This window comes from Bombina bombina, chromosome 4 (genome assembly GCF_027579735.1).
Source record: "Bombina bombina isolate aBomBom1 chromosome 4, aBomBom1.pri, whole genome shotgun sequence".
NCBI classification, from domain to species: Eukaryota; Metazoa; Chordata; class Amphibia; order Anura; family Bombinatoridae; genus Bombina; species Bombina bombina.
This window is the reverse complement of record NC_069502.1, coordinates 1,036,069,890-1,036,214,068: the sequence shown is the minus strand read 5'-3', so window position 1 is coordinate 1,036,214,068 and position 144,179 is coordinate 1,036,069,890. Positions and strand designations below refer to the sequence as shown.

The 144,179-nt window shown below is 39.3% G+C and overlaps 1 protein-coding gene across 1 annotated transcript; it reads right to left on the bottom strand.

Annotated features, from left to right (window-relative positions):
- Positions 1-35,702: 35,702 nt before the first annotated feature.
- Positions 35,703-92,165, bottom strand: LOC128658167 (molecular chaperone MKKS-like). Its single transcript, XM_053712677.1, has 3 exons — positions 91,027-92,165; positions 35,807-35,982; positions 35,703-35,714 (listed from the first exon to the last, which is right to left on the bottom strand). The coding sequence occupies exons 1-3, from the start codon at positions 92,015-92,017 to the stop codon at positions 35,703-35,705; spliced, it is 1,179 nt and encodes a 392-aa protein (XP_053568652.1). The 5' UTR covers positions 92,018-92,165.
- Positions 92,166-144,179: the final 52,014 nt, after the last annotated feature.

Genomic DNA, 144,179 nt, shown 5'->3' with positions numbered 1-144,179 from the left:
TGTATTGTTCTTGTTTGTAGTTTATGTGTTGGGATGGATACTCTCTATTAGAAGAGTCATATCTATTATGTCTGGGAGTCTGTTTTCTAGGGGGGAAATCGAATCTGATGTTAGATGGTTTAGGAGTTCTTAAATCAGATCTTTTATTTTCTTTTTTGTGATTATTTCGAATAATATCACTGTACAGAGTATTACCAGTAGTTTTAGTTACTGTGAGTGGTGAATTAGGTGTATCATTCCCTCCTGGTGTAATGGGTGTAAATGGTACATCGGTTTCAACTTCAATGTTTCCTGTTTGTTCACTAGCTTTCCTTTGGATGTCTCGTTCTAGTTTTTTCTTTTTCTTAAGTTTTAAATCTCTCTCAAGTTTGCTCATTCTTTCCCTTATGTCACTATCTAGTTTGTCATAGTGCATGTCTCCTTTGAATGGTAATAGTAAGGTTCTTATTTTTTGTAGTTCAGCGGTAACTTTGTCTAGATTTGCTTCTCTAAATCTGATTATAATTCTTATTAGTTTAGTTGAACATTCTTCTAAAACAGTTTCCCATTCAGTAATCAGTTCTATGTCTGTGCTGTTGAATATAGCAGTTTTACTCAGCATTAGACCTTTGGGTATAACACCTGCTTTCAAATAGGTTTCTAATCCTATTATGTCACACCAGTTTTTTATCTGTATTCTGCTTAATTTCTCCCCCTGTTTAAACAGTTCTTTAGGATTTACTGGCTTTTGTACATTACTAGTATTGTTATCACCTTGTAAATCTACAGAAAGAGTTCTCTTTTTACTGTCAGGGTCAAAGTAAACCCCAAAATTACATATAAAGGTAGATGTTTCTTCAGCTGCTGATGACATGATATACAATATAGGTCACTAGTGACCCTAGAGGACACCCAAAGAAGTAATAGAGATTATAGAAATCAGCGCTAGAAGTGTATGAGTGTGCTGTTAGTCTTAATATATATTCCCATCTACTACTGGAATATATATATGTACACAAGACACTTGCAGGTCCGGCACATGAATGTGGGATTGATGCTATCAAAAGATCTCTAAACATGACAAATCATATTGCACCAATACAGAGAAATTTCATACTAGAATCCATCAGGTATATCCTAAAAAATAACTACTTCAAATTTGAAGGAAATTTCTACCTACTGTGCACAGGGACCGCAATGGGCACCAAATTTGTGCCAAATTTTGCGAACCTGTACATGGGAGTCTTTGAGGAGGATATGATATACGAAGATTCTAAGTTTAAATATAAAAACGTAATCCGATGGCATCGGTTCATAGATGACATTCTAGTTATTTGGGATGGTGAAGCAGAATTATGGAACACCTTTGTACAAGAGTTGAATACAAATTGTATGAACCTCAAGTTTACCCAAAGACTAGAAGAGTCCTCTATTGATTTTCTGGACGTTACACTATATATTTCTGAGGGAAAGATATTTAGTAAACTTTATAGGAAATCTACAGATACAAATGGCTATCTAGATGCAAGAAGCAGCCACCACCCGAAGTGGATAGAAAACATCCCCTTCGGGCAGTTTCAGAGGCTGAGACGAAATTGCACCGATATCAATAACTTTAAATTAGAAGCACAAATTCTGAAAGATAAGTTTGTAGAGAAACATTATCCTATAGAGACAGTCCAGGGTGCTTATGAGAAAGCAATTAAACTGGATAGACAGACACTTATACAAGGAAAAAAATACTAGTATAGAAAAATCAGCTTCTAATAAAAATAAAAATACTGCCAGACACAAAAGGGACAACAGAATTAACTTTGTAACCACATTTAATGAAGGTCACTGGAAAATTAAAAATATACTACAGAATAATTGGTCAATACTGAGAAATGACCCCATACTTAAGGATACTATAGGAAATAGACCAAATGTTACATATAAGAAAAACATAAATTTGAAGAATTTCTTGGCACCCAGTGACACACAACTGACAAAGAAAAAAGGTAGTGGTAAGATCACGAATCTACAAGGCTTCTATAAGTGTTATAGAAAAAACTGCGTCTGTTGTGCACACACACATAAGGAGAAAAAGTATAATAAGTATATTGACAGTGGAACAAAGGGAGATAACTACCCCATTAAAGGCTTATTAAACTGCAAATCAGACTTTGTGGTCTATATGTTAGAATGCACATGTAGCAATCCCAAAAGGTACATTGGGCGCACAACACGGGGTCTCAAAATCCGTTGCCTTGAGCATATGAAAAATATTGAGGCCGGTATTCTTAAAAATCCACTAATAACCCATTTCTCTCAGATTCATAGAAAGAATAAAAATGAATTTTTTATCAAAGCAATAGATCACATACTACCAGGAAAAAGAGGGGGTAGTAGACTCCTAGAACTACGCAAACGGGAGACAATATGGATTCACAAACTAGAAACTCTGGAACCCAAAGGGTTAAACAGAGACATTGACCTGGCAGCCTTTCTGTAAAGTCCAAGAAAGCATTCTATTAGTTCCACCCCTTTCCAGCAGATTTTTATATATGTATTAATAGAAATAATAGAATTAAATCAGTTTATATATAAAGGGTGTGATAGATAGAAAAAACTTTTTTAATAATAAAAAATAAAAAAACTTCTTAATTATCCTCAAGCTAGCAGCAGTTTTTAAATAGGTCCTGCTACAATAACAGGTAACCTTACTAATTGAATAATCTTTTTATATGTTCTTTTATAATGTACTTTTAAAGGTTTTAAATGTTCTATGTATTTGTCTGTGTGCAATCTGAAACTGTGTTTTAATGACAATATTTACTTATGTTACTATTCCAGCTGTCATGATTTCCAGCTGAGACAATTTTGTATATGATACAAATGTGTGAGAAGACTTACATACTTTAGAAATGTAGACATAAAAAATCTTTAGCATACCCTGACAGAATACTGAAATTACGTAAACAATCTAGGAAGTGATTCTGGTACTATAGGTGGTCTCCCAATACTACACACATTGCCTCATACACAAAAGGAACGAAAATCCATTTGCCCTTATACAAAATGGCGACAGAGGGGCACTCAGGAGGCAAATTACCCTCACTAATGCGTATAAATAGATCTAGGTTGGGGGGCGGCCCACACCTCTGATGAGGTAACCCATTGGTTATGAAACGCTTTAGGCTCCGCCCCCCCTGACACTGCACGCTGTGCTTACACATATACACGGAGCTGCATAAAGGATTGGACTGCTTTATTACGAAATCTTATAAAGCAGATCTGCGAATATCCTTTGGTGCTCCATACCTGATTTTATATATAGTAGAGCGCATTAGCCACTCGTGTTTCTAGCCTTGCACGCTGGATGTAACACCTGTATGACTACAGCTCTATAGTGATCTTCTGCAATACAAGGAACATCTTCTCTTTGCCTACAAACAAACTTTTGTGGGGGTTTTTTCTTGCACTGTTAAAAGTAATTTTATGTATATAAATAAATACCTGGTTTTATCTCTATCAAGTGTTAGTTGTGTATATTTCTAATAGTACACATTACCCTACTCCTATGCCCTAGCCTCCTTTTAATAAAGGTTGCAGAGTTCCAGGGACACGCTGCAAACTCCAAGGGATAATTGGAGACCTGAGGACATACAGGAGGACTACAAGAGAGGAGAGTACACTAACACAAGTGCCTTTTGTATACCTCATACCTTGAGGTTGAACCAGATGAGAGCGGATTTTTTCCCACTGTTACATTATAACTCTATTATATGAACGTACTACACGAAGTGTGCCTCTTGGCGCTTGTCTTGTCTCATACTCTTATATATATATATATATATATATATATATATATATATATATATATATATATATATATATATATATAATCAATGTAAATATTTGCATAGGAAATTAGCACATCTAGGCAAGAATCCCTGCTTGCTTTTCCCCAGAAATACCTCATATACAAAGTTACCAATGCACAAAAGAGAATTCTGGGTAAGTTCTGCAAATTAGATATGCAAATTCTCAGTTTTTTTGCTTCAAAATACTGTTTTAACACAGCTATCCTTTTAACAGGATTATTGCAGCAAATCAGAAATCACTCACTAGACAGCCTGTTTCATCTGGAGGACCACTTCTGCCCGGTTGGGTGAAGACGTCTCAATGTAGGGTGATCTTCAAGGGGTTAGTGTTAGGTTTTATTAAGGGGGGATTGGGTGGGTTTTAGAGTAAGGTTGGGTGTGTGGGTGGTGGGTTTTAATGTTGGGGGGTATTGTATTTTTCTTTACAGGTAAAAACATAATTTATGTAAGAACTTACCTGATAAATTCATTTCTTTCATATTAGCAAGAGTCCATGAGCTAGTGACGTATGGGATATACATTCCTACCAGGAGGGGCAAAGTTTCCCAAACCTTAAAATGCCTATAAATACATCCCTCACCACACCCACAATTCAGTTTAACGAATAGCCAAGAAGTGGGGTGATAAGAAAAAAGTGCGAAAGCATATAAAATAAGGAATTGGAATAATTGTGCTTTATACAAAAAAATCAAAACCACCACAAAAAAGGGCGGGCCTCATGGACTCTTGCTAATATGAAAGAAATGAATTTATCAGGTAAGTTCTTACATAAATTATGTTTTCTTTCATGTAATTAGCAAGAGTCCATGAGCTAGTGACGTATGGGATAATGATTACCCAAGATGTGGATCTTTCCACACAAGAGTCACTAGAGAGGGAGGGATAAAATAAAGACAGCCAATTCCTGCTGAAAATAATCCACACCCAGAATAAAATTTTAATGAAAAAACATAAGCAGAAGATTCAAACTGAAACCACTGCCTGAAGTACGTTTCTACCAAAAACTGCTTCAGAAGAAGAAAACACATCAAAATGGTAGAATTTAGTAAAAGTATGCAAAGAGGACCAAGTTGCTGTTTTGCAAATCTGATCAACCGAAGCTTCATTCTTAAACGCCCAGGAAGTAGAAACTGACCTAGTAGAATGAGCTGTAATCCTTTGAGGCGGAGTGTTACCCAACTCAACATAGGCATGATGAAATAAAGATTTCAACCAAGATGCCAAAGAAATGGCAGAAGCTTTCTGGTCTTTTCTAGAACCGGAAAAGATGACAAATAGACTAGAAGTCTTTCGGAAAGACTTAGTAGCTTCAACATAATATTACAAAGCTCTAACAGCATCCAAAGAATGCAATGATTTCTCCTTAGAATTCATAGGATTAGGACATAATGAAGGAACCACAATTTCTCTACTAATGTTGTTAGAATTCACAACCTTAAGTAAAAAATTCAAAAGAAGTTCGCAGCACCGCCTTATCCTGATGCAAAATCAGAAAAGGAGACTCACAAAAAAGAGTAGATAATTCAGAGACTCTTCTGGCAGAAGAGATGGCCAAAAGGAACAAAACTTTCCAAGAAAGTAATATAACGACCAAAGAATGCATGGGTTCAAAAGGAGGAGCTTGAAGAGCCCCCAGAACCAAATTCAAACTCCAAGGAGGAGAAATTGACTTAATGACAAGTTTTATACGAACCAAAGGTTGTACAAAACAATGAATATCAGGAAGATTAGCAATCCTTCTGTGAAAAAGAACAGAAAGAGCAGAGATTTGTCTTTCAAGAAACTTGCGGACAAACCTTTATCTAAACCATCCTGAAGAAATATAAGTCTTCCAGACTCTATAATATATCTCTCTAGATACAGATTTACGAGCCTGTCACATAGTATCAATCACAGAGTCAGAGAAACCTCTTTGACCAAGAATCAAGCGTTCAAACTCCACACCTTAAAATTAAGGTTTTGAGATCCTGATGGAAAAAAGAACCTTGAGACAGAAAGACTGGTCTTAACGGAAGAGTCCACAGCTGGCAAGAGGCCATCCGGACAAGATCCGCATACCAAAACCTGTGAGGCCATGCTGGAGCTACCAGCAGGACAAACGAGCATTCCTTTAGAATATTGGAGAATACCCTTGGAAGAAGAACTAGAGGCGGAAAGATATAGGCAGGATGACACTTGTAAGGAAGAGATAATGCATCCACTGCCTCCGCCCGAGGATCCCGGGATTCGGACAGATACCAGGAAAGTTTCTTGTTTAGATGAGAAGCCATCAGATCTATTTCTGGGAGTTCCCACATTTGAACAATCTGAGGAAATACCTCTGGGTGAAGACCATTCGCCCAGGTGCAACGTTTGGCGACTGAGATAATCCGCTTTCCAATTGTCCATACCTGGGATATGAACCGCAGAGATTAGACAGGAGCTGGATTCCGCCCAAACCAAAATTCGAGATACTTCTTTCATAGCCAGAGGACTGTGAGTCCCTCCTTGATGATTAATGTATGCCACAGTTGTGACATTGTCTATCTGAAAACAAATGAACAACTCTCTCTTCAGAAGAGGCCAAGACTGAAGAGCTCTGAAAATTGCACGGAGTTCCAAAATATTGATCGGAAATCTCACCTCCTGAGATTCCCAAACCCCTTGTGCCGTCAGATACCCCCACACAGCTCCCCAACCTGTAAGACTTGCATCTGTTGAGATTATAGTCCAGGTCGGAAGAACAAAGAAGCCCCCTGAACTAAACGATGGTGATCTGTCCACCATGTCAGAGAGTGTCGTATAATCGGTTTAAAGATATTAATTGAGATATCTTTGAGTAATCCCTGCACCATTGGTTCAGCATACAGAGCTGAAGAGGTCGCATGTGAAAACGAGCAAAGGAGATCGCATCTGATGCGGCAGTCCTAAGACCTAAAATTTCCATGCATAAGGCTACCAAAGGGAATGATTGTGACTGAAGGTTTTGACAAGCTGATATCAATGTTAAACTTCTCTTGTCTGACAAGGACAGAGTCATAGACACTGAATCTATCTAGAAACCTAAAAAGGTTACCCTTGTCTGAGGAATCAATGAACTGATTGGTAAATTGATCCTCCAACCATGAACTTGAAGAAACAACACAAGTCGATTCGTATGAGATTCTTCGAAAATGAGAAGACTGAGCAAGTACCCAGATATCGTCCAATAAGGAAATACCAAAACCCTGTTCTCTGATTACAGAAAGAAGGGCACCGAGAACCTTTGAAAAAAATTCTTGGAACTGAGGCTAGGCCAAACGGTAGAGCCACAAAAACTGGTAATGCTTGTCTAAAAAGAGAATCTCAGACACTAAAAGTGATCTGGATGAATCGGAATATGCAGATACACATCCTGTAAATCTATTGTAGACATATAATGCCCTTGCTAAACAAAAGGCAGGATAGTCCTACAGTAACCATCTTGAATGTTGGTATCCTTACATAACGATTCAATATTGATAGATCCGGAACTGGTCTGAAGGAATTGACCTTCTTTGGTACAATGAAGAGATAAAATAAAACCCCAGCCCCTGTTCCAGAACTGGAACTGGCATAATTACTCCAGCCAACTCTAGATCTGAAACACATTTCAGAAATGCTGAGCCTTTGCTGTGTTAACTGGGACACGGGAAAGAAAAAAATCTCTTAGCAGGAGGCCTTAACTGAAGCCAATTCTGTACCTTTCTGAAACAATGTTCTGAAACCAGAGATTGAGAACGGAATTAATCCAAATTTCTTTGAAGAAAACGTAATCTGCCCCATACCAGCTGAGCTGGAATAAGGTCTGCACCTTCATGGGTACTTAGGAGTTGGCTATAGGTTTTCTATAAGGCTTGGATATATTCCAAACTGGAAATAGTTTCCAAACTGATACCGCTCCTGAGGATGAAGGATCAGGCTTTTGTTCCTTATTGTGAGGAAAGGAACGAAAATGATTATTAGACCTAAATTTACCTTAGATTTTTTATCCTTTGGTAAAAAAGTTCCCTTCCTTCCAGAAACAGTTGAGATAATAATTTATTACCCTGGAAAGAAAGGGAAAGCAAAGTTGACTTAGAAGACATATCAGCATTCCAAGTTTAATCCATAAAGCTTTTCTAGCTAAAATAGCTAGAGACATATACCTGACATCAACTCTAATGATATCAAAAGATGGTATCACCAATAAAATTATTAGCATGTTATAGAATAATAATAATGCTATAAAATTATGATCTGTTACTTGTTGCGCTAAAGCTTCTAACCAAAAAGTTGAAGCTGCAGCAACATCCGCTAAAAATATAGCAGGTCTAAGAAGATTACCTGAACATAAGTAAGCTTTTCTTAGAAAGGATTCAATTTTCCTATCTAAAGGATCCTTAAATGGAGTACTATCTGCCGTAGGAATAGTAGCACATTTAGCAGGCGTAGAGACAGCCCCATAACCTTAGGGATTTTGTCCCAAAAAACTCTAATCTGTCAGATGGCACAGGATATAATTGCTTAAACGTTTAGAAGGAGTAAAAGAATTACCCAAATTATTCCATTCCCTGGAAATTACTTCAGAAATAGCATCAGGGAGATTAAACACTTCTGGAATAACTACAGGAGATTTAAAAACATTATTTAAACGTTTAGATTTAGTATCAAGAGGACCAGAATCCTCTATTTCTAATGCAATTAATACTTCTTTAAATAAAGAACGAATAAATTCCATCTTGAACAAATACAAAGATTTATCAGCATCAACCTCTGAGACAGAAACCTCTGAACCAGAAGAACCATTATCAGTATCAGAATGATGATGTTCATTTAAAAATTCATCTGAAAAAAGAGAAGTTTTAAAAGACTTTTATGTAAACTAGAAGGAGAAATAACAGACATAGCCTTCTTAATGGATTTAAAAAATAAAATCTCTTATGTTTATCAGGAACACTCTGAAAATTAGATGTTGACGGAACAGCAACAGGTAATGTAACAGTACTAAAGGAAATTTTATCTGCATTAATAAGTTTGTCATGACATGCAATACAAACAACAGATGGAGAAACAGATACCAAAAATTATAGCAGATACACTTAGCTTGGTAGCTCCAGCACTAGACAGCGATTTTCCTGTAGTATCTTCTGACTCAGATGCAACGTGAGACATCTTGCAATATGTAAGAGAAAAAATAACATATAAAGCAAAATTGATCAAATTCCTTAAATGACAGTTTCAGGAATGGGAAAAAATGCCAAAGAACAAGCTTCTAGCAACCAGAAGCAATGAAAAAATAAGACTTAAATAATGTGGAGACAAAAGCGACGCCCTTATTTTTTAGCGCCAAATAAGACGCCCACATTATTTGGCGCCTAAATGCTTTTGGCGCCAAAAATGATGCCACATCCGGAACGCCGACATTTTTGGCGCAAAATAACGTCAAAAAATGACGCAACTTCCGGCGACACGTATGACGCCGGAAACGGAAAAGAATTTTTGCGCCAAAAAAGTCCGCGCCAAGAATGACGCAATAAAATGAAGCATTTTCAGCCCCCGCGAGCCTAACAGCCCACAGGGAAAAAAGAGTCAAATTTTTGAAGGTAAGAAAAAATGATTAATTCAAATGCATTATCCCAAATATGAAACTGACTGTCTGAAAAATAAGGAAAGTTGAACATTCTGAGTCAAGGCAAATAAATGTTTGAATACATATATTTAGAACTTTATAAACAAAGTGCCCAACCATAGCTTAGAGTGTCACAGAAAATAAGATTTACTTACCCCAGGACACTCATCTACATGTTTGTAGAAAGCCAAACCAGTACTGAAACGAGAATCAGCAGAGGTAATGGTATATATAAGAGTATATCGTCGATCTGAAAAGGGAGGTAAGAGATGAATCTCTACGACCGATAACAGAGAACCTATGAAATAGACCCCGTAGAAGGAGATCACTGCATTCAAATAGGCAATACTCTCCTCACATCCCTCTGACATTCACTGCACGCTGAGAGGAAAACCGGGCTCCAACTTGCTGCGGAGCGCATATCAACGTAGAATCTAGCACAAACTTACTTCACCACCTCCATCGGAGGCAAAGTTTGTAAAACTGAATTGTGGGTGTGGTGAGGGGTGTATTTATAGGCATTTTAAGGTTTGGGAAACTTTGCCCCTCCTGGTAGGAATGTATATCCCATACGTCACTAGCTCATGGACTCTTGCTAATTACATGAAAGAAAGAGCTGATTACTTTGGGGCAATGCCCCGCAAAAGGCCCTTTTAAGGGCTATTTGTAATTTAGTATAGGATAGGGCTTTTTTTTATTTTGGGGGGCTTTTTTATTTTATTAGGGGGATTAGATTAGATGTAATTAGTTTTACAATTTTTTTATTATTTTATTATTTTCTGTAATTTAGTGTTTGTTTTTTTCCGTAATTTAGATAATTGTATTTAATTGTAGCTAGTTCAGGGAATTAATTTAATTATAGTGTAGTGTTAGGTGTAATTGTAATTTAGGTTTATTTTTATTTTACAGGTAAATTTGTCTTTATTTTAGCTAGGTAGCTATTAAATAGTTAATAACTATTTAATAACTATTGTACCTAGTTAAAATAAATACAAAGTTGCCTGTAAAATAAAAATAAACCCTAAGCTAGATACAATGTAACTATTAGTTATATTGTAGCTAGCTTAGGGTTTATTTTATAGGTATTTAGTTTTAAATAGGAATAATTTAGGTAATTAAAGTTATTTTATTAAGATTATTTGAAATTATATTTAAGTTAGGGGGTTGTTAGGGTTAGACTTAGGTTTAGCGGTTAATATATTTATTATAGTGGTGGCGACGTTGGCGGCAGCAGATTAGGGGTTAATAAGTGTAGTTAGGTGGCGGCGATGCTAGGGACGGCAGATTAGGGGTTAATAATATTTAACTAATGTTTGCGATGCAGGAGTACGGCGGTTTAAGGGTTAATAACTTTATTTTAGTGGCGGCGATGTTGTGGGAGGCAGATTAGGGGGTTAAGAAGTGTAGGTAGGTTGCGGCGACATTGGGGCCACAGATTAGGGGTTAATAAGTATAATGTAGGTGTCGGCGATGTCGGGGGCGGCAGATTAGGGGTTAATAAAAGTGTAATATTAGGGGTGTTTAGACTCAGGGTTCATGTTAGGGTGTTAGGTGTAAACATAAATTTTCTTTCCACATAGGAATTAATGGGGCTGTGATAAGAGCTGAACGCTGCTTTTTTGCAGGTGTTAGGTTTTTTTTCAGCCGGCTCTGATCCATTGATTACTATGGGGAAATCGTGCATGAGCACGTTTAGCCAGCTCATTGCTACTGTAAGCAGCACTGGTATTGAGGTGAGATGTGGAGCAAAATTTTGCTCTTCTCTCACTTTTCTGCGGCTAACGCAGGGTTTAAAAAAACCCGTAATACCAGCGTTACTGTAGGTGAGCGGTGAACTGAAATTGCTTGTTAGCCCCGCAAGCCTTACCGACAAAAACTCGTAATCTAACCGTTTGTTAGTACACCAGAATAAAAAGGACTTCCACACCTTATGATAAATAGTCCTGGGGACAAACTTTCTGGCCTGAATCAAGGTATCGATAACATTATCAGATAAACCTTTTTTGAGATAGGACTAGGCCTTCAATCGCCAGGCCACCAAATTCATAGTTTTTTTTTGTTTTGTTTTTAAATAATTTTATTGAGGCAAATAAAACAGTACAGAACATAGCAACCACAAGCAGAGGCCCTTAACCGTAAGAGCAATTGTCAAAAATATACATCACTGCCAGTACATTGAGCATGACAAACCGTAATTAAAATCATTAATGAGATCTTATAAAACAATAGGTATTAGAGAACTAATAGTCAAGAATAATGCTAAGATTGTAAAGCTTCCTATGTGGTCAAAAGACATAGAAACTGACCTCAAGTTTTTTTAGGTATATAACATATAGGGCCCCTTTTGGGTCCTCAGGACTATAATTGTATACATATATTAGGGAGAGGTTTATCAACCATAACTATAATGAAGGACTCTTGTGTAGTTTATAGGGAGTTATAGATGGGATCTGTGTCCCTTAGCTTAAGAAATAAGCCCCTTAAGGGGGGGGGGCAGAGCCAATTAATATAGGAACATACTAGAAACAAAAAGGGGAAAATAGTAGAGTTGTACGTGAACTAGTACTAGGAATGTAAATATGGCTGTACAGTTTTCTCTAAACTTAACATATAGCAATTACCAGCAGCAAGAGTGTTATAAGGAAACCGCTGCCTCGGCCGCCGGCAGCTTCATAGTTAACAATATAAAATCATCCTTGCTGTAATGTTGTTGTGTATACAGGTTAAGTCTTGGGTTTTTATCTAATAACATGAAGGAAAAAATAGCATATGCAAATATTCTATACCCTAAATACAATATATAATATAATATGTCATGTCAATCTATGTTTTAAAACACGGGTATGTCCCTTTAAATTGCAGATTCTCTTCCCCTTTATATATTTACATTTGCAATACTTGTGATAGTAAGTTATCACTACTGGTTGTTACTCCAGTTTAGACATTTATACTAGCCCCTCATTCAACATCATATGATGACAAACTAGTATTCTCTCCTTTCCATACCTGTCACATTTATAATAGTTTCTCAGTATAATATATGAATGCACTTTTTGTTAATTATGTTCAGCTGGGGCTTTGTTTTCCCAGCCACTTGGCTATTTAAGCCCGGTGTCTGCTCTTACAAAGTGTGTCTATGAGTAAGGCTAACTGTAGCCGAAACGCGTAAGACAGCCCAGCTTTCTTATTTTATGCTCACTATGTCTTAAATTTTCCTATTTTGGTTTCCAATAAATATTGAACTTTTATTCTACAGTGCCTGGAGACTCGCCTGTTTTTTTGCATTTTTTGTTTGGATATACTCAGTTACCAGGCTCGAATCTCGGCACTCAGGTGGCTAGTTGGTGTATGGGGCTACGATTGTGTAGTAGGGAATCCCATTGGCGCAGGAGACGATTCACGTCACGAACCAGGAAGCGCCTGACCACGCTCAGCTATAGCGTGCAAACAACACAGCACTACGGAGGCTGTGAAGCGGTATGCCCATACGGATGGATATCGGAGCACAGGTTAACGACCTCCACGAGTGAGGAGCAAGTGGAACAGCAGCGGGGCAGGATGTTATAAAGGCTCGCGGAGAAAGGCTAAAGCAGCAAGTTTGGTGAGTTATACACCACTCCGGTGTTCAGCCGTACTTAAACCTGCCACACCGCAGATTTAGCTCTGTTTATACTTTTACATACTGCATGTTTTGCACGCACAAACAGCTTCTGGACAGGATTTATTTCCCTCCCCATACACCACACACCTTGAGCAACACTGGGAAGAGTTTCTCGTTTACATAATATAATATGAAACCTCATATTATTTCCAGATCTACCATAATACATTTCTAGCATTGAGTATTACAAGAAAGTTATAAGACAAGGGTATAATGGAGGATTCTTGCTGAATCATCCTTGCTGTAATGTTGTTGCGTATATAGGTTAAGTCTTGGGTTTTTATCTAATAGCATGAAGGAAAAATAACGTATGTAAATATTCTATACCCTAAATACAAAATATAATATAATATGAAACCTTAAGTTATTTCCAGGACTACAATAATACAATTCTAGCATTGAGTATTACAATAAATTTATAAGCCAAGAGTATAATGGAGGATTCTTGTTGGCAGCTCAAATAATGGATTCTTAACATGTCGAACTTATAAACAAAGCCTACAAACACTATAGTTAATCAATCTATATGTTTAACTGCAAATATATATATATACTCAAAAAAAAAAGACAGCATTTACTTTCCTAGGGGAAAAAAAACAAAACAAAAACACAATTTATGCTTACCTGATAAATTTATTTCTCTTGTGGTGTATCCAGTCCACGGATCATCCATTACTTGTGGGATATTCTCATTCCCAACAGGAAGTTGCAAGAGGACACCCACAGCAGAGCTGTAATATAGCTCCTCCCCTAACTGTCATAGCCAGTCATTCGACCGAAAACAAGCCGAGAAAGGAGGAACCATAGGGTGCAGTGGTTACTGTAGTTTAAATTTAAAAATTACCTGCCTTAAAATGACAGGGCGGGCCGTGGACTGGATACACCACAAGAGAAATAAATTTATCAGGTAAGCATAAATTGTGTTTTCTCTTGTAAGGTGTATCCAGTCCACGGATCATCCATTACTTGTGGGATACCAATACCAAAGCTAAAGTACACGGATGAAGGGAGGGACAAGGCAGGAACTTAAATGGAAGGAACCACTGCCCGTAAAACCTTTCTCCCAAATATAGCCTCCGAAGAAGCAAAAGTATCAAATTTGTAAAATTTTGAAAAAATATGAAGCGAAGACCAAGTCGTCGCCTTGCAAATCTGATCAAAAGAAGCCTCATTTTTAAAGGCCCAAGTGGAAGCCACAGCTCTAGTGGAATGAGCTGTAATCCTTTCAGGAGGTTGCTGTCCAGCAGTCTCATAGGCTAAGCGGATTAAGCTTCTTAGTCAAAAAGAAAAAGAGGTTGCCGAAGCCTTTTGACCTCTCCTCTGTCCAGAGTAGACAACAAACAAAGCAGATGTTTGATGAAAATCTTTAGTAGCTTGTAAGTAAAACTTTAAAGCACGGACCACGTCCAAATTGTGTAACACAAGGATGGAACAACAATCTCTTGATTGATATTCTTGTTAGATACCACCTTAGGTAAGAACCCAGGTTTGGTACGCAGGACTACCTTATCCGTATGAAAAATCAGATAAGGAGAATCACATTGTAAGGCAGATAGCTCAGAGACTCTACGAGCCGAAGAAATAGCTACCAAAAAAAACATAATTTATGCTTACCTGATAAATTTATTTCTCTTGTAGTGTATCCAGTCCACGGATCATCCATTACTTATGGGATATTAACTCCTCCCCAACAGGAAGTGCAAGAGGATTCACCCAGCAGAGCTGCTATATAGCTCCTCCCCTAACTGCCATTACCAGTCATTCGACCGAAAACATGCAGAGAAAGGAAAACCATAGGGTGCAGTGGTGACTGTAGTTTAATGGAAAAATTACCTGCCTTAAAGTGACAGGGCGGGCCGTGGACTGGATACACTACAAGAGAAATAAATTTATCAGGTAAGCATAAATTATGTTTTCTCTTGTTAAGTGTATCCAGTCCACGGATCATCCATTACTTATGGGATACCAATACCAAAGCTAAAGTACACGGATGACGGGAGGGACAGGCAGGCTCTTTATACGGAAGGAACCACTGCCTGAAGAACCTTTCTCCCAAAAACAGCCTCCGAAGAAGCAAAAGTGTCAAATTTGGAAAATTTGGAAAAAGTATGAAGAGAAGACCAAGTTGCAGCCTTGCAAATTTGTTCAACAGAAGCCTCATTCTTAAAGGCCCAAGTGGAAGCCACAGCTCTAGTAGAATGTGCTGTAATTCTTTCAGGAGGCTGCTGTCCAGCAGTCTCATAGGCTAACCGTATTATGCTACGAAGCCAAAAGGAGAGAGAGGTAGCCGAAGCTTTTTGACCTCTCCTCTGACCAGAATAAACGACAAACAGGGAAGACGTTTGTCGAAAATCCTTAGTTGCCTGTAGATAAAATTTCAGGGCACGGACTACATCTAGATTGTGTAGCAGACGTTCCTTTTTCGAAGAAGGATTAGGACACAAAGATGGAACCACAATCTCTTGATTGATATTCCTGTTAGTGACCACCTTAGGTAGGAACCCAGGTTTAGTACGCAGAACTACCTTGTCTGAATGAAAAATCAGATAAGGAGAATCACAATGTAAGGCAGATAACTCAGAGACTCTTCGAGCCGAGGAAATCGCCATTAAAAACAGAACTTTCCAAGATAACAACTTGATATCAATGGAATGAAGGGGTTCAAACGGAACCCCCTGTAAAACATTAAGAACTAAGTTCAAACTCCATGGTGGAGCAACAGTTTTAAACACAGGCTTGATCCTAGCTAAAGCCTGACAAAAAGCTTGAACGTCCGGAACTTCTGACAGACGTTTGTGTAAAAGAATGGACAGAGCTGAAATCTGTCCCTTTAAGGAACTAGCGGATAAACCCTTTTCTAAACCTTCTTGTAGAAAAGACAATATCCTCGGAATCCTAACCTTACTCCATGAGTAACTCTTGGATTCGCACCAATATAAGTATTTGCGCCATATCTTATGGTAAATCTTTCTGGTAACAGGCTTCCTAGCCTGTATTAAGGTATCAATAACTGACTCAGAAAAACCACGTTTTGATAAAATCAAGCGTTCAATTTCCAAGCAGTCAGCTTCAGAGAATTAGATTTTGATGTTTGAAGGGACCCTGGATCAGAAGGTCCTGTTTCAGAGGTAGCGACCAAGGTGGACAGGATGACATGTCCACTAGATCTGCATACCAAGTCCTGCGTGGCCATGCAGGCGCTATTAGAATCACTGATGCTCTCTCCTGTTTGATTCTGGCAATCAATCGAGGAAGCATCGTGAAGGGTGGAAACACCTAAGCCATCCCGAAGGTCCAAGGTGCTGTCAAAGCATCTATTAGAACCGCTCCCGGATCCCTGGATCTGGACCCGTAACGAGGAAGCTTGGCGTTCTGTCGAGACGCCATGAGATCTATCTCTGGTTTGCCCCAACGTCGAAGTATTTGGGTAAAGACCTCCGGATGAAGTTCCCACTCCCCCGGATGAAAAGTCTGGCGACTTAAGAAATCCGCCTCCCAGTTCTCCACTCCCGGGATGTGGATTGCTGACAGGTGGCAAGAGTGAGACTCTGCCCAGCGAATTATCTTTGATACTTCCATCATTGCTAGGGAGCTTCTTGTCCCTCCCTGATGGTTGATGTAAGCTACAGTCGTGATGTTGTCCGACTGAAACCTGATGAACCCCCGAGTTGTTAACTGGGGCCAAGCCAGAAGGGCATTGAGAACTGCTCTCAATTCCAGAATGTTTATTGGTAGGAGACTCTCCTCCTGATTCCATTGTCCCTGAGCCTTCAGAGAATTCCAGACAGCGCCCCAACCTAGTAGGCTGGCGTCTGTTGTTACAATTGTCCAGTCCGGCCTGCTGAATGGCATCCCCCTGGACAGATGTGGCCGAGAAAGCCACCATAGAAGAGAATTTCTGGTCTCTTGATCCAGATTCAGAGTAGGGGACAAGTCTGAGTAATCCCCATTCCACTGACTTAGCATGCACAATTGCAGCGGTCTGAGATGTAGGCGTGCAAAGGGTACTATGTCCATTGCTGCTACCATTAAGCCGATCACCTCCATGCATTGAGCTACTGACGGGTGTTGAATGGAATGAAGGACACGGCATGCATTTTGAAGCTTTGTTAACCTGTCTTCTGTCAGGTAAATCTTCATTTCTACAGAATCTATAAGAGTCCCCAAGAAGGGAACTCTTGTGAGTGGAAAGAGAGAACTCTTCTTTTCGTTCACCTTCCATCCATGCGACCTTAGAAATGCCAGTACTAACTCTGTATGAGACTTGGCAGTTTGAAAGCTTGAAGCTTGTATCAGAATGTCGTCTAGGTACGGAGCTACCGCAATTCCTCGCGGTCTTAGTACCGCCAGAAGAGCACCCAGAACCTTTGTGAAGATTCTCGGAGCCGTAGCCAATCCGAATGGAAGAGCTACAAACTGGTAATGCCTGTCTAGAAAGGCAAACCTTAGATACCGGTAATGATCTTTGTGAATCGGTATGTGAAGGTAAGCATCCTTTAAATCCACTGTGGTCATGTACTGACCCTTTTGGATCATGGGTAAAATTGTCCGAATAGTTTCCATTTTGAACGATGGAACTCTTAGGAATTTGTTTAGGATCTTTAAATCCAAGATTGGCCTGAAAGTTCCCTCTTTTTTGGGAACCACAAACAGATTTGAGTAAAACCCTTGTCCTTGTTCCGACCGCGGAACCGGATGGATCACTCCCATTAATAAAAGATCTTGTACGCAGCGTAGAAACGCCTCTTTCTTTATTTGGTTTGTTGACAACCTTGACAGATGAAATCTCCCTCTTGGGGGAGAGAATTTGAAGTCTAGAAGGTATCCCTGAGATATGATCTCTAACGCCCAGGGATCCTGGACATCTCTTGCCCAAGCCTGGGCGAAGAGAGAAAGTCTGCCCCCCACTAGATCCGTTCCCGGATCGGGGGCCCTCGATTCATGCTGTCTTAGGGGCAGCAGCAGGTTTCCTGGCCTGCTTGCCCTTGTTACAGGACTGGTTAGGTCTCCAGCCTTGTCTGTAGCGAGCAACAGCTCCTTCCTGTTTTGGGTGCAGAGGAAGTTGATGCTGCTCCTGCTTTGAAATTACGAAAGGAACGAAAATTAGACTGTCTAGCCTTAGGTTTGGCTCTGTCTTGAGGCAGGGCATGACCTTTACCTCCTGTAATGTCAGCGATAATTTCTTTCAACCCGGGCCCGAATAAGGTCTGCCCTTTGAAAGGTATATTAAGCAATTTAGATTTAGAAGTAACGTCAGCTGACCAGGATTTTAGCCACAGTGCTCTGCGTGCCTGAATGGCGAATCCGGAATTCTTAGCCGTAAGTTTAGTTAAATGTACTACGGCATCTGAAATAAATGAGTTAGCTAACTTAAGGGCTTTAAGCTTGTGTGTAATCTCATCTAATGGAGCTGATTCAAGTGTCTCTTCCAGAGACTCAAACCAAAATGCTGCTGCAGCCGTGACAGGCGCAATGCATGCAAGAGGTTGCAATATAAAACCTTGTTGAACAAACATTTTCTTAAGGTAACCCTCTAACTTTTTATCCATTGGATCTGAAAAGGCACAGCTATCCTCCACCGGGATAGTGGTACGCTTAGCTAAAGTAGAAACTGCTCCCTCCACCTTAGGGACCGTTTGCCATAAGTCCCGTGTGGTGGCGTCTATTGGAAACATCTTTCTAAATATCGGAGGGGGTGAGAACGGCACACCGGGTCTATCCCACTCCTTAGTAACAATTTCAGTAAGTCTCTTAGGTATAGGAAAAACGTCAGTACTCGCCGGTACCGCAAAATATTTATCCAACCTACACATTTTCTCTGGTATTGCAACTGTGTTACAATCATTCAGAGCCGAGCTTAAATTTAAAATTTGAAATATCTGAATCCAGTTTGTTTGGATCAGAACCGTCACCCGCAGAATGAAGCTCTCCGTCCTCATGTTCTGCAAATTGTGACGCAGTGTCTGACATGGCCCTAATATTATCAGCGCACTCTGTTCTCACCCCAGAGTGATCACGCTTACCTCTTAGTTCTGGTAATTTAGCCAAAACTTCAGTCATAACAGTAGCCATATCCTGTAATGTGATTTGTAATGGCCGCCCAGATGTACTCGGCGCTACAATATCACGCACCTCCCGAGCGGGAGATGCAGGTACTGACACGTGAGGCGAGTTAGTCGGCATAACTCTCCCCTCGTTGTTTGGTGAAATATGTTCAATTTGTACAGATTGACTTTTATTTAAAGTAGCATCAATACAGTTAGTACATACATTTCTATTGGGCTCCACTTTGGCTTTAGCACATATAGCACAGATATCTTCCTCTGAATCAGACATGTTTAACACACTAGCAAATAAACTAGCAACTTGGAAATACTTTTCAAGTAATTTACTATAATATGAAAACGTACTGTGCCTATAAGAAGCACAGAAAAAGTTATGACAGTTGAAAATTAATAAACTGAAAAGTTATAGCATCAAATCTTTGTAAAAAAACACAATTTTAGCAAAGGATTGCTCTCCATTAGCAAAGGATAACTAATCCTGATAGCAGAAAAAAAAATAAAAAAAAAAAAAAATACAGAAATAAACGTTTTTTTTATCACAGTCAACTACAATCTCACAGCTCTGCTGTGAGTGATTACCTCCCTCAAAACAAGTTTTGAAGACCCCTGAGTTCTGTAGAGATGAACCGGATCATGCAGGGAAGACAATAAACTTCTGACTGAATTTTTTGATGTCTCCCCCTCACACATAACAGTGAGAGAGATCAGTAAACTGTCATAAATTAAATAAAACGACTGCCAAGTGGAAAAAAATAGTGCCCAAAACATTTTTTCACCCAGTACCTCAGAAAATTAAACGATTTTACATGCCAGCAAAAAACGTTTAACATTAATAAATTGAGTGTTATTAAAAAGCCTGTTGCTAGTCCCTGCAAATTAGGCTAAAGTTTTATGCATACAGTATAATTCCAGTGAAGTGCCATTCCCCAGAATACTGAAGTGTAAAATATACATACATGACAGCCTGATACCAGTTGCTGCTACTGCATTTAAGGCTGAGTTTACATTATATCGGTATGGCAGAATTTTCTCATCAATTCCATTGTCAGAAAATAATAAGCTGCTACATACCTCTTTGCAGATTAATCTGCCCGCTGTCCCCTGATCTGAAGTTTACCTCTCCTCAGATGGCCGAGAAACAGCAATATGATCTTAACTACTCCGGCTAAAATCATAGAAAAACTCAGGTAGATTCTTCTTCAAATTCTACCAGAGAAGGAATAACACACTCCGGTGCTATTATAAAATAACAAACTTTTGATTGAAGGTATGAAACTAAGTATAATCACCACAGTCCTCTCACACATCCTATCTATTTGTTGGGTGCAAGAGAATGACTGGTAATGGCAGTTAGGGGAGGAGCTATATAGCAGCTCTGCTGGGTGAATCCTCTTGCACTTCCTGTTGGGGAGGAGTTAATATCCCATAAGTAATGGATGATCCGTGGACTGGATACACTTAACAAGAGAAAAGAACTTTCCAAGATAAAAGCTTGATATCTATGGAATGAAGAGGTTCAAGCGGAACTCCTTGAAGAACCTTAAGAACCAAGTTTAAGCTCCATGGTGGAGCAACAGGTTTAAACACAGGCTTGATTCTAACTAAAGCTTGACAAAATGCCTGAACTTCTGGAACATCTGCCAGACGCTTAACTAGCTGACAAACCTTTTTCCAAACCTTCTTGGAGAAAAGATAATATCCTAGCAATCCTGACCTTACTCCATGAGTAACCCTTGGATTCACACCAATAAAGATATCTACGCCATACCTTATGGTAAATTTTCCTGGTGACAGGCTTTCGTGCCTGTCTTAAGGTATCAATAACTGACTCAGAGAAGCCACGCTTTGATAAAATCAAGCGTTCAATCTCCAGGCAGTCAGCCTCAGAGAAATTAGATTTGGATGGTTGAAAGGACCCTGAAGTAGAAGGTCCTGTTTCAGAGGCAGAGACCATGGTGGAAAGGATGACATGTCCACTAGATCTGCATACCAGGTCCTGCGTGGCCACGCAGGTGCTATCAGAATCACTGATGCTCTCTCCTGCTTGATCTTGGCAATCAGTCGAGGGAGCAGAGGAAACGGTGGAAACACATAAGCCAGGTTGAAAGACCAGGGCGCTGCTAGAGCATCTATCAGTGTCGCCTTGGGATCCCTGGACCTGGATCCGTAACACGGAAGCTTGGCGTTCTGGCGAGACGCCATGATATCCCGTTCTTGTTTGCCCCAACGATGAATCAGTTGTGCAAATGCCTCCGGATGGAGTTCCCACTCTCCCGGATGAAAAGTCTGACGACTTAGAAAATCCGCCTCCCAGTGCTCTACACCTGGGATATGGATAGCTGATAGGTGACAAGAGTGAATCTCTGCCCAGCGAATTATTTTTGAAACTTCTAACATCTCTAGGGAACTTCTCGTTCCTCCTTGATGGTTGATGTAAGCTACAGTCGTGATGTTGTCCGACTGAAATCTGATGTACCTCAGAGTTGCTAACTGAGGCCAAGCCTGAAGAGCCTTGAATATTGCTCTTAGTTCCAGAATATTTAATGGAAGGAGAGACTCCTCCTGAGTCCACGATCCCTGAGCCTTCAGGGAGTTCCAGACTGCACCCCAACCTAGAAGGCTGGCATCTGTCGTAACAATTGTCCAATCTGGCCTGCGAAAGGTCATACCTTTGGACAGATGGCCACCAGAGAAGAGAATCCCTGGTCTCTTGGTCCAGATTCAGTTGAGGGGACAAATCTGTGTAATCCCCGCTCCACTGACTGAGCATGCATAGTTGCAGCGGTCTGAGATGTAAGCGTGCAAACGGCACTATGTCCATTGCTGCTACCATTAAGCCGATTACTTCCATACACTGAACCACCGAAGGGCGCGGAATGGAATGAAGAACCCGGCAGGAATTTAGAAGCTTTGATAACCTGGACTCCGTCAGGTGAATTTTCATTTCTACAGAATCTATCAGAGTCCCTAGAAAGGAAACTCTTGTGAGTGGGGATAGAGAACTCTTTTCCTCGTTCACTTTCCACCCATGCGACCACAGAAGTGCAAGTACTACGTCCGTATGAGACTTGGCAATTTGGAAGTTTGACGCCTGTATCAGGATGTCGTCTAAATAAGGGGCTACTGCTATGCCCCGCAGCCTTAGGACCGCCATAAGTGACCCTAGAACTTTTGTAAAGATTCTTGGGGCTGTAGCTAATCCCAAGGGAAGAGCTACAACTGGTAATGCCTGTCTTAAAAAGCAAACCTGAGAAACCGATGATGATCTTTGTGTATCGGAATGTGAAGATAAGCATACTTTAGATCCACTGTAGTCATATATTGACCCTCCTGGATCAGTGGTAGGATGGTACGAATACTTTCCATCTTGAACGAAGGAACTTTGAGGAATCTGTTTAAGATCTTTAGATCCAAAATTGGTCTGAAGGTTCCCTCTTTTTTGGGAACCACAAACAGATTTGAGTAAAAACCCTGTCCCTGTTCCTCCTTTGGAACTGGATGGATCACCCCCATAACTAGGAGGACTCGTACACAGTGTAAGAATGCCTCTCTCTTTATCTGGTGTGCAGATAATTGTGAAAGGTGAAATCTCCCTTTTGTGGGGGAAGCTTTGAAGTCCAGAAGATATCCCTGGGATATAATTTCCAACGCCCAGGGATCCTGAACATCTCTTGCCCACGCCTGGGCAAAGAGTGAAAGTCTGCCCCCTACTAGATCCGTTCCCGGATAGGGGGCCGTTCCTTCATGCTGTCTTAGAGGCAGCAGCAGGCTTTTTTACCTGCTTACCTTTTTTCCATGTCAGGTTTGGTCTCCAGACCGTCTTGGATTGAGCAAAAGTTCCCTCTTGTTTATTATTAGAGGAAGTTGATGCCGCACCTGCCTTGAAGTTTTGAAAGGCACGAAAATTAGACTGTTTGGCCCTAGATTTGGACCTGTCCTGAGGAAGGGCATGACCTTTTCCTCCAGTGATATCAGCAATAATCTCCTTCAACCAGGCCCGAATAGGGTCTGCCCCTTGAAGGGAATGTTAAGTAGCTTAGATTTTGAAGTCACGTCAGCTGACCATGATCTAAGCCATAGCGCTCTGCGCGCCTGTATAGCAAAACCAGAATTCTTAAACGTTAGTTTAGTCAAATGAACAATGGCATCAGAATAAAAGAATTGGCTAGCTTAAGTGCTCTAAGTTTGCCAAGTATGTCATCCAATGGAGTCGCTACCTGTAAAGCCTCTTCCAGAGACTCAAACCAGTACGCCGCAGCAGCAGTGACAGGGGCAATGCATGCAAGGGGCTGTAGGATAAAACCTTGTTGAATAAATATTTTCTTAAGGTAACCTCTAATTTTTTATCCATTGGATCTAAAAAAAAAAAGCACAACTGTCCTCGACAGGGATAATAGTACGCTTTACTAGAGTAGAAACTGCTCCCTCCACCTTAGGGACTGTCTGCCATAAGTCCCATGTGGTGGCGTCTATTGGAAACATTTTTCTAAAAATAGGAGGGGAAGAGAACGGCACACCTGATCTATCCCATTCCTTATTAATAATTTCTGTAAACCTTTTAGGTATTTGGAAAAATATCAGTACACACCGGCACTGCAAAGTATTTATCCAGTCTACACAATTTCTCTGGCACTGCAATGGTATCACAGTCATTCAGAGCAGCTAAAACCTCCTTAAGCAACACGCGGAGGTGTTCAAGCTTAAATTTAAATGTAGAAATATTAGAATCAGGTATCTTTCCTGAGTCATTAACATCACCCACTGACTGAAGCTTTCTTTCCTCAGCTTCTGCATATTGTGAGGCAGTATCAGACATGGTTCTCAAAGCGTCAGTATGCTCTGCATTTTGTCTCACCCCAGCGCTATCTCGCTTACCTCTAAGTTCAGGTAGTCTGGCTAATACCGCTGACAGTGTATTATCCATGACTGCCGCCATGTCTTGTAAAGTAAACGCTATGGGCGCCCTAGATGTACTTGGCGCCATTTGAGCGTGAGTCCCTTAAGCGGGAGTCAAAGGGTCTGACACGTGGGGAAAGTTAGTCGGCATAACTTCCCCCTCGTCAGATTCCTCTGGTGATACATTTTTTAAAGACAGAAAATGATCTTTATTGCATAAAATGAAATCAGTACATTTGGTACACATTCTAAGAGGGGGTTCCACCATGGCTTTTAAACATAATAAACAAGGAGTTTCTTCTATGTCAGACATGTTTATACAGAATAGCAATGAGACTAGCAAGCTTGGAAAACACTTTAAATCAAGTTAACAAGCAAATATAAAAAACGGTACTGTGCCTTTAAGAGAAACAAATTTTGTCAGAATTTGAAAAACAGTGAAAAAATGCAGTAAATCAAACAAAATTTTTACAGTGTGTATAATAGGCTAACAGAGCATTGCACCCACTTGCAAATGGATGATTAACCCCTTAGTTCAAAAAACGAATACGCCCTACCTTCCCCAATAAACGACTTTGGAAAGCCTTTGGGCCCTTTAGAGATGTCCTATAGCATTCAGAGGTCCTTTGAGGGAAGCTGGATGTCACAGTTTGTAATTTTAACTGCACCAACTGTAACTTTTATACTACAACAGTGGAAATTGTTTCTAGTCAAAATTTATGCCAGCCATGTGGAAAAAACTAGGCCCCAATAAAGTTTTATCACCAAAGCATATATAAAAACGATTAAACATGCCAGCAAACGTTTTATATTGTAAATATCATAAGGGTATTACCCCTGGGAGTAAGCATGATACCAGTCGTTATTAAATCACTGTATTCAGGCTTAACTTACATTAATCCGGTATCAGCAGCATTTTCTAGTGTTTTCCATCTCTAGAAAAAATTATAACTGCACATACCTGATAGCAGAATAAACTGCACGCCATTCTCTCGCTGAAGATACCTCATCTGTGTAATCCCCTCAGACATATGTGAGAATAGCAATGGATCTTAGTTACAACCTGCTAAGATCATAGAAACCTCAGGCAGATTCTTCTTCTATTTACTGCCTGAGATAAAATAGCACAACTCCGGTACTATTTAAAAATAACAAACTTTTGATTGAAGAAAATAAACTAGCTATATTTAACCACTCTCTTCTACAACGTCCTAGCTTGTTGAGAGTTGCAAGAGAATGACTGGCTATGACAGTTAGGGGAGGAGCTATATTACAGCTCTGCTGTGGGTGTCCTCTTGCAACTTCCTGTTGGGAATGAGAATATCCCACAAGTAATGGATGATCCGTGGACTGGATACACCTTACAAGAGAAAAAACATTAGACTATAGTTAATGATACACTTTAAACTAGGCCATGAGCCATATAAATATAGCACACGGGTTGAGCTACACAATATAACCTCAGAACAGGAAGCCACAAAATAAAATGATAATGTCCGCTCTGAGATATGTCTGCTCGTGCCTTTACACTTAAAACGTTAAATAGTACTTCCAAATGCAAATCAAATGGCTTATTCGTGTTGTTCAGTTCAGACAACTGTTTTAGAGCTACAAACTCTGAAGGCCGTAATGTCCAAGTATGGGGCCTAAACTCTCTCCCCTTCAAGCCGTTCAATTCAGTCTCACTGATGTGATAACCTCCTGGGGTGAATCCGCTCAAAAAGAGTAAGTAGCCACGGTCCCTGTATAGATTTGAGAGCTCCTGCAGGCATTCAGAGTCAAGGTTATCCGGAATAGGATTATTAAGGGCCAGAGACACGCAGATCTGTTGCCCCCAAATAGAATCGCAACTATTATAAGGATCAGAGGGTCGTACTGGGGCAAGACGAGTCATAGCTGTGTGGAAAGTATTCATTTGTAAGGCAGATGTGGAGTCTCCCACCGCACTTGTCTCTTGCTCCGCTTCAGTAGTATCTTCGAGTTCCGTTTGTATCTCTGTGTCCCATTTTCTATCAGCGGGGAAACAACCTGTTTCTGCACTCCCTCGTTCCGTTGCAGATAGTTGTTGAGGGGAGTCGTGACCCGTTATTAAGAGACTAAGCTCCTTCTCAAAGCTTTGTAGTACTGCATCTAATTTGTTATAGAGAGCCTCCATAACTGTAGTCTATGCTGCGCCACCCGGATAAAAAGATGGCCGCTCTCCATTAGCCTCAGCGTTTCAATCCAGATAGCTTAATAAATGACACTTCTCGATTAGGTAGATATCTCTATTACAGGGGTGTAAACACTCAATAAAAATGTTCTATAAATCCTTTCTTTTGCCTGAATAGGCAGTTTTATGTTGTTTTGGCTACGGAGCTCCTGAACTATACGTCTGCTCTAGTCAGTGGCTAGCCCCGCCCCCCCCCCCCCAAATTCATAGTTTTGAGATTCTGAGGAAAGAAGGTTCTGAGAGGAAGATGCCAATTCATCCATGAAGATATTTGATTAAGATATGCATAACAAGTCATGCAAGGCCACGTCTGAGAAATCAGAATTACTGATGTTTGTTCTTGTTTGATCCTGGCTATCACCCTCGATAACAACACAAACACAGGAAATAGATAACAGATGGAACAACCAGGGAACCACTATTGCATCTACTAGATCCGCCTGAGGATCCTAAGAACTGACACAATAGCAGGGAAGTTTGTGATTCAAAAGCCACAAGGTCTATCTCTGGCAGGCCCCAATGTCTAACTATCTAGTCAATACCTTGAGGTATTGAGTGAAGACGGAGGCAACTGAGAAAATCTAACTCCCAATCGTTCTCTCCCAGAATCTGACTGGCTGAATTCAGGCAATGGTGATATTCCTTCCCTTAATATGCAGAACACTTTGCCAGGGAACTGTGAGTTCCTACTTTGTGATTTATGTAAACCACTGCTGAAATACTGTCTGACTGGAATTGTAGGAAAGATTCCTGTCTGTGGTTGGGCCTACTCTGAAGACGCCAGGATGTTTATGGTATCCTCGCTTTCAGAGGAGATCAGATTCTGTGAGCTCTGGGACCCCAAGTCTGCTCCTCAACCCTTTAACATGCCTTCTGGTGATCACTGTACAAACTGGCCAAAGGAAGGAGGCTCCCTGAATAAGGCATTAGTGAGTCTGCCATCAAGTTAAGGGCTATCTGGTCATGTGATCTAAATAGAGCTTCTTAGACAGGTCATCTTAGTCTACTTTCTGATGAAGCATTACCAGTTGTAGAGGTTAAAGATGAAACCTGGCATCTGATGCAGGTATTATGAGGCTCATAACCTCCATGCATTGAGCAACAGGATTGGAATTGTGTTGAAGTGGAGCACATGCAAGTAGTAGTTTGAACTTGTGTTGATATGTTAGTGACAGGGGCATTGACACTGAGTCAACGATCAACCCTAGGAAAGGTACATGAGTCTGAGGAATTAAAGTGATAGTCTAGTTCATATTAAACTTTCATGATTCAGGTAGAGCATGCAATTTTAAGCAACTTTCTAATTTACTCCTATTATCAATGTTTCTTTGTTCTCTTGGCATCTTTATTTGAAATAGCAGGAATCTAAGCATAGAAGCGCTTGATGATTGGGAGCTACATGTAGCCACCAGCAAGCTCTACCCAGGTGCTGAACCAAAAATGGGCCGTCTCCTAAGTTTACATTCGTGCTTTTTCAAAATAAAGATACCAAGACAACGAAAATTTGCTAATAGGAGTAAATTAGAAAGCTGCTTAAAATTGCATGGTCATTCTGAATTATGAAAGTTTAATTTTGACTAGACTATACGTTTAAGGAACTCCAACCTTGACAGCAAAACAGCTAAAGAACAGCTTGTGTGTGAGTCACAGCCAATTGAACAAGGGTGACTGCACCCGAATATCATCCAGATTGGTAGATACAGAGATTCCCTTAAATTGCATCACAGTCATCAAGACTCCTAGAACCTTGGTAAATACTCTTGGTGCAGTGGCCAGACCAAATGGAAGTGCCACAAACTGATTTTCCTGGTAAAGGGATACCGAACCCAATTTTTTTCTTTTGTGATTCAGATAGAGCATGCAATTTTAAGCAACTTTCTAATTTACTCCTATTATCAAATGTTCTTCATTCTCTTGGTATTTTTATTTGAAAAGCAAGGGCGCGATCCGATATAGATCGTAGTTTGCGGCACAAGCGAGGGAACCCGCGTCGCCCGCAGTTTCAGCTCGCAACTCAAGCTATCCCATATATGTCGCCGTCAGATGCTAACGTGCCGTAAGTCTGATAAACCAGCGATGTCCAGAAATCTGCGCAAGTACAAATTTCTGGCATCGCCATTGACTTGCGGCACGTTAGAAACTGCCGGCGCCTACAAAACCTGACTAAAGTCTAAATCACCCGCACTGTCTAACACGCTCCCTAACATAGCCCGACACGTCTAACCCTCTATCCGCTATCCCCCCTCACTATCCTAACAATAAAATATGTATTAACCCCTAAACCGCCGCTCCCGGAGCCCGCCGCAACCTAATAAAGTTATTAACCCCTAAACCGCCGCCAGCTATACTAAATCTATAACCCCCTAAAGTGAGCCCCTAACACCACCGCCATCTACCTTACCTACCCCCTAAAGTGAGCCCCTACCCAGCCGCTATCTATTTTAAAATTATTAACCCCTAATCTAATCCCACTACCCCGCCGCCATCTATATTAAATTATTTAACCCCTAAAATACTAAACTATCCCTACCACTAAACCTAAGTCTAACCCTACAAATAGCCCTGAAAAGGGCTTTTTGCGTGGCATTGCCCCAAAGTAACAGCTCTTTTGCCAGCCCTTAAAAGGACTTTTTGCGGGGCATGCCCCAAAGTAACAGCTCTTTTGCCAGCCCTTAAAAGGGCTTTTGGCGGGGCTTTGTCACAAAGTAAACTGCTCTTTTGCCTACAATCTACATCCCCCTACACCGCGGCCACCTATAATAAATGTATTAACCCCTAATCTAATCCCCCTACACCGCCACCAGCTATATTAACCCTAATTATATTAGGGTTAATATAGTTAATATAGTTATTATATTATATATATTAACTATATTAACCCTAATTATATTAGGGTTCATATAGTTAATATCGTTATTATATTATATATATATATATTAAGTATAATAACCCTATCTAACTCTAACATCCTAACTAAACTCTTATTAAAATAAATCTAATATTAATATTATTAATTAAAATATTCCTATTTAAATCTAAATACTTACCTATAAAATAAACCTGAAGATAGCTACAATGTAATTAATAATTACATTATAGCTATGTTAGGGTTTATATTTATTTTACAGGTAAATTGTTAATTATTTTAACTAGGTATAATAGCTATTAAATAGTTATTACCTATTTAATAGCTACCTAGTTAAAATAATTACCCAATTACCTGTAAAATAAATCCTAACCTAAGTTACAAATACACCTACACTATCAATAAATTAAAGAAACTACAAATATCTATCTAAAAATACAATTAAATAAACTAAACTACAAAAAAAAAAAACACTAAATTACAAAAAATAAAAAAAAGATTACAAGATTTTTAAGCTAATTACACCTATTCTAAGCCCCCTAATAAAATAATAAACCCCCAAAATAAAAAAAATTCCCTACCCTATTCTAAATTAAAAAAAAGTTCAAAGCTCTTTTACCAGCCCTTAAAAGGGCCTTTTGTGGGGGCATGCCCCAAAGAAAACTGGCTGAACCAATCAGCCAATCGGATTGAACTTGAATCTGATTGGCTGATTCAATCAGCCAATCAGATTTTTCTACCTTAATTCCGATTGGCTGATAGAATCCTATCAGCCAATCGGAATTCGGCGGACGCCATCTTGGATGACGTCATTTAAAGGAACCTCATTCGTCGGAAAGTCGTCATGCCAGATGGATGCTCCGCGGCGGAGGAGCGAACAAAGAAGATTGAAGATGCCGATTTGCTTGAAGACATTGCCGATGGAAGAAGACTCTCTGCCGCTTGCTTCAAGACATCGCCCGGATGGAAGAAGACTTCACTGCCGCTTGCTGGAAGACATCGCCCGGATCGGATGAGGAGTTCTGCCGGGCGGGGTGAATACAAGGTAGGGAGATCTTCAGGGGGGGGTAGTGTTAGGTTTATTTAAGGGGGGTTTGGGTTAGATTAGGGGTATGTGGGTGGTGGGTTTTAATGTTGGGGGGTGGTATTGTGTTTTTTTTTTTGCAGGCAAAAGAGCAGTTTTCTTTGGGGCATGCCCCCACAAAAGGCCCTTTTAAGGGCTGGTAAGGTAAAAGAGCTTTGAACTTTTTTTTAATTTAGAATAGGGTAGGGATTTTTTTTTATTTTGGGGGTTTATTATTTTATTAGGGGGCTTAGAATAGGTGTAATTAGCTTAAAAATCTTGTAATCTTTTTTTTTATTTTTTGTAATTTAGTGTTTGTTTTTTTTGTAATTTAGTTTAGTTTATTTAATTGTATTTTTAGATAGATATTTGTAGTTTATTTAATTTATTGATAGTGTAGGTGTATTTGTAACTTAGGTTAGGATTTATTTTACAGGTAATTGGGTAATTATTTTAACTAGGTAGCTATTAAATAGGTAATAACTATTTAATAGCTATTATACCTAGTTAAAATAATTAACAATTTACCTGTAAAATAAATATAAACCCTAACATAGCTATAATGTAATTATTAATTACATTGTAGCTATCTTAGGGTTTATTTTATAGGTAAGTATTTAGATTTAAATAGGAATATTTTAGTTTATAATATGAATTAGATTTATTTAATAAGAATTTAGTTAGGGGTGTTAGGGTTAGATAGAGTTAATATAGTTTATATAAATACTATAGTAACTATATTAACTATATTAACCCTAATATAATTAGGGTTAAAATAGTTAATATATATAATGTAATAACTATATTAACTATAATATACTTAGGGTTAATATAGATAATATAGTTGGCGGCGGGGTAGGTAGATTAAATTAGGGGTTAATAATTTTAATATAGATGGCGGCGGTGTAAGGGGTTCACATTAGGGGATAGATCAGTTAGATGGTGGCGGTTTTAGGGGCTCACAGTAGGGGGTTAGTTTATGTAGATGGCGACGGTTTAGGGGTTAAATACTTTATTATGGATTGCGGCGGGGGATCGCGGTTGACAGGGAAATAGACATTGCGCATGCGTTAGGTGTTAGGTTTATTTTAGCAGATCGCGGTTGACAGGGAGATAGACATTGCGCATGCGTTAGGTGTTAGGTTTATTTTAGCAGCCAGTTTAGGGAGTTACGGGGGTCCAATAGTCAGCGTAAGGCTTCTTACGGCTGCTTTTTGTGGCGAGGTGAAAATGGAGTAAGATTTCTCCATTTTCGCCACGTAAGTCCTTACGCTGTATATTGGATACCAAACTGCGCGGGTTTGGTATACCTGCCTATGGCCCAAAAAACTACGGGCGACGGCAGAAATATACGCGCGTAACTTCTAGGTTATGCCGTATATAGGATACCAAACCCGCGCAAATATTGGCGTCGCCGACTTTTGCGGGCGACGATTTTTATCGGATCGACCCCCAAGAATGTAAGTTTAGATGCCGGTCCATTTCTTATGAACAACCTGGGTTGTTCTCGCTGATTGGTGGATAAATTCATCCACCGATAAACAAGTGCTGTCCAGGGTGCTGGACTTTATTTTTCAAATAAAGATAGCAAGAGAACGAAGAAAAATTGATAATATGAGTAAATTAGAAAGTTGCTTAAAATTGCATGCTCTATCTGAATCACGAAAGAAAAAAAATTGGGCTCAGTATCCCTTTAAGGAAGGCAAATCCAGGAACTTGGAGTGATCCTTGTGAATGGGGTATGTAAATAGGCATATTTTAAGTCGATGGTAGATATAAATTCACCCTCCGGCACTTAAGGAAGTATATTGCAAATTGTCTCCCATCTTCAACGTTTTAAGATCCAAGATAGATTGCAAAGTACCTTCTTTATTTCGTACTATAAAGAGATTGGAATAAAACCCCTGATTCAGCTCTGAGGGTGGAAATTTAATTATTACCCCCCCATAGATCTTTCACACAAATCAGAAAGGCAACTCGAGAGAGGAGGAATGTTCCCTGAGTAGATATAGATCAAAAAATAGAGAAATTATTTCCAACACCCAAAAAACCTGAATAGACCTCTCTCTTATACAGCTGTTTGCAAGAGTCCACAAATCAAATTTCTTGTCCACCAGGAGAAAGCAAAACATTTTGCTCCACCCCATTCTTCCAGCATTATATATATGGCCAAGCAGAGGTGGAAAGATAGGAAAAACAGGAAAGGCCGAAAATACCGGCAGTTTCATGGACTCTCCCCATCAATCAAATTAATACATTTATCTTTGGTTCAGCACCTGGTTAGCGCTTGTTGATTGGTGGCTAAATGTAGCCACCAATCAGCAAGCGCTACCCAGGGTGCTGAACCAAAAATGGGATGGCTGGTAAGCTTACATTCCTACTTTTTCAAAAAAGATACAAAGAGAACGAAGAAAAAATGATAATAGGAGTACATTAGAAAGATGCACATGCATCTGTAATGTAAGACAATCCTTTCAGAAGAAGGAGGCATTGGTTTAGCTATTAACGCTATCTGCAGATCTTCTCTGTAGCTTCTAGAAGTAATCCAAGGTATTGTCTCCTGGTATTATTTACTGTTAAAGGGAGAGTAAAGTGAAGTGGTTTTTACATTTTTACAAATTGATGTTTCATCCTCCGGCGGTCACGTGACAACTATGTGTAAATATTTATGTAATAGGTAGTGGGCAGTGTAAGGTAATTTTGTAATTACCTGCAGTACACTCCTCTTCTTTTCAACATTGGCAGCCTCCAATTGCAGTCAGTAGATAGCTCATCCGAGAAGTGCAAGCACAGTTTAAAGGATCTGTATAACAGCACCTCACTATAGACCAGGTGTTTACCAGATAGATCATCACTACACCTGGGGGCCTGTGACATCTCTACACTTGGAGAAGATTTCTCACTGCCTGAATGAACTCTGTAGTCAACCCTTTTGTCCAAGGGGGGAAATCTGTTAGAGAACCCTTATCAATCGGTGTGAAGACAGAGCACTTCAGTATCACTTTAGGCTGGAGGTAAAGCATAGATGAGGAATGCTAAGAGAACAGGATGGAGTAACGTTTTGCAGTGTAGGGATGTTTTGCCATCTCCTGGTAGACACAAGGTAAAATCACACACAAAACACACACACACATATATATATAAATAAAGTCCTAAGGAACCCCACACCTGGCTCCGGCATATCACCTGTTGTTTGGCACTCCTGCTGAATAAACTCAACTTTTGAACTAGGTGTTTGTCTCCGTATATATATATATATATATATATATCGCTCTCTCTCTCTCTCTATATATATATATATATATATATATATATAAATATATATATATATATATATATATAGTCCTAAGGAACCCCACACCTGGCTCCGGCATATTGAGGACCCCAAAGCAGGCACAACACACAGGGCCCTTGTTTTTTCTTGTGTTTTTTCACATAAAAGGCTTATTTGTTCAAATCCCTGTGTGTTGTGCCTTCTTTGGGGACCTCGATATGCCGAAGCCAGGTGTGGGGTTCCTTAGGACTTTGTACGCGTATGTGAGAGAGAGAGATGACTATTGGAATTAGAATATCAGTTACAATTCCAATTAAAAAAATAATGTTGGTGCAGACCCTCAAGATAAATGATAAATATATACAAAAAGAAGACTAAACAGGATTTAGGAAAATCCTGTACAAAGTGAGGGAATCTTTATAATCAAATGTATTCATTTAGTTCAAATAGATACATTGTGTGTGAAACTTATATACATATAACCATACATAAAAACCCTTGTACATAGTGCTGGCCAGCAAACAAACTAATATGATGTCTCATATGTAGATATTACATAGCCTAAGCATAAAAATAATGCATAATACACTGTAAAAATGGTACAATAGTGTATACTACGTGTGCCAGCAAAATTTCCCAACTGAAAACACATATATCACTAGGCTTAGTTCGTCAGAAACCACAGTTCATAAGGTTACATCCATTCAGGCCAAATCCTTGTGTGTTAGAGACAGTTTCTGAGACAGTTGCAAACATAAGCTACAAAGAAGCGTATCTCGGATTTCTGAAAGCCTTAAAGGGACTCTAAACTCAAAATTTTTCTTGCATGATTCAGATAGAGCATGCAATTTTAAGCAACTTTCTAATTTACTCCTATTATACATTATTCTTCGTTCTCTTGCTATCTTTATTTAAAAAGCAGGAATGTGATGCATAGGAGCCGGCCCATTTTTGGTTAAGAACCTGGGTTATGCTTGCTTATTGGTGGGTAAATGTAAGCCTCCAATAAGCAAGCGCTATCCATGGTGCTGAACCTAAAATGGGCTGGCTGCTAAGATATATACAGAGAAAGAAAAGCTGTTGGTAACAAAAAGTTCTTATCTAGGTTGAAAAGTCACCAGAGTTACCGCTGTAGTTGCAACAGACATCAAAGCATATCGAGACTAAGTAACAACTTTACCGTCTTGTGCATTCCAGCAAATATTCGCCTTAAAGTGAATGTAAATTTTGATGCTAAAGTGCCCGGTTTTTCAAACTTCGATTAAAAACAGGGGCACTTTAATTCATCAATATTTACATTTCACTCCTGTTGTGAAAAAAAAACTTACCTTTTAATCTTCACAGCAGCTCCAGGTTCCTCCACTCGTTTCAAAACCTCTTCCTGGGTCTAAAATGAGTCATCCGGCTTCCTCCAATCACAGCGTTGAATCAAACACTGATTCCCCCAGGGGGAAGCTGTGATTGTAGGATGACCTATCAATCATTTCTGACATCAGAAATGGCTTGTGAGACCGGAGGAAGCTGGAGCTGCTGTGAAGATTAAAAAGTAAGTTTTTTTTCACAACAGGAGTGAAATGTAAAATTTTGATGAATTAAAGTGCCCCTGTTTTTAATCAAAGTTTTAAAAACCGGGCACTTTAGCATCAAAATTTACATTCACTTTAAGCTGTCGATCAGCCTTTGTGAAACTGTCCTTGCCCGGGTCACTGTGGGAAACCCTTGTCTGTGTGCGATCTCCTAGGCAGACGTGATCGCTCCTGCGTCACTTTCTCCTCCAGGGGCAGGTATCAAAGGACCTTTTGAGCAGTAGTGCAGCTACGCATATCCACAGAAGCACTTTTCATAAAACATCTTTCTCTTTTGCCAACATGTGTCAGTTAACATTGCTGGTATATGATTGCTTGACAGCAATACATAATTTGACCTCAAACAATTTTTTCACATATATTACTTATATTTATTTTTGTTACTAAAATAGCACTACAGAATTTTGCTGCAAATAAATGATAATAATAATGATGATAATAATATGTTGTAGAGAATAAACTTTATGAAACTATAATAGCAAAATGCGATGGCAAATAAATTAGATCATACTGCACCTGCTTTTTCACGCTGAGTAGGAGTTTAGGAATATTAATTATGACAGGAATCCACTTATGTAATAATTTTAATAGCACAACTAAAGAATTTACATAAAGTGTCTTAAAATTTAACGAGGAAGCTAAATTTATAAAAAGTGATATAAAAAGTCTAATTTAGTTGACTAAGTAAATCTGTCTCTCTAATCTGAAAGGATAAAAAAACTCTACTTGCCATAAGCTCTTTCAACGAAGTTTCATTTCGGTTGCATAACACAAAACTGCAAATGGAGGTGTCAAAGGGAATCAGATGTAGAAAATGCTTGAATCCATAGGACAATTTGCTTACGTTCTTTAGGTCACCATAGCAAGTTGAAGACACAGGACTCAGAGAAGCTATGGGTTTCGCACCTGTATTTGAACACAAATAATTCAAAATGAACATTTTCATTCTAAAGTTCTTGCAAATACATCAGTTATTTTAAAAAGCTTACTAAAAATATTACATGAATCTGTATGTAACAAAGCACGATAACGCTATTTCCCCACAAAATTTACTTGGTTGCCACATCCCATTGTAAAAGGTCTTTAAAGGGACATTAAACACTAAAAAATGCTAGATAGAATGATGCATTAAAAGAAAATATTAGTCTGAGAATAACATGTAGATGTATTTTTTAAAGTTTCATGAGCTGCCATGTTGTAACTTAGGTTACCTTCTCTGCTGTGGCCAATTAGGGACAGTTATAAATAGATCACTAGAGTCTGCAGCCAATGTCTGTGTGGAATGTAACAGTGTTCTGCACTTCTATTTCTAACAGGAACTAAATAGCTCACAATATCATAATAAATAATAAAAGTATAATGCAGAGGTTTATATATATATATATATATATACAGGGAGTGCAGAATTATTAGGCAAATGAGTATTTTGACCACATCATCCTCTTTATGCATGTTGTCTTACTCCAAGCTGTATAGGCTCGAAAGCCTACTACCAATTAAGCATATTAGGTGATGTGCATCTCTGTAATGAGAAGGGGTGTGGTCTAATGACATCAACACCCTATATCAGGTGTGCATAATTATTAGGCAACTTCCTTTCCTTTGGCAAAATGGGTCAAAAAAAGGACTTGACAGGCTCAGAAAAGTCAAAAATAGTGAGATATCTTGCAGAGGGATGCAGCACTCTTAAAATTGCAAAGCTTCTGAAGCGTGATCTTTGAACAATCAAGCGTTTCATTCAAAATAGTCAACAGGGTCGCAAGAAGCGTGTGGAAAAACCAAGGCGCAAAATAACTGCCCATGAACTGAGAAAAGTCAAGCGTGCAGCTGCCAAGATGCCACTTGCCACCAGTTTGGCCATATTTCAGAGCTGCAACATCACTGGAGTGCCCAAAAGCACAAGGTGTGCAATACTCAGAGACATGGCCAAGGTAAGAAAGGCTGAAAGACGACCACCACTGAACAAGACACACAAGCTGAAACGTCAAGACTGGGCCAAGAAATATCTCAAGACTGATTTTTCTAAGGTTTTATGGACTGATGAAATGAGAGTGAGTCTTGATGGGCCAGATGGATGGGCCCGTGGTTGGATTGGTAAAGGGCAGAGAGCACCAGTCCGACTCAGATGCCAGCAAGGTGGAGGTGGAGTACTGGTTTGGGCTGGTATCATCAAAGATGAGCTTGTGGGGCCTTTTCGGGTTGAGGATGGAGTCAAGCTCAACTCCCAGTCCTACTGCCAGTTTCTGGAAGACACCTTCTTCAAGCAGTGGTACAGGAAGAAGTCTGCATCCTTCAAGAAAAACATGATTTTCATGCAGGACAATGCTCCATCACACGCGTCCAAGTACTCCACAGCGTGGCTGGCAAGAAAGGGTATAAAAGAAGAAAATCTAATGACATGGCCTCCTTGTTCACCTGATCTGAACCCCATTGAGAACCTGTGGTCCATCATCAAATGTGAGATTTACAAGGAGGGAAAACAGTACACCTCTCTGAACAGTGTCTAGGAGGCTGTGGTTGCTGCTGCACGCAATGTTGATGGTGAACAGATCAAAACACTGACAGAATCCATGGATGGCAGGCTTTTGAGTGTCCTTGCAAAGAAAGGTGGCTATATTGGTCACTGATTTGTTTTTGTTTTGTTTTTGAATGTCAGGAATGTATATTTGTGAATGTTGAGATGTTATATTGGTTTCACTGGTAAAAATAAATAATTGAAATGGGTATATATTTGTTTTTTGTTAAGTTGCCTAATAATTATGCACAGTAATAGTCACCTGCACACACAGATATCCCCCTAAAATAGCTATAACTAAAAACAAACTAAAAACTTCTTCCAAAACTATTCAGCTTTGATATTAATGAGTTTTTTGGGTTCATTGAGAACATGGTTGTTGTTCAATAATAAAATTAATCCTCAAAAATACAACTTGCCTAATAATTCTGCACTCCCTGTATATATATATATATACACACGATTTATAATTTTTTATTACCATCTCAAAGTGTTTAATGTCCCTTTAAGCAGTCAGGATGCTTGTCCCGGACTTGCTAGGGTGCGTGCAACTGTCATGTGCAGGCACTAATAATATTTCCCTCCTCATTTTAAGGAAGTTTACTATTAAATCTCACAAGATTATGATGAAATCCCACAGTAAATAAAAGTTTTTTGTTTTCACTGTGCAGATGACAGTAAAAACAATAGCTGAAGAGTAACTGCTCACAGCACGTTTATTCTGGTGAGTCGAGGAAACTACTTGTTAACATTGAGATGTTCATGTGATTATTTTCTAGTCGGCTTTTTACAGATATGCTGTTTATGGATAACATGTGCCTTTAATGATATAGATCAAAATATGTATTTGAAATAAAGCCAACAATGACATAGCTATGTTAAAGGGAAAGGACATCTAAAACTGACCTCCAATTCTGAATAGAAGTATTTTTGATAACATTTGTCCGGCCTGGTATACCTGTTTTTATGTCCTTTCAAGTTAAAGGGATAGTAAAGTCCAAATCAAACTTTCATGATTCATCATCAAATTTGCTTTGTTCTCGCTATTCTTAGTTGAAAGCTATACCTTGGAGGCTCATATGCTAATTTCTAAGTCCTTGAAGGCCGCCTCTTATCTGAATGCATTTAACAGTTTTTCACAGCTAGAGGGTGTTAGTTCATGTGTTTCATATAAATAAAATTGTGCTCATGCACATAAAGTTATTTAAGAGTCAGCACTAATTGCCTGAAATGCAAGTCTGTCAAAAGATCTGAGATAAGGGGCCAATCTGCAGAAGCTTAGATACAAGGTAATCACAGAGGTAAAAAGTATATTTCTAGAACAGTGTTGGTTATGCAAAACTGTGGAATGATAATCTTTTTAAACAATAAAATGTTTGGTGTTTACTATCCCTTTAAAGATATGAGCTGTGAGTTCCCAACAAAATATTTGTCCTTATCACAGAAACAAGAGGCCATATTGCAAGTATTTGCCACTATTTAAATATGTTACACAGTTTAGTGACACTACCTCCTGCTAGAGCAAACAAGCTAACAGCAAAAAGAGGCTGCTTCTAGGGTGGTAACTAGCCATAGAACAAGCTATTATGCTATTGTTCGTTTCCAGGTTGAGCACTTCTCTCTTTTATTTATGCAAATTATGACTCTTAGGTAAGTCTCCCTAAGGGTGATGCAGGAATCCAGACGTGGACCCGTTGCTTAGTGTGCCTAGAGGGATATGGCTGCACCTCACTGACGAGGCCCACACTAGGCCGAAACGTACGTCTGGGGTTTTGCCGTTTTTCCTGGTATTTCGGGGCTGGACTCTACTGTAAAGTCAGGATCAGACTGATATGCTACAGGAAAGTTCTTCTCTGTGAAAGGCACAAATTGAGCAAAAAGAGGCTGCTTCTAGGGTGGTAACTAACCATAGAACAAGCTATTATGCTATTGTTCGTTCCCAGGTTGAGCGCTTCTCTCTTTTTATTTAAGCTAACAGCTTGACTGAGATATTAGGTGTAATTGGTTCAGTGTGTATAAAACACTAGAAAAAGTGGTAAACATGCCCTTCTTCTATGTTAATTATAATTTTCTCAGAAAATAGTTGCTTGTGGTCGCTTCAATATAATAATATCTTAAGAGACGTTATATATAATTCATATTACCTATAAATACCATGATTGTATAAGAAACACCAAAACAAGTAAGACCACAATCATTTCAAATACTTCTTCACCCCTAGAAGAATGGTATGGTAAATTGAATATTTATAGCATAGATTAAAAGGCATGGCATAAATGTCACAACAGAAAAATTATTAATTACTGCCAACATGCTCAAAAAACTAGTCTAAACAACTATTTTCTGACATATTGGATGACAAAGTTTGTCTCCATAAATCTCTTAAAAGAGGTTTATTTCTGGAAACCCAATACGCTTCTATTGCTACATTTTATTTCATGGCAAACTGAATCTACATAACACTATCAAGACAGATTATAAGAAATGATCCTTTTTAGACAAACTCATGTTAAAGGGGCAGTAAACTTACAAATTAATGTTATATAATTCGGCATTAAACTGAATTTAGCTCGGTCCCGCTCTGGTCTAATAGCAGGACCGAGCTACATTCAGTTTAATGGCACGACCGGGCACGCTGTGACTAGACAATGTTGCCGTGATGTGCTGAGGAAAACCAGACCCGCTCAGTAGAGCAAGGAGTGGCGTTCTGGAAAAATTTACTTTTAAATAAACATTCTCTGCAATCCTTTAATGTTTAAATCTGTCACTAAGCTAATTAGTTTGTACGTTTACTGCCCCTTTAAAAGTTACATTTTGCTGAGATAACGAAATGTCTTTCAGCATAATGCAAACTATCACCACAGTAAGTTAAATATCACACAGAGATTTTAGGACTGCAAAAACATACATTTGCAGCACTTTATTTGGTAAGAAGATTAACCTCTTTCCCAGTTTCGGAGCTTAAAGGACAGAGGCAATTTTGGCATTTTTGCTGTGTATTGGTTTAACCATAACCCCTTAATGACAGGTGCCATACATGGTACGGCATATGTCATTATGCCCTTAAAAGGGACAGTAAAGTAAAAATTTAAACATTACAAAATTAAACATTAGATAGGGCATGCAATTTTAAACAGCATTCCAATTTACTTTTATCATCATATTTGCTTTGTTCTCTTGGAGTGGCGTATTTAGGTTTTGTGCTGCCCTAGGCACTCAAAATTCTGCTGCCCCCCCCCCAGGTATTACGCCTACATGTTCAAGTGCGTATGTGTGTGTAGTGCAGTGTGCGTGTATGTGTGGGTTTAGTGAGTGTGTATGTAGTGAGACAAAAGAGGTGCTGCCCCCAAAAAATCTGCGATCCTAGGCAAGTGACTTGTTTGCCTAGGCCAAGATACACCACTGTAATCTCTTTGCATACTGTGCTTAAGAGTAAAGCTATATAGGCAGATAGGAGCTTAAAGGGATAGTAACCCCCAACATGTTCTTTTATGATTCAGATAGAACATACAATTTTAAACAACTTTCCAATTTAATTATATTATAAATGTTTCTTCATTCTCTTGTTATCCATTGCTAAAGGGACAGCATTGCACTACTGACAGGAAGCTGAAAATATCTATTTAGCCAATCACAAGAGACAAATGTGTGCAGGCAGCAATTAGCAGCAGCTCCCACTAGTGTATGATATGTGCATATTCATTTTTTAACAAGGGATACTAAACGAAGCACATTTGAAAATAGAAGTGAATTTGAAAGTGTCTTAAAATGACATGCTCTATCTGAATCATGCAAGTTTCATTTTGACTTTCTAATCCCTTTAACAGCATGCATGTGTCTTTAGCAGTCTATAACAGAGGTATTTGCAACATTGTATAACAAGGCAATAAACAATGTTGCAAACACTGCAGCGAGATTCAGAGAGCTAAGCAAAATTGATCATAGAAGTCAATTGGAATGTTGTTTAAAATATTATTCTCTATCCAGTCAATTTATGTTTCATTTTGACTTTACTATCCCTTTAAGGACACACGTCATACCCCGTACAGTGGCTGTTTCCTGGGCTTTTACAAACCAGTCTCGCCACTGTAGGCAATATTTATGCATGCCTCACAAGAGGGGCCTTGCAGAAATAGCATAATGGAGGCTACTACAGGCTAGCAATCGCAGGGACAATGTGTCCCTGTGATGGCATTGTTGTCAGTCGGGGTACCTTCATTTAATTAAATATATGATGTGATCAGTGTGGATCTCATGCTGTTGCTGGATAGCCTCATATGCAGGCATCCAGCAAGAGTACAGTAAGTTACTGTGTATACAATCACTGTGACAGCCTAGATACTAGCATGCTGCAATGCATGCTGGCCTTAGGCTCACTAGGCAATCACTGGATGTCTCAGGAGTAAGGCACTCCAGCAATTCTTGAAAAAGAGGCCCATGAACATGTGATCACATGTCAAAAATGACAAGCCATTGCTTGTCTTGACCCATTTCCTTCTCTTCCAGTGACCATGTATAGCAAAAAAAAAAGTGTTACTTCAAGGGCTTAGAAGTAAGCATATGAGCCTAACTTGTTTTAGCTTCAACTAAAAATACCAAGAGAACAAAGCAAATCTGATGATAAAAGTAAATTGGAAAGCTGTTTAAAATTACATGCCCTATCTGAATCATGAAAGTTTAAAGGGACACTAAACCCAATTTATCTTTCATGATTCAGATAGAGCATGCAATTTTAAGCAACATTCTAATTTACTCCTATTATCAATTATTCTTCATTCTCTTGCTATCTTTATTTAAAAAGCAAGAATGTGATGCATAGGAGCCGGCCCATTTTTGGTTGAGAACCTGGGTTATGCTTGCTTATTGGTGGGTAAATGTAAGTCTCCAATAAGCAAGCGCTATCCATGGTGCTGAACATAAAAAGGGCTGGCTAATAAGATTTGCAGTCCTGCTTTTAAAATAAAGATAGCAAGAGAACGGAAAAAAAATGATAATAGGAGTAAATTAGATTGTTGTTTAAAATTGCATGCTCTATCTGAATCATAAAAGAAACAAATTGGGTTCAGTGTCCCTTTAAACCAATAAGTCCATCATGTATTATTTGGCCTATATTTTATAAAAATTATTTGAAAACAGACACATGGGGTATTCCTAAAATCGGGACAACATAATGAATCTATTATGAGTTTTTTTTTCTTTAGCTACACTAGTTTTGTAAGAATGGTTATAACGAAAACTACAAAAATCGTTTGTTTTGGATTTTTTTCCCATTTTCCAGTATTAAATTCTTATTTATTGTTATTTAATGAACTCATATAGGGTATCAAAAGAAAGACCTGTTTGTCTGTTAAAAGAGGTGTAAAATATGTATGTGTGCACTTAACAAGAGAGCAGATATTTATGGTGAAACTGAGCAAAAATGCTAAAATGGCCTGTGTCATTTAAGAACAGAACCTGGGAAAACCCCTCTGTCCTTAAATAATTATCCCCTCTCTTTTTAAGTGCACCCATGCACATATTATATGCAGTTTTTTGGGATACCTTATATGGGTATAAAAAATAACAATAAATACGCATTTAATAATAAAACATGTAGTTTTCTTTTTTAATTATTTCTACAAAACTAGTGTAGCTAAAGAAAAATACCTCAAAATAGATTAATTATTTTGTCCTGATCTCATATGTCTAGGTTTCAAAGTAATCTATAGCAAATATAGGCCAAATATTACAAGGATTGAATTATTTGTTTAATGCTAAAAAAAATATTTTTGGACCGTAAGCTTAATGGCAGTTACCCAATCTGAAACCACTACACAAAAGTCAGTTCTTGTTAAGGGGTTAAGAGTGACCTATTATAGCTTCATTTATTAAGTGCTGGGCAAACGAGGTCCGCCATCATGAACCTCATCTGCCCACATTCAACATTGCACAAGCTGCTGCCTGTGCGATGCCGCCTCCTGATCACACAAGAGTGGGGGCTGTCAATCATCCAGATTGGATCGGTTTGAATGAAATCCGCTATACTTGAGGTGGCGGAAAGGTTAAGTATCAGTGGTTTGGGGCTCCAAAGCTGCTCTCGCAGCTTAACCCCTTGCCCCATATGGACATAGGTACTACCTCACACAGTACTTTGCCCAACATACTGTATTGAAGTAGTAACAACACTGTGGCGCATGCTACGGTCCCCTCTGTCAGCTTGGATCATGGTGCCTTACCATATGAAGCATGATCACTGATCGTTAAAGAGATCATCCTTGGTGCCAAGTGGGAGCGGTGGAGGGGGAGGCTGGTGGGTCAGCCCAGCGGAGGAGGGAGGGGCAGGGTTTCCTACACTACAGAAAAATTTGGCTGGAGGGGGACCCTACTAGGGCTGCAACTAAAGATTATTTTCATAAATAATTAAATCAGCCAATTATTTTTTCAATTAATCAGATAAAAAAAAAATCTTACATTTAAAATAAAATTCACAAACAGTGTTACAAATATAAACTTCAGGCTAAAACTTTACATTAACACAACTGTTTGTTCAATTTTTAAGCGGCAGAACACAATTTTATAATTAAACAAAAAAAAATATCACAAACGGTTTGAAAAGAGGTAGAACTAGAAAGAGGTAGATTATCACTGTTTATAACATTCCATTATTCACTCTTCCAGAAACTTTGCAAACTCAACAAAGTAAACTATAAGGTTAGGGAAAAAATATCTAGTCTGTTCTTAAAATAACCGATATATACTTATAGAGGTTGAAACTGATATTTAAATTTTTTTTAAAATATATAAAAAAATTATTACAAAAAGGACCAAAGCTCTAAGGACATATATCAATAACAGGACAAAGCCTTACAATGTAATCTATACAATACATATAATTAGCCAAAGCACACAATCCGCTAATAATTGTGCAGACAGATAATAGTGCACATCAATTCAAATAACTCACATCAATCTAGTGCGAAGTGTAGATAATACGCTCAGCACTATATCATACAAAGCATAGTCCCAAATCACATGATTTAATATAAACAATCCAAATGATTACTCCTTTTATTTCTGGGTTGCACAGGTGATCTACTCCACATAAGCCAGGAGTAATAGTAAGCTTAAAAAGAAACTTACAGCAATCCAAGGTAAGCGCTGCAACACCCCACTCTGCTGCCGAATGCACTAAACACACACAATCCATGTCAGCCTTGTGTTACCTCTGCAGTGGTCCCCCCCGGAAACAAACACACTATAGTCCAATGCCCAGGAACAAAATGAGGCTCCACCACTCTCCTGCTTCAAAACCAAGTAAAAATAATCTGTTTCCCTGCATACATTGATCAGTCAGGAAATGAATCAGGACCGCAAGTATTCTGCCATAAAAAGGCTTTTATTAATTGTTGATAAAAATTCAAGACATGAGAAAAAGGTCAAACGCGTTTCGTTGGTTCGTACTTTATCAATGGGTCACGAAATGCGTTTGACCTTTTTCTCATGTCTTTAATTTTTATCAACAATCAATAAAATCCTTTTTATGGCAGAATACTTGACGTCCTGATTCATTTCCTGACTGGTCAATATTTGCGAGGAACCAGATTATTTTTAAAAAGAAACTTATACTGTCCTGAAAAAGTGAAAAGTAAACATCTGTAGACGTCCTTTAGGCTTAGGACATAACCATAAAACAGTCATATAAAAGGTGAGATATCATTGGAAGCTATGTGCACAGATATCATATTGATTATTTCATTCATATAGGAAGCTATTGATATCAATTTTATTACTGCATGATACAGAGACACATTACAAGCCTGGCATGTCCCCAGTACACATGAAAGTAGGTTTACTCAAACCTCCTGCAGTTCAGAGTTTCACTAGACAGGACTTATAAAGAACAAACATATGTCCCAAACTATGAGATAATGTCACATTTCAAGAGCCTTTGATCAGAGTCTCAGAAGAGAGGTAATTTCTAAAGAATTATTGTTGTATAGTCTTGCCAGATTGAAATCTCTAAATTAATTTAGCCTAAGAAATTCATTACTTAGATCACAGGAACCCCTGTGGATAAGCAGCCAAGAGGTCTACAATTTGAGATACCTTTCAGGATGACCAACAATTTTAAATATCTATTATCCCAGTGTAAATTGGCACACGCTGAGTTCCAAATACACAAACCCCAGACGTTGAAGCTCCAAATGCCCTGGGTGATATGGGGAAGTTAAAAGCATCAAAATTGAGATTTTAAAGTACAATTTATGTCAAATTTTCAGTTATGGTGTACCTCAGTGTTGTATAAATGTATATTTGTGGATCTGAGAGAAATGCCTAACAGTAACAAAGTAGGTAAGTATCTGCTGAACTGAGTAAGTAGCTATATGGTCAATTTAAAATGTCCAATTTTTTTCAAAATAAATAACATTCTTTTGTTTTCCAGGCATCTGATATACAAACTAGGTTTCAGATATGACTAGTAGATACTAATATATGAATGCTTATATAATGTGTGCCCTGAATCATATCATATAGCGTATACACTAAATATTAAGATAATATCCACAGATATGCAATATTTATATTAATATGGGATAATAATCAAATGTAAATATAGCTATATGTAATTATATCAGACTGCCACTCACAAGGTATGTATGCGATATTAAGATGGAAATTGTAAACAGAGAAAATATTAATTAGATCCATGCTGAATGTATTAATATCCTTTTTAGTGCCATAGAAGCAGTATACTAATGTTTAGTATGAAAATACTCCGATTAAATAGTATTAAATAATCCCATAAAGGGGGGGCGGAGCCAGCTATCTATGGAGCGGTCGCATGACTGAGTTGTTCCTCATACACAAGAGGCAAATCTACCTCAATTTTACCAAAATAAGGGAGATGGACAAGCATTACAACAGCATAACTACCCATGATCATTATGAACCTGTTTAGAGTCGGGCAGAGTCTTTCGAGCGTACTATGAGTTCACGGTCTGCCCTGGTTCAGTTTACAGAGATTGACAGGCGCCATCTTGGAACAGTGGCGTGGTATGATTGCTAAACCCCGTCAGGCCCTGTTAAAGCCATTCTATGCTCCTCGTCTCTACAGCCAGCCGCCGAAGCCTTATATTAAAATAAGAGGGAGGATCCAACTCACCCACAGAGTGCCACAACTTTATCTGTTCGGGGAAACAAAAACGAGAATCTATAACACACCGGAACATAGCCTACTCCCTAAGTATCGACCATGTTATCCTTAGACGACTGGGAGTTACGTTTGCATCAAGTTTTGATGATCATTTAGTCGGTCTAAAGAGCCTATTTAGAGAGACTTTTGCAAACCTACTTGTGCAAGTACCTAAGTCATCAATGGAAACAGGGGCCTTTGTCAAGCGGAGCCAGCTTCAGTTATGTCTGGCGGCTGAGGTTACTGATGAGGACGCAGTAAAAGATCCAGATGCTTCTGACACCGCCTCTGGGACTCTGGTCGGTCCTGATTACGTGATAACGGATTATTTGCATTTAGTCTACCTGACGAAACCACTGTGCCGGTTGGAACCTGACATCCACTTTTTAGTGGTGACATCCATACAGGAGACTTTACCCGCAGACCTTCTTACATGGTTCGTTGTCATGTTCACACTCTGGCTTACCATGCAGGGGTACACTGCTAATCACCATATGGACAGTTCACGACAACTGAAAGCAGGCATAGGTTAATATTTACAAGACTTTCTTATATTAGCTAAAGGGGCTCCCTTGTTCATTCCTTTATTTTGATTATGTTATTATATATGGCTAAACTTTTAATGCTCAGTTGCATATGGAAATATGTTATAGCTGACAAGGAGGCTATGAGTTCTTGTTCATATATTACTGTTCCAATTTTGTTTACTATTGTTCTGAGCCCAATCAAAGTTGGCTGATACCTCTGATCCTATAATATGAGGTCCTATGTTAGCCCTGTATGGTCTGCTTTCTAGTGGAGCGCTCCTAACCCTGAAACTGTTAAAGTGCACCTCTCTTCTGAGATTCAAGATATGTAAGCAAGAGGTTGGCTAATTGTATACTACTAACCGCTACATTTTATTTCCAACTAGGCTGAGAGACTGGCATAGCACTAAATATTTGTGGGCGCTTTAAGTCCCTCAGTTTAATGCTGTGTTTATATTAATTTTATAACACCTATTTAGGGAGAAATATCTACATGATGCCTATCAGCTGAACTTAAAATATAGCTCCTTGTTTTATATTAGAACACCCTATGTCATAGAGCCTTATTAGGCACCAAGCTCAGTTACCATGTTATAATTTTAGTTTCTTAATATACTTAAAAATACCTATAAGAACGCTAATATATATTCCTATGTGCTACAGCAACTATATAAGTGTTCCAAAAAGTTTATATATTACTTCACATTTGCATACAAAGAGAGAAGCGCTCTACCAGGAACGAACAACAGCTCAGTGGCTTGTTCTATGGCGATTTACCACCCGGAAGCAGCCTCTTTTAGACCAGTGTGCTTTTCACAGAAGAAAACTTTCCTGAAGTATATCAGTCTGATCCCGCCAAGTAAGGTCAGTCCAGCCCCGAAATACCAGGCAATTCTCCTCTGAACAAGGAACATGACAACCCCAGACGATCGTTTCGGCCTCCTATGGGCCTCGTCAGTGAGGTGCAGCCACATTCCTCTAAGCACACTGGGCAAGGAGTCCACGTCTGGTTTCCCCCATCACCCATAGGGAGACTTCCCCAGGGTCATAATAATTTGCATACAAAGAGAGAAGCGCTCTACCAGGAACGAACAACAGCTCAGTGGCTTGTTCTATGGCGATTTACCACCCGGAAGCAGCCTCTTTTAGACCAGTGTGCTTTTCACAGAAGAAAACTTTCCTGAAGTATATCAGTCTGATCCCGCCAAGTAAGGTCAGTCCAGCCCCGAAATACCAGGCAATTCTCCTCTGAACAAGGAACATGACAACCCCAGACGATCGTTTCGGCCTCCTATGGGCCTCGTCAGTGAGGTGCAGCCACATTCCTCTAAGCACACTGGGCAAGGAGTCCACGTCTGGTTTCCCCCATCACCCATAGGGAGACTTCCCCAGGGTCATAATAATTTGCATACAAAGAGAGAAGCGCTCTACCAGGAACGAACAACAGCTCAGTGGCTTGTTCTATGGCGATTTACCACCCGGAAGCAGCCTCTTTTAGACCAGTGTGCTTTTCACAGAAGAAAACTTTCCTGAAGTATATCAGTCTGATCCCGCCAAGTAAGGTCAGTCCAGCCCCGAAATACCAGGCAATTCTCCTCTGAACAAGGAACATGACAACCCCAGACGATCGTTTCGGCCTCCTATGGGCCTCGTCAGTGAGGTGCAGCCACATTCCTCTAAGCACACTGGGCAAGGAGTCCACGTCTGGTTTCCCCCATCACCCATAGGGAGACTTCCCCAGGGTCATAATAATTTGCATACAAAGAGAGAAGCGCTCTACCAGGAACGAACAACAGCTCAGTGGCTTGTTCTATGGCGATTTACCACCCGGAAGCAGCCTCTTTTAGACCAGTGTGCTTTTCACAGAAGAAAACTTTCCTGAAGTATATCAGTCTGATCCCGCCAAGTAAGGTCAGTCCAGCCCCGAAATACCAGGCAATTCTCCTCTGAACAAGGAACATGACAACCCCAGACGATCGTTTCGGCCTCCTATGGGCCTCGTCAGTGAGGTGCAGCCACATTCCTCTAAGCACACTGGGCAAGGAGTCCACGTCTGGTTTCCCCCATCACCCATAGGGAGACTTCCCCAGGGTCATAATAATTTGCATACAAAGAGAGAAGCGCTCTACCAGGAACGAACAACAGCTCAGTGGCTTGTTCTATGGCGATTTACCACCCGGAAGCAGCCTCTTTTAGACCAGTGTGCTTTTCACAGAAGAAAACTTTCCTGAAGTATATCAGTCTGATCCCGCCAAGTAAGGTCAGTCCAGCCCCGAAATACCAGGCAATTCTCCTCTGAACAAGGAACATGACAACCCCAGACGATCGTTTCGGCCTCCTATGGGCCTCGTCAGTGAGGTGCAGCCACATTCCTCTAAGCACACTGGGCAAGGAGTCCACGTCTGGTTTCCCCCATCACCCATAGGGAGACTTCCCCAGGGTCATAATAATTTGCATACAAAGAGAGAAGCGCTCTACCAGGAACGAACAACAGCTCAGTGGCTTGTTCTATGGCGATTTACCACCCGGAAGCAGCCTCTTTTAGACCAGTGTGCTTTTCACAGAAGAAAACTTTCCTGAAGTATATCAGTCTGATCCCGCCAAGTAAGGTCAGTCCAGCCCCGAAATACCAGGCAATTCTCCTCTGAACAAGGAACATGACAACCCCAGACGATCGTTTCGGCCTCCTATGGGCCTCGTCAGTGAGGTGCAGCCACATTCCTCTAAGCACACTGGGCAAGGAGTCCACGTCTGGTTTCCCCCATCACCCATAGGGAGACTTCCCCAGGGTCATAATAATTTGCATACAAAGAGAGAAGCGCTCTTTACTTCACATTGTTTTGTTTTTGTTTCAGTACAGAATGTTCTTTGGTAAAACACATTTTAAACTCATGTTAGGTAAAATAAATAGCAAACAGCAACTAACTGTTGATGACTCCACAAGTAGAGCACCAGTCTCTCATATATCTTTTGTGTAATACCCCCACACTTTTAGCGCCGCAGTCATGTTACAGTATACCCAACAATTTAAATGTGCATATTCTGGTGCAGAGGGAAGAGTGGCGAATGGCCTAGTAGCCGCTTGCTTAGGAGACCTGCACTTGTTTTTCTGTTTAGCTATCTAAAGGAATACTTAATGTTTAATAGCCACATGAAAGACACGTCTCCATGTCCCATGCAGCTCTCCACATTATGCTGGTAATCTACTAACTTGTAATGTAACATTCTGATACAACCCATATGGTAGCAGCTATCTGGGTCCTCTCACAATAACTCTGACTATAATCTCCTACTTTACAACAGAGGAGGTGCAGCTGGGGAAGGCTAACTGCTTCTCAGATGCCCCTAATACCTTATGAATGTGTTAGAATAGTTTATACCTTCCTTCATATTGGCCTATACAGGGAGTGCAGGATTATTAGGCAAATGAGTATTTTGACCACATCATCCTCTTTATGCATGTTGTCTTACTCCAAGCTGTATAGGCTCGAAAGCCTACTACCAATTAAGCACATTAGGTGATGTGCATCTCTGTAATGAGAAGGGGTGTGGTCTAATGACATCAACACCCTATATCAGGTGTGCATAATTATTAGGCAACTTCCTTTCCTTTGGCAAAATGGGTCAAAAGAAGGACTTGACAGGCTCAGAAAAGTCAAAAATAGTGAGATATCTTGCAGAGGGATGCAGCACTCTTAAAATTGCAAAGCTTCTGAAGCGTGATCATCGAACAATCAAGCGTTTCATTCAAAATAGTCAACAGGGTCGCAAGAAGCGTGTGGAAAAACCACAGCGCAAAATAACTGCCCATGAACTGAGAAAAGTCAAGCGTGCAGCTGCCAAGATGCCACTTGCCACCAGTTTGGCCATATTTCAGAGCTGCAACATCACTGGAGTGCCCAAAAGCACAAGGTGTGCAATACTCAGAGACATGGCCAAGGTAAGAAAGGCTGAAAGACGACCACCACTGAACAAGACACACAAGCTGAAACGTCAAGACTGGGCCAAGAAATATCTCAAGACTGATTTTTCTAAGGTTTTATGGACTGATGAAATGAGAGTGAGTCTTGATGGGCCAGATGGATGGGCCCGTGGCTGGATTGGTAAAGGGCAGAGAGCTCCAGTCCGACTCAGACGCCAACAAGGTGGAGGTGGAGTACTGGTTTGGGCTGGTATCATCAAAGATGAGCTTGTGGGGCCTTTTCGGGTTGAGGATGGAGTCAAGCTCAACTCCCAGTCCTGCTGCCAGTTTCTGGAAGACACCTTCTTCAAGCAGTGGTACAGGAAGAAGTCTGCATCCTTCAAGAAAAACATGATTTTCATGCAGGACAATGCTCCATCACACGCGTCCAAGTACTCCACAGCGTGGCTGGCAAGAAAGGGTATAAAAGAAGAAAATCTAATGACATGGCCTCCTTGTTCACCTGATCTGAACCCCATTGAGAACCTGTGGTCCATCATCAAATGTGAGATTTACAAGGAGGGAAAACAGTACACCTCTCTAAACAGTGTCTGGGAGGCTGTGGTTGCTGCTGCACGCAATATTGATGGTGAACAGATCAAAACACTGACAGAATCCATGGATGGCAGGCTTTTGAGCGTCCTTGCAAAGAAAGGTGGCTATATTGGTCACTGATTTGTTTTTGTTTCGTTTTTGAATGTCAGAAATGTATATTTGTGAATGTTGAGATGTTATATTGGTTTCACTGGTAAAAATAAATAATTGAAATGGGTATATATTTGTTTTTTGTTAAGATGCCTAATAATTATGCACAGTAATAGTCACCTGCACACACAGATATCCCCTTAAAATAGCTAAAACTAAAAACAAACTAAAAACTACTTCCAAAAATATTCAGCTTTGATATTAATGAGTTTTTTGGGTTCATTGAGAACATGGTTGTAGTTCAATAATAAAATTAATCCTCAAAAATACAACTTGCCTAATAATTCTGCACTCCCTGTACTGCAGGGAAGCAGGTTGTAATGTTCAATATGTTTTATAGTGAAAAACAGTTAAGAGTGAGTGCACCTATTGGATTGAGACAGCTCAACCCTGATAAACAGCTGTTCCTTCAAACAACTGTGAGGGATCGATGGGGTAAAAAACAAGTGAGGGGAGCTGTGTGTATTTCAATACATAAATAATATGTGTTACCATGACCTTTAAATGAGCTTCTCGTATTGGTTTCAAAATTCAATCATAATATATATTGCGCTGTGATAAGGTAAACAAATAGGTGAAAATTGGGTGAAAAATAGTGAAAATATGACTACAAGAGGTTAAAAAACAAAATATTTAATTGTTGCCATACAAAACAATATTGGACTAGATAATATATTCTGATAGGATAATAAGTGGTAAAGAGCTCTATTATCTTGCGTATATTATATATTAAAATTCCTTAATCACAAGTTAAAATTGACAATAAATTCACAATAAATTCATGCTATAGTGTTCAAAGCATATGATAAAAACAGATTAAGTTAAAATAATTAACGTAGGAGGTGGAAATAAATGTTCATCTGATGAATTGCAAGTATCTTTTGATGTGACTTTAAATGTGACTTTTAGTTGGAAATGAAATTACTCACAGTTTGCTTGAAATAATTTTTCCAGGTGTCTGATTGGTTGAAACAGACAAGCCTTTATGTGAATAAAAAATTTTTTTGCTGTAGCTAAAACTTGTAGATCGAAATTGTAGATGAAGATAACAACTACCGGATGGTAAAGATGCTGAAACTGTTTACCTAAACTGGGTTTGCAGGAGTTTCAGTTGTTGATAAAACTTGGTTCTATATGTAACGTAGGAGGTGGAAATAAATGTTCATCTGATGAATTGCAAGTATCTTTTGATGTGACTTTAGATGTTACTTTTAGTTGGAAATGAAATTACTCACAGTTTGCATGAAATAATTTTTCCAGGTGTCTGATTGGTTGAAACAGACAAGCCTTTATGTGAATAAAATAATTTTTCCGCTGTAGTTGAAACTTGTAGATAGAAATTGTAGATGAAGATAACAACTACTGGATGGTAAAGATGCTGAAACTGTTTACCTAAACTGGGTTTGCAGGAGTTTCAGTTGTTGATAAAACTTGGTTCTGTATATTTAAACTGTTATCTAAGACTTGGTTTGCAGGAGTTTCAGTTGTTGGTATGACTTAATTATAGAAACTGTTTACCTTGTATTTATTTGCTGGAGTTTCTATTTTTCTGGTTGCGTGAGGTGTTTGAACGCTTCTCTTTGTAGGTGTCTGTTTGTAGCTGAAACTATATACCCTCCCAGGGTTTGCTGGAGTTTCAGTGATTGATGGTTGGTCTGTAGTGAAACTGTTTACCTAGGAAAGGTTTGCAGGAGTTTCAGACCACCTGTTGGTTATAAAAATCTTTTCTTAAGAGTTGCTGGAGCTGTATACCTTTTTCAAGGTTTGCTGGAGCTTCAGGTCTGGTGAGTGTCCACTTTAAGTCTTGTGGTGCTCGGTGTATAGCAATCACCAGTAACTGATTTTTTCGTGTTCAATCCTGGGTAGTCTCAGATGCAGACTTGAGTTGTTGGAGTGCACACTAGGGGCAAATCTACGCGTTTCGGCTTCAGCCTTTATCAAGACTGAAACTCCTGCAAACCAAGTCTTAGATAACAGTTTAAATATACAGAACCAAGTTTTATCAACAACTGAAACTCCTGCAAACCCAGTTTAGGTAAACAGTTTCAGCATCTTTACCATCCGGTAGTTGTTATCTTCATCTACAATTTCTATCTACAAGTTTCAACTACAGCGGAAAAATTATTTTATTCACATAAAGGCTTGTCTGTTTCAACCAATCAGACACCTGGAAAAATTATTTCATGCAAACTGTGAGTAATTTCATTTCCGACTAAAAGTAACATCTAAAGTCACATCAAAAGATACTTGCAATTCATCAGATGAACATTTATTTCCACCTCCTACGTTACATATAGAACCAAGTTTTATCAACAACTGAAACTCCTGCAAACCCAGTTTAGGTAAACAGTTTCAGCATCTTTACCATCCAGTAGTTGTTATCTTCATCTACAATTTCGATCTACAAGTTTTAACTACAGCGAAAAAATTTTTTATTCACATAAAGGCTTGTCTGTTTCAACCAATCAGACACCTGGAAAAATTATTTCAAGCAAACTGTGAGTAATTTCATTTCCAACTAAAAGTCACATTTAAAGTCACATCAAAAGATACTTGCAATTCATCAGATGAACATTTATTTCCACCTCCTACGTTAATTATTTTAACTTAATCTGTTTTTATCATATGCTTTGAACACTATAGCATGAATTTATTGTGAATTTATTGTCAATTTTAACTTGTGATTAATATACGCAAGGTAATAGAGCTCTTTACCACTTATTATCCTATCAGAATATATTATCTAGTCCAATATTGTTTTGTATGGCAACAATTAAATATTTTGTTTTTTAACCTCTTGTAGTCATATTTTCACTATTTTTCACCCAATTTTCACCTATTTGTTTACCTTATCACAGCGCAATATATATTATGATTGAATTTTGAAACCAATACGAGAAGCTCATTTAGGGTCACGGTAACACATATTATTTATGTATTGAAATACACACAGCTCCCCTCACTTGTTTTTTACCCCATCAATATGTTTTATAGTCATGCTGGTTATGGTCTGATGTTTAAACCACTCCTCTATTGCAGACTCTGCAAGTAAGGTAACATTTATTATTGCCTCTACAGTAAGACGAATCTCTAACATTAACTTGACTGCTAACATACACATACTTTACATAAGCTAACTCTTACTAGAGTAATGATACAAGCTTCTATACCACGCCGGTTTATACTATTAGATTGTATAGTTACATTCTCTTCACAGTTATTTATAGATTAATTACCTAAAATCTGAGTTATTTTTCACACACTTTTAATATTATTTCCCCTTCTCAAGTAAATTCGGGAGTTACTTCTATTTATAAAGAGACCGTCCGCATACTCTGTAGAGGTTGCTTCTTGTCATATATGCTTTCCTACAATACACCTAGGCGATATATTAGCCTCTATTAGCAGACTAGACATGGATTTCAAGTGGACGAATATAGCCCTGTATGTTGGTGCAGTATTGATAATGTTATTAATATATGATGTTTGAGTTAAGACTGAACCTTATTCCATTTTAGTGTGCAAAACTGTATCAGTAACCACAACCTTCAACCTTCTCACCCATTGATATAGTATCTTTAGCTTTTTAGGGGAGCCACAACTAGCTCAATACCAGAATATTCATTATCTAAACCTTAATTAAGGTCTGTTTCGTGCCTAACACAATATCTTATAATACCCCTTATGTGAGTTAAAATCTACAATAGCTCCTTCATATGGGTATAGATCAGGTTATGTCTTTATTGCATATGATTGATATCCAGGTTTCTTAAGTGATTATACCCCCTAACTGTTGCATTTTTGTGTAATTTCACAGTTTTTTCCCATACACATTCACAGGACATACGCCTGATTTCCCTCAGGCCCTATTTGGCCCTTTTTCATGAGCAATACAAAGAGATAATTAATTCAAGTCACAATTCAAAAGTACATTCTTTATGCAGACATTGCCTGTATGTATGTTTATTCATGATGCTACCAAGAAGACTCCCCAAATCATGTATACCGCCATTATCAAATTTAACATTTTTGGATACTCCTGTGTACTAAAATGCTATTTTAAAAGGCTCCGCCCCCCATCATTCTCCCCTCTTATACCGAGCGGCTCTTGCCCGCTGAACCCCCACTTTGGCCCACAAGAGGCCAGACAAAAGCCAACTCCCTACCTCCTACCATTTTTAGTTTACAGAGTACCTTTTTCTCATGATAGGGATCATTAGCTATATGATATAAAAATCGAGGTTTCATTGTTATGCGCTTCAGTCACCCTTGTATTCCATAAATTGTTTTACATTTTATGTTCATGGTCTCAGTGGTAGTGCTATAACTCATGTCAGCTGTTATTTTCCTACTATTGAAACTTGCTATATTGCATGACAATGGCTCCTATTTATATATACATAGCACTACTACTGGTTTGATACTGCGATAACAACTGCTACACTGAGACTCCAACACTTCAGCTCACGTTTACTTTCTATATGAGAAATGTATAATTGTCTATTACTTCTGATCTGTGCCTGGACATATTTTCTGTTTTGTTGTTATTACTCATGACCTCAATAAAAAAATATTTCCAAAAAAAAAAAAAAATCCCATAAATATTGGACATATTTGTCTGCTGATATAAGAAATAGTGAGTATATTAAATATACATATAAAAATTAAAAGAAAAAAAAAAGAAAAGATATATAGTAAACTGCTAGCAGTATTGATAATGATAATTTCTATGTCTGTTGCCCCCTAATGGACAAAAACTGGTACAACAGCCAAACGGGTTAACTGTTAAAACCCATACATTCCCAGTAAGCCAATGAGATGTTCAGCTTCAAGGGCCTATCAGAGACAAGCATCAAATGGGGCGCATCCCAGTTTTCACCAATGATTAGAGAATAGAGGTAGACCTTATCACTTGATAAAGTCTGATGCACAGAGAGAAAAAAAGTCTCTGACTTACCTTGCTGCCTTGGTTTACAGAAAGCAACATTGGGTCTAAACATTTTATTCTCTAAATTGCAAATACCTTTCTTATTTATGACAGTGAACTGGATTAATCTGAAAAAGCTGAACTCTCAACTGGTTATGCTGTAATGTATGGCAATGGTTTGTAATTTAATATTTTAAAGCAAATACATTCATTGTTGCTACAGTTTGATTGAAACTGGTGATTTAAAGGGATATTTGGTATTTTAAGTTTATATTCATAGTTCTGCGTAGTTTAGAACTAGTCATATTGATGCTAAATAATTTTATTTGCTAGAAAATAATTTGTACTTTTATATTTATAAGTCAGTCTTACTTATTGTGAAATCATTTAGAAATTGCATATAAATTGGTTATTGTGTTTATAATATACAATTTCTCTGATGGTTATAAGTTCAGTATTAGAGTTATTGGCTAATTATAGACTTTTGATATTCTCCTTTGTGGCATCTTAATGAGCAATTTATTGTGAGTTTTAGAGATACAATGTATGATCTGTTTTGTGTAGAATAATTGTAACAAAATAAGCATGTATAATTGATTCATAATCTAGTTTTTACATAAATATAATTTAAGGTGTCTATAAAGATAACTAATCAAGAATTAAGGAATAAATATATTGTTACGTAAATATATTTATAATTGGTTGGCAACTGCTGAGATAAGTACTCCAACATTTTACTATAGCTTAATGTTGATATAATAATAAATTATATTGTAACTAAGAATATACTAACAACACAATACCATGTGCAGGAGTTAATCGGAGTGAAGCAGCTGGTGCTGTGCTCAGACCAACTAATCGATAATAATCAATTACAAAAATAGTTGTCAACAAATCTCATCTGTTATATTAATTAGTTGTTGCAGATCTAGACCCTACATTGCAAAAAAAAGAAGTGATCTTGGAGGGGGTCCCCTAAACCACAGAAAAGATATAAAAATAAATTTAAATAAAAAAATAAAATAAGTATAAGTAACAAATATGACGGGTAATAGCCGGAGGGGGGAAGTTTAAAGAGTTGTTTGTGGGTGATCAGGGAGGTGGGTGAAGATGGTTCCCTACACTACAGGAAAAAAAATCCCTAAACCTAAGATGGTGGTGACCAGTAGGGGGGAGGTTGTTTGGGAGGGATCAGGTAGGGATCAGGGGGTGGGAGGTCTCAGGTGGGAGGGTAATCCCTACACTAGAGCAAATATTAACCTTACAAGATACCTGATTAACCCCTTCACTGCCGGGGATTTCAGAAGTGTGGTGCATAGCAGCAATTAACGGCCTTCCAATTGCCAAAAAACTATTTGGTGGCTAAAAAAGTGTCTTCAAATATACCAAAATGGGCCTAGGTCAATACCTTGGGTTGTCTATCTTAAAAATATATATTGGTAAATTAAAAAAGGCTCTATTTCTGTTTAAACTGAGTGATAGCAAAAATGCTAAAAATTCTCATTTTTGTGTGCAAGTTTTTCTCTGAAATTCCCAGTAGCAAAACGGTTAATAGAGAGAATAGTGCCTAAAAAATGGCCTTTGCCCTGCAAATTGGAAGAGAGAGGTGCAGGGTTGATGGCTGAATGTCTCCCACTAATTGCAACATACACTTCCAGCAAAGCCATATCCCACACCAGACCAGCTGCCATGTATCCCAAAAGCAGCTAGGCTCAGTACACTCGTCTACATCTGTAGTGTTAGATATGGTAAGGCTTTTCCGTAGAAAAAGTAGGTCTATACAGAACAGGTGAATACGATAATTTAAATACAACTTTTTTTTTTTGCAACCTTCCAATTTACGTTTGTTATCTTATTTGCTTTGTTCTCTTTGTATCCTTTGTTGAAGGAACATCAATGTACTACTGGGAGCAAACTGAGGACATCTGGTGAGCCAACGACAAGAGGAATATGTGTACAATCAATCACCAGCTACCTCCCAGTAGTGCATTGCTGCTCCTGAACCTACATAGTTATGCTTTTTAACAAAGCGTACAAAAAGAACAAAGCAAATTTGATAATACAAATAAATTGGAACGTTTAAAATTCAATGTTCTGTTGGTATCATGAATGTTTAAAGGGACAGCCTAGTCAAAAATAAACTTTCAATATTCAGACAGAGCAGAACATTTTAAAAAAGTTTTCAATTTACTTCTTTTATCGAATTTGCTTTGTTACGTCATTCTATTTCGAAGAGATACTTAGGTAGGTTTCTGGAGCACTATATGGCAGGAAATAGCTCTGTCTTCTAGTGTTGTTGCAAACGGATGCTCCAGAAATGGGCCGGCTCCTAAGCATAAGTCTCTGCTTTTCAACAAAAGATACAAAGATAGAAAGCTGTTTAAAATTGCATCTGAATCATGAAAGAAAAAAATTGGGTTTCATATCCCTTTAAAAAATAAATAGTTATGTGAGTTTGTTCACATAAAAACAGTAATAAATCCACTTATATCTCCCAAAACACAAGTTGATGCCTCTATTGCATCAGTGATCAGTGCATTAATCAAAAGTTATCACTAATGTTAATAATCTCACTGGATAAAGCGTGGTTAGCCTGTCGGCTCAGGTCTTTGTAACTAAGCACAAGGCAGACCTATAAAATTACAGCAGCAGTTAACAAGAAGCCATTTGCGGGGCTCTTAAAGGGACATGAAGTAATTTTTTTTCTTCAGAATTCAGATACAATTTTAAACAAGTTTTCCAATTCACTTCTATTATCAAAATTGCTTCATTCTCTTAGTACCCTTTTGTTGGAAGAGCACCAATGTACTACTGGGAGCTAGCTGAATACATTGGTTAAGCCAAGAGGCATATACTGTATGTGCAGTCACCAATCAGCAGTGTGCTCTCTGTTGTACATAGCTGCTCCTGAGCTTACCTAGGTATACTTTTCAACAAAGGATGCTAAGAGAATGAAGCAAATTAATAATAAAAGTGAACTGGAAAGTTGTTTAATACTGCATGCTCTATCTGAATCTGGAAAGTGTAATTTTGACTTTACTCTGCCTTTAAAGAGAATATTTGTTTTAGAAAAAACCCATAAGTAATAAACTCAGTAGATGTGATGTTTGGCTCTCAAAAACACCTTCACGATCTTAAAGGGCCACGATAACAAAAAACATAATTTATGCTTACCTGATAAATTTATTTCTCTTGTGGTGTATCCAGTCCACGGATCATCCATTACTTGTGGGATATTCTCATTCCCAACAGGAAGTTGCAAGAGGATCACCCACAGCAGAGCTGCTATATAGCTCCTCCCCTAACTGCCACCTCCAGTCATTCGACCGAAGACAAGCAAGAGAAAGGAGAAACCATAGGGTTCAGTGGTGACTGTAGTTTAAAGTTAAAAAATACCTGCCTTAAAATGACAGGGCGGGCCATGGACTGGATACACTACAAGAGAAATAAATTTATCAGGTAAGCATAAATTATGTTTTCTCTTGTAAGGTGTATCCAGTCCACGGATCATCCATTACTTGTGGGATACCAATACCAAAGCTAAAGTACACGGATGAAGGGAGAGACAAAGGCAGGTACTTAAACAGAAGGTACCACTGCCTGTAAAACCTTTCTCCCAAAAATAGCCTCCGAAGAAGCAAAAGTATCGAATTTATAGAATTTTGAAAAAGTATGAACCGAAGACCAAGTTGCCGCCTTGCAAATCTGTTCAACAGAAGCCTCATTTTTAAAGGCCCAAGTGGAAGCCACAGCTCTAGTAGAATGAGCTGTAATCCTTTCAGGAGGCTGCTGGCCAGCAGTCTCATAAGCTAAGCGTATAATACTTCTTAGCCAAAGCGAAAGAGATGTTGCCGAGGCCTTTTCTCTGTCCAGAGTAGACAACAAACAAAGCAGATGTTTGACGAAAATCTTTAGTAGCTTGTAAATAATACTTTAAAGCACGAACCACGTCAAGATTGTGTAATAGACGTTCCATCTTTGAAGAAGGATTAGGGCACAAGGACGGAACAACAATCTCCTGATTGATATTCTTATTAGATACCACCTTAGGTAAAAACCCAGGTTTGGTACGCAAAACTACCTTATCTGCATGGAAGATCAGATAAGGGGAATCACATTGTAAGGCAGATAACTCGGAAACTCTACGAGCCGAGGAAATAGCTACCAAAAATAGAACTTTCCAAGATAAAAGCTTGATATCTATGGAATGAAGAGGTTCAAACGGAACCCCTTGAAGAACTTTAAGAACCAAATTTAAACTCCATGGCGGAGCAACAGGTTTAAACACAGGCTTGATTCTAACTAAAGCCTGACAAAATGCCTGAACGTCTGGAACATCCGCCAGACGCTTGTGCAAAAGAATAGACAGAGCAGAAATCTGTCCCTTTAAGGAACTAGCTGACAATCCTTTTTCCAATCCTTCTTGGAGAAAAGATAATATCCTGGGAATCCTGACTTTACTCCATGAGTAACCCTTGGATTCACACCAATAAAGATATTTACGCCATATCTTATGATAGATTTTCCTGGTGACAGGCTTTCGTGCCTGAATTAAGGTATCAATGACTGACTGGAGAAGCCACGCTTTGATAAAATCAAGCGTTCAATCTCCAGGCAGTCAGTCTCAGAGAAATTAGATTTGCATGGTTGAAAGGACCCTGAAGTAGAAGGTCCTGTCTCAGAGGCAGAGTCCATGATGGAAAAGATGACATGTCCACTAGATCTGCATACCAAGTCCTGCGTGGCCACGCAGGCGCTATCAAGATCACAGATGCTCTCTCCTGCTTGATTTTGGCAATCAGACGAGGGAGCAGAGGAAACGGTGGAAACACATATGCCAGGTTGAAGGACCAAGGCGCTGCTAGAGCATCTATCAGCGTCGCCTTGGGATCCCTGGACCTGGATCCGTAACAAGGAAGTTTGGCGTTCTGGCGAGACACCATGAGATCCAGTTCTGGTTTGCCCCAACGATGAATCAATTGTGCAAACACCTCCGGATGGAGTTCCCACTCCCCCCGGATGGAAAGTCTGACGACTTAGAAAATCCGCCTCCCAGTTCTCTACTCCTAGGATATGGATAGCTGATAGGTCGCAAGAGTGAATCTCTGCCCAACGAATTATCTTTGAAACTTCCAACATCGTTAGGGAACTCCTTGTTCCCCCTTGATGGTTGATGTAAGCCACAGTCGTGATGTTGTCCGACTGAAATCTGATGAACCTCACTGTCTCTAGCTGAGGCCAAGCCTGAAGAGCATTGAATATCGCTCTTAGTTCCAGAATGTTTATCGGAAGGAGTGTCTCCTCCTGAGTCCACGATCCCTGAGCAGACTGCCCCCCAGCCTAGAAGGCTGGCATCTGTCGTTACAATTGTCAAATCTGGCCTGCGAAAGGTCATACCTTTGGACAGATGGACCCGAGATAGCCACCAGAGAAGAGAATCCCTAGTCTCTTGATCCAGATTTAGTAGAGGGGACAAAATTTATCCAATCTGCACAATTTCTCTGGCACTGCAATTGTATCACAGTCATTCAGAGCAGCTAAAACCTCCCTGAGCAACACGCGGAGGTGTTCAAGCTTAAATTTAAATGTTGACATATCAGAATCAGGTTGAATCCTCTTCCCTGAGTCAGAAAAATCACCCACAGAAAGAAGCTCTCCTTCCTCAGCTTCTGCATATTGTGAGGGGGTATCAGACATAGCTACTAAAGCGTCAGTATGCTCTGTATTTCTTCTAACTCCAGAGCTGTCTCGCTTTCCTTGTAACCCAGGTAGTCTGGATAATACCGCTGACAGTGTATTATCCATGACTGCCGCCATGTCTTGTAAAGTAAACGCCATGGGCGCGCTAGATGTACTTGGCGCCTCTTGAGCGCGAGTCGCTTGAGCGGGATTTAAAGGTTCTGAAACGTGGGGCGAGTTAGTCTGCATAACTTCCCCCTCGTCAGAAATCTCTGGTGATAAATTTTTTAAAGACAGAATATGTTCTTTATTACTTAAAGGGAAATCAGTACATTTGGTACGCATTCTAAGAGGGGGTTCCACCATGGCTTCTAAACATAATGAACAAGGAGTTTCCTCTATGTCAGATATGTTTAAACAGACTAGCAATGAGACCAGCAAGCTTGGAAAACACTTTAAAGCAAGTTAACAAGCAAAAAATAAAAATGGTACTGTGCCTTTAAGAAAAATAAAAAAGGTCAGAATTTGAAAAACAGTGAAAAAAGCAGTAAATCAAACGAAATTTTTACAGTGTGTATAATAAGCTAACAGAGTATTGCACCCACTTGCAAATGGATGATTAACCCCTTAGTTTAAAAAACGGATCAAAAAAACGATATAGACGTTTTTTTAACAGTCACAACAAACTGCCACAGCTCTGCTGTGGCCCTACCTAGCCATACAAATGACTTTGGAAAGCCTAAAAACCCTTTAGAGAGGTCCTATAGCATTCAGGAGGCTCCTGCAGGGAAACTGGATGTCTCAGTCTGTAAAAGTTACTGCGCACTTAGGCGCGAAATTAGGCCCCTCCCCCTCGTGTCCACACAGTGGGAGGCCTAAGGGAACTATTTCTAGGCAAATTTAAGCCAGCCATGTGGAAAAACTAGGCCCCAATAAAGTTTTATCACCAACAAATATATAAAAACGTTTAAACACTCCCAGCAAACGTTTTATATGACAGGAATTGAAAAATAATAAGAGAATTACCTCTAACAGTAAGCATGATACTAGTCGCTATTAAATCACTGTAATCATGCTTACCTTAAATAAATCTGGTATCAGCAGCATTTTCTAGCCTTTACATTCTTCTAGAAAAAAATTAAACTGCACATACCTCACAGCAGGTTAACCTGCACGCCATTCCCCAGCTGAAGTTACCTCTCTCTTCAGTTATGTGTGAGAACAGCAATGGATCTTAGTTACAACCTGCTAAGATCATTAGAGACCACAGGCAGATTCTTCTTCTATTTTCTGCCTGGGACCAAAATAGTACAACTCCGGTACCATTTAAAAATAACAAACTTTTGAATTGAAGAAAAAACAACTACATTTCACCACATCTCTCTTACTGCTTCCATGCTTGTCGAGAGTTGCAAGAGAATGACTGGGGGTGGCAGTTAGGGGAGGAGCTATATAGACAGCTCTGCTGTGGGTGATCCTCTTGCAACTTCCTGTTGGGAATGAGAATATCCCACAAGTAATAGATGATCCGTGGACTGGATACACCTTACAAGAGAAAAATGCCATGATTTAATTTGTTAGAACAGGCCTTGACATTTTTGTTCCCAAATCTAGAAGCCTGCTTAGTATGTGTGTGTATATATATATATATATATATATATACACACACACACAGGGAGTGCAGAATTATTAGGCAAATGAGTATTTTGACCACATCATCCTCTTTATGCATGTTGTCTTACTCCAAGCTGTATAGGCTCGAAAGCCTACTACCAATTAAGCATATTAGGTGATGTGCATCTCTGTAATGAGAAGGGGTGTGGTCTAATGACATCAACACCCTAGATTAGGTGTGCATAATTATTAGGCAACTTCCTTTCCTTTGGCAAAATGGGTCAAAAGAAGGACTTGACAGGCTCAGAAAAGTCAAAAATAGTGAGATATCTTGCAGAGGGATGCAGCACTCTTAAAATTGCAAAGCTTCTGAAGCGTGATCATTGAACAATCAAGCGTTTCATTCAAAATAGTCAACAGGGTCGCAAGAAGCGTGTGGAAAAACCAAGGCGCAAAATAACTGCCCATGAACTGAGAAAAGTCAAGCGTGCAGCTGCCAAGATGCCACTTGCCACCAGTTTGGCCATATTTCAGAGCTGCAACATCACTGGAGTGCCCAAAAGCACAAGGTGTGCAATACTCAGAGACATGGCCAAGGTAAGAAAGGCTGAAAGACGACCACCACTGAACAAGACACACAAGCTGAAACGTCAAGACTGGGCTAAGAAATATCTCAAGACTGATTTTTCTAAGGTTTTATGGACTGATGAAATGAGAGTGAGTCTTGATGGGCCAGATGGATGGGCCCGTGGCTGGATTGGTAAAGGGCAGAGAGCTCCAGTCCGACTCAGATGCCAGCAAGGTGGAGGTGGAGTACTGGTTTGGGCTGGTATCATCAAAGATGAGCTTGTGGGGCCTTTTCGGGTTGAGGATGGAGTCAAGCTCAACTCCCAGTTTCTGGAAGACACCTTCTTCAAGCAGTGGTACAGGAAGAAGTCTGCATCCTTCAAGAAAAACATGATTTTCATGCAGGACAATGCTCCATCACACGCGTCCAAGTACTCCACAGCGTGGCTGGCAAGAAAGGGTATAAAAGAAGAAAATCTAATGACATGGCCTCCTTGTTCACCTGATCTGAACCCCATTGAGAACCTGTGGTCCATCATCAAATGTGAGATTTACAAGGAGGGAAAACAGTACACCTCTCTGAACAGTGTCTGGGAGGCTGTGGTTGCTGCTGCACGCAATGTTGATGGTGAACAGATCAAAACACTGACAGAATCCATGGATGGCAGGCTTTTGAGTGTCCTTGCAAAGAAAGGTGGCTATATTGGTCACTGATTTGTTTTTGTTTTGTTTTTGAATGTCAGAAATGTATATTTGTGAATGTTGAGATGTTATATTGGTTTCACTGGTAAAAATAAATAATTGAAATGGGTATATATTTGTTTTTTGTTAAGTTGCCTAATAATTATGCACAGTAATAGTCACCTGCACACACAGATATCCCCCTAAAATAGCTATAACTAAAAACAAACTAAAAACATAATTTATGCTTACCTGATAAATTCCTTTCTTCTGTAGTGTGATCAGTCCACGGGTCATCATTACTTGTGGGATATTATCTGCTCCCCTACAGGAAGTGCAAGAGGATTCACCCAGCAGAGCTGCTATATAGCTCCTCCCCTCTACGTCACCTCCAGTCATTCGACCAAGGACCAACGAGAAAGGAGAAGCCAAGGGTGTAGTGGTGACTGGAGTATAATTTAAAAAATATTTACCTGCCTTAAAAAACAGGGCGGGCCGTGGACTGATCACACTACAGAAGAAAGGAATTTATCAGGTAAGCATAAATTATGTTTTCTTCTGTTAAGTGTGATCAGTCCACGGGTCATCATTACTTGTGGGATACCAATACCAAAGCAAAAGTACACGGATGACGGGAGGGATAGGCAGGCTCTTTATACAGAAGGAACCACTGCCTGAAGAGCCTTTCTCCCAAAAATAGCCTCCGAGGAAGCAAAAGTGTCAAATCTGTAAAATTTGGAAAAAGTATGAAGCGAAGACCAAGTTGCAGCCTTGCAAATCTGTTCAACAGAGGCCTCATTCTTAAAGGCCCAAGTGGAAGCCACAGCTCTAGTGGAATGGGCTGTAATTCTTTCAGGAGGCTGCTGTCCAGCAGTCTCATAAGCTAAACGAATTATGCTACGAAGCCAAAAAGAGAGAGAGGTAGCAGAAGCTTTTTGACCTCTCCTCTGACCAGAGTAAACGACAAACAGGGAAGACGTTTGTCGAAAATCTTTAGTTGCCTGTAAATAAAATTTAAGGGCACGAACTACATCCAGATTGTGCAAAAGACGTTCCTTCCTCGAAGAAGGATTTGGGCACAAGGATGGAACAACAATCTCCTGATTGATATTGCTGTTAGTGACTACCTTAGGTAAGAACCCAGGTTTAGTACGCAGAACTACCTTATCCGAGTGAAAAATCAAATAAGGAGAATCACAATGTAAGGCTGATAACTCAGAGACTCTTCGAGCCGAGGAAATAGCCATTAAAAATAGAACTTTCCAAGATAACAACTTTATAACAATGGAATGAAGGGGTTCAAACGGAACACCCTGTAAAGACGTTAAGAACAAGGTTTAAACTCCATGGTGGAGCCACAGCTTTAAACACAGGTTTAATCCTGGCCAAAGCCTGACAAAAAGCCTGAACGTCTGGAACTTCTGACAGACGCTTGTGTAACAGAATGGACAGAGCTGAGATCTGTCCCTTTAAGGAACTAGCGGATAACCCTTTTTCTAAACCTTCTTGTAGAAAAGACAATATCCTAGGAATCCTAACCTTACTCCAAGAGTAACCTTTGGATTCGCACCAATATAGGTATTTACGCCATATTTTATGGTAAATCTTTCTGGTAACAGGCTTCCTAGCCTGTATTAAGGTATCAATAACTGACTCAGAAAAACCACGCTTTGATAAGATCAAGCGTTCAATTTCCAAGCAGTCAGCTTCAGAGAAGTTAGATTTTGATGTTTGAAAGGACCCTGAATCAGAAGGTCCTGTTTCAGAGGTAACGACCAAGGTGGACAGAATGACATGTCCACCAGATCTGTATACCAAGTCCTGCGAGGCCATGCAGGCGCTATTAGAATCACTGATGCTTTCTCCTGTTTGATTCTGGCAATCAATCGAGGAAGCATCGGGAAAGGTGGAAACACATAAGCCATCCTGAAGGTCCATGGTGCTGTCAAGGCATCTATCAGGACCGCTCCCGGATCCCTGGATCTGGACCCGTAGCGCGGAAGCTTGGCGTTCTGTCGAGACGCCATGAGATCTATCTCTGGTTTGCCCCAACGTCGAAGTATTTGGGCAAAGACCTCTGCATGAAGTTCCCACTCCCCCGGATGAAAAGTCTGACGACTTAAGAAATCCGCCTCCCAGTTCTCCACTCCCGGGATGTGGATTGCAGACAGGTGGCAAGAGTGAGACTCTGCCCAGCGAATTATCTTCGATACTTCCATCATTGCTAGGGAGCTTCTTGTCCCTCCCTGATGGTTGATATAAGCTACAGTCGTGATGTTGTCCGACCGGAACCTGATGAACCCCCGAGTTGTTAACTGGGGTCAAGCCAGAAGAGCATTGAGGACTGCTCTCAATTCCAGAATGTTTATTGGAAGAAGACTCTCCTCCTGATTCCATAGTCCCTGAGCCTTCAGAGAATTCCAGACAGCGCCCCAACCTAGTAGGCTGGCGTCTGTTGTTACAATTGACCAGTCTGGCCTGCTGAATGGCATTCCCCTGGCCAGATGTGGCCGATAAAGCCACCATAGAAGAGAATTTCTGGTCTCTTGATTCAGATTTAGAGTGGGGGACAAATCTGAGTAATCCCCATTCCACTGACTTAGCATGCACAGTTGCAGTGGTCTGAGATATAGGCGTGCAAAAGGAACTATGTCCATTGCTGCTACCATTAGTCCGATTACCTCCATGCATTGAGCTACTGATGGGTGTTGAATAGAATGAAGGACACGGCATGCACTTTGAAGTTTTGTTAACCTGTCCTCTGTTAGGTAAATCTTCATTTGTACAGAATCTATCAGAGTCCCCAGGAAGGGAACTCTTGTGAGTGGAAAGAGAGAACTTCTCTTTTCGTTCACTTTCCATCCATGCGACCTTAGAAATGCCAGTACTATCTCTGTATGAGATTTGGCAGTTTGAAGGCTTGAAGCTTGTATCAGTATGTCGTCTAAGTACGGAGCTACTGAAATTCCTCGCGGTCTTAGTACCGCCAGAAGAGTGCCCAGAACCTTTGTGAAGATTCTTGGAGCCGTAGCCAGTCCGAATGGAAGAGCTACAAACTGGTAATGCCTGTCAAAAAGGCAAACCTTAGATACCGGTAATGGCTTTTGTGAATCGGTATGTGAAGGTAAGCATCCTTTAAATCCACTGTGGTCATGTACTGACCCTCTTGGATCATGGGCAAAAATGTTCGAATAGTTTCCATCTTGAACGATGGAACTCTTAGGAATTTGTTTAGGATCTTTAAATCCAAGATTGGCCTGAAGGTTCCCTCTTTTTTGGGAACTACAAACAGATTTGAGTAAAACCCTTGTCCTAGTTCCAACCGCGGAACTGGATGGATCACTCCCATTAATAAAAGATCTTGTACGCGGCGTAGAAACGCTTCCTTCTTTGTTAGGTTTGTTGACAACCTTGACAGATGAAATCTCCCTCTTGGGGGAGAGGATTTGAAGTCCAGAAGGTATCCCTGAGATATGATCTCTAACGCCCAGGGATCCTGAACATCTCTTGCCCAAGTCTGGGCGAAGAGGGAAAGTCTACCCCCCACTAGATCCGGTCCCGGATCGGGGGCCCTCAATTCATGCTGTCTTAGGGGCAGCAGCAGGTTTTCTGGCCTGTTTGCCCCTGTTCCAGGACTGGTTAGGTTTCCAGCCTTGTCTGTAGCGAGCAACAGCTCCTTCCTGTTTTGGTGCAGAGGAAGTTGATGCTGCTCCTGCTTTGAAATTACGAAAGGAACGAAAATTGGACTGTCTAGCCTTGGCTTTGGCCTTGTCCTGAGGCAGGGCATGACCTTTACCTCCTGTAATGTCAGCAATAATCTCTTTCAAGCCGGGCCCGAATAAGGTCTGCCCTTTGAAAGGAATATTAAGCAATTTAGATTTAGACGTAACATCAGCTGACCAGGATTTCAGCCACAGAGCTCTGCGTGCCTGAATGGCGAATCCTGAATTTTTAGCCGCAAGTTTAGTTAAATGTACTACGGCATCTGAAATAAATGAATTAGCTAACTTAAGGAATTTAAGTTTGTGTGTGATGTCATCTAGTGTGGATGATTGAAGTGTCTCTTCCAGAGACTCAAACCAAAATGCTGCTGCAGCCGTGACAGGCGCAATACATGCAAGAGGTTGCAATATAAACCCTTGTTGAACAAACATTTTCTTAAGGTAACCCTCTAATTTTTTATCCATTGGATCTGAAAAAGCACAGCTATCCTCCACTGGGATAGTGGTACGCTTAGCTAAAGTAGAAACTGCTCCCTCCACCTTAGGGACCATTTGCCATAAGTCCCGTGTGGCGGCGTCTATTGGAAACATCTTTCTGAATATAGGAGGGGGTGAGAAAGGCACACCGGGTCTATCCCACTCCTTAGTAACAATGTCAGTAAGTCTCTTAGGTATAGGAAAAACGTCAGTACTCGTCGGTACCGCAAAATATTTATCCAACCTACACATTTTCTCTGGGATTGCAACAGTGTTACAATCATTCAGAGCCGCTAATACCTCCCCTAGTAACACACGGAGGTTCTCAAGCTTAAATTTAAAATTTGAAATGTCTGAGTCCAGTTTATTTGGATCAGAACCGTCACCCACAGAATGAAGCTCTCCGTCTTCACGTTCTGCAAACTGTGACGCAGTATCAGACATGGCCCTTGCATTATCAGCGCACTCTGTTCTCACCCCAGAGTGATCACGTTTACCTCTTAGTTCTGGTAGTTTAGCCAAAACTTCAGTCATAACAGTAGCCATATCTTGTAATGTGATTTGTAATGGCCGCCCAGATGTACTCGGCGCTACAATATCACGCACCTCCTGAGCGGGAGATGCAGGTACTGACACGTGAGGCGAGTTAGTCGGCATAACTCTCCCCTCGTTGTTTGGTGAAATATGTTCAATTTGTACAGATTGACTGTTTTTTAAAATAGCATCAATACATTTAGTACATAAATTTCTATTGGGCTCCAGTTTGGCATTAACACATATAGCACAGAGATATTCCTCTGAATCAGACATGTTTAACACACTAGCAAATAAACAGCAACTTGAAAATACTTTTCAAAGTAATTTACAAATAATATGAAAACGAACTGTGCCTTTAAGAAGCACAGAAAAAAATTATAACAGTTAAAATAATTAAGTTATAGCATCAATCTTTGTCAGAATATACAGTTTTAGCAAAGGATTGTTCCCCTCAGCAATTAAACAACACAACTTTAGCAAAGGTTTAATCCCATTAGCAAAGATAACAATTTCTGAAAGCAGGAAACAAATTACAGAATAAACGTTTTTATGTCAGTCAAACTATAATTCTCACAGCTCTGCTGAGAGAAAATATTTGATGCATAGTAAAAGCGCCCCTCCCCCACACACACAGCAGTGAGGGAGAACAGAAACTGACAGAAAAAACAGATTTAAGCAACTGCCAAGTGGAAAAATAGTGCCCAAACATTTATTCACTCAGTACCTCAGTAAATGAAAATGATTTTACATTCCAGCAAAAACATTAAACATAATCTCTAGTTATTAAACAACTTTATGTCTTTCTTACAGTGTAATTCTAGTGAAATACCATTCCCCAGAATACTGAAGTGTAAAGTATACATACATGACATTATATCGGTATGGCAGGATTTTCTCATCAATTCCATTGTCAGAAAATAAAAACTGCTACATACCTCTATGCAGATTCATCTGCCCGCTGTCCCCTGATCTGAAGTTTTACCTCACTCCTCAGATGGCCGAGAAACAGCAATATGATCTTAACTACTCCGGCTAAAATCATAGCAAAACTCTGGTAGATTCTTCCTCAAACTCTGCCAGAGAGGTAATAACACACTCCGGTGTTATTTTAAAATAACAAACTTTTGATTGAAGATATAAAACTAAGTATAATCACCATAGTCCTCTCACACGACCTATCTAGTTGCTGGGTGCAAGAGAATGACTGGAGGTGACGTAGAGGGGAGGAGCTATATAGCAGCTCTGCTGGGTGAATCCTCTTGCACTTCCTGTAGGGGAGCAGATAATATCCCACAAGTAATGATGACCCGTGGACTGATCACACTTAACAGAAGAAAACTACTTCCAAAACTATTCAGCTTTGATATTAATGAGTTTTTTGGGTTCATTGAGAACATGGTTGTTGTTCAATAATAAAATTAATCCTCAAAAATACAACTTGCCTAATAATTCTGCACTCCCTGTATATATAAATAAATAGACACACTCACACATACATCTATACAGGGGTAGAAAAATATCACTAGGGTTTACTAGTCAGGGGTTAAAAGCTACTAGCTCAGAGGAAAAATGTTAGTAGTCCACTCAATGGTAAAGATAGGAAAAAGTCTAATTTCTAACTCGTCCAGGACCACTGGATTACTGGAACTTTCAAGATATATATATATATATATATATATATATATATATATATATAGCTCTCTTCTTAACAAAATTGTTTATTGAGACAAGCACTTGTTTCAATAAACAATTTTGTTAAAAAGACCAGAGAATTGCTTCTATTTTCATATATACTGAACCGCTATACGTACATACATACACACACATGCAGTGTATATATAGATAGATAGATAGTATATGTATATATAATCTAAAGTCTTATTTTGAAATCCAGGGGCCGACATAATACTTTAGTAAAGTCATGATTCTGATCACCCTTTTTCTTAATAAAAGTACTACTTTGAAATCTTATGCTAGTGAACTCTCTTTGTCAATATACTTCAGTGTGAGCCAGGAGAAAGATTTGAACTATTTTATTTTAAACTCTATACTCTCAAAAACCAGGTGACACAAATTAAAGACCTGTAAGCTTTGCTTTGGTTATGATGACTTCTTTCACTCACCTGAATGTGTACATGTTTTGCTCTGTTCTTTAGAATTTTCTCATGTTTAGGCCCAAGCAACTACTGGAGTCCTGGAAGAAGTTTCTCTTTGATTGCTGAACTTAAAGTGAAGGTAAACTTTGATGAATGAAAGCCCGTTTTGTAAAAATACTATTAAATACAGGGGCACTTTCATTCATCAAAGTTTACAAATTAAAAACTTACCTTTGTTTTTTTCACAGCTACAGTAGTTTACCCCTCCTGGAAATCCTCTCTTCACACGTCAGCAATGAGTAATCCTGCTTCCTCCAATCACAGCTTTCCCCCCAGGGTAGTCATTTCCTGAGGCCATGCTGTGATTGGAGGAAGCCGGATTAGTCATTGCTGACGTGTGAAGAGAGGATTTCCAGGAGGGGTAAACTGCTCTGGCTGTGCAAAAAAGAGAGGTAAGTTTTTAATCAAAACGGCTGCTTTGTAAACTTTGTTGAATGAAAGTGCCCCTGTTTTTAATAGTATTTTAAAAAAACGGGCTTTCATTCACCAAAGTTTACCTTCACTTTAACAGAGACAGATGAGACTGAGATGTCATTTGTTCTCATACATCTCTTGTTGTCCAGGTCTGCCAGCCCATTTCTAGTCATGACATTGACAAAGCCCTACTCATAAACTAGTTTGTCACATTGTCTCACTGAACTGGTGTGGGTTCCATTCAGTAACTAGGTTTTAGGACTTTAAAAGGGACATGAAACCCAACATTTTTCTGTTATAACATTCAAAATAGAGAATACATTTATAAACAACTTTCCAATTTACTTCTATAATCAACTGTGCTTCATTCTCTTCGTATTATTTGTTGAAGAAACAATCCACTATTGGGAGCTAGCTGAACACATCAGGTGAGCCAATAAAAGTATTGCATTGCTGCTCCTGATCCAACCTAGGTATGCTTTTCAACAAAGGATCCTAACAGAATGAAGCAAATTAAATAATGGAAGTAAACTGGAAAGTTAGTTAAAATTGCATGCTCTATGTGATTGATGAAAGAAAAAAATAAATGTGTGTTTAATTTCCTTTTAATTATGTAATAGCAATCCAGTTCCAGCTTTTATTATGAATAATGCACCATCCACAATTATTTTCTCAAATTATCAAATATGTTCCTGCTATATGTTACTTTTTTCTATCCATAATTATCCTACTGAACCCTTTATATACAACATTATTATGATTTGTGTATTTTTTATATTTCATGCATCATGTTGAACAGCTTTAAGTTTTGTTTTCTTTGCATAATATATTTTCATTGTTTTTATTAGCCAGACTATGCAATATATTCTTGTTTTATATAGGAAAGAGTCTGACAAACCCAAGGCACCAGGTCACCATGACTAGTAAAAATTTGGATCTGCCATGTAGAAATTTGTCTCTGCGCATCCTTTGTACCACCTGCTCCCTGGTTCTTTCTTGTCACAATCAATCGGACATCCACTCACATTCCGCTCTTAGCCACTCCAGAGAATTAGAATTGCAAGCAAACCAATAAGAGGAGCGGATTGTCATCCTTTATTATGAGCTCTAAATTACACTACTATGCTTAGATTAGAGGTAATGTGACAAGGGGATAAATCCAGGGCCGTCTTTAACACAGGGCAAAAGGGGCAGCTGCCTAGGGTCTAGTCTTTGTTGATGGGCCCAAGAGTTCTAAAAAAATAAATGTTGTTTTTTTTTTTTTTGGTTCATACCAGACTGCTGATCTGACATGGGGAACACACACAGTCAGTCCTAATACTGTCACAGTCAAAAGTTCTCTGCTTATATTTATTTGTGAGAAACTGTGCCAGACCGTGCCGGTGTCATGTGACATGCCAAGCTATTGCCATGTGCTGTTTTAGATGTGCACTGTGCAGCACTGATTGCTAAAACCTAACTCAACATCCAGCCATTCCCACTGCATCAGAAAAGGTCCTGCTGGGGTTACCACTGTTACCAGGTAACTGCTCTGATGGTGGGGATTGTTTCTGGGTAGGGCTGACTGTAGGCGCATGCAGCAGAAAGCTGGAGCGGCAGGCACGTGAGGATTTGAGCATCTGTGCAGCTGCACACACTGCTCTCTTCAGTCTTGAGGCTGTGTGACTTGTCTCACACTGTATCCATGCAGCCTTGGGCAGACAGCATCCAGTCTGCTGGTCCTCTTAGCCCTGCTCTTTCTGCTGTGGCCCTAAGTTTGTTAGGGGAACAGTGCTTTGTAGAAAGGTGTCAGTGGGAAGAATAAGTGAATGCACACATGCCCCTCCCCATGCAGCATTGTCTAGTACAGGGTAAGAGGGAACTTGTTCCTAGCAAAGAAGGGACATGTGCTGCTGTGGCTGATGTATAGTGTCATGCTGATACTTCACACATTAATGTAAGATTTATTTTTATAGTTTTTGTTTTCTCTCTGTCTCAGATTTTACAGCTTCCCATAGCAGTTCTGCTGTTCCAGTCAGTAAACTTATATTTGTCTGCACCTCCATGCTTCCTCCTCAGTTTTTACCTTGCTTTGCTCCTATTGGCTGCCCTAAATCCCTTTAACCAGCTAACCTCATAAAAGCATTTTAAATGAAAAGCATATTAAATGAATCCACAGTGGAGGAATGTATATATTTATTTACTTATTAGCACTGCTTAGGTCCAGTTTTGCATATTGCAATTTATTTCATTTTTTTACAAAATGATTAGCCCAGCAGTGGATGATCCACTGCTGGGCTAATAATTTTTTTTTTTATAAAATAAATTGATTTAGTTGTTTTTTTGGGATGTTGGGGTGAAGAGCGAAATTGCATGGGGTGGGGGATAAAGAACATTTTTGCCCAGGGTCCAGTCAATATTAAAGACGGCCCTGGATAAATCACAGCTGTGAATATTTTCTTTTACAATAAAATGGATGTTAAACAGTCTGTTTCATTGTTGTTATAAATAAAAGCACTAAGCAGTAGCTTATAATAAATATAAATAATTTTAATATGCATTATTCATCTATTTAAATGGCATTTACCTTTTATTTTTATTTTTTTGTACACTACATTTGTGCTTCCTGTCACAGACCTACAAGGAGGGGGAGGCCTTTGCAGGAAGGTTTATCTTAGCCTGATGGCATAAAACTAGACTAGATAACAGCTAGTCAAATTTGCTCATGCCCAGAACTGACAGAATAAAAACCTAGGTTTCGAAAATCCTCTGCTCTTAAAACACTAAGGCAGGGGCTACACTGATAATTTAGTTATTTGCTGTTTTTTTAACAATATTTTTCTTTTTATATTTACTTTGATTTAACATATTTGTTTTTACCGAAGGAGCACTGTTTAATATCCATTTAAAGGAATAAAAAACACATTTTATTTAAAAGAGTTTTGTGATGTGTTCCTTTAAACTTGCATACAGACTGAGACTGAAAGCTCCAAAGAGATAATATAAACACCTTATTTGCAATGGTCAAACTTCTTTCAACATTTAAATGAACAAAAGAATCCAAGTGAAAAACACTAGGGGGTTAATGTATCATTGTACGGACAGACATGATATGCTATAGCGGACCATATCCGCCACACATCGATAAATGCAGACAGCATGCGCTGTCCGTAATTATCATGGCACCAGTAGTTCTTGTGAACTGCTGGTGCAACGCCGCCCCCTGCAGATTCGCCAGCAGGGGGCGTCAATCAACCTGATTGTATTAGATCGTGTTGATTTTCGGCGATGTCTGTCCCCCGCCTCAGAGCAGGCGGACAGGTTATGGAGCAGCGGTATTTAGCCAGAAACACGGAGCATTAAGCTCCGTTCGGAGCTTGATAAACAGACTCCTAGGAAAGTGTGTACTAAAATAGCACTCTACAACAATGTTTCATCGCATTTGTCTAGAATTTTTATCATGGTTTGTAATATTCCTAGAAAGACGGAAGTTAAAACTTAACTTTTAATTATTAATAATAAAATCAAATTACGTAAATAAAAACACAATGTGGTTTCGGTGGTGCTATGATAATATTCTAAATTGTTCCATAATAATCAAAAAATGTAAGAAAAGAAAATTTATGCTTACCTGATAAATTTATTTCTTTTTAGACACGATGAGTCCACGGATTTCATCCTTACTTGTGGGATATTCACCTCCTGGTCAGCAGGAGGAGGCAAAGAGCACCACAGCAGAGCTGCTATTTATAGCTCCTCCCTTCCCTCCCACTGCAGTCATTCGACCGAAGTTAGGAAGAGAAAGTAAAAGCCAAGGTGCAGAGGTGTCTGAAGTTTACAAAAGTTAATAACCTGTCTCAGAGAACAGGGCGGGCCGTGGACTCATCGTGTCTAAAAAGAAATAAATTTATCAGGTAAGCATAAATTTTCTTTTCTTTTTAAAGACACAATGAGTCCACAGATTTCATCCTTACTTGTGGGATACATTACCAAAGCTAGAGTACACGGATGATAAGGGAGGGACAAGACAAGGAACCTAAACGGAAGGCACCACTGCTTGAAGAACCTTTCTCCCAAAAACAGCCTCAGCCGAGACAAAAACGTCAATTTTGCAAAGTTTTGAAAAAGCGTGTAGAGATGACCAAGTCGCATCCTTACAAATCTGTTCCACAGAAGCTACATTCTTTAATGCCCATGAGGAAGCAACAGCCCTCGCGAAAAGAGCCATAACTCTCTCAGGAGACTGCTATCCAGCAGTCTCATATGCAAAACGTATGATGCCCTTCAGACAAAATGAAAGAGGAGCCGGAACTTCCTGTCCCTTGCATTTTCCTGAGAAAACCACAAACAAAGAAGAAGACTGACAAAAGTCCTCAGTCGCCCATAGGGAAAACTGGAAAGTACGGACCACGTCCAAATTGTGCAAACGTCGTTCCCTCTTTAAAGGGACAGTCTACACCTATAACAACCTTATCCCATAGCTACGATCTCTAGCTGACAACTTTATTGAACCCCTGCATCCGTATTTTCACTTTTTCACTCACCCACATTTTCTTAAAAGAAGTTTATATTTTATTATTCAAATATGGCCGCCAAACTCCTCCCAATAGCTTCTCCTCCTAACTTATCGAGTGGTTCTCCTTCCCTATCACACTCGTGCACGGAGCACTAAGTGACGTAATAGGACTCTAATACACATGCGCATAGAGATACAGCTCGAAACCGGAAGTCTGTCAGCGTTATCGGAGCAAACCCAAAAACGCTCCCTTTGTTTGCAGTTGCAGCAATTCTGACACTCCGAAGTTTCTTTTAGGTAATTGTCAACTGCTAATCTAATCAACCTTTGCAGCGATTATCAAACACTCTTAATAAACAAACACATAATAACGGGTATTTATGATATTTGAAAGCAGCAGAAACATTGAGAGAAAGTTTGGTTCCGGATAGTTGGTTCCTAGGGCCGTTGCGCATGCGCGAAGCACTGAAAGCGCGATACAGTATTTTAATCGGTGAGTAATTTTTGATTGGACAGTGGAAAATAAGAGAGTTAGTGATGTATTGGGTAGGCGGAGTGGAGCGGCCATTTCTAACCGTTGGAATATAACTTTTCATTGTAAATAACTCTGGATGTGTAGATGACTCAATATTGCTGCAGGGGTGTGTAATGAAAATCGGAAAATAATCTAACGGATGGACTAAGGTTGTTATAAGTGTAGACTGTCCCTTTAAAGAAGGATTAAGACATAAGTAAGGAACAAAAATCTCTTGATTAATGTTCCGGCCAGAAACAACCTTAGGAAGAAATCCTAAGTTAGTCTGTAAAAATACCTTATCTGAATGGAAATAAGATAAGGAGACTCATACAGAAATGCTGAGAGTTCTGACACTCTCCGAGCAGAAGAAACATCCACAAAAAACAAAACTTTTCAAGATAACAACACAATATCTAAAGGAAAAAATAGGCTCAAACGGAGCCCCTTGAAGAACTCTGAAACTAAATTCAGACTCCAAAGAGGAGTAACTGCTATGAACACAGGCCTGATCCTGACCAAGGCCCGACAAAACAATTGTACATCTGGGAAATCTACCAGACGATAAACCCTGGAAAAAAGACAAAATTCTACGAATCCTATCTACTCCATGAGTAGTTCATGGATTCAACACCAATAGAGATATTTACGCCATATTTTATGATAAATTTGACTAATAACAGGATTTCAAACCTGAATCATGGTCACAAAGACCGAATCAGAAAAACCCTGCTTGGATAATAAATGCTCAATATCCAAGCAGTCAGTTTCAGAAGGAGGAGCCCTTGAATTAGAAGGAAGGTGGCAGAGGGGACATATCCACCAGATCTGCACACCAAATCCTACAAGGCGAAGTCGGTGCTATGAGGATCACCAAAGCCCTCTCCTGCTTGATTCAAGCAATGGCCCGAGGAAGAAAAGCAAATGGAGGAAAAAACTGGAGAACACTTCTGAATGGAGTTCCCACTCCCCTGGATGAAAGGACTGCCTGCGCAGAAAATCCGCCCAAATATTCCACCCCTGGAATGAAGCTTGCCAACAGGCAGCAAGAATGGGCCACCGCCCACTGAATTATTTTGGATACCTCTGTCATCGATAAGGAACTCCTCGTTCTTTCCCGATGATGGATGTAAGCCACGGACGTCATTTAGATTGACTGGAACCTGATAAACTGGACCGAGGCTAACTGAGGCCAGGCCAGAAGAACATGTTAGATCGCTCTCAGCTCCAGAATGTTTATAGGAAGAAAAAAAAACTCTGGCTGAGTCCAAACCCCTTGAGTCCTTAAACGGAAACCAAACCCAAACATTTTCTTTCAAGATCCAGGTAGAGAATACAATTTTAAGCAATATTCCGATTTACTTCTATTATCTAATTTGCTTCATTCTTTAGGTATCCTTTGCTGAAGAAATAGCAATGCACATAGGTGAGTCAATCATACAAGGCATCTGTGTGCAGCCACCAACCAGCAGCTACTGAGCCTATCTAGATATGCTTTTCAGCATAGGATATCAAGAGAATGAAGCAAATTAGATAATAGAAGTAAATTAGAAAGTTGTTTAAAATTACATGCTCTTTCCAAATCATAAAAGAAAAAAAAAAAATTGGGTTTTATGATCCTTTAAACCCTTAATGACCACAGCACTTTTCCATTTTCTGTCCGTTTGGGACCAAGGCTATTTTTACATTTTTGCTGTGTTTGTGTTTAGCTGTAATTTTCCTCTTACTCATTTACTGTACCCACACATATTATATACCGTTTTTCTCGCCATTAAATTGACTTTCTAAAGATACCATTACTTTCATCATATCTTATAATTTACTATAAAAAAATTATAAAATATGAGGAAAAAATGGAAAAAAAAACACACTTTTTTTTAACTTTGACCCCCAAAATCTGTTACACATCTACAACCACCAAAAAAAAACATGCTAAATAGTTTCTAAATTTTGTCCTGAGTTTAGAAATACACAATATTTGTTCTTTGCTTTTTTTTCAAGTTATAGGGCCATAAATAAAAGTAGCACTTTGCTATTTCCAAACCACTTTTTTTCAAAATTAGTGCTAAGTTACATGGGAACACCAATATATATTATATATATATTTTTTTAGAAGACATCCCAAAGTATTGATCTAGGCCCATTTTGGTATATTTCATGCCACCATTTCACCGCCAAATTCGATCAAATAAAAAAAAATTGTTCACTTTTTCACAAACTTTAGGTTTCTCACTGAAATTATTTACAAACAACTTATGAAATTATAGCATAAATGGTTGTAAATGCTTCTCTGGGAGCCCCTTTGTTCAGAAATAGCAGACATATATGGCTTTGGCTTTGCTTTTTGGTAATTAGAAGGCTGCTAAATGCCACAGCACACAACACGTGTATTATGCCCAGCAGTGAAGGGGTTAATTAGGGAGCATGTAGGGAGCTTCTAGGGTTAATTTTAGCTTTAGTGTAGTAGACAACCCCAAGTATTGATCTAATCCCATTTTGGTATATTTCATGCCACCATTTCACCGCCAAATGCGATCAAATTAAAAAAAATGTAAAATTTTTCACAATTTTAGGTTTCTCACTGAAATTATTTACAAACAGCTTGTGCAATTATGGCACAAATGGTTGTAAATGCTTCTCTGGGATCCCCTTTGTTCAGAAATAGCAGATATATATGACTTTGGCATTGCTTTTTGGTAATTAGAAAGTCGCTAAATGCTGCTGCGCATCACACATGTATTATGGCTAGCAGTGAAGGGGTTAATTAAGTAGCTTGTAGGGAGCTTACAGGGTTAATTTTAGCTTTAGTGTAGAGATCAGCCTCCCACCTGACACATCCCACCCCCTGATCCCTCCCAAACAGCTCCGTTCCCCCCCCCCACCCCACAATTGTTCCCGCCATCTTAAGTACTGGCAGAAAGTCTGCCAGTACTAAAATAAAAAGTTTAAAAAAAAAAAAGAGCATATTTACATATGCTGTGTGTAGGATCCCCCCTTAGCCCCCAACCTCCCTGATCCCCCCCAAAACAGCTCTCTAACCCTCCCCCTCTGCCTTATTGGGGGCCATCTTGGGTACTGGCAGCTGTCTGCCAGTACCCAGTTTGCAAAAAAAAAAAAAAAGTTCATTTTTTATTTTTTTTTATTTTTTTTCTGTAGTGTAGCTTCCCCCACAGACCAACCCCCACCACCTAACTGATTGTTTTTACATTTTTAGCCCCACTTTTATTTAATTTTGGGACACATTTTTTCTGTAGTGTAGTGGTTCCCACCCGCTCCCTCCCCGTGCACGCTCCCGCCCGCCCCCGGACATTCCCACCCACGATCCCGCCCCCCTCCACATGACCAGGGCCATTGATGGCCGCCACCGGCCTCCCACACAGGCTCCCACCCACCAACGAGGTAAACCACCGATCTCCGGTGCAGAGAGGGCCACAGAGTGGCTCTCTCTGCATCGGATGGCTACCAAAGGTTATTGCAGGATGCCTCCATATCGACGCATCACTGCAATAACCGGAAAGCCGCTGGAAGCGAGCAGGATCGCTTCCAGCTGCTTTCCACACAGACGACGTGCAGGGTACGTCCTCAGGCGTTAACTGCCTTTTTTTTGAGGACGTACCCTGCATGTCCTCGGTCGTTAAGGGGTTAAGGAGCCCCAAACTGCTCCCTCCCCACCCTAGAAGGCTGGAGACTGTTGTCACAAATACCCAAGATGGTCTGCAAAAGTAGATTCCCTGGGAAAGATGATCCAGAGACAACCACCACTAAAGAAAATCCCTTGTCTCCTGCTCCAGTAGTATTCGATGAGACAAATCGGTATAATCTCCAATCCATTGCCTGAGCATGCTTAACTGCAGAGATCTGAGATAAAACCAAGCAAACGGGGTGATGTCCATTGCCGTCACCATCAGCCCGATTACCTCCATGCACTGAGCCAATGAAGACCGATTAGTGGACTGAATGTCTAAACGGGTATCGATAATCGCTGATTTCCTGACACTGCGTCAGAAAAAATCGTTAGAGATATGGAATCTATTATAGTTCCCAAGAAAGTTACCCTTGTCATGGGATTAAGGAACTCTTTTCCAAATTTACCTTCCACCCCGTACCCTATAGAGAACACCATTCTCTGCTAAATCTTCCGATATCAGGAAGAACAAAACACAGAGGTGCGCAACTAAAAATGGCGATAAACAGAACTCCGCCCATCGTGGGCGTGATCATAAACCTCTCCCGGTCGCCATTTATATATAAAAAAAGGCCTTCGGGGGAATAGAAACGGACTGAACAGTCTAGTCCGAAAAACTCAAATTGTGGCCATAAGAAATCTCCCAGTCGGCTATTATTAAACCGCCGGTAGAAAATAACATAATTCTCATACATTGCCTCACAAAATATGTCACTATGAGATCTCCCAGTCGGCTATAATTAAACCGCCGGAAGATAGGAAACCGTGCCCTGTACACTGAGCTTTATATAAGATCTCCCAGTCAGCTACTGAGAAACCGCCGGGAGATAGAACCCCAGATTTATGCCGCCTCACACTGCCTTGTTGTGGCAACATGTCTAACCCTGGGCTCATTCTATGTATGGCTCCGTAGCTATAAAATGAGAGCCTAAGTGTCAAACAGACCCAGAGCCTGCATGTAACGGTCCCAAAGTATCACCTGAAACTCTGAGGGATTCTGATAAGGGAGTTAAATCCGATGAGGGATAAAACGAAGTGCCCAACTTTGTTCAGAGTCTCTCTTCCACCCCCAGAGTAAAGTTAGCACTTACCTCATCTCTTGCCGGACAGTAAGGCAATTCCCAGGAGGTCCTCTCCCTCACATGGACCTGCAATTTAAAAAGAAAGTCCTGAGTAAATATCCCTCAGATTTTCTTGGTACGGGTAGCAAACAATTACATGGGAGGCGCAGTGAGAATTATGTCCCACAAGTTCCCATTGCTCTAAAGCCACCAAAAGCTCTACTGTAGAGACTGATATGGACTACGGCTACACCCTAGAACAAAGCAGCACTCTCTGGCACTACTTTAAAAACAATAAACTCTTGATTGAAGAATCTAATCTAACACCTCACTTTGCCTCTTCCTATCACTAACGTAGGCAAAGAGAATGACTGGAGTGGGAGGGAAGGGAGGAGCTATATATAGCAGCTCTGCTGTGGTGCTCTTTGCCTCCTCCTGCTGACCAGGAGTGAATATCCCACAAGTAAGGATGAAATCCGTGGACTCATCGGGTCTTTAAAAAGAAATAAGCCAAATTAGTATAGTAAGGTACAGTATAATAATGGCCACTGTGTTGCTCCTGTATTGTAAAGGAGCAAAGTCGTGTCACCTAACACAAGTATGTTTGTATATCAAAATCCGTGATAATACACAGATCGAAATAATATTACTTATATTACAACAAATAGTTAACAGATCTCAACTGTGTGAGCTAGCTTATGTGGAGTTAATCACTGTACTTTAATGTAATATAAAGTGTGTATAACAAACACAAAATTCTGACTGTGAGATACAAAGCCCTCAACTGCACTGCTCCCCCCTATATCTCAGACCTTCTCTCCAGATACTCTCCCTCCTGTCCTCTTCGCTGTGTTCATGACCTCCTACTCTGCTCCTCTCTTGTTACCTCCTCACACTCCCGTTTACAGGACTTCTCCAGACTGGCTCCTATCTTGCTGAACTCTCTGCCTCGCTACACAAGACTCTCCCCTAGTTTTGAAAGCTTCAAGCGCTCCCTAAAGACTACTGTTCAGGGATGCATACAACCTACGCTAACCTTTCTTTATACCAGTTCCTCTCCTCCATCGCTATCCCCTGAACCCCCCTTAGCATGTAAGCCTAAGAGTCCAGCTGTTTGAAGATCACCTTCTTAAGAGCTGACCACAACAGTGCAACTCTTGGCAAGGCCCTCTACCCATTTGATCCATATAATTGTTTTGTTGTACTGCGCCTTTGTTTATAGCGCTGCAGAATCTGTTGGCGCTCTACAAATAACCGATAATAATAATAATAATATAATGATGTGTATTATCACGGATTTTGATATCCAAACCTACTTGTTTTAGGTGATCCTTTACCATACAGGAGCAACACAGTGGCCATTATTAACCAGTACCTTACTATATTTCTGAATTATTCAGGAACGATTTAGAATATTATTATCATAGAACCACGGAAACCACATTGTGTTTTTATTTACGTAATTTGATTTTATTATTAATAATTAAAAGTTAAGTTTTAAATTCAGTCTTTCTGTGAATGATATTACAAACCATTATAAAAATTCTAACCAGATGTGATGAAACAGTGTTGTAGAGTACTATTTTAGTACACACTTTCCTAGTGTTTTTCACTTGGATTCTTTTGTTCATTTAACTATTTTGTATAGAGCACCTCTTCCTCCCAAACTATTGTTAAAAACTGAAAATTATATAATCAATTATCTAACAATAATACCTATTAGGAAACAACACTAGTAGTGCAATTGTTTTTTCTTTCTTGTGTTATTCTTTCAACATTTGTCTTATATGGAGAGGCCAATCTGGACTTGTTATTGGAATAGACAATGCTAGCCATGACTATTTTGCTCATACAAATTGCATTGGTTTGCAGTACCTTATCTGTGATGCCAATTAGAGACAGATTTGTGGCAGGGCAGCATGCACTTTCAGTTATTAGTATTGGAAAATGAAAAGCATAATGCAATTTTTAACTAACACATAATCAAGCATTTTATGTAACCAACTCAATAGTGTTTTATGTCCGTTTAACAGAGAAACAGATTTTGACAACAGATAAGAACCACAGACCCAACAAGTCTGCCCAAAATGTTCTAAAAGTGTTATTTAGTTTGTAGGAAAAGCCTTTTGCTTATACCAGGCTTTCTTGAAGTCCCCAACAGTGTTTGTCCTTACCACCTATAATGGAAGCCCATGAATCAACCCACCCTTTCTGTGAAGAAGTAATTCTGCAAATTACTCCTGAACCTATTACCCTGGAGCTTGAGATCATGACCTCTTGTTCTGGAATTGCTCTTTTTCTGAAATGTACTCACAACCTCAGCTTTACTAAGACCCTTAATATAGTTGAACTTTTCTATCATATCACCTTTTTCCCTTTTCTGAACACATTGGGTGAGTTAATAATGAGGCATATATATGCAGCAAATACATACAGAAAGAGAAGCACTCTCTCGGAAACAACAAGTAGCTTGTTCTGTGGAGATTTACCACCTGGGAGCAGCTTCTTTTAGCCCAATAGCGCTTTTCACAAAAAAGAACTTTCCTGAAGTACATCAATCTGATTCCACCTAACAAGGTCAGTCCAGCCTCGAAACACAAGACAATCCTTCTCTAAACAAAGAACATGGCAACCCCAATCGTTTTGGCCTACTTTGGGCCTCGTCAAAAATGTGCAGCCATATTTCTCTAAGCACAGGAGTCCACATCTGGTTTCCCCATGGTCATATTACAAATATCTGCTCCCAATAGTGCATTGCTGTTCCTGAGCATACCCGGGTATGCTTTTCAGCAAAGGATACCAAAAGAAAGAAGCAAATCAGGTAATAGAAGTAAATTGGAAAGTTGTTTGGAATTGCTTGATCTATCTGAACCATGAAAGTTTCATTTTCATTTTACTGTCCTGATACCAGAGGGAATAGGGTTTTTGTTTTTAAGTAACAACTACCCACTAAGACAAAAAAAAAAAAACCCAATGCAAAGTGGCCTTATTTTCTGTAATTTAATTATTTTGACTAGTATAAAACAAATATAATAATAGATAATAATCTGCTACTCAAAACTGCCATGGACATACTAGACATTTTTAGACGACTATCACCACTTTGGACAAATACTCTTAAAAAGGGTAAACTACTTGCTTCTATTTTTAGTAAAAAGCATCATACATTTAAAAAAACAGACTGTCATTTATCAACATTTCAACATTTGAACTTGTATCTGATCCAACATTGCCACCTAGTGGCCATAACATGTAAAGGGTTTTTTTAAGGCAATTTTTTACATTAAAGGGACTGTAAACCTTGTTTAATTAAATTCATGTATTATCCAATTATAAACTAATATTGCATTTATTATTGTTATGCAGAGAAAAAGCTTAGTGGAAGCATTAAACACACTTATAATATCTTCTTCCGAAATAGCCTATTCTGTCCGCCTTGCTAAAAAAACATTTTTTTTATATACTTACCGTCATAGCCCCTGCAGCCAACAGCCGATCGAACGTCCGTCTTCTCCTTTCTTCACAGCGCGCGTTCCCTCTTGACGTGCGTCTGCGCATGCGCACTGCAATCCTACTTGTTCTCTATACAGAATCGCAATGCTTCGCAGTGCATTGCAAATTAATCAGTTTAACCAGACCTGAGCTATCGAGCAGATTTCAAAGGAACGAGATCTTCCTGTCTATAAATCAGTCCAGATTGGAATACATAGAAAGAACTGTTTGCAGAAAAATGCAAGGGAAGTCTGTGTTGTGTGATTATTTTATTAGGTTTATAATGCTGTTTAGCAAATGTTTTTGTTCATTTAACTTAGTTTAATTATTTATTCTGTGTTGTGTGATTATTTTATTAGGTTTATAATTAGCATTTAAAGTCTTCATTTCAAAGCTTTAAAAATAATGTATTGGGTGTTACTTTTTTTTAATTTTGAGAGGGGCCTGGAACCTACCTCCCTCACTTCCCATTGACTTACATTATAAACTGGGTTTCAATTTACAACCATTCCTTCTGGAACCTAACCCCGGCGTAAACTGAGGGCTACCTGTATACCAAGAAACAGGGACATGTAATCATATATATTACATGGGTTGATTCACATGTAAAGAAAATTTTAATTTTATATTTATACACCCTTCTTGGGTAATTAAAGGTATCACCCATATTCATGGAATGGAAGCTCATGCAACCCATACATGGTAAACATCCTAGCTGCTTTTTTGTCAGATCGGTTTGTTATATTTTTTTACCTGAGCCAACATCTGTTTTTACTAATTAGTCTCTTTGGTTATTAACCCTTCTAAAGGCCATCATTGGTTGCTCTTGGAAGGCCTCTATGTCTCCATTACAGTCCCTCAATACATGCCAATATTTCTTAATAATCTTAGAAATCTTAGCACTATATGGGCTGTATTGGGACACAAAGAACATCCAAAATCTTTTATTTTGTTAATTTACTTGTCTTAGTTTGTTGGGGGGTATGTTTTATATGTTCCACATGTTTCTGGATTAAGTTAGGAGGATATACTCTATGAATGAATGTCTGTTTAATTTCTCCAATTCTTGTTTCTAGAAGGGACTGTCCAGATACACATTTATTGCACTCTTAAAAATTGGCTACCTGGCAAAGACTCAACCAAACCTCTAGGATGAAAACTGTTGCAATGAAAGAGAGAATTTATGTCTGTATCCTGGGTATATAAATCAAAAGCCAGACCATTATCTTTTTTTTATAAATTCTTGTGTCTAAGAATGCTACAGGTACCTCACTATATGTAAGGGAAAACTCAGAGCCAGTTACTGAAGTATTAAGTTCTGTTACAAAATTCACCAGGGGTCTCACTTCTCCCACCATATGCCAAACACGTCATCAATATAGAGCCACCATATGGCACCATACTCTTTAAACAAACTTTCATATACTTTTCTTTAATATATATCATATTAAAGTTGGCATTTGACGAGGCAACATTTGATCCCATGGCTGTCCCCTTCACCTGGATAAACCAATCATAATAGAACAAAAAATTGTTCCAGTACAGAATCATTCTCAGAAGGTCTCGATAAATTAATCTGTAATCCTGAATATCCCAATCTACTACTAATATTTTTTTTAATAATCCCAATACCCGTTTATGTTGTAAGCAAGTGTATAAATTTTTAACGTCTAAAGTGAATAAAATATATTTGGATAAGGGAAGATATACATCTTTAAATTTTTCAAGAAATCATTGGTATCTTTAATATAAGGAGTCAATCTTGGTCACTTTAGCTTGCAGTAATTTATAAAGGAATATTGATATATTGGTAAACACAGAGTTAGCACTTGATACTGTAGGCCTCCCTGGAGGGGTTGTAAGATTTTTTAAGAATTTTTGGTGTAGTATAAAATAACTGAATTCTCAGGGAATCATTAGTCAGAAAATATACTTGTTGTTTTATCTTTAATGCCATTATTAAGTTTTAATAAAAATGGCATGAATCTCTTGAATTTTAAACGTAGGGTTACCTTGCAATTTTCTATCCCATGTCTGCTCCTTTTAATATGATGTCATTAGTTCTTTCTTTTATTTTTTATGGACAAATATTCTTGTTTATACATGTTAAAGAATTTGATAACAACATGTTTTTTCCTCACGTTAGGTTACAATCTATGGAGACATAGATGCTTTCCAAGAGCAACCAATTATGGCCTTTAGAAGGGTTAAGAACCTAAGAGACAAATTAGTAAAAACAGATGTTGGCTCAGGTAATAATATACAACAAACCTATTTTACTAAGAAGCAGCTAGGATGTTACCCATGTATAGGTTGCATGAGCTGCCATTCCATGATTAAGGGTGATACCTTTATTCACCCAAGAAGCGGGGTGTAAATATAAAATTAAAACAGTCTTTACACATGAATCAACCCATGTAATATATATATATATATATATATATATATATATATATATATATATATATATATATTTACACGTCCCTGTGCCTTGGTTTAATATAGCTGAAACGACTCATAAAATCTGCGACAGTCTCAGCCAATATTGGTCCAATATTAGGTGTGGGGAGCATCAGCGTCTTTCCATTTAATAGAAAAAGGCCACCAAATTAGCCACTTACGATGGTGTGTCATAAATCAAATTCAACCACTTAGAGATGGGGGTGATAGAGAAAGATTGCAGAAACAAAGGGAACTTTTCTGGATATATGAATTAGACACTATGTCACCTAAGGGACTTAATATAGACGTTGATTGCTCTGTTTTCCTGTGATTGATGTATATTATGAAAGCTAATTTGGATTATGGATAAAAACAACTATTCAGGCTATTTGATAAGTGCACTGTGTATATAGGTTCTTGCTTCAACTTTATTAGACTGTAATTATCTTTAATATGAAAAGTTGCCTTTAATGTAAAAAATGCCTTTAAGAAAATACTTTACATGTTGTGGCCACTAGGTGGAATTGTTGAATCAGATACAAGTTAAATGTTGATAAATGGCAGTCTATGTTTTTAAATGTATGATGCTTTGTGTTATAAATAGAAGCAAGTAGCTTCAACTAATTTATGCATGATTAAGGGCTGAAAGGCCCAAAATGTTGCATGTCTTTTAAACTGTCCAAATAAAGTAGTGATTTTAAGAAAAGGTGTTGTGAACACTCTGTAAAGGTTTATCCTTGTTTAGTGTTCGTAAAAACATCTACATGCTGCAATAAATATCAGTGACATTACATTTTATTTTCATAGAAATATAATTTTTACTTTAGTGACAGCAGACAAAACCTCATATGGGTTTGCAGTTTTTAAATTCAGGTGTATTGTGTAACCCCTTTCCATTCTAAACCTTGCCTACACACTTGAATAAGAGATTACAAAGTGAAAAGGAAAATGTTTAACTATCAAGAATGCAATAGATTAATTAACCATAACATTGCGTTGGAAAAATCTCAGTAATTTTTAACTGATTTTGTATACTAGACAGTTAAAGGCACATTAAACTTGATTATTTTTTTTTTCATTAATTTGTTTGATCGTTAAAAAATCTACTAATTCCTGTCACATTTCTCAAAGTGCAAAAATAATCGTATTATTTACCTGTAAATAACCAATCTGTACTGGTCCTCAGGCTGCCTATCTAATGGAACATTTTTTCCCATTTTCAACAATGCCGGTGCCTAGCCTAATGATAGTGATCTCTAAAGAGCCATAGACTATAATAGAGTACGTTCATTCAGTTTCTCACTGCACAGCTTTCCTGATGACATAGTGCACATGCAGACTAAACTGGACCTCCCCCAGTTGCTACAGATCTATAGCATCTATTGTGCCTAGTACAACTAGTCTGATTGACAGGAATGTGAGTGTGCTCAGACAGATGAAAGAGCAGCATAATTTTATTGACTATCGGATTGGAGAAGAAAAAAATACACTCAGTTTGGGGCGGGCAGGGGGATCAGAACAGCGGTATGTAAAAAAAAATAATACAGAGCTAGCAGAATGTGATATATTTAATATTGAGTTAAAGGGACATTAAACTACAGAGCACAACTACAAAAGAAGTATGTTATTGTATTTCATCCTGTTCCTGCAGCTCTTTACAAAACACTTCTGTTTTAATAGCTTAAAAGGTGCCAGATACTGAAGCTCCGCTTCTTTGTACTGGGGGCTGCCATCTTGGAGCTCAGGTATTCTCACAGCCTGTGACAGAAGAAGTGCACACTCACAGATCAGTAATAGTGTACACTTTTTGTTTGCATCTGTATAATGTGCTTCAGGTTAGTGTGCATCATACATCATGTGAGTTTTATATTTTTGCATTTTTTTACACAGTTTTACAGTTACACAAAACAGACTTTAAAAAACACCTAACGATAATAAAGAGCAATGCAATCACAGCAAAAAACGAACAGCTCCTGCTTTGTATTATGCACCCTAACCTGAAGCACATTATACAGGTGTATGAAACGGGCAATATTACTGATCTGTGAGTGTGCACAGCTTTTGTCACAGGCTGTGAAAATACCTGAGCTCCAAGATGGCAGCCCCTGGTACAAAGATTTTTTTTTTTTTAAGTTTCATTTGTTGTTTAAATAGTGACAAAATAAGTGTAATGTTTCAGTGTCTATTAAACAATGGGAGCTGTCATGTTGTAACTTAGGTTACTTTCTCTGCTTTGGCCAATTAGGGACAGTTATAAATAGGTCACTAGAGTGTGCAGCCAATGGCTGTGTGGAATATAGCCGTGTTCTGCACTTCCATTTCTAACAGGAACTGAAAAGTTTACAACTTCAGAATGGAATTACAGGAAATGGGACAAAAAAAATGAAAGTATATTACAGAAGTTTCTTTTTATAAATACGATGTATCACTTTATATTAATCTCAAAGCGTTTAATGTCCCTTTAAGTAACACTTTTTCCAAAATAAATGTATAGATTTAAAGATCAGAATAAAACTGCACAGATTATAACTATTAAATGATAAAACATTGTTTTGCAAGATAAAACAATTACGTATATACAGTCATAAATCGGATAATTAAATTTACCTGTCATTTGACTCAGGGGTTCCATAACTGCTGCTCCTAATCTATCCACTGCAAAGACATCCTGTTCTTTAAGATATTGTTTTAGGGCTGGATGGATCACTTTTTGGCACAAAAGAAGCATTACATGATCATCCACTAGCTGTTTTCCCAAAGCAAACAGCTGATCCAACATAACAATGTCAGGGTTTACACTATCAAAGACATCCAAAGTTCCTTCTCCAGTTTCACAAAAGTCTCCAGATAAAGAAATAGAAAATAAGGCAACTTTAAGGGGTTTAGTGGTTAACTGAGTAGATGGTAATTCTCGAGTCAAATAATAATCTGACATTTCAATAAGGAGTCCAGAAACAACTGAAGATCCCATTACATCCTCCCCTTCAACAGGAACTATAATGCTCTTACCTAAAGTAACACTTGACCCTACATCATTTGGAACTGTCAAAAGAAAGGCTTTTACAGCCAAGGTACTGATGTAATTTGCTTCATTTGCAGTAAGCATACATGCAGGCTTACTAGAGACTACAGAGTAAGCAACACTAAGTAATGACTTGCTGTTGCTGAAATCTACTGCCATTTTGCAGGCACAATCCTCAGACTTCAAATAAGTAATACATAGATTTAAAATATGCTTGCTCAATCTTATTATTGTATGGGGAGAAATATTTAAATTTGTGAACTGATCAATCAAGTTGCAGCACAAATTGGCAGCAAAAAGGCCACAATCACTAAAAGTAGATATGTGATTGCAGATAGAAGCAGCTATTAGCTTTACAGCTGGATGACGGACAGAAAAGCCACTAAGCAAGGCATGTGACTGTGATGTAGTAGTGACACATCCTCCTATACCATTGTGAAGCTGTTTCAGCCGACCAAATGGACCATAACAAGACTTTACAATTGCATGTAAAACACTCAGGGATTCCCTAAATGTATCATTCAATAAAGGCCCTGAAGTACAAAGTGAAGGTTTCTTAGGTTCAAACCTTGACATTTTTAGCCTTATGACAACCTCAAAGAAAATAACTTGAGTTCTAATTATTTCATTTGTAATTAAATTTTATTGATGGGAAAAATCATGCAAAAGTCTAAAAATTGAGATGCAATGGGATGGGATTCTGGTAAAAAGAAATACAAGTTTGTATAAGTCGAGTAGGCTGTTCATTCATTTTTAACTTCTTTCGGCTCTAGAGTTGTTTTTGCAGAACTTTTGGCCACTTTCTGAATAAAATATGTTCCAAAGTGAAAGCCCAAAAATGACACTCCAGCCACCAAGAGCAAGTTCTTTCTGAACCACGATTTGTTTCGCATCCTTTCTTCTTTATAGAAGTAAAATAAATACCTAGAAGAAAAAAAAAAGTATTTATGCGCTACAGATTTTTGCAGCACTATACAAATAAATGATAATTAACATAATAATCCTTTAATTACCTGTCATAGGAATCTAAACTAATATTTCACCAAAACGTTTGCTATGAACAGGTAATAAATATTGTAAATAGATTAATTTTTGTGATTTGTAGAACAAGTTTCAGAGGTTCATTATCAAAAGGATTGCAAAAAAGATCACAAAAGTTAGCAAATCTGAGCAAACATTTTAAGCAAAATATGTAGTATGAGACATAATAGGAAAATTCACTAAAGCTCACTATCTCTACCACTCAGAACCATTTCATCCCTTCTTATTCTAGGTCTCCTCATCATTATAATCTTATTTAATCAATTTTCTAACATTTTGTTATATATACACAAACACACTGTATGTTATATACACACAGGTGGTCCTCGGTTTACAACGGTTCAATTTGCACCATTTCAGAATAACAACCTTTTTTTTTCAGTCATGTGACTGCTATTGAAAAGGCATTGAGAAGCAGTGCATTGATTATAATAGCCAGTAGGTGGAGCTGTCCGCTTGTGTTGCAGCAAAGATATGCAAGTCAAGCAAGCTGAAATTAATCAGTTTAAACAGACCTGAGCTATCGAGCAGCTTGCAAAGGAACAAGATCTTCATGTCTATAAATCACTACAGATTGGAATGCATAGAAAGAACTGTTTGCAGAAAAATGCAAGTAAAGTCTGTGTTGTGTGATTATTTTATTAGGTTTACAATGCTGTTTAGCAAATGTTTTTGTTCATTTAACTTAGTTTAATTATATATTCTGTGTTGTGTAATTATTTTATTAGGTTTATAATGCTGTTTAGCATTTAAAGTCTTCATTTCAAAGCTTTAAAAAACAGAATTTATGCTTACCTGATAAATTACTTTCTCTTGTGGTGTATCCAGTCCACGGATTCATCCTTTACTTGTGGGATATTCTCATTCCTAACAGGAAGTGGCAAAGAGAGCACACAGCAGAGCTGTCCATATAGCTCCCCCTCTAGCTCCACCCCCCAGTCATTCGACCGGAGGTTAGGAAGAAAAAGGAGAAACCATAGGGTGCAGTGGTGACTGTAGTTTAAACAAAAAAATCTACCTGACTTAATAGCCAGGGCGGGCCATGGACTGGATACACCACAAGAGAAAGTAATTTATCAGGTAGGCATAAATTCTGTTTTCTCTTGTAAGGTGTATCCAGTCCACGGATTCATCCTTTACTTGTGGTATACCAATACCAAAGCTTTAGGACACGGATGAAGGGAGGGAACAAGACAGGTACCTTAAACGGAAGGCACCACTGCTTGTAAAACCTTTCTCCCAAAAATAGCCTCCGAAGAAGCAAAAGTATCGAATTTGTAAAATTTGGAAAAAGTATGCAGCGAAGACCAAGTCGCTGCCTTACAAATCTGTTCAACAAAAGCCTTATTTTTAAAAGCCCATGTGGAAGCCACTGCTCTGGTAGAATGAGCAGTAATTGTTTCAGGAGGCTGCTGGCCAGCAGTCTCATAGGCCAGACGGATGATGCTTTTCAGCCAAAAGGAAAGAGAGGTAGCAGTCGCCTTCTGACCTCTCCTCTTACCAGAATAGATGACAAACAATGAAGTTGTTTGTCTGAAATCCTTAGTTGCTTGTAAATAGAACTTTAAAGCACGAACCACATCAAGATTGTGTAACAGACGTTCCTTCTTCGAAGAAGGATTAGGACACAGAGAAGGAACAACAATGTCCTGGTTAATATTCTTATTAGACACAACCTTAGGAAGAAAAACATAATTTATGCTTACCTGATAAATTTATTTCTCTTGTAGTGTATCCAGTCCACGGATCATCCATTACTTATGGAATATATTCTCCTTCCCAACAGGAAGCTGCAAGAGTCCACCCACAGCAAAGCTGCTATATAGCTCCTCCCCTAACTGCCATATTCAGTCATTCGACCGAAAACATGCAGAGAAAGGAAAAACCATAGGGTGCAGTGGTGACTGTAGTTCAAATGAAAAAATTACCTGCCTTAAAGTGACAGGGCGGGCCGTGGACTGGATACACTACAAGAGAAATAAATTTATCAGGTAAGCATAAATTATGTTTTCTCTTGTTAAGTGTATCCAGTCCACGGATCATCCATTACTTATGGAATACCAATACCAAAGCTAAAGTACACGGATGATGGGAGGGACAAGGCAGGTACTTAAACGGAAGTTACCACTGCCTGTAAAAAACCCTTTCTCCCAAAAATAGCCTCCGAAGAAGCAAGGTATCAAATTTGTTAAATTTGAAAAGTATGAAGCGCAGACCAAGACTCCGTCTTGTAAATCTGTTCAACAGAAGCCACATTTAAAAAAGGCCCAAGTGAAAACCACAGCTCTAGTAGAATGAGCTGTAATCCCTTCAGGAGGCTGCTGTCCAGCAGTCTCATAAGCTAAATGAATTATGCTTTTTAACCAAAAAGACAGAGAGGCTGCTGAAGTCTTTTGACCTCTCCTCTGTCCAGAATAGACAACAAACAAGGTGAACGTTTGATGAAAACTGTAGTAGCTTGTAAGTAAAACTTTAAAGCACAAACCACGTCCAATATTGTGTAATAGACGTTCCTTCTTTGAGGAAGGATTAGGATACAAGCATGGAACAACTATCTCTTGAGTGATGTACTTGTTAGATACCACCTTAGGAAAAAACCCAGGTTGGTACGCAGGACTACCTTATCCGTACGAAGGACCAGATAAGGAGAATCACATTGTAACACAGATAACTTGGAGACTCTACGAGTCGAGGAATTAGCTACCCAAAAGGAACTTTCCAAGATAAAGATTGATATCTATGGAACAAAAAAGGTTCAAACGGAACTTCTTGAAGAACCTTAAGAATCAGGTTTAAGCTCCATGGCGGAGCAACAGTTTTAAACACAGGCTTGGATCTAACCAAAGCCTGACCAAATGCCTGAACGTCTAGAATACCTGCCAGACGCTTGTGCAAAAAAATAGACAGAGTAAAAATCTGTCCCCTTTTAAGGAATTAGCTGACAACCCTTTTCTCAAAAACATCTTGGAGAAAAGATAATATCCTGGGAATCCAGACTTTACTCCATGAGTAACCCTTGGATTCATAACAATCAGATATTTACACCATATCTATGTTCAATTTTCCTAGAGACAGGCTTTCATGTCTGTATTAAGGTATCAATGACTGACTCGGAGAAGCCATGCTTTGATAACATCAAGCGTTCAGTCTCCAGGCAGTCCATCTCAGATTGATTCTATTTAGATGGTTGAAAGGACCCTGAGGTAGAGGGACCTGTCTCTGAAGCAGAGACCGTGATGGAAAGGATGACATGTCCACCAGATCTGCATACCAGGTCCTGCGTGGCTACACAGGCGCTGTCAAAAACACCAAAGCCCTCTCCTGCTTGGTCTTGACCTCCGGAGGAAATCCCACTCCCCCGGAAGAAAAGTCTGACGACTTAGAAAATCCACCTCCCAGTTCTCAACACCTGGGATATGGATAGCTGATAGACAAGAGTGAGTCTCTGTCCAGTAAATTATTGTAAGACTTCTAACATCGCTAGGGAACTTCTGTTCCCCCTTGATGGCTGATGTAAGCCACAGTCGTGTATATTGTCCGACTGAGTATGATGTACCTCAGAGTTGCTAACTGAGGCCAAGTCTGAAGAGCATGGAATATCACTCCCAGTTCCAGAATATTTATTAGAAGGAGGGTCTCCTCCTAAGTCCACTATCCCTGAGCCTTCAGGGAGTTCCAGACTGCATCCCAACCTAAAAGGCTGGCATCTATTGTAACAATTGTCCCATCTGACCTGCGGAAGGTCATACCCTTGGACAGATGGACCCGACATAGTCACCAGAGAAGAGAATCTCTGGTCTCTTGGTCCAGGTTTAACAGGGGGACAAATCTGTGTAATCCCCGTTCCTCTGACTGAGCATGCATAGTTGCAGCGGTCTGAAATGTAGACGTGCAAACGGTACTATGTCCCTTGCTGCTACCATTAAGCCGATTTCATTCATGTACTGAGCCACCGAAGGGCGCGGATGGGATGAAAAAAAAAAAACACGGCAGAAATTTAGAAACTTTGACAACCTGGACTCCGTCAGGTAAATTTTCATTTCTACAGAATCTATCAGAGTCCCTAGGAGGGAAACCCTTGAGATTGGGGATAGAGAACTCTTTCCTTGTTCACTTTCCACCCATGTGATCTCAGAAATGCCAGTACTACGTCCGTATGAGACTGGGCAATTTGGATGTTTGACGCCTGTATCAGGATGTCGTCTAAATAAGGGGCCACTTCTATGCCCCGCGGTCTAAGGACCGCCAAAGCGACCCCAGAACCTCCATAAAGATTCTTGGGGCTGTAGATATCCCAAAGGAAAGAGCTACAAACTGGTAATGCCTGTCTAGAAAGGCAAACCTGAAAAACGATGGTGATCTTTATGCATCACAATGTGAGGATAAGCATCCTTCAAATCCATTGTAGTCCTCTATTGACTCTCCTGGATCATAGTTAAGATGGTACGAATAGTTTCCATCTTAAATGACGGAATTCTGAGGAATTTGTTTAAGATCTTTAGATCCAAAATAGGTCTGAAGGTTCCCTCTCCTTGGGAACCACAAACAGATTTGAGTAAAAACTCTGTCCCTGTTCCTCTCTTGGAACTGGATGGATCTCGTACACAATGTAAGAATGCCTCCTTCTTTATCTGGTTTGCAGATAATTGTGAAAGGCGAAATCTCCCCTTTTTTTGGGGGGGAATCTTTGAAATCCAGAAGATATCTCTGGGATATAAATTCCAATGCCTAGGGATCCTGGGCATCTCTTGCCCACGCCTGGGCAAAGAATGAAAGTCTGCCCCCTATAGGATCCGTTACCGGATAGGGGTCCGTTCCTTCATGCTGCCTTAGAGGCAGCAGCAGGCTCCTTGGCCTGCTTATCTTTGTTCCAGGTCCGATTGTCTCCAGACCGCCTTGGACTGAGCAAAAATTCCCTCTTGTTTTGCCTTAGAGGAAGAGGATGCCACACCTGCCCTGAAGTTTTTAAAAGGTACGAAAATTAGACTTTTTTTTTTTTTACCCTTGATTTAGACCTATCCTGAGGAAGGGCATGACCTTTTCCTCCAGTGATATAAGCAATAATCTCCTTCAAACCAGGCCCGAATAGGGTCTGCCCCTTGAAGGGAAGTTAAGTAGCTTATTTATTAAAGTCACGACAGCTGACCATGATATAAGCCATAGCGCTCTGCGCGCCAGTATAGTAAAAAAACAAAATTTATGCTTACCTGATAAATTCATTTCTCCTGTAGTGTGGTCAGTCCACGGGTCATCATTACTTCTGGGATATTATCTCCTCCCCTACAGGAAGTGCAAGAGGATTCACCCAGCAGAGCTGCTATATAGCTCCTCCCCTCTACGTCACCTCCAGTCATTCGACCAAAGGACCAACGAGAAAGGAGAAGCCCAAGGGTGTAGTGGTGACTGGAGTATAATCCAAAAAATTTTTTAGCCTGCCATAAAAAACAGGGCGGGCCGTGGACTGACCACACTACAGGAGAAATGAATTTATCAGGTAAGCATAAATTTTGTTTTCTCCTGTTAAGTGTGGTCAGTCCACGGGTCATCATTACTTCTGGGATACCAATACCAAAGCAAAAGTACACGGATGACGGGAGGGACAGGCAGGCTCTTTATACGGAGGGAACCACTGCCTGAAGAACCTTTCTCCCAAAAACAGCCTCCGAAGAAGCAAAAGTGTCAAATTTGTAAAATTTGGAAAAAGTATGAAGAGAAGACCAAGTTGCAGCCTTGCAAATCTGTTCAACAGAAGCCTCATTTTTAAAGGCCCAAGTGGAAGCCACAGCTCTAGTAGAATGAGCTGTAATTCTTTCAGGAGGCTGCTGTCCAGCAGTCTCATAGGCTAATCGTATTATGCTACGAAGCCAAAAAGAGAGAGAGGTAGCCGAAGCTTTTTGACCTCTCCTCTGACCAGAATAAACGACAAACAGGGAAGACGTTTGACGAAAATCCTTAGTTGCCTGTAGATAAAATTTCAGGGCACGGACTACATCTAGATTGTGTAGCAGACGTTCCTTCTTCGAGGAAGGATTAGGACACAAAGATGGAACAACAATCTCTTGATTGATATTCCTGTTAGTGACCACCTTAGGTAGGAACCCAGGTTTAGTACGCAGAACTACCTTGTCTGAATGAAAAATCAGATAAGGAGAATCACAATGTAAGGCAGATAACTCAGAAACTCTTCGAGCCGAGGAAATAGCCATTAAAAACAGAACTTTCCAAGATAACAACTTGATATCAATGGAATGAAGGGGTTCAAACGGAACACCCTGTAAAACATTAAGAACTAAGTTCAAACTCCATGGCGGAGCAACAGTTTTAAACACAGGCTTGATCCTAGCTAAAGCCTGACAAAAAGCTTGAACGTCCGGAACTTCTGACAGACGTTTGTGTAAAAGAATGGACAGAGCTGAAATCTGTCCCTTTAAAGAACTAGCGGATAACCCCTTTTCTAAACCTTCTTGTAGAAAAGACAATATCCTTGGAATCCTAACCTTACTCCATGAGTAACTCTTGGATTCGCACCAATATAAGTATTTACGCCATATTTTATGGTAAATCCTTCTGGTAACAGGCTTCCTAGCCTGTATTAAGGTATCAATAACTGGCTCAGAAAAACCACGTTTTGATAAATCCAAGCGTTCAATTTCCAAGCAGTCAGCTTCAGAGAAGTTAGATTTTGATGTTTGAATGGACCCTGGATCAGAAGGTCCTGTTTCAGAGGTAGAGACCAAGGCGGACAGGATGACATGTCCACTAGATCTGCATACCAAGTCCTGCGTGGCCATGCAGGTGCTATTAGAATCACTGATGCTCTCTCCTGTTTGATTCTGGCAATCAATCGAGGAAGCATCGGGAAGGGTGGAAACACATAAGCCATCCCGAAGGTCCAAGGTGCTGTCAAAGCATCTATCAGAACCGCTCCCGGATCCCTGGATCTGGACCCGTAGCGAGGAAGCTTGGCGTTCTGACGAGACGCCATGAGATCTATCTCTGGTTTGCCCCAACGTCGAAGCATCTGGGCAAAGACCTCCGGATGAAGTTCCCACTCCCCCGGATGAAAAGTCTGACGACTTAAGAAATCCGCCTCCCAGTTCTCCACTCCCGGGATGTGGATTGCAGACAGGTGGCAAGAGTGAGACTCTGCCCAGCGAATTATCTTTGATACTTCCATCATTGCTAGGGAGCTTCTTGTCCCTCCCTGATGGTTGATGGGAGAAACCTGATGAACCCCCGAGTTGTTAACTGGGGCCAAGCCAGAAGGGCATTGAGAACTGCTCTCAATTCCAGAATGTTTATTGGAAGGAGACTCTCCTCCTGATTCCATAGTCCCTGAGCCTTCAGAGAATTCCAGACAGCACCCCAACCTAGTAGGCTGGCGTCTGTTGTTACAATTGTCCAGTCTGGCCTGCTGAATGGCATCCCCCTGGACAGGTGTGGCCGATAAAGCCACCATAGATGAGAATTTCTGGTCTCTTGATTCAGATTCAGAGTGGGGGACAAATCTGAGTAATCCCCATTCCACTGACTTAGCATGCACAATTGCAGCGGTCTGAGATGTAGGCGTGCAAAAGGTACTATGTCCATTGCCGCTACCATTAAGCCGATCACCTCCATGCATTGAGCTACTGACGGGTGTTGAATGGAATGAAGGACATGGCATGCATTTTGAAGCTTTGTTAACCTGTCTTCTGTCAGGTAAATCTTCATTTCTACAGAATCTATCAGAGTCCCCAATAAGGGAACTCTTGTGAGTGGACAGAGAGAACTCTTCTTTTCGTTCACCTTCCATCCATGCGACCTTAGAAATGCCAGTACTAACTCTGTATGAGACTTGGCAGTTTGAAAGCTTGAAGCTTGTATCAGAATGTCGTCTAGGTACGGAGCTACCGAAATTCCTCGCGGTCTTAGTACCGCCAGAAGAGTACCCAGAACCTTTGTGAAGATTCTTGGAGCCGTAGCCAATCCGAATGGAAGAGCTACAAACTGGTAATGCCTGTCTAGAAAGGCAAACCTTAGATACCGGTAATGATTTCTGTGAATCGGTATGTGAAGGTAAGCATCCTTTAAATCCACTGTGGTCATGTACTGACCCTCTTGGATCATGGGCAAAATTGTTCGAATAGTTTCCATTTTGAACGATGGAACTCTTAGGAATTTGTTTAGGATCTTTAAATCCAAGATTGGCCTGAAAGTTCCCTCTTTTTTGGGAACTACAAACAGATTTGAGTAAAACCCTTGTCCTTGTTCCGACCGCGGAACTGGATGGATCACTCCCATTAATAAAAGATCTTGTACGCAGCGTAGGAACGCTTCTTTCTTTATCTGGTTTGTTGACAACCTTGACAGATGAAATCTCCCTCTTGGGGGAGAGGATTTGAAGTCCAGAAGGTATCCCAGAGATATGATCTCTAACGCCCAGGGATCCTGAACATCTCTTGCCCAAGCCTGGGCGAAGAGAGAAAGTCTGCCCCCTACTAGATCCGGTCCCGGATCGGGGGCCCTCGATTCATGCTGTCTTAGGGGCAGCAGCAGGTTTCCTGGCCTGCTTGCCCTTGTTCCAGGACTGGTTAGGTTTCCAGCCTTGTCTGTAGCGAGCAACAGCTCCTTCCTGTTTTGGTGCAGAGGAAGTTGATGCTGTTCCTGCTTTAAAATTACGAAAGGAACGAAAATTAGACTGTCTTGCCCTAGGTTTGGCTTTGTCCTGAGGCAGGGCATGGCCTTTACCTCCTGTAATGTCAGCGATAATCTCTTTCAACCCGGGCCCGAATAAGGTCTGCCCTTTGAAAGGTATATTAAGCAATTTAGATTTAGAAGTAACATCAGCTGACCAGGATTTTAGCCACAGTGCCCTGCGTGCCTGAATGGCAAATCCGGAATTCTTAGCCGTAAGTTTAGTTAAATGTACTACGGCATCTGAAATAAATGAGTTAGCTAACTTAAGGGTTTTAAGTTTGAGTGTAATCTCATCTAGTGTAGATGATTCAAGTGTCTCTTCCAGAGACTCAAACCAAAATGCTGCTGCAGCCGTGACAGGCGCAATACATGCAAGAGGTTGTAATATAAAACCTTGTTGAACAAACATTTTCTTAAGGTAACCCTCTAATTTTTTATCCATTGGATCTGAAAAAGCACAGCTATCCTCCACCGGGATAGTGGTACGCTTAGCTAAAGTAGAAACTGCTCCCTCCACCTTAGGGACGGTTTGCCATAAGTCCCGTGTGGTGGCGTCTATTGGAAACATTTTTCTAAATATCGGAGGAGGTGAGAACGGCACACCGGGTCTATCCCACTCCTTAGTAACAATTTCAGTAAGTCTCTTAGGTATAGGAAAAACATCAGTACTCGCCGGTACCGCAAAATATTTATCCAACCTACACATTTTCTCTGGTATTGCAACTGTGTTACAATCATTCAGAGCCGCTAACACCTCCCCTAGTAATACACGGAGGTTTTCCAGCTTAAATTTAAAATTTGAAATATCTGAATCCAGTCTGTTTGGATCAGAACCGTCACCCACAGAATGAAGTTCTCCGTCCTCATGTTCTGCCGCCTGTGACGCAGTGTCTGACATGGCCCTAATATTATCAGCGCACTCTGTTCTCACCCCAGAGTGATCACGCTTGCCTCTAAGTTCTGGTAATTTAGCCAAAACTTCAGTCATAACAGTAGCCATATCCTGTAATGTGATTTGAAATGGCCGCCCAGATGTACTCGGCGCTACAATATCACGCACCTCCCGAGCGGGAGATGCAGGTACTGACACGTGAGGCGAGTTAGTCGGCATAACTCTCCCCTCGTTGTCTGGTGAAATATGTTCAATTTGTACAGATTGACTTTTATTTAAAGTAGCATCAATACAGTTAGTACATAAATTTCTATTGGGCTCCACTTTGGCATTAGCACATATAGCACATGTATCTTCCTCTGAATCAGACATGTTTAACACACTAGCAATTAACTAGCAACTTGGAAATGCTTTTTCAAATAATTTACAATAATATGAAAACGAACTGTGCCTATAAGAAGCACAGAAAAAATTATGACAGTTGAAAATAATTAAGTTATAGCATCAAATCTTTGTAAGAAATATACAATTTTAGCAAAGGATTGTTCCCATTAGCAAAGGATAACTAACCCTGGCAGCAGAAAAAATACACAAATAAACGTTTTTTATCACAGTCAACTACACTCTTCACAGCTCTGCTGTGATGATTACCTCCCTCAAAAAAGGCTTTGGAGATCGCTGAGTTCTGTAGAGATGAACCGGATCATGCAGGAAGAAAATGAACCTCTGACTGAGTTTTTTTGATGCGTAGTAAAAGCGCCAAAAATGGCCCCTCCCCCTCACACATAACAGTGAGAGAGATCAGTGAACTGCTTTAATTTAAACAAAACGATTGCCAAGTGGAAAAAATAGTGCCCAAAACATTTTTTCACCCAGTACCTCAGAGAAATAAACGTTTTTACATGCCAGCAAAAAAAGTTTAACCTCAATAAATTAATTGTTATTTAAAACCTATTGCAAGTCCCTGCAAATTAGGTTAAGTCTATGCATACAGTATAAATCCAGTGAAGAACCATTCCCCAGAATACTGAAGTGTAAAATATACATACATGACAGCCTGATACCAGCTACATCTACTGTATTTAAGGCTGAGTTTACATTATAACGGTATGGCAGGATTTTCTCATCAATTCCATGTCAGAAAATAACAAACTGCTACATACCTCTTTGCAGATTAATCTGCCCGCTGTCCCCTGATCTGAAGTTTACCTCTCCTCAGATGGCCGAGAAACAGCAATATGATCTTAACTACTCCGGCTAAAATCATAGAAAAAACTCAGGTAGATTCTTCTTCAAATTCTACCAGAGAATGAATAACACACTCCGGTGCTATTATAAAATAACAAACTTTTGATTGAAGGTAATAACAGAATTTATGTTTACCTGATAAATTACTTTCTCCAACGGTGTGTCCGGTCCACGGCGTCATCCTTACTTGTGGGATATTCTCTTCCCCAACAGGAAATGGCAAAGAGCCCAGCAAAGCTGGTCACATGATCCCTCCTAGGCTCCGCCTTCCCCAGTCATTCGACCGACGTAAAGGAGGAATATTTGCATAGGAGAAATCATATGATACCGTGGTGACTGTAGTTAAAGAAAATAAATTATCAGACCTGATTTAAAAACCAGGGCGGGCCGTGGACCGGACACACCGTTGGAGAAAGTAATTTATCAGGTAAACATAAATTCTGTTTTCTCCAACATAGGTGTGTCCGGTCCACGGCGTCATCCTTACTTGTGGGAACCAATACCAAAGCTTTAGGACACGGATGAAGGGAGGGAGCAAATCAGGTCACCTAGATGGAAGGCACCACGGCTTGCAAAACCTTTCTCCCAAAAATAGCCTCAGAAGAAGCAGAAGTATCAAATTTGTAAAATTTAGTAAAAGTGTGCAGTGAAGACCAAGTCGCTGCCTTACATATCTGATCAACAGAAGCCTCGTTCTTGAAGGCCCATGTGGAAGCCACGGCCCTAGTGGAATGAGCTGTGATTCGTTCAGGAGGCTGCCGTCCGGCAGTCTCGTAAGCCAATCTGATGATGCTTTTAAGCCAAAAAGAGAGAGAGGTAGAAGTTGCTTTTTGACCTCTCCTTTTACCAGAATAAACAACAAACAAGGAAGATGTTTGTCTAAAATCCTTTGTAGCATCTAAATAGAATTTTAGAGCACGAACTACATCCAGATTGTGCAACAAACGTTCCTTCTCTGAAACTGGATTCGGACACAAAGAAGGCACAACTATCTCCTGGTTAATGTTTTTGTTAGAAACAACTTTCGGAAGAAAACCAGGTTTAGTACGCAAAACCACCTTATCTGCATGGAACACCAGATAAGGAGGAGAACACTGCAGAGCAGATAACTCTGAAACTCTTCTAGCAGAAGAAATTGCAACCAAAAACAAAACTTTCCAAGATAACAACTTAATATCAACGGAATGTAAGGGTTCAAACGGAACCCCCTGAAGAACTGAAAGAACTAAATTGAGACTCCAAGGAGGAGTCAAAGGTTTGTAAACAGGCTTGATTCTAACCAGAGCCTGAACAAAAGCTTGAACATCTGGCACAGCTGCCAGCTTTTTGTGAAGTAACACAGACAAAGCAGAAATCTGTCCCTTCAAAGAACTTGCAGATAATCCTTTCTCCAAACCTTCTTGAAGAAAGGATAGAATCTTAGGAATTTTTATCTTGTCCCAAGGGAATCCTTTAGATTCACACCAACAGATATATCTTTTCCATATTTTATGGTAGATTTTTCTAGTTACAGGCTTTCTGGCCTGAACAAGAGTATCAATGACAGAATCTGAGAACCCTCGCTTTGATAAAATCAAGCGTTCAATCTCCAAGCAGTCAGTTGGAGTGAGACCAGATTCGGATGTTCGAACGGACCTTGAACAAGAAGGTCCCGTCTCAAAGGTAGCTTCCATGGTGGAGCCGATGACATATTCACCAGGTCTGCATACCAAGTCCTGCGTGGCCACGCAGGAGCTATCAAGATCACCGATGCCCTCTCCTGATAGATCCTGGCTACCAGCCTGGGGATGAGAGGAAACGGTGGGAATACATACGCTAGTTTGAAGGTCCAAGGTGCTACTAGTGCATCTACTAGAGTCGCCTTGGGATCCCTGGATCTGGACCCGTAGCAAGGAACCTTGAAGTTCTGACGAGAGGCCATCAGATCCATGTCTGGAATGCCCCACAACTGAGTAATTTGGGCAAAGATTTCCGGATGGAGTTCCCACTCCCCCGGATGAAATGACTGACGACTCAGAAAATCCGCTTCCCAATTTTCCACTCCTGGAATGTGGATTGCAGACAAGTGGCAGGAGTGAGACTCCGCCCATTGAATGATTTTGGTCACTTCTTCCATCGCCAGGGAACTCCTTGTTCCCCCCTGATGGTTGATGTACGCAACAGTCGTCATGTTGTCCGATTGAAACCGTATGAATTTGGCCTTTGCTAGCTGAGGCCAAGCCTTGAGAGCATTGAATATCGCTCTTAGTTCCAGAATATTTATCGGGAGAAGAGATTCTTCCCGAGACCAAAGACCCTGAGCTTTCAGGAGTCCCCAGACCGCGCCCCAGCCCACCAGACTGGCGTCGGTCGTGACAATGACCCACTCTGGTCTGCGGAAGCTCATCCCCTGTGACAGGTTGTCCAGGGACAGCCACCAACGGAGTGAATCTCTGGTCCTCTGATCTACTTGTATCGTCGGAGACAAGTCTGTATAATCCCCATTCCACTGACTGAGCATGCACAGTTGTAATGGTCTCAGATGAATTCGCGCAAAAGGAACTATGTCCATTGCCGCGACCATCAAACCTATTACTTCCATGCACTGCGCTATGGAAGGAAGAGGAACAGAATGAAGTACTTGACAAGAGTTTAGAAGTTTTGATTTTCTGGCCTCTGTCAGAAAAATCCTCATTTCTAAGGAGTCTATTATTGTTCCCAAGAAGGGAACTTTTGTTGACGGAGATAGAGAACTTTTTTCTACGTTCACTTTCCACCCGTGAGATCTGAGAAAGTCCAGGACGATGTCCGTGTGAGCCTTTGCTTGTGGAAGGGACGACGCTTGAATCAGAATGTCGTCCAAGTAAGGTACTACTGCAATGCCCCTTGGTCTTAGCACCGCTAGAAGGGACCCCAGTACCTTTGTGAAAATTCTTGGAGCAGTGGCTAATCCGAACGGAAGTGCCACAAACTGGTAATGCTTGTCCAGAAAGGCAAACCTTAGGAACCGATGATGTTCCTTGTGGATAGGAATATGTAGATACGCATCCTTTAAATCCACCGTGGTCATGAATTGACCTTCCTGGATGGAAGGAAGAATTGTTCGAATGGTTTCCATTTTGAACGATGGAACCTTGAGAAACTTGTTTAGGATCTTGAGATCTAAGATTGGTCTGAATGTTCCCTCTTTTTTGGGAACTATGAACAGATTGGAGTAGAACCCCATCCCTTGTTCTCCTAATGGAACAGGATGAATCACTCCCATTTTTAACAGGTCTTCTACACAATGTAAGAATGCCTGTTTTTTTATGTGGTCTGAAGACAATTGAGACTTGTGGAACCTCCCCCTTGGGGGAAGCCCCTTGAATTCCAGAAGATAACCTTGGGAGACTATTTCCAGCGCCCAAGGATCCAGAACATCTCTTGCCCAAGCCTGAGCGAAGAGAGAGAGTCTGCCCCCCACCAGATCCGGTCCCGGATCGGGGGCCAACATCTCATGCTGTCTTGGTAGCAGTGGCAGGTTTCTTGGCCTGCTTACCTTTGTTCCAGCCTTGCATTGGCCTCCAGGCTGGCTTGGCTTGAGAAGTATTACCCTCTTGCTTAGAGGATGTAGCACTTGTGGCTGGTCCGTTTCTGCGAAAGGGACGAAAATTTGGTTTATTTTTAGCCTTGAAAGACCTATCCTGAGGAAGGGCGTGGCCCTTACCCCCAGTGATATCAGAAATAATCTCTTTCAAGTCAGGGCCAAACAGCGTTTTCCCCTTGAAAGGAATGTTAAGCAATTTATTCTTGGAAGACGCATCCGCTGACCAAGATTTTAGCCAAAGCGCTCTGCGCGCCACAATAGCAAACCCAGAATTTTTCGCCGCTAATCTAGCCAATTGCAAAGTGGCGTCTAAGGTGAAAGAGTTAGCCAATTTGAGAGCATGAATTCTGTCCAAAATCTCCTCATAAGAAGAATATTTATTGAGCGCCTTTTCTAGTTCATCGAACCAGAAACACGCTGCTGTAGTGACAGGAACAATGCATGAAATTGGTTGTAGAAGGTAACCTTGCTGAACAAACATCTTTTTAAGCAAACCCTCTAATTTTTTATCCATAGGATCTTTGAAAGCACAACTATCTTCTATGGGTATAGTGGTGCGTTTGTTTAGAGTAGAAACCGCCCCCTCGACCTTGGGGACTGTCTGCCATAAGTCCTTTCTGGGGTCGACCATAGGAAACAATTTCTTGAATATAGGGGGAGGGACGAAAGGTATGCCGGGCCTTTCCCATTCTTTGTTTACAATATCCGCCACCCGCTTGGGTATAGGAAAAGCTTCGGGGGGCCCCGGGACCTCTAGGAACTTGTCCATCTTACATAATTTCTCTGGAATGACCAAATTCTCACAATCATCCAGAGTAGATAACACCTCCTTGAGCAGAGCGCGGAGATGTTCCAATTTAAATTTGAATGTAATCACATCAGGTTCAGCTTGTTGAGAAATTTTCCCTGAATCTGAAATTTCTCCCTCAGACAAAACCTCCCTGGCCCCCTCAGACTGGTGTAGGGGCACTTCAGAACCAATATCATCAGCGTCCTCATGCTCTTCCGTATTTTCTAAAACAGAGCAGTCGCGCTTTCGCTGATAAGTGGGCATTTTGGCTAAAATGTTTTTGATAGAATTATCCATTACAGCCGTTAATTGTTGCATAGTAAGGAGTATTGGCGCACTAGATGTACTAGGGGCCTCCTGTGTGGGCAAGACTGGCGTAGACGAAGGAGGGGATGATGCAGTACCATGCTTACTCCCCTCACTTGAGGAATCATCTTGGGCATCATTTTCTCTAAATTTTGTGTCACATAAATCACATCTATTTAAATGAGAAGGAACCTTGGCTTCCCCACATACAGAACACAGTCTATCTGGTAGTTCAGACATGTTAAACAGGCATAAACTTGATAACAAAGTACAAAAAACGTTTTAAAATAAAACCGTTACTGTCACTTTAAATTTTAAACTGAACACACTTTATTACTGCAAATGTGAAAAAGTATGAAGGAATTGTTCAAAATTCACCAAAATTTCACCACAGTGTCTTAAAGCCTTAAAAGTATTGCACACCAAATTTGAAAGCTTTAACTCTTAAAATAACGGAACCGGAGCCGTTTTTATATTTAACCCCTATACAGTCCCTGGTATCTGCTTTGCTGAGACCCAACCAAGCCCAAAGGGGAATACGATACCAAATGACGCCTTCAGAAAGCCTTTTCTATGTATCAGAGCTCCTCACACATGCATCTGCATGTCATGCTTCCCAAAAACAAGTGCGCAATAGAGGCGCGAAAATGAGGCTCTGCCTATGATTAGGGAAAGCCCCTAGAGAATAAGGTGTCCAATACAGTGCCTGCCGGTTATTTTACATAATTCCCAAGAATAAAATAATTCCTCAAAGCTATGAAGTATTAAAAATGCTTATATATCAATCGTTTTAGCCCAGAAAATGTCTACCAGTCTTAAAAGCCCTTGTGAAGCCCTTTATTCTTATGTAATAAAAATGGCTTACCGGATCCCATAGGGAAAATGACAGCTTCCAGCATTACATCGTCTTGTTAGAAATGTGTCATACCTCAAGCAGCAAAAGTCTGCTCACTGTTTCCCCCAACTGAAGTTAATTCCTCTCAACAGTCCTGTGTGGAAACAGCCATCGATTTTAGTAACGGTTGCTAAAATCATTTTCCTCTTACAAACAGAAATCTTCATCACTTTTCTGTTTCAGAGTAAATAGTACATACCAGCACTATTTTAAAATAACAAACTCTTGATTGAAGAATAAAAACTACAGTTAAACACCAAAAAACTCTAAGCCATCTCCGTGGAGATGTTGCCTGTACAACGGCAAAGAGAATGACTGGGGAAGGCGGAGCCTAGGAGGGATCATGTGACCAGCTTTGCTGGGCTCTTTGCCATTTCCTGTTGGGGAAGAGAATATCCCACAAGTAAGGATGACGCCGTGGACCGGACACACCTATGTTGGAGAAAAACTAATTAAATCACCACAGTCCTCTCACACATCCTATCTATTCGTTGGGTGCAAGAGAATGACTGGAGGTGACGTAGAGGGGAGGAGCTATATAGCAGCTCTGCTGGGTGAATCCTCTTGCACTTCCTGTAGGGGAGGAGATAATATCCCAGAAGTAATGATGACCCGTGGACTGACCACACTTAACAGGAGAAACAGAATTCTTAGCCGTTAGTCTAGTCAAATGAACAAGGCATCAGAAAACAAAGGAATTGGCTAGCATAAGCTTGTCAAATATATTCATCCAATGGAGTCGCTTAACTGTAAAGCCTCATCAAGAGACTCAACCCAGAACGCCGCAGCAGCAGTGACAGAAGCAATGTATGCAAGGGGCTGCAGGATAAAACCCTGTTGAATAAACATTTTTTATCCATTGGATCTAAAAAGCACAACTGTCCTCGTCAGAGGTAGTGGTACGCTTAGCTAGAGTAGAAACTCTTCTCTCCACCTTAGGAACTGTCTGCCAGAAGTCCCGTGTGGTGGTAACTATTAGAAAACATTCTTCTAAAAAATAGGAGGGGAAGAGAACGGCACACCTGGTCTATCCCATTCCTTATTAAAAAAAATTTTTAGTAAACCTCTTTAGGTATTGGAAAAACATCAGTACACACCGGCACTGCATATTATTTATCCAGTCTACACAATTTCTCTGGCCCTGCGATTGTACACATTCATTCAGAGCAGCCAAAGCCTCCCTGAGCAACAAGTGGAGGTTCTCAAGCATAAATTTTAAATGTAGAAATATCAGAATCAGGTTAAATCATCTTCCCTGAGTCAAAAAAAAAAAAAAAAAATCACCCACAGACTAAGCATATTGTGAGGTAGTATCATACATGGTTCTTAAAGCGTCTGTATGCTCTGTATCTACCCCCAGAGCTAACTGCTTTCCTTTAATTTCAGGTAGTCTGACTAATACTGCTGCCAGAATATTATTCACCACCTTTGCCATGTCTTGTAAAATAAACGCTATGGGCGCCCTTGATGTACTTGGCGCCATTTGAGCGTGAGTCCCTGAAGCGGGAGTCGAAGGGTCTGACACGTGGGGAGAGTTAGTCGGCATAACTTTCCCCTCGACAGAATCCCCTGGTAAAGAAACGCTATGGGTGCCCTTGATGTACTTGGCGCCATTTGAGCGTGAGTCCCTAAAGCGGGAGTCAAAAGGTCTGACACGTGGGGAGAGTTAGTCGGCATAACTACCCACACGACAGAATCCTCTGGTGATAATGTTTTTAAAGACAAAAAATGATCTTTATTGTTTAACATGAAATCAGTACATCTGGTACACATTCTAAGATGGGGTTCCACCATGGCTTTAAAACATAATGAACACAGAGCTTCCTCTATGTCAGACATGTTAGAACAGACTAATAATGAGACTAGTAAGCTTGGAAAACACTTTAAATCAAGTTAACAAGCAAATATATAAAACGTTACTGTGCCTTTAAGAGAAACAAATTTTGCCAAAATTTGAAATAACAGTGAAAAAAAGGCAGTTAAACTAACAAAATTTTTACAGTGTATGTAACAAGTTAGCAGAGCATTGCACCCACTTGCAAATGGATGATTAACCCCTTAATACAAAAAACAGATTAACAAAACGAAAAATATGTTTTAAACAGTCATAACAGCTCCTACTTTTGAAGCCCTTTTGAGCCCTTCAGAGATGTCCTATAGCATGCAGGGGATTGCTGAGGGAAGCTGAATGTCACTGTTTGTAATTTTAACTGCACCAACTGTAACTTTTATACTATAACAGTGGAAATTGTTTCTATGCAAAATTTAAGCCAACCATGTGGAAAAAACTTAGGCCCCAATAAGTTTTATCACCAAACATATGTTAAAAACGATTAAACATGCCAGCAAACGTTTTAAAACACATTTTTACAAGAGTATGTATCTCTATTAATAAGCCTGATACCAGTCGCTATCGCTGCATTTAAGGCTTTACTTACATTACTTCGGTATCAGCAGTATTTTCTTAGTCAATTCCATTCCTAGAAAAATATTTTACTGCACATACCTTATCTGCAGGAAAACCTGCACGCCATTCCCCCTCTGAAGTACCTCACTCCTCAGAATGTGTGAGAACAGCAAATGGATCTTAGTTACGTCTGCTAAGATCATAGAAAAACGCAGGCAGATTCTTCTTCCAAATACTGCCTGAGATAAACAGCACACTCCGGTGCCATTTAAAAATAACAAACTTTTGATTGAAGAATAAACTAAGTAGAAAGCACCACAGACTCTCACAACCTCCTATCTATGTTGAGGCTTGCAAGAGAATGACTGAATATGGCAGTTAGGGGAGGAGCTATATAGCAGCTTTGCTGTGGGTGGACTCTTGCAGCTTCCTGTTGGGAAGGAGAAAATATTCCATAAGTAATGGATGATCCGTGGACTGGATACACTTAACAAGAGAAACCGGGTTTGGTACGCAAAACTACCTTATCTGCGTGGAACACCAAATAAGGTGAGTCACACTGCAAAGCAGATAACTCTGAAACTCTTCGAGCAGAAGAGATAGCTACCAAAAACAAAACTTTCCAAGATAAAAGTTTAATATCTATGGAATGTAAAGGTTCAAACGGAACCCCATGCAGAACTGAAAGAACTAAATTCAGGCTCCATGGCGGAGCCACAGGTCTATAAACAGGCTTGATTCTGACTAAAGCCTGACTAAACGCTTGAACGTCTGGTACCTCTGCCAGACGTCTGTGTAAAAGAATAGACAAAGCAGATATCTGTCCTTTTAAGGAACTAGCTGATAATCCTTTCTCCAATCCTTCTTGGAGAAAGGACAATATCCTGGGAATCCTAATCTTACTCCATGAGTAACCCTTGGATTCGCACCAACAAAGATATTTTCGCCAAATCTTATGGTAGATTTTCCTGGTGACAGGCTTTCTAGCCTGAATCAGGGTATCGATAACCGACTCAGAGAAACCACGCTTAGATAGACTTAGGCGTTCAATCTCCAAGCAGTCAGAAGCAGAGAAATTAGATTTGGATGTTTGAAAGAACCTTGAAGTAGAAGGTCCTGCCTCATTGGCAGAGTCCATGTTGGAACGGATGACTTGTCCACTAGGTCTGCATACCAAGTCCTGCGTGGCCACGCAGGCGCTATTAAAAGCACCGACGCCCTCTCCTGCTTGATTCTGGCAACCAGACGAGGAAGGAGAGGAAACGGTGGAAACACATAGGCCAGATTGAAGGACCAAGGTGCTGCTAGAGCATCTATCAACACCGCCTGGGGATCCCGGGACCTGGACCCGTAAAGAGGAAGTTTGGCATTCTGACGGGACGCCATCAGATCCAATTCTGGAGTGCCCCATAGCTGAATCAGCTGGGCAAATGAAATCAGCAGGGGATGAAAAGTCTGACGACTTAGAAAATACGCTTCCCAGTTGTCTACTCCTGGGATGTGAATTGCTGAGAGGTGGCAAGAGTGATCCTCCGCCCACCTGATTATTTTGGTTACTTACATCATTGCCAGGGGACTCCTTGTTCCCCCTTGATGGTTGATGTAAGCTACAGTCGTGATGTTGTCCGACTGAAATCTGATGAATTTGGCCGCAGCTAGCTGAGGCCATGCCTGAAGAGCGTTGAATATCGCCCTCAGTTCCAAAATGTTTATCGGGAGAAGAGCTGCTTCCCGAGACCATAAGCCCTGAGCTTTCAGGGAGTCCCAGACAGCACCCCAGCCCAACAGACTGGCTCGTTACGATGATCCACTCTGGTCTGCGGAAACACATTCCCTGAGACAGGTGATCCTGAGACAACCACCAGAGAAGAGAATCTCTGGTCCCCTGGTCCAACTGTATTTGAGGAGACAAATCTGCATAATCCCCATTCCACTGTTTGAGCATGAATAGTTGCAGTGGTCTGAGGTGTATCCGTGCAAAAGGGACTATATGTCCATTGCCGCTACCATTAGTCCGATTGTCTCCATGCACTGAGCTACAGACGGCCGAGGAATGGAATGAAGAGCTCGGCAAGTAGTTAAGAGTTTTAACTTTCTGACCTCCGTCAGAAATATTTTCATTTCTACCGAGTCTATTAGTGTTCCTAGGAAGGCCACTACGATTTCCGTGTGAGATTTGGCTCTTTGGAAAGTTGACACCTGAATTAAGATGTCGTCTAGATAAGGCGCCACTGCTATGCCCCGCGGTCTTAGCACCGCCAGGAGGGACCCTAGCACCTTTGTGAAAATTCTGGGAGCAGTGGCCAACCCGAAAGGGAGAGCCACAAACTGAAAATGCTTGTCCAGAAAGGCAAACCTGAGAAACTGGTGATGATCTTTGTGGATAGGAATGTGTAGATACGCATCCTTTAGATCCACGGTAGTCACTGTGCCTTTAAGAAATAAAAAAGGCACACAATTTTCCAAAACAGTGAAAAATGCACCAAACTTTCTGAAATTTTCACAGTATGTACCTAAAGCATTGGTAAGATTGCACAACTAGCAAAAAAATCGATTAACCCCTTAATGCCCAAACCGGATCAATAGTAAGCTAACAGACCGGTTAAAACAAATTTAGCACCTTGCCACAGCTCTGCTGTGGCCCTACCTTCCCATAGGAGTCGGATTTATGGGGAAAAAGCTTCTTATGGGTCCTCAAACTGTAGCAGGAGCCACCATGTGAACACAGCCTGAAGATCTAGTCAATCTAACTGCGCATCTGAGGTGCGAAATTAGGCCCCTCCCACCTTACTCCGGTGCTGTGAGGCCTAAAGAAACACTCCTAGGAGTTATAATATTAGCCATGTGGGTAACAACCCCTGAAAGAAACCCAAAGGGACCTTCTAAGTGTCTTAAAAACGATATTTATAAGTAAAAACCGTTCGCCATAAAAAAGTGTCAACCCATAAAATACTGTCAACCAGCATAAATTAGCCCCGTCATGTAAGCTTGTAATTCCATACTTAGTCTCTGAATAAAGCTTACCCTTCCCTCTTGGGGATCTTATTAGTCCTTTTCTAGCATTATCACAGTCTTGTCTAGAAATAAATGACTGAACATACCTTATTGCAGCCTAATCTGCAAACCGTTCCCCCCAACTGAAGTTTTCTTGTACTCCTCAGTCCTGTGTGGGAACAGCAGTGGATTTTAGTTACAACATGCTAAAATCATCTTCCTCTCTGCAGAAATCTTCATCCCTTTTCTGCTGGAGAGTAAATAGTACAAACCGGTACCATTTAAAAATAACAAACTTTTGCTTGTAGAACAAAAACTACAAATCTAACACCACATTCACTTTACCCTTCCTAGAGAGACCCTATTGCTTAGAGCCGGCAAAGAGAATGACTGGGGGGTGGAGCTAGAGGGGGAGCTATATGGACAGCTCTGCTGTGTGCTCTCTTTGCCACTTCCTGTTAGGAAGGAGAATATCCCACAAGTAAAGGATGAATCCGTGGACTGGATACACCTTACAAGAGAAATAATGTATTAGGTGTTACTTATGCCAATTTTGAGAGGGGCCTGGAACCTAACTCCCTCACTTCCCATTGACTTACATTATAAACTGGGTTTCAATTTACAACGGTTTCGATTTACAACCATTCCTTCTGGAACCTAACCCCGGCGTAAACTGAGGGCTACCTGTATATATACAAGATAACATAGGAATGTGAAAATGCTCTTAGCTGCATGGTTACCTTAGTAATGAGATAAAGATGTTACTCGCCAATGAACAGATGTAATATATCAAAATACACAAAAAACCTAACAGTTCAATGTTGGTACAACAGTTCATAATTAGTTCATCATGGATTCTTAGATACAAGATAGCGGCACTTTGGTTATATATTCTAACAAGTTCTATTAAAGAGACTAAGAAATAATTAAATATATATGGTCATTATATCATTGCTAAAATAACAAAACTAATGGTGGCCTAAAACTTTTGCAAAGTACTGTATATGAACACATCAAGTGAGCCAGAATCTAGCCACTAATCACCAGCTAGCACCCAGTAATGCATTGTTACTCCTGAGTCTACCTAGTATGCTTTTCAACTAGGTATACCAGGAGAATAAAGCAATTTACATTACAGAAGTAAATAGGAAAATAGCTTAAGATAGTAATAGTTAAAGGGACATTAAACACTTTGAGATGGTAATATAAAATGATAAATTGTATATATAAAACAGCTCTGCAATATACTTTCAATATTTATTTTGTCCTCTTTGCCTGTAATTCCATTCTGAAATTGTGAGCTTTTCAGTTCCTGTTAGAAATGGAAGTGCAGAACACTGTTAAATCCAGCACAACCATTGGCTGCACACTCTAGTGACCTATTTATAACTGTCTCTAATTGGCCACAGCAGAAAAGGTAACAAGTTACAACATGGCAGCTCCCAGTGTTTTATAGACACTAAAACTTTACACTTATTTTGTCACTTTTTAAACAACTAATGAAACTTTAAAAAATACATCTACATGTTACTCATGGACTAATCTTTTCTTTGAATGTATCATTCTATCTAGCATGTATTTAGTGTTTAATGTCCCTTTAATGAAGCGTAATAAAGGAAGCGACTTACAGTCTTGAATGCAGCTCCTGCATGGGACGGCTGTGTTACCTGCTTCTACCCACTTACACAAACTACAACACAGGAACCAATGAGGGGAGACTAATCTTCCAAAGTTCAATCTAGGCCATGGCTGGTAAATGAGTGGCTTATAGAAATAGAGTCCATGCACTCTGATTATAAGTGTCAAAACATAATCTAAAAAGGCTAATGCATTAAAAAAGCTTTGTTAATCAACATTACAATAACAAAAACAGTATTTAGTCTGGCAAAATATTGGCATACAGTCTGACTGCTTTTGGTGCATAGACCTTACTTTATAGCAGGGGTATCAAACTCAACGTATCTGGGGGCCACTGGTCAAATGTTCTTCTCCCATGGGCGACCGCTTGAACTGAGTAAGTGCTACAGAACAGGCTATACTAGGAAATGGAAGTGACATTTAACCAAGTAGTGGTGAATGGTGGGAGTTGTAGCCCACAATAGACATACATAGTTGTTTATATTTATCTTGTGAGTGCCAAGTGAAGTGATCATCTTGGAACCATATAGCAACATAAAAAGTTGTTATACAGTGCATGGTTGGAGTCTACACTGGATGCTTTATATTTATCTAGTGAGTGCCTATATAGAACATCAACTAGTTACACCTCTTAGAGCCCTAAAAAAAAAAATGACAGCCCAAATTAATGGTTTACCTAATAAACAAGGGAGGGCCAGATGAAACTATCTTGAGGGCCGTATTTGGCTTTACATTAGACACTTATTTAAACAGATAAACAGCTATTTTCTGATTGATTAAAATACCAGCCTCAAATTGAACCCCTCTAATCTATTAAGTAGTTAAATCTTACATCGTTATAATCTATTAAGAATGATATATGTATACAGAAGACTTTGTTGCAGCACCAACAATATTAGATTTGTTATACATCAGAGTTCAAGAAATGTACACTAACTTAAAGTGATGGTAAAATGTATCTAATCAAACACCATATATGTAACCTTTGCCATTAAAAAAAGTATATGTGTACTATTTTGTTGTTTTTAATCCATCTGTGAAAGGGTTAAATTAGTTCAAAATAGTAATGTTTCTATTGCAATGTTATGCCGGTCCACTTGAATGGACTTTTATTTATTTTTTATGACAATCCAAAGCAGTCTTGGTTGTCAAGTGACAACCGGACTTGCCGTTTGTGGGCTTCAGGCAGCTGCCTTCATGCTGTATTGGAGTACGATCAGTGCTCCATTATAATATGAAGCTAGACTGATGCACCGTTACAGACAGTGACACTATGTCAGTGTCTGTAACGATCACCTGTTGGTGCCAGTGGGAGGTAAGGAAGGGGCCCTACACTAATGAAAATAAGTTTTGAAGGGGGGGGGGATGGGTGTTTAGAGAACTGTTTGGAAGGGATGAAGGAGGTGTCAGGTGGGAGAGTAATCCTTGGACTACAATACTATTACCTTTACCAACTTACTAATTAACCACTTAAAGTGACAGTATACACCAATTTTTATATAACTGCATGTAATAGACACTACTATAAAGAAGAACATGCACATATACTGATATAAAAATCCAGTGGGAAATAGCAGACCCTCCCACTTCCTTTGCAAATGAAAAGACCCTTTACACAAACAGAAGCAAGCTGGAGTAGGTATACGTCGGTATTCTCTAAAAACTTTGGGGCTTATTTAGGAGTCTGAAAATCAGAGCAATGTTATCTAAAAATAAAGCAAAACTATACATTTAAAAAAACTGTATGGCTTATATAAATGGATCATCTACAAAACATTTATGCAAAGAAAAATCTAGTGTATAATGTCCCTTTAACTACTGGGAATTTCAGCAGTATTGTGCAATGCTCCAATTAGTGGCCTTCTAATTACCAAAAAAGCAAGGGCAAAGCCATGCATGTCTGCTATTTCTGAACAAAAAGGATCCTAGAAAAGTTTTTACATAAGCAGTAAGTAAAATATTTCAGTGAGAAAAGTTTGTGAAAAGATTAACAATTTTTTTTTATATGATTGCATTTGGTTGTCTACTTTAAAAATAAAAAATAAAAAATATTTAGCAAAAAAGCTATACTATATATTAATGTCTGCAATGTTTTATTTTTTTGGTAAATGAATTACATTAATCAATGCACAATGTCATGCTCTCCAAGAGGTTTTGGTAAGATTATGTTGGGCTCTCAAAACTTTGAATGTGTGTCTGAAGAGATAACGTGCTTCTTCTTCACTGAAAAAGTTTTAGAAAATTTAACGAAAAATACCTTAAAAGGACACTGAACCCAAAATTTTTTCTTTTGTGATTCAGATAGAGCATACAATTTTAAGCAACTTTCTAATTTACTCCTATTATCAATTTTTCTTCATTCTCTTGGTATCTTTATTTGAAAAGCAAGAATGTAAGTTTAGATGCCGGCCCATTTTTGGTGAACAACCTGGGTTGTCCTTGCTGATTGGTGGATAAATTCATCCACCAATAATAAAAGTGCTGTCCAGGGTACTGAACCAAAAATTGTCTGGCCCCTTAGCTTAGATGCCTTCTTTTTAAATACTCAGAGCGTACCGAATTTTATAGAACTTTCTAATTTACTTCTATTATTAATTTTTCTTTGTACTCTTTATATCTTTTTGTTGAAAAGCAAGGATGTATGCTTAGGAGTAGGACCATTTCTGGAGCACTATATGGGCAGCAGTTTTGCAGGAATGTTATCCATTTGCAAGAACACTAGAGGGCAGCACTATTTCCTGCCATGTAGTGTTCCAGATGCCTACCTAGGTGTCTCTTACACACAGAATATCATGGGAACAAAGCAAATTTGATAATAGAAAAAGGAAACTTTTTAACCCCTTAATGACAACTGACGTACCAGGTACGTCCTGCAAAAACTAGCAGTTAGTGACAATGGACGTACCTGGTAAGTCAGTTGTCTAAGAGAGTGCTGGAAGCGATCGCAATCGCTTCCAGCAGCTCTCAGGGTATTGCAGTGATGCCTCGATATTGAGGCATCCTGCAATACCCTTTAAAAAGCATCCGATGCAGAGAGAGCCACTCTGTGGCCCTCTCTGCACCGGTAGCGATGGGGCCGTTCGTTGGTGGGTGGGAGCTTACAAGGGAGGAGGGTGGGCGGCCCATCGCTACCCGGCATCCGGTTCCTACAAGTGCATTGTGCACGCCGGATGCCGGGAGCGAGCAGAGGGGGGCCTGCGTGCGCGCGTGTGTGTGTGTGTGTGCGCGCACGCGCGCAGCAAACACTGCCACCAATGAATTTTGTTAAGAGGGAGGGGGGGGGGCAGCAAACTGTAAAAAAATTAATAATAATAGGATCTGGTAGGGTTAGGGGGGTGGGGGTACTGGGGGGGCAGCTACACTACAGAAAAAATGAAAGAAAAAAAAACATTTAAAAATAAAAAAAAACACACTTTATTTTTTGGGGAAAACTGGGTACTGGCAGACAGCTGCCAGTACCCAAGATGGTGGCAAATAGGTAGGTGGGGAGGGTTAGAGAGGTGTTTGGGGGGGATCAGGGAGGTTGAGGGTTAAGGCAGGGGTCCATCACAGCTGAATAATTAAAAAAAAAAAAAAAAAAAAAAAAAAACACCTTTTATTTTAGTACTGGCAGACTTTCTGCCAGTACTTAAGATGGCGGGGACAATTGTGGGGTGGGGGAAGGAAGAGAGCTGTCTGGGAGGGATCAGGGGGTGGGATGTGTCAGGTGGGAGGCTAATCTCTACACTAAAGCTAAAATTAACCCTGCAAGCTCTCTACAAGCTGCCTAATTAACCCCTTCACTGCTGGGCTTAATACAAGTGTGGTGCGCAGCAGCATTTAGCGGCCTCCTAATTGCCAAAAAGCAACGCCAAAGCCATATATGTCTGCTATTTCTGAACAAAGGGGATCCCAGAGAAGCATTTACAACCATTTGTGCCATAATTGCACAAACTGTTTGTAAATAATTTCAGTGAGAAACCTAAAGTTTGTGACAAAATTTGTGAAAAAGTGAACAATTTTTTTTATTTGCTCGCATTTGGCAGTGAAATGGTGGCATGAAATATACCAAAATGGGCATAAATCAATACTTTGGGTTGTCTTCTAAAAAAAAATATATACATGTCAAGGGATATTCAGGGATTCCGGGCAGATATCAGTGTTCCAATGTAACTAGCGCTAATTTTGAAAAAAAGTGGTTTGGAAATAGCAAAGTTCTACTTGTACTTATTGCCCTATAACTTGCAAAAAAAGCAAACAACATGTAACCATTGGGTATTTCTAAACTCAGGACAAAATTTAGAAACTATTTAGCATGGGTGTTTTTTGGTGGTTGTAGATGTGTAACAGATTTTGGAGGTCAAAGTTAGAAAAAGTGTGTTTTTTTCCATTTTTTCCTCATATTTTATATATTTTTTATATTAAATTATAAGATGATGAAAAAAATGGTATCTTTAGAAAGTCCATTTAATGGCGAGAAAAACGGTATATAATATGTGTGGGTACAGTAAATGAGTAAGAGGAAAATTATAGCTAAACACAAACACTGCAGAAATTTAAAAATAGCCATTGTCATTAAGGGTAAGAAAACTGAAAAATGGTCCGGTCATTAAGGGGTTAAAAATGGTGTGCTCTGTCTGAAGAAATTTCTTGTATAGTTTTATATATTTTCTATTATTTTGCATATACATGTGTTTAAAATCCATTCCTGGCCCTTAAAATGTGTGTCTGGCTCCTATGTACCCTGGAGGGTAAAAAAGCCCAGGAGCAGCAAAAAAACATAATTTATGTAAGAACTTACCTGATAAATTCATTTCTTTCATATTAGCAAGAGTCCATGAGCTAGTGACGTATGGGATATACATTCCTACCAGGAGGGGCAAAGTTTCCCAAACCTCAAAATGCCTATAAATACACCCCTCACCACACCCACAAATCAGTTTAACGAATAGCCAAGAAGTGGGGTGATAAGAAAAAAGTGCGAAAGCATAAAAAATAAGGAATTGGAATAATTGTGCTTTATACAAAAAAATCATAACCACCACAAAAAAGGATGGGCCTCATGGACTCTTGCTAATATGAAAGAAATTAATTTATCTGGTAAGTTCTTACATAAATTTTGTTTTCTTTCATGTAATTAGCAAGACTCCATGAGCTAGTGACGTATGGGATAATGACTACCCAAGATGTGGATCTTTCCACGCAAGAGTCACTAGAGAGGGAGGGATAAAATAAAGACAGCCAATTCCGCTGAAAAATAATCCACACCCAAAATAAAGATTAAATGAAAAAAACTGAAATTATAAACAGAAGATTAAAACTGAAACAGCTGCCTGAAGTACTTTTCTACCAAAAACAGCTTCAGAAGAAGAAAACACATCAAAATGGTAGAATTCAGTAAAAGTATGCAAAGAAGACCAAGTTGGTGCTTTGCAAATCTGATCAACCGAAGCATCATTCCTAAACGCCCAGGAACTAGAAACTGACCTAGTAGAATGAGCTGTAATCCTTTGAGGCGGAGTTTTACCCGACTCGACATAAGCATGATGAATTAAAGATTTCAACCAAGATGCCAAAGAAATGGCAGAGGCCTTCTGACCTTTCCTAGAACCGGAAAAGATAACAAATAGACTAGAAGTCTTTCGGAAATTCTTAGTAGCTTCAACATAATATTTCAAAGCTCTAACTACATCCAAAGAATGCAATGATCTCTCCTTAGAATTCTTAGGATTAGGACACAATGAAGGAACCACAATTTCTCTACTAATGTTGTTAGAATTCACAACCTTAGGTAAAAATTTAAAAGAAGTTCGCAACACCGCCTTATCCTGATGAAAAATCAGAAAAGGAGACTCACAAGAAAGAGCAGATAATTCAGAAACTCGTCTGGCAGAAGAGATGGCCAAAAGGAACAAAACTTTCCAAGAAAGTAATTTAATGTCCAATGAATGCATAGGTTCAAACGGAGGAGCTTGAAGAGCCCCCAGAACCAAATTCAAACTCCAAGGAGGAGAAATTGACTTAATGACAGGTTTTATACGAACTAAAGCTTGTACAAAACAATGAATATCAGGAAAATTAGCAATCTTTCTGTGAAAAAGAACAGAAAGAGCAGAGATTTGTCCTTTCAAGGAACTTGCAGACAAACCTTTATCCAAACCATCCTGAAGAAACTGTAAAATTCTCGGAATTCTAAAAGAATGCCAGGAAAAATTATGAGAAAGACACCAAGAAATATAAGTCTTCCAGACTCTATAATATATCTCCCTAGATACAGATTTACGAGCCTGTAACATAGTATTAATCACAGAGTCAGAGAAACCTGTTTGACTAAGAATCAAGCGTTCAATCTCCATACCTTTAAATTTAAGGATTTGAGATCCTGATGGAAAAAAGGACCTTGCGACAAAAGGTCTGGTCTTAACGGAAGAGTCCACGGTTGGCAAGAGGCCATCCGGACAAGATCCGCATACCAAAACCTGTGAGGCCATGCTGGAGCTACCAGCAGAAAAAACGAGCATTCCTTCAGAATCTTGGAGATTACTCTTGGAAGAAGAACTAGAGGCGGAAAGATATAGGCAGGATGATACTTCCAAGGAAGTGACAATGCATCCACTGCTTCCGCTTGAGGATCCCTGGATCTGGACAGATACCTGGGAAGTTTCTTGTTTAGATGAGAGGCCATCAGATCTATTTCTGGAAGTCCCCACATTTGAACAATCTGAAGAAATACCTCTGGGTGAAGAGACCATTCGCCCGGATGTAACGTTTGGCGGCTGAGATAATCCGCTTCCCAATTGTCTATACCTGGGATATGAACCGCAGAAACTAGACAGGAGCTGGATTCCGCCCATACCAGAATTCGAGATACTTCCTTCATAGCCAGAGGACTGTGAGTCCCTCCTTGATGATTGATGTATGCCACAGCTGTGACATTGTCTGTCTGAAAACAAATGAACGATTCTCTCTTTAGAAGAGGCCATGACTGAAGAGCTCTGAAAATTGCACGGAGTTCCAAAATATTGATCGGTAATCTCACCTCCTGAGATTCCCAAACCCCTTGTGCTGTCAGAGACCCCCAAACAGCTCTCCAACCTGTCAGACTTGCATCTGTTGAAATTACAGTCCAGGTCGGAAGAACAAAAGAAGCCCCCTGAACTAAACGATGGTGATCTGTCCACCACATCAGAGAGTGTCGTACAATCGGTGTTAAAGATATTAATTGAGATATCTTTGTGTAATCCCTGCACCACTGGTTCAGCATACAGAGCTGAAGAGGTCGCATGTGAAAACGAGCAAAGGGGATCGCGTCCGATGCTGCAGTCATAAGACCTAGAATTTCCATGCATAAAGCTACTGAAGGGAATGATCGTGACTGAAGGTTTCGACAAGCTGATATCAATTTTAGACGTCTCTTGTCCGTTAGTGACAGAGTCATGGACACTGAATCTATCTGGAAACCTAAAAAGGTTACCTGTGTCTGAGGAATCAATGAACTTTTTTGGTAAATTGATCCTCCAACCATGATCTTGAAGAAACAACACAAGTCGATTCGTATGAGATTCTGCTAAATGTGAAGACTGAGCAAGTACCAAGATATCGTCCAAATAAGGAAATACCACAATACCCTGTTCTCTGATTACAGACAGAAGGGCACCGAGAACCTTTGTAAAAATTCTTGGAGCTGTAGCTAGGCCAAACGGTAGAGCCACAAACTGGTAATGCTTGTCTAGGAAAGAGAATCTCAGAAACTGATAGTGATCTGGATGAATCGGAATATGCAGATATGCATCCTGTAAATCTATTGTGGACATATAATGCTCTTGCTGAACAAAAGGCAGGATAGTCCTTATAGTTACCATCTTGAATGTTGGTATCCTTACATAACGATTCAATATTTTTAGATCCAGAACTGGTCTGAAGGAATTCTCCTTCTTTGGTACAATGAAGAGATTTGAATAAAACCCCAGCCCCTGTTCCAGAACTGGAACTGGCATAATTACTCCAGCCAACTCTAGATCTGAAACACATTTCAGAAATGCTTGAGCCTTCGCTAGGTTAAAAAGTTCCTTTCCCTCCAGTAACAGTTGAGATAATAGAATCCAACTGAGAACCAAATAATTTATTACCCTGGAAAGAAAGGGAAAGCAGAGTAGACTTAGAAGACATATCAGCATTCCAAGTTTTAAGCCATAAAGCTCTTAAGATAGCTAGAGACATATACCCGACATCAACTCTAATGATATCAAAGATGGCATCACAAATAAAATTATTAGCATGTTGTAGAAGAATAATAATGGTATGAGAATTATTATCTGTTACTTGTTGCGCTAAAGCTTCTAACCAAAAAGTTGAAGCTGCAGAAACATCCGCTAAAGATATAGCAGGTCTAAGAAGATTACCTGAACACAAGTAAGCTTTTCTTAGAAAGGATTCAATTTTCCTATCTAAAGGATCCTTAAAGGAAGTACCATCTGCCGTAGGAATAGTAGTACGCTTAGCAAGAGTAGAGACAGCCCCATCAACCTTAGGGATTTTGTCCCAAAATTCTAATCTGTCAGATGGCACAGGATATAATTGCTTAAAACGTTTAGAAGGAGTAAAAGAATTACCCAAATTATTCCATTCCCTGGAAATTACTTCAGAAATAGCATCAGGGACAGGAAATACTTCTGGAATAACTACAGGAGATTTAAAAACCTTATCTAAACGTTTAGATTTAGTATCAAGAGGACTAGAATCCTCAATTTCTAATGCAATTAGGACTTCTTTAAGTAAAGAACGAATAAATTCCATTTTAAATAAATATGACGATTTATCAGCATCAACCTCTGAGACAGAATCCTCTGAATCAGAAGAACCAATATCAGTATCAGAATGATGATGTTCATTTAAAAATTCATCTGAAAAATGAGAAGTTTTAAAAGACTTTTTACGTTTACTAGAAGGAGGAATAACAGACATAGCCTTCTTAATGGATTTAGAAACAAAATCTCTTATGTTATCAGGAACACTCTGAATATTAGATGTTGACGGAACAGCAACAGGTAATGTAACAGTACTAAAGGAAATATTATCTGCATTAGCAAGTTTGTCATGACAAACAGTACAAACAACAGCTGGAGGAACAGATACCAAAAGTTTACAGCAGATACACTTAGCTTTGGTAGCTCCAGCACCAGGCAGCGATTTTCCAGAAGTATCTTCTGACTCAGCTTCAACGTGGGACATCTTGCAATATGTAATAGAAAAAACAACATATAAAGCAAAATTGATCAAATTCCTTAAATGACAGTTTCAGGAATGGGAAAAAAATGCCAGTGAATAAGCTTCTAGCAACCAGAAGCACAAAATAATGAGACTTAAATAATGTGGAGACAATAGTGACGCCCATATTTTTTAGCGCCAAAAAAGACGCCCACATTATTTGGCGCCTAAATGCTTTTGGCGCCAAAAATTACGCCACATCCGGAACGCCGACACTTTTGGCGCAAAAGAATGTCAAAAATGATGCAACTTCCGGCGACACGACAGAAAATAATTTTTGCGCCAAAAAAGTCTGCGCCAAGAATGACGCAATAAAATGAAGCATTTTCAGCCCCCGCGAGCCTAACAGCCCACAGGGAAAAGTCAAATTTTTAAGGTAAGAAAAAAATGATTTATTCATATGCATTATCCCAAATATGAAACTAACTGTCTGAAATAAGGAACGTTGAACATCCTGAGTCAAGGCAAATAAATGTTTGAATACATATATTTAGAACTTTATATAAAAGTGCCCAACCATAGCTTAGAGTGTCACAGAAAATAAGACTTACTTACCCCAGGACACTCATCTACATGTAGTAGAAAGCCAAACCAGTACTGAAACGAGAATCAGTAGAGGAAATGGTATATATAAGAGTATATCGTCGATCTGAAAAGGGAGGTAAGAGATGAATCTCTACGACCGATAACAGAGAACCTATGAAATAGACCCCGTAGAAGGAGATCACTGCATTCAAATAGGCAATACTCTCCTCACATCCCTCTGACATTCACTGCACGCTGAGAGGAAAACCTGGCTCCAACCTGCTGCGGAGCGCATATCAACGTAGAATCTAGCACAAACTTACTTCACCACCTCCATAGGAGGCAAAGTTTGTAAAACTGATTTGTGGGTGTGGTGAGGGGTGTATTTATAGGCATTTTGAGATTTGGGAAACGTTGCCCCTCCTGGTAGGAATGTATATCCCATACGTCACTAGCTCATGGACTCTTGCTAATTACATGAAAGAAACCTAGGTTCTAGCTGCTGATTGGTGGCTGTATATATATATATATATATATATATATATATATATATATATATATATATATATATATATATATACACACACACACACACACACATACAAATACACACACATATACATACACACACACATTGTCTCACTTGTGTTCAGTTAGAAACCAGTAGGGCATTGCTGCTTCTTCAACAAATGGTACCAAGAGAATGAAGCAAATTTGATAATAGAAGTAAACTCGAAAGTTTTTAAAATTGTATGTTCTACCTAAATTATGAAAGAAACATTTTGGGTTTCATGTCACTTTAAATTAGTAATCACCAATTAATATAGGATCTCAATTTGCCTGGATTATGTGCCAGTAGCTTTTCAGGTGTACTTAATAAATTTATAGGCAGGTGTTACATTGGAGAGATCATTTTTACTTAAAGGATTACTTTCTGTTATATTTTTTAAGCTAAACAACTAACATATTAAACTTAATAAACATTAATTAAAACCTACTGACCTATATTTTCTCCAAAACGAAGTTTCATAACGTTCTAAAAGTTATATCTTTTATTCGCCGATGATGTCACGTTATCCTGCCCACTATTTTCAGCACTGCATGTTCAAAATACTTAAACCAATAACGTTGTGTTTAAAGCGTCATTTTGAAACCTAGGTATTGTAAACGGATTGGTACAGAGCAAAGGATACCCACGGAGTGGGTTTGGAAAACAATTAAATTTGCAGACAAGATTTCTGATATACGGTAGAGATATGTTAATGAAATGCTATTGATAAAAAGCGTATTTGGGGTAGTTAGTAACAGGCATAGAAAATATTTGCTTACAGTGGCCCTTTAAATGAGTCACCATAAGGGAGCTAAGAGTGGTGTAGTTTTTTTTTTACAACAAATATTTCCCAAGCACTAGCAACACTGCAGTGTGTAAATCTGTTTAACTAAATTGCTTCACCCATGATGTTAATTTTGATTGATTGCGATCAACAGAAGATTGGCAGGGCGGAGATTTATGGGCAACAGTCATTATTGGTCTTTGGTATCTCCAACACAGCCATTTACAGTCTAAATATCTCTAGGCTGGTGTGACACCCAGCATCTTAAAAGATTACTTTCTGTTATAATTTTTAAGCTAAACAACCAACATATTAAAGTTAATAAACATTAATTAAAACCTACTGACCTATATTTTCTCCAAAACGAAGTTTCATAACGTTCTAAAAGTTATATCTTTTATTCACCGATGATGTCACGTTATCCTGCCCACTATTTTCAGCACTGAGTGTTCAAAATACTTAAACCAATAACTTTGTGTTTAAAGCGCCATTTTGAAACCTAGGTATTGTAAACGGATTGGTACAGAGCAAAGTATACCCACGGAGTGGGTTTGGAAAACAATTAAATTTGCAGACAAGATTTCTGATATACGGTAGATATATGTTAATGAAATGCTATTGATAAAAAGCGTATTTGGGGTAGTTAGTTAGTAACAGGCATAGAAAATATTTACTTACAGTGGCCCTTTAAGTCTGCTGAAAATGTTATGTTGTGTTTTGTAGACCTAATATATTACCATCACAGATTAACCTATAAATGACCTACAACATTTTGAGTCTTCCATGAAATAATATTGCCACCAATATCTAGATTAAACGGAGAGTTTCCGTTTGGAGGGGAGAAATGCCAGAGGGGTGTAAAAGGAATTTAAAGTAAAAACTGCAAAAGGGGAACCCTTAAAAAGGGGGTCAGCCTAAGTAGGGTTTACTTCCGGGAATACCAAATATCATAACGTTCATGTTATCGCTTTACTTTCATTTGTTGAGCATAAATTTACTTTAAATACAAATTATAATAAAAATCATACCTAAATTAAGCAGACAGCTATTTGGTTTTGTCCTTGGCATCCTTTTTCAAAACATATGTAACAATGGCTGGTTCAGGTACAAAATCGTCCTTGTCAGGGTGAAAAATTGGGTTGGATTTCATTTTATGCCAACCCCAATGTACTAGTCCAAGACCTGTTCCCATAATTATCAAAACTCTGTAGTTCTTCCATATGTTTCCCAGTCCCATATCGTGGAAACCAATCTACACAAAGAAAAATACAGGAATAAATAGCTCAGCTCAAATTTACCTTTACATATGAGCAGATTTTCTACTTTATGTAGTCAAATTCTTTGATTTCAGAAGATTATAGTTAAAAGATGATTTTTTTTGACAGTCTTAAAACAAATATTATCCATTATTTAAAGTGACAGTAAAAAAAAAAAAAAAAAGGATTATGATTCAGACAGAGCATTCAATTTTAAACTTTATAATTTACTTCGATATCAAATTGGATTCCTTCCCTTAGTACCCTTTTTAGAAGAACATGCATGGGAAGGCTCAGAAGCAGCACTCTTGGACGCTAGCTGGCGATTGGTGACTGCACTAATATGCCTATTAGCTCACCCAATGCTAGCTCCCACAATAGTGCACCCTGTTACTGAGCCTAACTAGTTTTAATAAAGAACAGCAAGAGAACAAAGCAAATGTGATAATACAAGTAAACTGGAAAGTTGTTTAACCCTTTAAGGATACAGGATAATTCAGCTGTTTTTTGTGACAAAGTGATTGTTACAGATATAGCGTGGTCTCATTACTGTCAGTGAGACCTGTGCTATCAAAGCCCTAGAAGACGCACAGGGTAAGTCGCTGTGATTAACCCCTTAGTGACTGGACCATTTTTCAATTTTCTTACTATTAAGGATCAGTGCTGTTTTTACATTTCTGCAGTGTTTGTGTTTAGCTGTAATTTTCTTCTTACTCATTTACTGTACCCACACATATTATATACTGTTCTTCTCGCAATTAAATTGACTTTCTAAAGATACCATTATTTTCATCATATCTTATAATTTACTCTAAAAAAATTATAAAATATGATGAAAAAATTGGAAAAAAAAAACACACTTTTTCTAACTTTGACCCCCAAAATCTGTTACATATCTACAACCACCAAAAAACACCCATGCTAAATAGTTTCTAAATTTTGTCCTGAGTTTAGAAATACCCAATGTTTACAAGTTATAGGGCAATAAGTACAAGTAGCACTTTGCTATTTCCAACCTATTTTCTTTGTCTCAATATTAGCGATATTTACATTGTAACACTGATATCTGTCAGGAATCCCTGAATAACCCTTCACATGTATATGTATATGTATATATATATATATATATATATATTTAGAAGACAACCCAAAGTATTGATTTAGGCCCATTTTGGTATATTTCATGCTACCATTTCACTGCCAAATGCGATTAAATAAAAAAAAAAAAATGTTGTAAATCCGGCTCCCATGGGCGCCAAACTGGATTTACCGCATGGCTATTGATTGAAAATGTCACCTCTTAGCAAAAAAATGTTTTGGCCGTGGGCTGCCGTAGCAGCTAAGAATGGTGAACAGTTGAAACAAATAAAAGGCACTTTCTGCATGAATGAAAGTGCCCATTATTTGTTTCAACAGTCAAACCTAGCATTTCAAAAGCGCTATGGTTGGCTTTCACTTTAAGTGGATTTTTGGGAAATGGTAAAACATGTGTTTCTTTATTTCTAAAGGAGAATCTAAATACCGATTTTCACGTCTAACATCTTCGGTTTTTGAGATATAGGTATCCTCATAAATAAGCCCCCCCCCCCAAGTGGATTATTGGGAAATGGTTTGAGCTGGGTGTTGATGAGTCAGCCAGGACTTCTTTTATAGGAGATTATATATATATATATATATATATATATATATATACACACACACACATACATATACACACACACACACATCCAAAAAAGTTCATATGGGATTTGCACTCTCACCAACGGTATAATGTGCCAGGATGACAGGAACAGAAAATGTCAGATATCCAAGTTAGTGAACCGCACTCACTGGACTTTTAACAAACAGTTTATTGTGAAAAAGTGACTTTTCGGGGGAATCAACTGTCCCCTTCCTCAAACCAAACAAAGTGAACAAAACAATGTGTTTAAATAGCATACAACCCCACCCCCAGGAAGTGACATAATCTGTAGAATCCATGGATACCAGCATAACAGTGAAGTACACAATAGTTAGCATAAATAGGTTACATATCAGTATATTAATAGTGAAACATTATTCATATACAATGAAAGTGGAAAAATAAAGTGTAGATTCAGGGCACAATGGATAAGTGCATATGATTTAAGACATATGAAAATCAATGTAGCTTGCTAAAAAATAAATGTAGATCAATATACAACAGATGCTTGTAATAAACATAGAACAACCGCTGATTGCAAAAATGAAACTGATGTTTTTTGCGGTAATCGAGTGGAAAAGAAACATCCGTTTATATTACATAAATCTAATGGCGACTCCTGATCTAAATGCTATTCCATATTAAAAGCATATTGCTACAGCTAAAACAAATCACAGGTGCCTTTGATTATAGCATGAAAGCATCCTAATATTGTGACTTATGATAAGGGGAAAAGAGAAAATATCTGTGCGTAACACACAGCTCCTACCTGAATTATCAAAACATGCACACAATACGGAGCCCATTTGTCGATGTGGCGTCATAGGTAATAGCATTTAGATCAGGAGACGCCATTAGATTTATGTAATATAAACGGATGTTTCTTTTCCACTTGATTACCGCAAAAAACATCAGTTTCATTTTTGCAATCAGCGGTTGTTCTATGTGTATTACAAGCATCTGTTGTATATTGATCTACATTTATTTTTTAGCAAGCTTCTGTTATAAATTGATTTTCATATGTCTTGAATCATATGCACTTATGCACTTATCCATTGTGCCCTGAATCTACACTTTATTTTTCCACTTTCATTGTATATGAATAATATTTCACTATTACTATACTGATATGTAACATATTTATGCTCACTATTGTGTACTTCACTGTTATGCTGCAGATACTACAGATTATGTCACTTCCTGGGGGTGGGGTTATATGCTATTTAAACACATTGTTTTGTTCACTTTGTTTGGTCTGAGGAAGGGGACAGTTGATTTCCCCGAAACTTTTTCACAATAAATTATTTGTTGCCACTGCAAATTGCCACCAGAGTGTCAATCACGTAAGGAACACTTGGCATATATAAAGATACAGCCTGAAACTGCTTGGATATCTGTGGATTACAGTATTGTGTTTAAAAAATTCTAACTACACACACAGATTTGAGCAGAGCCCTTGTTTGACAATTGGGCAGATCGACTTGGACGGAGCCCCACTTTGAAATTCTAAACACCGGCAATCTGACCTGGTGATTGGCGGATCAGCGCAACACGTGAAGGAGACACGTCACAGCCACAGTAAATGGCTAGCTGAACGCCGAAACCCCGCAAGAAGAAGGTAAATGGTCAGAGAAAGGTAGTCTATTTCATATCTCTACCTTTCGTATTCTGGTGATTCAACTACTTTGGGCATCTAACACTAAATAATTTGTGACATTAAGACGATACTTACAAATTAAAACGAAAATCTTTTGAGTGTATTTTTTGAGAAGTAGCGGTTAATTATACTACATTGAACAACGCCTATCACTTATACCTGCTTAAAGACTTAATACAATATTGCAATATTGGATAAACTTTGTTGCAAGGTCTGGATACAATTTTTTAACACAATTATAACTCTAAGCACGTTTAACTCCTTAAAGTTTGGGGACGCTGTGAAAATTATATAGAGGATTTATTAGCAGCCCTACAAAGGTTACGAATATATGAATATAGGTTTATAATTGTTTATGAATGTTTATAAGGTGCACCTTATTATTTTTTATATGTAAATGTTTTTAGGAGATAATTGATTAAATAAATATATTTTATTCATATTTTGTATAAGCATATCTATCAGAACGTAGAAGATATATTAATATAGAATCCTATCTCTTTGAAAATGTTCTGGCTATAGTTCAGATACTATAGTGCAAACAGTGATTACAACTAACTAATGGTAGAGTTTTGTTTAGCAAGCACACTCTTATTCTTTGTATTTTGTATTATTGTAAAGAGTTGCATTAACTACCTTTTGGGTACCCCCTTATTGTAATTTTTATATATATATATATATATATATATATATATATATATATATATATATATATATAAAAATAAAAGAAGTCCTGACTGACTGACTGATCAACGCCCAGCTCAAGCCGTTTAACCTAGGAGTGTGAAATTTGGACGGTACGTTGTTTGTATGATGTAGGCACCCACTAAGGAAGGATTTTTGGAAATTACGTCCCTAAGGGGGTGAAAAAGGGGGGGGTTAATTATTTTATGAGGATACGTATATCTCAAAAACCGAAGATGTTACAGACTAGATTTTCCTTTAAAAATAATGTGCCGGACGGACGCCCTGCCAACAACATAGCTCATTGGTGCCCAACTGCCTAAGTACGAGAAACACAGAGAATTAACAGAAAAAAAACCTCAGAAAGCTAATGTCAGCGAGCGTGCAACATGAACGGGCACAAACGGAGGGCACACATCGTTGCGAGTGGTCGCCTTTTTCGCTATTTTTTACAAATCAAAAAATCAATGTGAGCGAAGCCGCAGGCAACAGCTAGTACATACATGTACACACGCAGACAGTATACAACAGAAGTGAGTACACCCCAGTGCAATATTTTAATGTCAAATGATTCAAAGTTTTACAGTAAGGCAGGGTCCTCCAAACATTTTTTCCCAAGACCCAGTGCATTGATACCATATACCTTTGCGACCCTATTTTTATACAAGTGACAAAATATCTGGGCCTAGTCTAATCCTCTGTGCCGCTCATAAATTATACCGTGATCTCTCCACACGGTTGGAATAGTGATTTAGAACAAAAAACAATAGTTGAGTGGCGCTAATGAAAGCTGAGGATATATAATAAAGTGTTCTAATATATGGAAGGGAATATATCCTATCTAATCTCTGCAAAGTATGAATGAGTACAGTGACAATTAAAAGGTTTATTTAACCCTAGACATAAAAATACAATTCAACAATACATTTAAAATAGACAAAGATGAACAAATAATAATGTTGTGGCCACAACCTTTATACTGTATATAAAATGTATAGCAGTACCTAATTTATAAGGGTTAGTATGGGTATACCGGATACCCAAAAATCAGTTTAAAGATCTCATTTAAAAACATAACATATGCTACACAAAAGTGCTACGAACAAAATATATTAATTTGTAGGACATAAAAAAAATGAACAAATTAAATTAGTAATACATAGATACAATATCTCAAAACATATATCGGATACAATTATATCAGTGCAAGTAACAAATAGCAATATTCAGCATATAATGTATATGGGCAGCATGCCACTAAGTAGAAAATTCATCAGGTTTCAAGAAAATGCAGATTAAAATGTAACAATGTTTCCAAATCTCCTTGTAACTCCTGTGTGGTTTCCCAATGCATCAAACAAAGAAAAACATATGGTGATTTAGAGTGAATTAGTGATTCAAAAAATGGTGTCTCTATATGTTCCCATAGAGATTTAATTATAATGTCTCTGTGTATACAAATATTAATAGAACTATAGATATCTCTCTTATTTTCACTTCAGTGATGTGATGTCTAAGAACACATTGATCGCCCACAATGTGTAGAGGATAGCTTAATGGAAGGTAGTTTTATACCATATAGAATTAGTGCCAAGTGAAAGTTCTGTTTTAGGAACAGTTAAAAAAAGTGTCCCATGATATCATAGACTGATAGTGCCTGACCGGTCAGGTGTTTGGATGGTAAGTATTGTCGGATCTCTGTCCAGACTTGTCAGTTCGTGTTCTGCTGTGTGGCAGGATACTCACAGCGTCTTCACTGCCTCGATCTCACAGCTTGTATTGCCTATCAGGGGATCACTTCCACGGCTTCTCCTTTGTGGGGTATTTTAACCTCTGTTGACACCGGATCAAAGTGTCTTTTTTCTTTTAGTACAGATAGTGACCACAAATCAACCTCTACGCGTTTCGGCACTAAAATGCCTTTATGAAGATGATTTGTGGGAAGTAGTTTCATCCTTTTTATACATTAGCAATCATCCGTATGTGTTACCCGTATGTATAGACGATTCTTAAAGTTATATTCACTTCAGTTTAAAAATTCTCCAATTTTTTTTTTTAGGAGATATTCGTAGCATAATATGATTCTACTTAGCTAGCAGTTTTATACAATTACAAAGTATCTTTGCATATGTCTGATAAATTCCTTATTCGCAAGAATATTTCATACAATGATGTTTACTTATAATACACAGGGATTCAGATTTTTACTTATAAGATATTGGCAGATAAATAAATGCCTGCTTTACAAAAGTGAAAACTTATTGGAAAATCTAGCTACATAAACAACATCAGCTTATCAATATTATCTTTATTAGTATAGATAGCATATATCAATTATTTTATTAATATTGTTATTGTGTTCCTAGATGGATTGACTATAGGAAGGATATACAGTATATAATATCCACATTAAAGGGCCATTATACACTCATTTTTTCTTTGCATAAATGTTATGTAGATGATCTATTTATAAAGCCCATAAAGTTTTTTTTTTTTTTTAAATGTATAATTTTGCTTATTTTTAAAGAACATTGCTCTGATTTTCAGACTCCTAACCAAGCCCCAAAGTTTTATTTGAATACCGTCAGCTACCTTCTCCAGCTTGCTCCTGTTTGTGTAAAGGGTCTTTTCATATGCAAAAGAAGGGGGAGGAGGGGAGTGTCTTATTTCCCACTTGCAGTGGGCTTTCCAACTGCCTTTTCAACAGAGCTAAACTGAAAGCTTCTAAGTACGTTTTTAAACCATTTTATACTGGATTTTTATATCAGTATCTGTGCATCTTATTCTTTATAGTAGTGTCTATTACATGCAGTTATATGAAAATGAGTGTATACTGTCCCTTTAAATGCAAATATAAAATTTACTAGATATGACTCCATGATCTAAAGTCTTAGGGATAGATATATATTGGTTAATTTTAATTATAATGAGAGAGTGAGAGAGATTGAGAGTGAGAGAGAGTGAGAGAGAGTGTGTGTGTGTGTGTGAGAGTGTGTGTGTGTGTGTGTGTGTGTGTGTGAGAGAGTGTGTGTGTGAGAGTGTGTGTGTGTGATCTAAAGTCTTAGGGATAGATATATATTGGTTAATTTTAATTATAATGAGAGAGTGAGTGAAAGAGTGAGAGAGTGTGAGAGTGAGAGAGTGTGAGAGAGAGTTAGAGTGTGAGAGAGTGAGAGAGAGTGAGAGTGTGAGAGTGTGAGAGAGTGAGAGAGAGAGAGAGAGATACAAATTAGGTCAGAGATCTTTTAGTTGGCTAGATTTAAATATGGTTAGAGGTATATACCATGTCTAATGCGTATAAATTTAATGGAAAAAGTAAGAAAAATCTTACTTTTTCCATTAATTTTATACACATTAGACAGGGTATATACCTCTAACCATATTTAAATCTAGCCAACTAAAAAATCTCAGACCTAATTCTTAACATTGTATATATATAATAATATATATATAAATATATGGTCGAAAAGTATACAATTACATGGCACCAGGTAATGGTATACTTTTAGACCATTAGTGGAAGGTACCTGTTTCTTTGGGCCTATCACTACTGTTCTAAATTTTCTTCTTTGGGTAAATAATAATTATAACTATACCTCTGTGCACTGCACACTTGCCTTTGTCCTTATTATAGCAAGTGTGTATTGACTGATTCTGACTGTTTCTGGTGCCAATCATCCATGTTATATATATATATATATATATATATACTTCGATTAAGTGCACTCTCACTGGCCAACCCAGACACAGACCAGGGTGCTTAACGGACTGAACAATCTGAATAGGAATAAGCACTCACTGGATTTCAAAACAACAAATATTTATTTGGCAGTGACGTTTCGGGGCATTCACCCCTTCCTCAGACCGGTGAGGAAGGGGTGAATGCCCCGAAACGTCACTGCCAAATAAATATTTGTTGTTTTGAAATCCAGTGAGTGCTTATTCCTATTCAGATTATATATATATATATATATATATATATATATATATATATATATATATATATATCTATATCCTTCCTATAGTTAATCCATCTAGGAACACAATAACAATATTAATAAAATAAATTATATATACTATTTCTACTAATAAAGATAATATTGATAAGCCGGTAGAATTTCCAATGTTGTTTATATAGCTAGAATTTCCAATACGTTTATTAAGCATTTATTCATCTGCCAATATCTTATAAGTAAAAACCTGAATCCCTGTGTATTATAAGTAAACATCTCACTGTATGCAATATTCTTGTGAACAAAGAATTTATCAGACAATAACAAAGATATTTTGTTTAGGAGACATTTATTCATCTGCCAATATCTTATAAAAACTTTTTTGAATCCCTGTATATTATAAGTAAATATCATTGTATGCAATATTCTTGCGAATAAGGAATTTATCAGACATATGCAAAGATACTTTGTAATTGCGTAAAATTGCCAGCTAAGTCGATTCATATTATGCTACCAATATCTCCTAAAAAAAAAAAACAATTGGAGAATTTTTAAATAAACTGAAGTGAATATAGCTTTAAGAATCGCCTATACATACGGGTAACACATATGGGTGATTGCAGATGTATAAAAAGGATGAAACTACTTCCCACAAATCATCTTGATAAAGGCATTTTAGTGCCAAAACGCGTAGAGGTTGATTTGTGGACACTATCTGTACTAAAAGAAAAAAGACACTTTGATACGGTGTAAACGTAGGTTAAAATACCCCACAAAGGAGAAGCCGTGGAAGTGATCCTCTGATAGGCAATACAAGAGTCAGATGACCAAGCTGTGAGATTGAGGCAGTGAAGACGGTGTGAGTATCCCGCCACACACGGAGAACGCGGTTAGCAAGGAACACAGCTAGGTAAGTCTACCACACAGCAGAACACGAACTGACAAGCCTGGACAGAGATTCGACAATACTTACCATCAAAACACCTGACTGGTCAGGCACTATCAGTCTATGATATCATGGGACACTTTTAAACTGTTCCAAAAACAGAAGTTTCACTTGGCACTAATTCTATATGGTATAAAACTACCTTCCATTAAGCTATTCTCTACACATTGTGGGCGATCAATGTGTTCTTAGACATCACATCACTGAAGTGAAAATAAGAGAGATATCTATAGTTCTATTAATATTTGTATACACAGAGACATTATAATTAAATCTCTATGGGAACATATAGAGACACCATTTTTTGAATCACTAATTCACTCTAAATCACCATATGTTTTTCTTTGTTTAATACATTGGGAAACCACACAAGAGTTACAAGGAGATTTGGAAACATTCAAAAAAATGTATTTTTAATCTGCATTTTCTTGAAACCTGATGAATTTTCTACTTAGCGGCATGCTGCCCATATACATTATATGCTGAATATTGCTATTTGTTACTTGCACTGATATAATTGTATCCAATATATGTTTTGAGATATTGTATCTATGTATTACTAATTTAATTCAAGTTTATTTTTTATGTACTACGAATTAATATATACTGTTCATAGCACTTTTGTGTAGCATATGTTATGTTTTTAAATGAGATCTTTAAACTGATTTTTGGGTATCCGATATACCCATACTGACCCTGATAAATTGGGTACTGCTATACATTTTATATACAGTATAAAGATTGTGGCCACAACATTATATTATTTGTTCATCTTTGCCTATTTTTATACTTGGTCTGAAAATTTCTGAAGTAATATTTAACAAGATAGCTGCAATTTTTGACAAAGTGGGTAAAATGTGTGCATAATTTTATTTATGATTGTAGTTAAATTTGAACATTTTGTAAAAGGTAATAACACACTCTCCTACAACATAAACACACATCACAACCCAGTAAACATGGTGTTGTGACTCAGTAATGGGTCCTGACCCATGGTTTGAAGTGCAGTAGGATATGTTCTCCTATGTAAAATTTAACATTAAATTAGATTTACTATATTAAAAATACCAACCCCACAGTAGGAACTCAATGCAACAACAAAAAGACAGTACACCTTTCATTACCGAGATTAAAATATTTTATTTTTTCAATACTTGTTATGTCCACCTTTATGTTGCATACATTTCTGGAGAGAGGTTCTGCCATTCTTCAGAGACAATTTTTTTTCAGCTGCTCTGTGCTGGAGGGTTGTGTTGCACTACCTTTCTCTTTCAAATACCCCAAAAGTGTTCTATTGGATTCAAGTCAGGCAACATACTTGGCCAGGTCATATTTTCACTTTTTTCTTCTTTAGAAACGTTCATGATTTTGGCAGTGTGATTTGGATTGTTATTATGCTGGAATATTCCGCTTCTGCCAAGCTTGTGAAGACTGGGGAGTCAGAAAGTATTTTGGTAAATCCACAGGCATTCATGGTGCCATCTATAAATGGCATCTCCCCAACACCTTTTGCACTCAATCAGCGCCATATCATCACACTCCCACCTCCGTGCTTCACTGTTGGAATTATGCATTCAGTGTAATAATCCTGGCCAGGTTCACACCAGAAATGCTGGACACCATTTATCTTGATTATCTGACAAAGAATGTGCTCTTATGCTTCTTTTTATGCTGTTTAGCAAAGTTTAATCTTGTAATTTTGTGCCAAAGAGTAAGAAAGGTTTTATTTCTTGGATGCTGACATTATGAAATGTCCTTTGCACTGTCTGAACTGTCACAGAAACTCCTAATATACACTGATAACCCCTGAGTCAAGTCTGGAGCACTTGGCCATATGCTTTTCAGAACTAGAATTTGCAAGTAGTGCCCTGTCCATAGCGTCATTTTAGGAGGACAGCCACTGTGGCCCTGATTAGTGATACTATGGCTCATTCTATACCTCCTGATTACTGCTGCAACTGTCTTTCGACTGATTTTCAGTTGGTCACCATTTTTCCTGTATCCTTTGCCATCTTTGTGAAGTCTCAGAATCAGATTTTTAAATTCCTCTGTCAATTCTATTCTATGTGGAGCCATGATGCAGACATGCCGATAGACAACTCATAGGTCCAAAATTGAGAAAGTTCTGGTGTTCGCAGGTCATTTTATAACCATCATGCAATAAGGCTAGTTGAAAATCAAAGGTGTACTAAATTTTGTATGTCAGTAAACACTGGTGTATTCACTTTTGTCGCAATGAGTTTCGTATTTGTTTTTGATAGTTCATAAGAGGAAATAATGCAGTCATTTGACATTTAAGTGATATTGCACAGGGGTGTACTTACTTATGTTGTATAGTGTGTGTGTGTGTGTGTGTGTATATATATATATATATATATATATATATATACACACACATACATATATACACATACACACACACACACACACATATTTTCTATGTTATTTTTACTAAAAATAAATAAATGTAAATTACAACAAACAAAAATTTGTGTAATTAGTAAATTGCCACACCATAACTCAAAAACAGAATTTATGTTTACCTGATAAATTACTTTCTCCAACGGTGTGTCCGGTCCACGGCGTCATCCTTACTTGTGGGATATTCTCTTCCCCAACAGGAAATGGCAAAGAGCCCAGCAAAGCTGGTCACATGATCCCTCCTAGGCTCCGCCTACCCCAGTCATTCGACCGACGTTAAGGAGGAATATTTGCATAGGAGAAACCATATGTTACCGTGGTGACTGTAGTTAAAGAAAATAAATTATCAGACCTGATTAAAAAAACCAGGGCGGGCCGTGGACCGGACACACCGTTGGAGAAAGTAATTTATCAGGTAAACATAAATTCTGTTTTCTCCAACATAGGTGTGTCCGGTCCACGGCGTCATCCTTACTTGTGGGAACCAATACCAAAGCTTTAGGACACGGATGAAGGGAGGGAGCAAATCAGGTCACCTAAATGGAAGGCACCACGGCTTGCAAAACCTTTCTCCCAAAAATAGCCTCAGAAGAAGCAAAAGTATCAAATTTGTAAAATTTAGAAAAAGTGTGCAGTGAAGACCAAGTCGCTGCCTTACATATCTGATCAACAGAAGCCTCGTTCTTGAAGGCCCATGTGGAAGCCACAGCCCTAGTGGAGTGAGCTGTGATTCTTTCAGGAGGCTGCCGTCCGGCAGTCTCATAAGCCAATCGGATAATGCTTTTAATCCAGAAGGAGAGAGAGGTAGAAGTTGCTTTTTTGACCTCTCCGTTTACCAGAATAAACAACAAACAAAGACAAAGTTTGTCTGAAATCCTTAGTAGCTGCTAAGTAAAATTTGAGAGCACGAACTACATCCAAGTTGTGCAACAAACGTTCCTTCTTTGAAACTGGATTAGGACACAAAGAAGGCACAACTATCTCCTGGTTAATGTTTTTGTTAGAAACAACTTTTGGAAGAAAACCAGGTTTAGTACGCAAAACCACCTTATCTGCATGGAACACCAGATAAGGAGAAGAACACTGCAGAGCAGATAATTCTGAAACTCTTCTAGCAGAAGAAATTGCAACCAAAAAACAAAACTTTCCAAGATAATAACTTAATATCAACGGAATGTAAGGGTTCAAACGGAACCCCCTGAAGAACTGAAAGAACTAGGTTGAGACTCCAAGGAGGAGTCCAAATTTTGTAAACAGGCTTGATTCTAACCAGAGCCTGAACAAAGGCTAGAACATCTGGCACAGCTGCCAGCTTTTTGTGAAGTAACACAGACAAGGCAGAAATCTGTCCCATCAAGGAACTTGCAGATAATCCTTTTTCCAATCCTTCTCGAAGGAAGGATAGACTCTTAGGAATCTTAACCTTGTCCCAAGGGAATCCTGCAGATTCACACCAACAGATATACCAAATTATGTGGTAATTTTTCTGGTTACAGGCTTTCATGCCTGAACAAGAGTATTAATAACAGAATCTGAGAACCCTCGCTTTGATAAGATCAAGCGTTCAATCTCCAAGCAGTCAGCTGGAGTGGGTCGAACGGACCTAGAACAAGAAGGTCTCGTCTCAAAGGTAGCTTCCATAGTGGAGCCGATGACATATTCACCAGATCTGCATACCAAGTCCTGCGTGGCCACGCAGGAGCTATCAAAATCACCGACGCCCTCTCCTGATTGATCCTGGCTACCAGCCTGGGGATGAGAGGAAACGGCGGGAACACATAAGCTAGTTTGAAGGTCCAAGGTGCTACTAGTGCATCCACTAGAGCCGCCTTGGGATCCCTGGATCTGTACCCGTAGTAAGGAACTCTGAAGTTCTGACGAGAGGCCATCAGATCCATGTCTGGAATGCCCCACGGTTGAATGACTTGGGCAAAGATTTCCGGATGGAGTTCCCACTCCCCCGGATGCAATGTCTGACGACTCAGAAAATCCGCTTCCCAATTTTCCACTCCTGGGATGTGGATAGCAGACAGGTGGCAGGAGTGAGACTCCGCCCATAGAATGATTTTGGTCACTTCTTCCATCGCTAGGGAACTCCTTGTTCCCCCCTGATGGTTGATGTATGAACTTGGCCCTCGCTAGCTGAGGCCAAGCTTTGAGAGCATTGAATATCGCTCTCAGTTCCAGAATATTTATCGGTAGAAGAGATTCTACCCGAGACCAAAGACCCTGAGCTTTCAGGGATCCCCAGACCGCGCCCCAGCCCATCAGACTGGCGTCGGTCGTGACAATGACCCACTCTGGTCTGCGGAAGGTCATCCCTTGTGACAGGTTGTCCAGGGACAGCCACCAACGGAATGAGTCTCTGGTCCTCTGATTTTCTTGTATCTTCGGAGACAAGTCTGAATAGTCCCCATTCCACTGACTGAGCATGAACAGTTGTAATGGTCTTAGATGAATGCGCACAAAAGGAACTATGTCCATTGCCGCTACCATCAAACCTATCACTTCCATGCACTGCGCTATGGAAGGAAGAGGAACGGAATGAAGTATCCGACAAGAGTCTAGAAGTTTTGTTTTTCTGGCTCTGTCAGAAAAATCCTCATTTCTAAGGAGTCTATTATAGTTCCCAAGAAGGGAACCCTCGTTGACGGAGATAGAGAACTCTTTTCCACGTTCACTTTCCATCCGTGAGATCTGAGAAAGGCCAGGACAATGTCCGTGTGAGCCTTTACTTGAGGAAGGGACGACGCTCGAATCAGAATGTCGTCCAAGTAAGGTACTACAGCAATGCCCCTTGGTCTTAGCACCGCCAGAAGGGACCCTAGTACCTATGAGAAAATCCTAGGAGCAGTGGCTAATCCGAAAGAAAACGCCACGAACTGGAAATGCTTGTCCAGGAATGCAAACCTTAGGAACCGATGATGTTCCTTGTGGATAGGAATATGTAGATACGCATCCTTGAAATCCACCTTGGTCATGAATTGACCTTCCTGGATGGAAGGAAGAAGTGTTCGAATGGTTTCCATCTTGAACGATGGAACCTTGAGAAACTTGTTCAAGATCTTGAGATCTAAGATTGGTCTGAACGTTCCCTCTTTTTTGGGAACTATGAACAGATTGGAGTAGAACCCCATCCCTTGTTCTCCTAATGGAACAGGATGAATCACTCCCATTTTTAGCAGGTCTTCTACCCAATGTAAGAATGCCTGTCTTCTTATGTGGTCTGAAGACAACTGAGACCTGTGGAACCTCCCCCTTGGAGGAAGCCCCTTGAACTCCAGAGAATAACCTTGGGAGACTATTTCTAGCGCCCAAGGATCCAGAACATCTCTTGCCCAAGCCTGAGCGAAGAGAGAGAGTCTGCCCCCCACCAGATCCGGTCCCGGATCGGGGGCCCGCATTTCATGCTGTCTTGGTAGCAGTGGCAGGTTTCCTGGCCTGCTTTCCTTTGTTCCAGCCTTGCATAGGTCTCCAGGCTGGATTGGCTTGAGAAGTATTACCTTCCTGCTTAGAGGACGTAGCCCTTGGGGCTGATCCGTTTCTGCGAAAGGGACGAAACTTAGGTTTATTTTTGGTCTTGAAAAGACCTATCCTGAGGAAGGGCGTGGCCCTTGCCCCCAGTGATATCAGAGATAATCTCTTTCAAGTCAGGGCCAAAGAGTGTTTTCCCCTTGAAAGGAATGTCAAGCAATTTGTTCTTGGAAGACGCATCCGCTGCCCAAGATTTTAACCAAAGCGCTCTGCGCCACAATAGCAAACCCAGAATTTTTTCGCCGCTAACCTAGCCAATTGCAAGGTGGCGTCTAGGGTGAAAGAATTAGCCAATTTAAGAGCACGAATTCTGTCCATAATCTCCTCATAAGAAGAAGAATTACTAATAATCGCCTTTCCTAGCTCATCAAACTAGAAACACGCGGCTGCAGTGACAGGGACAATGCATGCAATTGGTTGTAGAAGGGAACCTTGCTGAACAAACATCTTTAGCAGACCTTCTAATTTTTTATCCATAGGATCTTGGAAAGCACAACTATCTTCTATGGGTATAGTGGCGCGCTTGTGTAGAGTAGAAACCGCCCCCCTCGACCTTGGGGACTGTCTGCCATCAGTCCTTTCTGGGGTCGACTATAAGAAAACAATTTTATAAATATGGGGGGAGGTACTAAAGGTATACCGGGCCTGTCCCATTCTTTACTAACAATGTACGCCACCCGCTTGGATATAGGAAAAGCTTCGGGGGGCCCCGGGGCCTCTAAGAACTTTTCCATTTTACATAGTGGTTCTGGAATGACCAGATAATCACAATCATCCAAATTGGATAACACCTCCTTAAGCAGAGCGCGGAGATGTTCCAACTTAAATTTAAAAGTAATCACATCAGGTTCAGCTTGTTGAGAAATGTTTCCTGAATCTGAAATTTCTCCCTCAGACAAAACCTCCCTGGCCCCCTCAGACTGGTGTAGGGGCCCTTCAGAAACCATATCATCAGCGTTCTCATGCTCTACAGTAATTTTCTAAAACAGAGCAGTCGCGCTTTCGCTGATAAGTGGGCATATTGGCTAAAATGTTTTTGATAGAAT

Excerpts from the sequence above, each read along its gene's own strand:
- LOC128658167 (XM_053712677.1), bottom strand. The coding sequence starts at position 92,017 with ATGTCAAGGTTTGAACCTAAGAAACCTTCACTTTGTACTTCAGGGCCT. Across the intron at positions 35,983-91,026 it reads ACCCCTGAGTCAAATGACAG|GTGCGAAACCCATAGCTTCT; the intron begins GTAAATTTAATT and ends GTTCAAATACAG.